This window comes from Somniosus microcephalus, chromosome 2, assembly GCF_052327205.1.
Source record: "Somniosus microcephalus isolate GS21.2 chromosome 2, FLI_Smic_1.0, whole genome shotgun sequence".
Taxonomy (NCBI): Eukaryota; Metazoa; Chordata; class Chondrichthyes; order Squaliformes; family Somniosidae; genus Somniosus; species Somniosus microcephalus.
This window is the reverse complement of record NC_140988.1, coordinates 104950899-105078146: the sequence shown is the minus strand read 5'-3', so window position 1 is coordinate 105078146 and position 127248 is coordinate 104950899. Positions and strand designations below refer to the sequence as shown.

General features: G+C 45.9%; 1 protein-coding gene and 1 pseudogene across 1 annotated transcript; one reads left to right on the top strand and one right to left on the bottom strand.

The window, feature by feature from the left end:
* Positions 1-35543: 35543 nt before the first annotated feature.
* Positions 35544-76011, bottom strand: LOC147122852 (toll-like receptor 2). The gene is made up of 2 exons (XM_086012042.1): positions 75922-76011; positions 35544-38789 (listed from the first exon to the last, which is right to left on the bottom strand). The coding sequence occupies exon 2, from the start codon at positions 38777-38779 to the stop codon at positions 36362-36364; it is 2418 nt and encodes an 805-aa protein (XP_085868168.1). The 5' UTR covers positions 38780-38789; positions 75922-76011; the 3' UTR covers positions 35544-36361.
* Positions 76012-84859: 8848 nt separating this feature from the next.
* Positions 84860-86084, top strand: LOC147122851 (uncharacterized; annotated as a pseudogene).
* The last annotated feature ends 41164 nt before the right edge of the window (positions 86085-127248 follow it).

The following is a 127248-nucleotide window of genomic DNA, read 5'->3' as shown; positions in this document are numbered from 1 at the left end:
TTGATAATACTAATAATGTTTATAAAAGGTTAATATTTAATAGCTACAGAAGTTAGTTCAAATGTTAATTAGTCTATTCTACTGTTGTAAATATGTTTATATCTTATGTAATATCGAATGTATAGTACTCAGTTTATGTACAAAACATACTTTGTCTTTGTTTACAGTTTCACAAATTTGTTCAAGTAAAAGCTTCAAAACAGCAAACGGCTTCAAGAAGAATTATTTTGAATGAGTGTTTAACTTGCTGGATAGCTAGATAGGAGCACGTCTAGCACGGCCAGTACAGTGAAAATATATCAGTGAAAAGATAGCAATACGGCTAGCTGTGAAGAGCGGAGCAGGAGGAACCCAGAGTAAGCCTTAACCTCGTAGAGCGCATCTACCTCACATCAACATGTCAGAAGATAATAACGAAAATGCTTTGCAGCAAGCAGAAGACCCTAAACAGGCAGACGAAACTGTAGAACGTGACAATCGGTCTATAAGCACCGGTTACTACAGGTCGCAAGTTGGCTCACGGTCATCGGGTGGTTCTAGAGTAAGCATAGCCCGCGCCAAAGCACGGGTTAAACTAGTAGCAGCTCAAGCCAGAGCTGCACATACGGACAGTGAAATAGAAATAAAAGTAAGTCAGGCCCGTCTCCAAGCTGAACCCCAAGCAGAACAGGCCCGGCTCCAAGCAGAACAGGCCCGGCTCCAAGCAGAACAGGCCCGACTCCAAGCTGAATTCCAAGCGGAACAGGCCCATCACCAAGTGGAACGCCAGGCTGAACAGGCCCGTCTCCAAGCCACATTGGAGGCTCTGCAGCAACAAAAAGAGATAGATGCTGCATTAGCCGAGACACAAGTATTCGAGGCAATTTTGGAGGGAGCTGATCCCGAGACAGCTTACAAACCTTTAATTCCCGTTCCGTGGCAGAGTCCACGACAGTGCACCATAGATTACGTGAGCGACCATGCCGACATACAGTTTACAGGAGAAAGGGATGGAGGCCCGCACATCTCTACAGACGCAAACACTTCGTATAACATGCCACAAGTTGCCAACCAAGGTCAAAGCAGACGGCGTGCCTCAAGCCGCAGAGTCTCCGCCAGCAGAACGGAAGACATGGTGCAAAGGAATAGGACGCCGAATAGAGAAAGTCAGAGGCAAATCCCCTCTCGGTTCCTTGAGACCCCCAACAGTGCCCCCAGCCAAGGCAACCCTGGCACAGGTCCCAGCACCTACGACCTCGCCAAATACCTTGCACGCACCCAGCTGGTGACTTCGGGGTTAATCAAGTTTGATGACAGGCCAGAGAATTATCGGGCTTGGAAGTCCTGCTTCCACGATGCCATATCGGGCTTAGACCTGTCGGCAGGAGAAGAGCTCGGCCTCCTTATCAAATGGCTCGGCCCAGAGTCCGCCGGACAGGCCTGCAGGATAAAAGCGGCCAATGTGGGGCAGCTGCCAGAGGGGTTGAAGAAGGCTTGGGTGAGGCTGGAAGAAAGCTACGGCTCGCCCGAAGCCATTGAAAGGGCTCTCTTTGACAGGTTGGCGAACTTTCCGAGGTTGACGAGTAAGGAACCCCAGAAGCTCCGCGACCTTGGAGATCTGCTGTCGGAACTCGAAGCCGCAAAGCAGGACGGCTACCTACCCGGTCTATCGTACTTAGACACTTCCAGAGGGGTAAGTCCCATCATTGAGAAGCTTCCATTTAACCTGCAGGAGAAGTGGATAACGTTTGGATCAAAGTTCAAGCTAAAGCACAACGTGGCGTTCCCACCATTCTCTGCGTTCGTTAAATTCATCCGCAAAGAAGCCAAAGCCAGGAACGATCCCAGCTTCAACTTCTTCTCCTCCCACCCAGCACTTGCCAGAAGAGACAAGTTCGACAGACATGGAAAGACACCAATATCTGTCCACAGAATGCAAGTGTCCTCAACTGAGCACACAAAGATTCAAAAGAAACCTGAGGATATGAGCAAACAATGCCCTATCCACAACAAGCCCCATCCTTTAAAGAAGTGCAGAGGCTTCAGGGAGATGTCCCTGGAAGATCGGAAACAATATCTTAAAGAGAACTCTATATGTTTCAGGTGCTGCTCGTCCACGAGCCACCTCGCCAAGAACTGCAAGGTGGATGCAAAATGCACTGAATGTGAAAGTGATCGGCACGTTTCAGCACTACACCCAGGCCCAGCTCCTTGGAAGTCAGAGACGCCTCCTCCCGCATCAGAGCATGGCAGGGAGAGAGAGGGAGCTGCTGGTCCAGAGATTACATCCAGGTGCACCGAGGTGTGTGGAGAAGGAGTGAGCGCAAGAGCATGCTCCAAGATATGCCTCGTTAATGTGTACCCCGTAGGACGTCGCACACTAGAGAACAAGCCATCTCAGGTGAGCACACTCAAGACTTCCATCTTGGAGAATGGTCGTCCAAGCTACCTTACCCCATGCAGTAGACAGATCCGTGTGGTGTTTGACTCCAGTGCACCATATCAGGGCGTCTCTCTCAACGACGTACTCCTCACAGGGCCCGATCTTAACAACAGCCTCTTGGGAGTGCTCATGAGATTCAGGAAAGAGCCCGTCGCCATCACTGCCGATATCCAGCACATGTTTCATTGCTTCGTGGTGAGAGAAGACCACAGAGACTTCCTCCGCTTCCTGTGGTATCGGGACAATGACCCCAATAGAGACATTGTGGACTACAGAATGCGTGTCCATGTCTTTGGGAATAGCCCATCCCCTGCTGTCGCCATATACGGACTAAGGAGGGCTGCCAAGGAAGAAGATGACGATGACTTTGGCAGTGATGTGAGAGGGTTCATCGAACAAGAGTTCTACATCGACGACGCACTGAAGTCATTCCCGACCGAAGCAGAGGCCATCAGTACCCTCGGACGAGCCCAGGAACTACTTGCACTATCCAACCTCAGGCTGCATAAGATAGCCTCTAACAGACCAGGCATTCCCCCCTGAAGATCATGCTAAGGACGTCAAGGACCTAGACCTCTTCACTGATGACCTCCCCCTACAGCGTAGCCTAGGGGTGTCGTGGAACATAGCAACAGACACGTTCACGTTCCAAGTCCTAGACGCCAAGAAACCCTTCGCACGTAGAGGAGTGCTCTCTACAGTCAACAGCCTATACGACCCTCTCGGTTTCTTAGCTCCTGTCACCATACAAGGCAGGCTGCTCCTCAGGGAACTCTCCACACGCGCTGAAGAGTGGGATTCACCTCTCCCTGAAGAGATGGAAGCAGAGTGGGACAGATGGAGAGACTCACTCCAAGACTTACAGGAGATCCGAATACCTCGCTGCTATTGGTCTTTCTCTCCCTTAAATGCCCAATTCAAAGAGCTTTGTGTCTTTGCAGACGCATCTGCTAAGGCCATTGCAAGTGTGGCTTATCTGAAGGTCACCACTCAAGATGGACAAAGCAAAATCGGCTTCGTCTTTGATAGAGGCAAGTTGGCGCCCCAGCCAGACCTCACCATACCCAGGTTGGAACTGTGCGTAGCAGAACGCAACCTACCCCCTCACAGCAGTCTAATGAAGCTGCATCCTATCATCGACACCAACGGACCGTCTCCGAGGTGGTTCTTCTTTTGTTGCCAGAGGACTCCAGTGACAAGTAGAGTTCAGACTATGTGGAGTCATTAATGACCCCAGATGGGGAGTGTTCTGGACCGATGGACATTATGTGACATTCTGGACATTTTTACATGCAATAGCACCCTCTGGTGGTGGTTATTGTGTTAACAGTTTGTAAGCTGGAAAGGTCATCTGTTCCTTTCTTCCTGTGTGAGGTCATTTGACCTTTGTTCCTTTCTTCCTGTGAGAGGTCATTTGACCTTCTTACCTTTCTTCCTGTTGACCCCAGGAAGCAGTTTTGCCAGGAAGAACCTGACTTGAGTAATGGAGAATTTGCTATGAGAGGTTCCATTACAATCCAGTGTAATCTGACTTCATATGTTAGGCCAAGCGCAATATCTGTGAGTATCTTTAGTTCTTAGCATAATAGCAATGTTGTCAGAGTAATATTTTGATAATACTAATAATGTTTATAAAAGGTTAATATTTAATAGTTACAGAAGTTAGTTCAAATGTTAATTAGTCTATTCTACTGTTGTAAATATGTTTATATCTTATGTAATATCGAATGTATAGTACTCAGTTTATGTACAAAACATACTTTGTCTTTGTTTACAGTTTCACAAATTTGTTCAAGTAAAAGCTTCAATTACGGCTTCAAGAAGAATTATTTTGAATGAGTGTTTAACTTGCTGGATAGCTAGATAGGAGCACGTCTAGCGCAGCCAGTACATACATACTGGACCATTCGCGATGCTGAGGACATCGCGAATACCACATTTAATCAGTTGGTCACACCGCAGGTAAAGGTGGCACAGGCAGAAAGGGAACGGGTGACCAACAGGCAGAGTACTAGGCACAGGCAGGTAATGCAGGGGTCCCCTGTGGCCATTCCCCTCTCAAACAGATATACCGCTTTGGATACTGATGGGGGGGATGGCTTACCAGGGGAAGGCAGCAGCAGCCAACTTCCTGGCACCAGGGGTGGCTCTACTGCACAAGACGGGAGGAAAAAGAGGGGTAGAGCTATAGTAATAGGGGACTCTATTGTAAGGGGAATAGATAGGCGTTTCTGCGGCCACAAATGAGACTCCAGGATGGTGTGTTGCCTCCCTGGTGCAAGGGTCAAGGATGTCTCAGAGCGGAGGGTGAACAGCCAGTTGTCGTGGTGCATATAGGTACCAATGATATAGGTAAAAAACGGGATGAGTGCTCAGTGCTCAAACCAAGTGCTCAGTAGTCTTTTTACATCAATAATGACCAGATAATCTGTTTTAGTGATGTTGATTGAGGGATACATATTGGCCAGGACACCAGGGATAACTCCCCTGCTCTTCTTTGAACTAGTGCCATGGGATCTTTTACATCCACCTAAGAGGGCAGATGGGGCTTCAGTTTAGCCCAGTGTTACAGTATAAAAGTGTGCCAGAAACTAGCACCACTGAAATTGCTCCATCTTCCCAACCAGCTGAGTGAACCTGCTCCTCCCATCATTACCAGGGTTGGCAGACTGATACCAGTGAATAGACTTTAGTGGACACAGCAGCTGAAACAGTTCGCATGCTTTGGACACCCTGATGGAGAAATTGGACTTACTTCCAAAACAGACAAAAAGTCAATGAAGAGATTGTTTCACATGCCGGTCTGTGCCAGCCTGAGGCCAGAACCAAATTTGGTACCAGGTCTCAAGCTGGCATCCCGATGCAGCCTGCCGATCAGGGCCTTTCTTTGCCTCCCTTTATTTCTCTTTCTGTACCTAATCCAGCCAGCTCACTGGTAGATTCTGGGGCAGGGGCGGGGGGTGGTGGCGGGAGGAAAGTGAAGCGGACGAGGGCCAGCCTAGGCTGGCAGAGGCCCGCAGTATCTTTTGGAGCCAGGAGAAGCTCCACAGAAATGTAACTTTAAAAAAGTCTTGTGGCCATTTCTTGAGCAGCCTCCAGCGATCTCTTTAATGATCGCTGGTTAACCCGCTCAAAGCCTGGAGCTTTCACAGCGTAATCTCCACCCATATGTACACAAATTTGGCTTTGGGGTTCAGGGCTGGACAGACTGGTTGCAGGGAGGTTGTTTCCCCTGGCTTTGGGGGGGTCTAGAACGAGGGGTCACAGTTTCAGGATACGGGGTAGGACATTTAGGACTGAGATGAGAAGAAATGTCTTCATTCAGAGGATGGTGAGCCTGTGGAATTCTCTACCACAGAAGGCTGTGGAGGCCAAGTCACTGAATATATTTAAGAAGGAGATAGATAGATCACTAGACACAAAAGGCATCAAAGGGTATGGGGAGAGAGCGGGAATATGGTATTGAGATAGAGGATCAGCCATGATCATATTGAATGGTGGAGCAGGCTCGAAGGGCCGAAGATTTTGACCAACCGATAGAGTATGGCGATATATTTCCAAGTCAGGATGATGGTGTTCCAATGCGCCTGCTACCTTTGTCCTTCTAGGTGGAAGAGCTCGCGGGTTTGGGAGGTGCTGTCGAAGAAGCCTTGGCCAGTTGCTGCAGTGCATCTTGTAGATGGTAAACATTGCAGCCACGGTGCGCCGGTGGTGGAGGGAGTGAATGTTTAAGGTGGGAATAGGGTGCCAATCAAGTGGGCTGCTTTGTCCTGGATGGTGTCAAGCTTCTTGAGTGTTGTTGGAGATGCACTCATCCAACAAGTGGAGAGTGTTTCATCACACTCCTGACTTGTGCCTTGTAGATGGTGGAAAGGCTTTGGGGAATCAGGAGGTGAGTCACTTGCCACAGAATACCCAGCCTCTGAGCTGCTCTTGTAGCCACAGTATTTATGTGGCTGGTCCAGTTGAGTTTCTGGTCAATGATGACCCCCAGGATGTTGTTGATGGGGGATTTGGCAATGGTAATTCCATTGAATGTCAATGGGAGGTGGTTAGACTTTCTCTTGTTGGAGATGGTCATTGCCTGGCACTTGAGTGGCACAAATGTTACTTGCCACTTATCAGCCCAAGCCTGAATGTTGCACTGTATCTGAAGATGGTTGGGCCTAGGACACTGTCCTTAGGAACTCCTGCAGTGATGTCCTGGGGCTGAGATGATTGGCCTCCAACAACCACAACCATCTTCCTTTGTGCTAGGTATGACTCCAGCCAGGGGAGAGTTTTCCACTGATTCCCATTGATTCCAATTTTACTAGGGCTCCTTGATGCCACACTTGGTCAAATGCTGCCTTGATGTCAAGGGCAGTCACTCTCACCTCACCTCTGGAATTCAATTCTTTTGTCCATGATCAGTCTGCACAGAATGATCTTAAACGGAGCACTTATAAACAGAGTGTTAAACTTGGGAATTTGGGGAGGGTGGGAATTTGGAGCAGAGGGGGAAGGAGGTGCTGCTTTTTTGCTTCCAATAATTGTAACATAGAAACATAGAAGATAGGAGCAGGAGTAGGCCATTCGGCCCTTCGAGCCTGCTCCGCCATTCAATGAGATCATGGCTGATCATCCAAATTCAGTACCCTGTCCCTGCCTTCTCCCCATATCCCTTGAACCCTTTAGCCTCAAGAAATATATCCAACTCTTTCTTGAATATATTTAATGAACTGGCCTCCACCGCCCTCTGTGGCAGAGAATTCCACAGGTTCACCACTCTCTGGGTGAAGAAATTCCTCCTCATTTCAGTCCTAAATGGCTTACCCCTTATCCTTAGACTATGACCCCTGGTTCTGGACTCCCCGGCCATCAGAAACATCCTTTCTGCATCTAGTCTGTCCAGACCTGACAGAATTTTATAGGTTTCGATGAGATCCCCTCTCAATCTTCTAAACTCCAGTGAGTATAAGCCCAATTGACGCAATCTCTCCTCGTACGTCATTCCTGCCATCCCAGGTATCAGCCTGGTGAATCTTCGCTGCACTCCCTCCATGGCAAGAACGTCCTTCCTCAGGTAAGGTGACCAAAACTGCACACAGTACTCAAGGTGTGGTCTCACCAAGGCCCTGTACAACTGCAGCAAGACATCCTTGTTCTTGTACTCGAACCTTCTTGCTACGAAGGCCAACATACCATTTGCCTTCTTAACCGCCTGCTGCACCTGCATGCTTACCTTCAGCGACTGGTGCACAAGAACACCCAGGTCTCTTTGCACTTCCCCTTCTCCCAATCTATTGCCATTCAAATAATAATCTGCCTTCCTGTTTTTGCCACCAAAGTGGATAACCTCACATTTATCCACATTATAGTGCATTTGCCATGTTTCTGCCCAATCACCCAACCTGTCCAAATTGTACTGGAGTTTCATGACATCCTCCTCACAGCATACCCTCCCACCCAGCTTTGTGTCGTCTGCAAATTTGGAGATATTACATCCAATTCCCTCGTCCAGATCATTAATATATATTGTGAACAGCTGGGGTCCTAGGACCGATCCTTGCGGTACCCCACTAGTCACTGCCTGCCACTCGGAAAACGACCCGTTTATTCCAACTCTTTGCTTTCTGTCCGCCAACCAGTTCTCTATCCAAGTCAATAACTTGCCCCCAATCCCATGTGCCTTAATTTTGCACGCTATCCTCTTATGCGGGACCTTATCAAAAGCCTTCTGAAAGTCCAAATACACCACATCCACTGGTTCTCCCTTATCTATTTTACCAGTTACATCCTAAAAAAATTCCAGTAGATTAGTCAAGCATGATTTACCTTTTGTAAATCCATGTTGACTTTGTCCGATCCTGTCACTGCTTTCCAAGTGCTCTGCTATTACATCTTTTATAATGGACTCTAGCATTTTCCCCACTACCGATGTCAGGCTTACCGATCTATAATTCCCCGCTTTTTCTCTGCCACCTTTTTTGAATAGTGGGGTAACATTAGCTACCCTCCAATCCATGGGTACTGTTCCAGAGTCTATCGAGTTCTGGAAGATGACCAGCAATGCATCTACTATTTCTAGGGCCACTTCCTTAAGTACCCTGGGATGTAGATTATCAGGCCCTGGGGATTTATCGGCCTTCAGTCCCATCAATTTTCCTAACACCATTTCCCCACCAATACTGATTTCTTTCAGTTCCACCCTTTCATCAAACCCTATGTTCCACGGTATTTCTGGGAGGTTATTTGTGTCCTCCTTTGTGAAGACAGAACCAAAATATGTATTTAGTTGGACTGCCATTTCTTTGCTCCCCATTATAAATTCCCCCGATTCTGACTGCAAGGGACCTATGCTTGACTTCACCAATCTTTTCCTCTTTACATATCTATAAAAGCTTTTACAGTCAGTTTTTATGTTCCCTGCAAGCTTACTCTCATATTCTATTTTCCCTTTCTTAATTAATCCCTTTGTCCTCCTTTGTTGAATCCTAAACTGCTCCCAATCCTCAGGATTATTGCTTTTTCTGGCCAATTTGTATGTCCTCTCCTTGGATCTTATGCTATCCCTAATTTCCCTTGTTAGCCATGGTTGAGTCACCTTTTTTGTTTTATTTTTATGCCAAACTGGGATGAACAACTTCTGTAGTTCATCCATTCGGTCTTTGAATGTTTGCCATTGCCTATCCACCGTCAACCCTTTGAGTGCCATTCCCCAATCAATCCTACCCAACTCGCTCCTCAGACCATCGTAGTTTCCTTTATTTAAATTGAGGACCCTAGTTTCTGAGTCAACTACTTCATTCTCCATCTTAATGAAGAATTCGATCATATTATGATCGCTCCGACCCAAGGGGCCTCGTACAACAAGATTGCTAATTAATCCTTTCTCGTTACATAATACCCAGTCTAAGATGGCCTGATCTCTGGTTGGTTCCTCGACATATTGGTCCAGGAAACCATCCCGTAAACACTCCAGGAATTCCTCCTCCACAGTATTGTTACTAATTTGGTTAGCCCAATCTATATGTAGATTTAAGTCACCCATGATGACTCTGTGCCCTTATTGCATGCTTCTTTAATTTCCCTTTTAATGCCATCCCCAACCTCCGCCTTACTGTTTGGAGGTCTATATACCACTCCCACTAATGTTTGTTTCCCCTTAGTATTTCTCAATTCTACCCATACAGATTCCACATCATCAGAGCTAATATCCTTCATTACAATTGTGTTAATCCCTTCTTTAACCAGTAATGCTACCCCTCCTCCCTTTCCTTTTTGCCTATCTTTCCTGAATATCGAATACCCCTGGATGTTGAGTTCCTAGTTTTGGCCATCCTTGAGCCACGCTTCCGTAATCCCAACCAAATCATATTCGTTTACCTCTATTTGCGCAGCCAATTCATCCACCTTATTACAAATGCTCCTTGCATTAAGACACAAAGCCTTCAGGCTTGTTTTTTTAACGCTCTTCGACCTATTAGAATTATTATTTACTGTGGCCACGTTTGATTTAAACCGTTGATTTCTCTGACTGCCATTTTTGTTTTTCTCCTTCCTATCTTTTGCTTTTATCCTTGTTTCCCTTTCCTCTGTCTCCCTGCTCAGGTTCCCAACCCCCTTCCCTTTTAGTTTAAACCCTCCCCCACAGCACTAGCAAACACTCCCCCTAGGACATCGGTTCCAGCCCTGCCCAGGTGCAGACCGTCCGGTTTGAACTGCTTTGTGTAACAGGTAAATATTTAATTTCATCTACCTATAACTTAAATTAGATCTAGTATTTAGTTAAAAACTAAACTATAAGCTATGTTAATAAAATATTTAAATTTTAATTAACTAAATAAACAAAACAAGGTTATAAAGGGATAGCAGTGCAGGTACCACAACTGTAACATGTGGGAGTTTGTGGAGAGCATCACAATCCCAGGCGACCACGCCTGCAGTAAGTGCCTGCATCGCAAGGAACTTCAGCTCAGAATTGTTGAGCTGGTGTCCAAGGTGCAGACATTGTGGGGCATCAGGGAGGGGGAGAGTTATCTGGACACTTTGATCAAGGAGGCAGTTACACCCCTTAGGTTAGGTAGTGGTACAGGTCTGGTTAGTGCACAGGAACAAGAGGGTGTGACTGCAACTCAGCCAGGTAAGGGGACCCCAGGTGCAGTGCTGGAGGAGCCTCGGCCTTTGCTCTTATCAAACAGTTATGAGGTTCTTTCAAAATGACAGGCAGAATGGAAAATTAGGGGGTGTGGGGGGGGGTTGCCTGATAATAAAGGTTGACATAAGGACAGTGGTGAGTAAAGATCTTGACTCAGAAGATCAAGAAGTAGAATCAGTATGGGTGGAGATAAGAAATAACAAGAGCCTGAAAACACTAGTGGGAGTGGTTTACAGACCCCCAAACAGTAGCTATACCATTGGACAGAGTATTAATCAACAAATAATAGGAGCTTGTAACAAAGGTAATACAATAATCATGGGGGACTTTAATCTTCATGTAGACTGTGAAAATCAAATTGGCAAAGGTAGTCTGGAGATCGAGTTCATGGAATGCATTCGAGACAGTTTCCTAGAACAATGCTTCTTGTGTAATGAGACAGGGTTAATTAGTAATTTCATAGTAAAGGATCCTCTGGGGAAGAGTGAACATAATATGATAACATTTCACATTGAGTTTGAAAGTGAAATACTTCAGTTGGAAATGAGAGTCCTAAAAAAATAAAGCCAATTACATAGGTATGAAGGGTGAGTTGGCTGAGGTAGATTGGGAAATTAGATTAAAAGGTATGATGGTAGATAAGCAGTGGAAAACATTTAAAGAAATATTCCAAAATTTTCAACAAATTTACATTCCATTGAGAAATTAAAACTCCACGGGAAAAGTGTTCCATCCATGGTTAACTAAAGAAGTTATTAGATTAAAAGAAGAGGCTTATAATGTTGCAAAGAATAGTAGTAAGCCTGAGGATTAAGAGAGCTTCAGAAACCAGCAAAGGATGGTCAAAAAATTGATTAAAAGGGAGAAAATAGAATATGAGAGTAAACTAGCAAGAAATATAAAAACAGATTGCCAGAGCTTCTACAAGTATGCAAAAAGGAAGAGAGTAGCAAAAGTAAATGTTGGTCCCTTTGAGGCCAAGACAGGGGAAATTATAATGGGGAATAAGGAAATGGCTGAGACTTTAAACAAATATTTTGTATCTGTCTTCACAGTCGAAGACAAAAAGCATACCAAAAATAGTGGGGAGCCAATGGACTAATAAGAGTGCGGAACGTAAAGTGATTAATATCAGTAGAGAAAAAGTACTTGAGAAACTAATGGGACTAAAAGCCGACAAATCCCCATGACCTGACAGCCTACATCCTAGGGTTCTAAAAGAGGTGGCTGTAGAAATATTGAATGCATTGCTTGTGATCTTCCAAAATTCCCTAGATTCTAGAATGGTCCCAATGGATTAGAAGGTAGCAAATGTAACCCCACTATTCAAGAAAGGAAAGAGAGAGAAAACAGGGAACTACAGGCCAGTTATCCTGACATCAGTCATTGGGAAAATGCCGGAATCCATTATTAAGAAAGTGGTAACAGGGCATTAGAAAATCAGAATATCCCACTCTGTGTGGTGTGCACAGAGCAGGATTAAACGGAGTGGACTTGAACAGAATGTTTATTTGGGAATTTGGAAAGAGTGGGAATTTGGAGAAGAGGAGGAAGGAATTGTTGCTTTTTGCCTACGCTACTTGTAGTGCTTTGTGTTACAGGTAGATATTTAATTTCAGTAACCTTAACTTAATCTAGATCAAGTAAGTAGTCAAGAAACTGCACTGTAAACTAAGTTACCTGATTACAAATGTAATTAAATTTAATTAAATAAAACAAGGTCATATAGAGATAGCAGTGCAGGCGGTGTGCCGCAACTGCAGCATGTGGGAAATTGTGGAGAGCGTTGTGATCCCGGATAACCACTTTTGCAGTAAGTGCCTGCATGTTGAGAAACTTCAGCTCAGAGTTTTTGAGCTAGAGTTTGAGGTGCAGACATTGCAGTGCATCAGGGATGGAGAGAGTTACCTGGACACTTTGATCCAGGATGCAGTCACACCCCTTAGGTTAGGTAGTGGTACAGGTCTGGTTAGTGGTCAGGGACAGGAGGGTGTGACTGCAACTCAGGCAGGTAAGGGGACCCCAGGTGCAGTGCTGGAGGAGCCTCAGCCTTTGCCCTTGTCCAACAGGTATGAGGCTCTTGCTGCCTGTGTGGATGAGGGAAAAGCCTGCAGGATGGATCAGCAAGCTGACCATGGCACCATGGTGCAGGAGGCCATTCAAGTGGGGGGAGAGAAAGGGAATGTAGTTGTGGTAGGGGACAGTATAATCAGGGGGATAATTACTGTTCTCTGCAGCCACGACCGAGAGTTCCGAAGGTTGTGTTACCTACCTGGTGCCAGGGTTAAAGACATATCCTCGCGGCTGGAGAAGAACTTGGAGTGGGAGGGGGAGGATCCAGTTGTCTTGGTCCATGTAGGAACCAAGGACATGGGTAGAACTAGGAATGAGGTTCTGCTGAGGGAGTTTGAGGAGCTAGGATCCAAATTAAAAAGCAGAACCTCAAAGGTAATAATCTCTAGATAGTTACCTGAGCCATGCATAAATTGGCATAGGGATAAACAGATTAGAGGTTTAAATGCGTGGCTCAAAGAGTGATGTGGGAGGAAGGGGTTTCAGTTCATGGGGCACTGGCACCAGTACTGGGGAAAGAGGGAGCTGTTCCATTGGGATGGGCTCCACTTAAACTGGGCTGGGACCAGTGTCCTGGTGAACCGAATAACTAGGGCAGTAGACAGGGCTTTAAACAAATGAAGGGGGGGGTGGGGGAGGAATCAGGAAAGAGTAAATTTAAAAGCAGTGAAAGAAATGTCAAGGCTCTAGAGCAGAGTAGAATTTTGGGTAAAAATAAGCAGAGTAGGTCCGGAAGGGACAGAGAGAGTAACAGCATCAGGGAAAAATAGAAATAAGTCAAAGCTAAAGGCACTATATATTCACAACAAAATAGATGAATTAATAGTGCAGGTAGAAATTAACAGGTTGATCTAATAGCCATAATGGAGACATGGGGCTGGATTTTACCAGCCCTGAGGAGGCGGAGTTGGAGGTGGGACTGCTGGGAAAATCAAAAAGAATGAGAGCGGGTTCCGAACCCACTCTCAACCCACCTCCAACCTGATCTTCCCGGGAGTCGGGTCCCCGATTTGTGCAGGGACCCGACTCCTAGTGGCGGGAAGAGAATTATACCACTTAACTGCCTGTTAACATATAGTTAACAGGCAGTTAAGAGGCTTTTTCCCATTTTGTGACTTCTGCTGCAGGCTTCCCAACGTCAGGGAACCCCACCAGGATAGGTGAGGCGTGCTGTGGGTCTGTTATAATGTTTGTGTATAGATGACAGCTGCAGGAGTGGTGTGAAGGATGCAATGGACACTGGTGAGTATCAGAGGTAAGGAAATGTTGGGAAAGTAATTTTTAATGTGTTTAGATTTTTCTGTAGGTGACAAGCTTTGAAGTGTTTGTGTGGCCTCACCTCATTGGGAGAAGTGACAGATCGCTTCTGTACCCTCACCTGCAGCTGCCATCTGTTTTATCCTAAGGAGAGAGGCATTGGAGAGCCTGGGTGAAAGGGCTCACCTTTGTACAGTGATTGTCAGTGTTTCACAGTACCTCATCAACTGACATCATCTGACACCGGCTTTCTCTTAATTGGCCAGAAAGCCCGCAGGGCAGGCTTAACAAGGCCAATCAGGGAAAAATAGCGCCTGTGCATCGGACGTCGCTGGGGGCATGACTAGAACCCGGAAGGCAGCAGTCCCGCCCCCAACTCATCTCAGTAAGTAAACTCCAGCCCATGGTTGCAAAGTGGCCAAGTTTAGGAACTAAATATTCCAGGATACTTAACTTTTCGAAGAGATAGGCAAAATGGAAAAGGAGGAGGGATAGCCCTGATAATGAAGGATGGGATAAAGACAGTAGAGAGAAATGATCTTAGCTCTGAAAATCAAGAAGTAGAATCAGTTTGGGTGGAGCTAAGAAACAGCAAATGGCAGAAAACATTGGTGGGAGTTGTTTATAGGCCCCCAAACAGTAGTTGTAATATAGGGCAGAGTACAAATCAGGAAATTAGAGGCGCATATAACAAGGGTAATACAGTAATCATGAGGGACTTTAATCTACATATAGACTGGGCAAACCAAATTTGCAGTAATAGTGTGGCGGACGAATTCATGGAATATATGGAAGATAGTTTTCTAGATCCGTATGTTGAGGAACCAACTAGGGAACAGGTTGTTTTAGATCTAGTACTGTATTGTGCAATGAGAAAGAGTTAATGAATAACTTTGTAGTAAAGGGGCCTTTAGGGAAGAGTGACCATAATATGATAGAATTTCATATTGAGTTTGAAAGTGACTTTGTTAAATCCGAAACTAGGGTCTTAAATCTAAACAAAGCAAACTACGTAGGTATGAGGGGCAAGTTGGCTATGGTAGATTGGGAAACTACATTAAAAGGTATGATGGTAGACAAGCATTGGCTAGCATTTAAGGAATTAATACATAATTTACAACAAATATGCATTCCTTTAAGGCACAAAAACCCCACAGGAAAAGTGGTCTAACCGTGGCTAACAAGAGAAGATCAAGATAGTATTAGATCAAAGGAAGAGGTTTATAATGCTGCCAAAAAGAATAATAAGCCTGAGGATTGGGAGGATTTTAGAATTCAGCAGAGGACCAAGAAATTGATAAAGAAAGGGAAAATAGAATATGAGAGTAAACTAGCGAGAGACATAAAAACAGATTGTAAAAGCTTCTATAGGTATGTAAAAAGGAAAAGATTAGCTAAAGTAAATATGGGTCCCTTACTGGCTGAAACAGGAGAAATTATAATGGGGAATAAGGAAATGGCTGAGAAATTAAACAAATACTTTTGCCGCGATTTTGCCAGCGCTCAGAAGGCGGGTTTGGAGGCGGGTCAGAGGTTAAATTTGATTTGATTGATGGCGGGTTCCGATCCCGCCATCAACCCACCTCCAAACAGCTTTCCCAAGTGTCGGGTCCCCGATTTGCGAATGGACCTGACACCTAGGCACGGGAAGCGGATTAAAGGCAATTACCTGCCTATTAACAGGTACTTGCCAGTAGTTTTCAACCTGTTTTTGGATTTTGCCATTTCTGCTCAGGTTTCCCGATGTCCAGACACCATGCCAGGTAAGTGTGGCGTGTTGTGAGTCTGCTGTAATGTTTGTGGATTGATGACAGCTGCAGAAGTGGTGTGAAGGATCCAATGTTGCACATGGTGAGTAATGTAAGAAAACTACTAGGCACTTGGTCTAAGCATTAAACAAAGCTTTAATCAACTGTTTTACAACATGGAGATCTAGTTGTGTCCTTCATTAGTTCCTGTAAAAGAATGTCCTGAACAAGCTGGGCCCATGCCCGAGTATTTATACTCTCCCTGGACAGTGCCACCAGAAGGCCGCCCAGTATTATTTCATAAGTCATTTCCACATGAATGACGAGATTCATGTCAATGAGAGCAAAGAAAATGTTGGATACTGCATTTTTAAAACATTTACAGATTTCTTTAGCTTACAAGTTTTAAGTCCATATCCAATTGGGAGAACCTCTCTCACCAGTGACAGATCGCTTCTGTCACCTCACCTGCAGCTGCCATCTATTCCAGCCTATGGAGGGAGTCATTGGAGAGCCTGGGTGCAAGAGGTCACCTTTGTGCTTTGATTGTCAGTGTTTTCAGCACCTCAATGCTGTCAAACACTGAAAATTAACTGTCAAAATATAATTATGCATGGTCCCTTTAAGGAAACTGGCAGATTGCACATCATCAAGTGACGCCATCAGACCCACTTCCTGTTAATTGGCTGGTAAGCTCGCAGGGTCAAGCAAGGGAAAATCACGTCTGTGAAGCGGATGCAGCTGGGGGCGGGACTGGAAGCTGGAAACCCGCCTCCATTAATAAAATTGAGCCCTTTGTGTCTGTCTTCACAGAAGAAGATGCAAAAACTTCCCGGAAATAGTGGGGAACCAAGAGTCTAGCAAGAATGAGCAACTGAAAGAAATTAGTATTGGTAAAAAAATAATACTGGAGAAATTAATGGGACTGAAAGCCATAAATCCCCTGGATCTGATGACCTTCATCCTAGGGTTTTGAAAGAAGTGGCTATAGAGATAGTGGATGCATTGGTTGTCATTTTCCAAAATTCCATAGATTCTAGAACGGTTCCTGCAGATTGGAAGGTAGCAAATGTAACCCCACTATTTAAGAAAGGAGGGAGAGAGAAAACGAGGAACTACAGACCAGTCAGCCTGACATCAGTAGTAGGGAAAATGCTAGAATCTATTATTAAGGATGTGGTAACAGGGCACTTAGAAAATAATAATAGGGTTGGGCAGAGTCAACACGGATTTATGAAAGAGAAATCATGTTTGACAAATCGGTTAGAGTTTTTTGAGGTTGTAACTAGCAGAATAGATAAGGGGGAACCAGTGGATGTGGTGTATTTGGATTTTCAGAAGGCATTTGATAAGGTGCCACACAAGAGGTTATTAAACAAAATTAGGGCTCATGAGATTGGGGGTAATATACTAGCATGGAATGAGGATTAGTTAACGGACAGAAAACAGAGAGTAGGAATAAATGGGTCATTTTTGGGTTGGCAGGCTGTAACTAGTGGGGTCAGTGCTTGGGCCTGAGCTATTCACAATCTACATCAATGATTTGGATGAGGGGACTAAATGTAATATATCCAAGTTTGCTGATGATACAAAGCTGGGTGGGAATGTAAGTTGTGAGGAAGATGCAAGGAGGCTTCAAGGAGATATAGACAGGCTAAGTGAATGGGCAAGAACATGGCAAATGGAATATAATGTGGAGCACTGTGAAGTTATGTTTAACAAATTTATTAGAGTTTTTCGAGGATGTAACTAGCAGAGTAGATAAAGGGGAACCAGTAGATGTAGTATATTTGGATTTCCAAAAGGCATTCGATAAGGTGCCACATAAAAAGTTGCTACACAGGATAAGGGCATATGGGGTTTGGGGCAATATATTAGTGTGGATAGAGGATTGGTTAATGGACTGAAAACAGAGAGTAGGGATAAACAGGTCTTTTTCAGGTTGGCAGGCTGTAACTAGTGGGGTGCCGCAAGGATCAGTGCTTGGGCCTGAACTTTTTTCAATCTATATTAATGACTTAGATGAAGGGACCAAGTGCAATGTATCCAAGTTTGCTGAAGATACAAAGCTAGGTGGGAAAGTAAACTGTGAGGAAGACACAAAGAGCCTGCAAAGGGATATAGACAAGTTAAGTGAGTGGGCAAGAAGATGGCAGATGGAATATAATGTGGTGAAATGTGAGTTTATTCACTTTGATAGAAAAACAGGATATTTTTTAAATGGTGAGAAACTCTAAAATGTTGATGTTCAGAGAGATTTGGGTGTCCTCGTATAGGAAACATAGAGAGTAAGCATGCAGGTACAGCAAGCAATTAGGAAGGCAAATGGCATGTTGGCCTTTATTGCTAGAGGGTTGGAGAACAAGAGTAAGGAAGTCTTACTACAATTGTACAAGGCTTTGGTGAGACCACACCTGGAGTACTGTGCACAGTTTTGGTCTCCTTATCGAAGGAAGAATATACTTGCCTTAGAGGCGGTGCAACAAAGGTTCACTAGATTGATTTCTGGGATGAGAGGGTGGTCCTATGAGGAGAGATTGAGTAGAATGGGCCTATACTCTCTGGATTTAGAAGAATGAGAGCTGATCTCATTGAAACATATAAGATTCTGAGGGGGATTGACAGGGTAGATGCTGAGAGGCTGTTTTCCCTGGCTGGAAGTCTAGAACTAGGGGGCATTGTCTCAGGATAAGGGATCGGCCATTTAAGACTGAGATGAGGAGGAATTTCTTCACTCAGAGGGTTGTGAAACTTTGGATTTCACTACCCGTATGGCCTACTCCAGCTCCTAATTCTGATGTTCTTATATTTGGGCCAAGGCTGTAATGAGGTCTGGAGCTGAGTGGCCCTGGCAGAACCCAAACTGAACATCAGTGAGCAGGTTATTGGTGATTCCATGCCACTTGATAGGACTGTCAACGATACCTTCCATCATGTCGCTGATTGGATTTGTCCTGCTTTTTGTGGACAAGACATACCTGCGCAATTTTCCACTTTGTCGGCGAGATGCCAGTGTTATACTGGAACAGCTTGGCTAGAAGCGCAGCTAGTTCTGGTGCACAAGTCTTCAGCACAATAGCTGGGATGTTGTCGGGGCCCATAGCCTTTGCTGTATCCAGTGTGCTCAACCGTTTTTTGATATCACGTGGAGTGAGTCGAATTTGCTGAAAACTGTCTTCTGTGATGGTGGGGACCTCAGGAGGAGGCCAAGATGGATCATCCACTCGGTACTTCTGGGTGAAGATGGTTGCAAATGCTTCAGCCTTGTCTTTTGCACTCACGTGCTGGGCTCCACCATCGTTGAGGATGGGGATATTCATGGAGCCTCCTCCTCCCGTTAGTTGTTTAATTGTCCACCACCATTCACGACTGGATGTGGCAGGACTGCAGAGTTTTAATCTAATCCTTTGGTTGTGGGATCACTTAGCTCTGTCTATAGCATGCTGCTTCCGCTGTTTAGCATGCATGTAGTCCTATGTTGTAGCTTCACCAGGATGGCACCTCATTTTTTAGGTACGCCTGGTGCTGCTCCTGGCATGCTCTTCTACACTCCTCATTGAACCAGGGTTGGTCCCCTGGCTTGATGGTAAAGGTAGAGTGAGAAATATGCCAGACCCTGAGGTTACAGATTGTGGTGGAATACAATTCTGCTGCTGCTGCTGATGGCCCACAGCACCTCATGGATGCCCAGTTTTGAGCTGCTAGATCTGTTCTGAATCTATCCCATTTAGCACAGTGGTAGTGCCACACAACACAATGTAGGGTGTCCTCAGTGTGAAGACAGGACTTCGTTTCCACAAGGACTGTGCGGTGGTCACTGCTACCAATACTATCATGGACAGGTGCATCTGCGACAGGTAGATTGATGAGGACTATTAGGTTTTTCCCTCATGTTGTTTCTCTCACCACCTGTCGCAGGCCCAGACTGGCAGCTATGTCCTGCAGGACTCGGCCAGCTCGGTCAGTAGTGGTGCTACCGAGCCACTCTTGGTGATGGACATTGGAGTCCCCCACCCAGAGTATATTCTGTGCCATTGCTACTCTCAGTGCTTCTTCCAAGTGATGTTCAACATGGAGGAGTACTGATTCATCCGCTGAAGGAGGACGGTAGGTGGTAATCAGCAGGAGGTTTCCTTGCCCATGCTCGACCTGAAGCCATGAGACTTCATGGGGTCTGGATTCAATGTTGAGGACTCCCAGGGCCATTCCTTCCCGACTGTATACCACTGTGCCGCCACCCCTGGTGGGTCTGTCCTGCCGGTGGGACAGGACAATCCCAGGGATGGTGATGGAGGTGTCAGGGACGTTAGCTGAAAAATATGATTCTCTGAGTATGACTATGTCAGGCTGTTGCTTGACTAGTCTGTGGGACAGGTCTCCCAATTTTGGCACAAGTCCCTGGATGGTAGTGAGGAGGATTTTGCCGGGTCGACTGGGCTGGGTGTGCCAATGTCGTGTCCGAATCCGGTGCCTAGTTTGATGCCAGATCGTCCGTCTGGTTTTATTCTCATTATTGTGTGTTTTTTTTCATTCTGGTCAATAGATGGAGTTCTTTGCAGTGACAACTCATTCCACATATTAGAGAAATAACCCACTCTGCAAAGCATGGCTTCCGCAGCATATATAAAATAGCACTGATGGCAGTGGTAGAGGAGAACACAGCCCAGAATGTTGCATCCCTAGATAAAAGGTGGAAAGACCGTTTATAGGGATAGAAATGTAGTATGAAAATTTCAAACAAATGAATTAGGGGGTCTTACCAGATTTTCATAAAGCAGAAGTATAAGAGGAATCTCTGTGTAAAGAACATTTTAAAAAATCTATTCGTACCGTGGACAGTAGAAGTAAAATACATTTTAACCTCAGACTAAAGGAGTAAAGAAGTCTTCCTCCAATTATATAGGGCCTTGGTGAGACCACACCTGGAGTACTGTGTACAATTTTGGTCTCCTTACCTAAGGAAGGATATACTTGCCATAGAGGGAGTGCAACAAAGGTTCATGAGATTGATTCCTGGGTTGGCGGGACTGTTATATGAGAAGAGATTGAGTAAACTAGGCCTTTATTCTCTTGAAGTCAGAAGAATGAGAGGGGATCTCATTGAAGCACACAAAATTATTACAGGGCTTGATAGGGTGGATGCTGGGAGAATGTTTCCCTTGGCTGGGGAGTCTAGAACTAGGGGCCTCAGCCTCAGGATAAAGGGTAGGCCATTCAGGACTGAGATGAGAAAACATTTCTGCACACAGAGGGTGGTGAATCTTTGGAATTCTCTACCCCAGAGAGCTGTGGAGGCTCAGTCATTGGGTATATTCAAAACAGAAGTCGATAGATTTCTGACTAGTAAGGGCATCAGGGATATGGCGATAGGGCCGGTGAATGGAGTTGAGGCAGAAGATCAGCCATGATCTCATTGAATGGCGGAGCAGGCTCGAAGGGCCGAATGGCCTACTCCTGCTCCTATTTCTTTTGTTCTTATGTTCTTATGTTAGTCAGATCACTGTCTGCTGAATTTCCCTTTTTTATTTTATTATTAGCACTGTAGATTCCCGCTTGTAAGCACAAATATGATCACAGTGGGGCTCTGTTGAGTGATGCACTTGTTCTCTAAATAGCATTTTGCCACAAGATGGGGATGTGCTGCACCAGCTGTGGCTGCATCTGGTTCATCCTCCCACTGTACTCCCCAACTCCCAGCTTCCTGTAAAAGCAACACTACTGTCAGCAAGGTTACCTTCTGCTTCAGCCAACCATAGACAGTTGAAGGGTGCAGCTGTATAACGGTTAATGACGGACTGAAATGAAAGCACTCTGCAGACTTTTGGGGATCCTTCATGTCATGTTTTCCACCCTCCTTCTGATATACTTCATACTGACAATGAAAGGTGTATTTAGTATTAAGGACATGGGTCTGTAGGCAATTGAATCTGAAGTTTCTATATTTTTGAAAAGCATTTTAAATTGTACTATGAATTAACATCATAAGTCTGGATCACAATATGGGCCTGGGTCAGTTACTAAAGATTATTCTGCAATAATATGCCAGTGTATGTTTACTACTTGAATTTAAGCTAGGCAGTATTATTCCAAAAAAATGTGAGGATAAAACTCCCATCTTTGCAAAACTCAGTGAAAAAGTCAATGTGAGTTTTAAATGAGAAACACCATTTTATACTCACACTGACTATTTTCAAAATTAGCAGAGACACAAATTTTTCCCTTATATTTACCGTGGCCAGGTTTCAGAGCAGGGTGGCAGGGGAATTATGGTCAGGGTCCGTGTTTATTCAAATGCCGTGGAGTTTTAAGTCCATGGCGTGCATGTTTCTTTTGTAACACATTCCCCGCTCGGAAGCCAGCCTGATTGACAGGCTTGGCTGCCTGTTGGACGGGAAACGCTCCAGGCCAGGTCGCAGCCCAGGAGCAGATTAGTTTAGTGCATGCAGGGGTGGGTAGGGCATGGTTGGGAGGGCCAGGGATGGTCGCGGGTGGGGTGGGAAATATGGGGGGCCCAAGGAGAGTTCGGAGGTGGGTCAGAGATGGGTGTTTGGGGGAGATAGGCGGGGTGTCCGAATTCAGTGCGGGGTCGGGGAGCGATTGGAGGGGGTTTGAAGATTGGGGACTGAGACGGTGGGTGGTGGGAGATCGGAGGGGTGTTGGAGATCGGGGATAGAGATGGAGGCATGGGGGGGAGATTGGAGGAGGGTCAGAGATGGGGGGGTCGGTGATCGTGGGGGTTCGGTGATGTGGGGGTGTCGAAGGGAGATTGTGGAGGTGATAAGGGTATTTACTGGGCAGCTTGTTGTGCCTGGAGGAAACACTCCTGCTCCTCCTGGCCCACAAGCAGTTCTGAAAAGGCACTTACGTCATGGATCCAGCCCTTCTTGCCTCCTTTTTCAAGGTTTCCCAAGGACCAGGAAACCCGAACGACTGTGGTTAACAATAGAAATCCTGTCAAATTTGAGGCACACAGCCTCCTTAAAAGGTTTCAATGACTGATCCACCTCCCTGACAACCATGTGTGCAGGCTTCCCTGACAACCATGTGTGCAGGAAGTGTGTCCAGTTGCAGCTACTGGCAGACCGCATTGCAGTGCTGGAGCAGCGATTAGATACATTGTTCTGGACCGATGGACATTATGTGACATTCTGGACATTTTTACATGCAATAGCACCCTCTGGTGGTGGTTATTGTGTTAACAGTTTGTAAGCTGGAAAGGTCATCTGTTCCTTTCTTCCTGTGTGAGGTCATTTGACCTTTGTTCCTTTCTTCCTGTGAGAGGTCATTTGACCTTCTTACCTTTCTTCCTGTTGACCCCAGGAAGCAGTTTTGCCAGGAAGAACCTGACTTGAGTAATGGAGAATTTGCTATGAGAGGTTCCATTACAATCCAGTGTAATCTGACTTCATATGTTAGGCCAAGCGCAATATCTGTGAGTATCTTTAGTTCTTAGCATAATAGCAATGTTGTCAGAGTAATATTTTGATAATACTATGTTTATAAAATGTTAATATTTAATAGTTACAGAAGTTAGTTCAAATGTTAATTAGTCTATTCTACTGTTGTAAATATGTTTATATCTTATGTAATATCGAATGTATAGTACTCAGTTTATGTACAAAACATACTTTGTCTTTGTTTACAGTTTCACAAATTTGTTCAAGTAAAAGCTTCAATTACGGCTTCAAGAAGAATTATTTTGAATGAGTGTTTAACTTGCTGGATAGCTAGATAGGAGCACGTCTAGCGCAGCCAGTACATACATACTGGACCATTCGCGATGCTGAGGACATCGCGAATACCACATTTAATCAGTTGGTCACACCGCAGGTAAAGGTGGCACAGGCAGAAAGGGAACGGGTGACCAACAGGCAGAGTACTAGGCACAGGCAGGTAATGCAGGGGTCCCCTGTGGCCATTCCCCTCTCAAACAGATATACCGCTTTGGATACTGATGGGGGGGATGGCTTACCAGGGGAAGGCAGCAGCAGCCAACTTCCTGGCACCAGGGGTGGCTCTGCTGCACAAGACGGGAGGAAAAAGAGGGGTAGAGCTATAGTAATAGGGGACTCTATTGTAAGGGGAATAGATAGGCGTTTCTGCGGCCACAAATGAGACTCCAGGATGGTGTGTTGCCTCCCTGGTGCAAGGGTCAAGGATGTCTCAGAACGGAGGGTGAACAGCCAGTTGTCGTGGTGCATATAGGTACCAATGATATCGGTAAAAAACGGGATGAGATCCTAAAAGCTGAATATAGGGAGTTAGGAGGTAAATTAAAAAATAGGACCTCAAAGGTAGTAATCTCAGGATTGCTACCAGTGCCACATGCTAGTCAGAGTAGAAATAGAAGAATATTTCAGATGAACACATGGCCAGAGGAATGGTGCCAGGGAGGGATTCAAATTCCTGGGACATTGGAACCGGTTCTGGGGGAGGTGGGACCAGTTCAAACCGGACGGTTTGCACCTGGGCAGGGCCAGGACCGATGTCCTAGGGGGAGTGTTGCTAGTGCTCTGGGGGAGGGTTTAAACTAAAATGGCAGGGGGTTGGGAACCTGAGCAGGGGGACAGAGGAAAGGGAAACAAGGATTAAAGCAAAAGACTATGGGCTAGATTTTCAGTATAGACAGTTTTGGGGCGCTAACCTTAGCGCCCGCCCGAAGTTAGCGCCTGCCCCAAAGTAGCGCCCCGTTGCCGGAAATTCAGTGGCTTCGCCCTAAGAGGTTGGTGGAGCGCTAAAAGAGGCGTTCCACTACTATCTTTAGGCGCTAAGCCGGCGGTGCAGAGCGCAGCGCCCGAGCTCGGGCGCAGCGCACGGCAGACACTCTGGTGCCAGTGAGCTCTTAAAGGGGAAGGGTGCATGTGTTTTTGCAGCAGGAGGAGGAAGAGGAGGAGGAGGAGGAGGAGGCGACAACAACACACTGGATCCTTCCACACAACACATGCAGACTGCCGTTTATAGTGCAGGAGTAGTGCCCTTTAATTTGCGCTCCCCAGGGTGTGTTGCGTTCCATTTTACAAACGCTCTGGACGCCAGCCGCACAATGGGGCGGTCCGACTGAAGTTTGGATTCGGGGCGGCCAAAGGGCGTTGCACGAGGATGTGACGTCATTTTCTGCGCGCGCATCCGGGCGGCCGCTAAACTTTGCGCCGGCGCTAACGGGCAACTTAATTTGGGGCGGGGCGCAAACTGCGCTGCGCCCGGGCGCTACACGAATAGCGCCCGAAAATCACTTCTCTTAAGGCGCTAACTGCTGGCGCAAGCAACTGAAAATCTAGCCCACTGTGTCTTAATGCGAGGAGCATTCGTAATAAGGTGGATGAATTAGCTGCGCAAATAGAGGTAAACTAATATGATTTGATTGGGATTACGGAAACATGGCTCCAGGGTGGTGAAGGCTGGGAACTCAACATCCAGGGGTATTCAATATTCAGGAAAGATAGGAAAAAAGGAAAGGGAGGTGGGGTAGCATTACTGGTTAAAGACGGGATTAACACTACTGTAAGGAAGGATATTAGCTCTGATGATGTGGAATCTGTATGGGTAGAACTGAGAAATACCAAGGGGCAGAAAACGTTAGTGGGAGTGGTATATAGACCTCCAAACAGTAATGTGGAGGTTGGGGATGGCATTAAAAGGGAAATTAGAGAAGCATGCAAAAAGGGCACAGCAGTCATCATGGGTGACTTTAATCTACATATAGATTGGGCTAACCAAATTAGTAACAATACTGTGGAGGAGGAATTCCTGGAGTGTTTACGGGATGGTTTCCTGGACCAATATTTCGAGGAACCAACCAGAGATCAGGCCATCTTAGACTGGGTATTATTTAACGAGAAAGGATTAATTAGCAATCTTGTTGTACGAGGCCCCTTGGGTCGGAGCGATCATAATATGATCGAATTCTTCATTAAGATGGAGAATGAAGTCGTTGACTCAGAGACTAGGGTCCTCAATTTAAATAAAGGAAACTATGATGGTCTGAGGCACGAATTGGGTAGGATTGGCTGGGGAATGTCACTCAAAGGTTTAACGGTAGATAGGCAATGGCAAACATTCAAAGACCACATGGATGAACTACAGAATTTGTTCATTCCAGTTTGGCACAAAAATAAAACAAAATAGGTGACTCACCATGGCTAACGAGGGAAATTAGGGATAGCATAAGATCCAAGGAGAGGACATATAAATTGGCCAGAAAAAGCAGTAATCCAGAGGATTGGGAGCAGTTTAGGACAAAGCGATTACTTAAGAAAGGGAAAATAGAATATGAGAGTAAGCTTTCAGGGAACATAAAAACTGACTGTAAAAGCTTTTATAGATATGTGAAAAGAAAAAGATTGGTGAAGTCAAGCGTAGGTCCCTTGCAGTCAGAAGCAGGGGAATTTATAATGGGGAACAAAGAAATGGCTGACCAATTAAATACATATTTTGGTTCTGTCTTCACAAAGGAGGACACAAATAAACTCCCACAAATGTCGGGGAACATAGGGTCTGATGAAAGGGAGGAACTGAAAGAAATCAATATTTGTAGGAAAATGGTGTTAGGGAAATTGATGGAATTGAAGGCCGATAAATCCCCAGGGCCTGATAATCTAAATCCTAGGGTACTTAAGGAAGTGGCCCTAGTAATAGTAGATGCATTGCTGATCATCTTCCAACATTCGATGGAATCTAGAACAGTACCCATGGATTGGAGGGTAACTAATGTTACCCCACTATTCAAAAAAGGTGGTAGAGAGAAAACGGGGAATTACAGACCAGTAAGCCTGACATCGGTAGTGGGGAAAATGCTAGAGTCCATTATAAAAGATGTAATAGCAGAGCACTTGGAAAACAGTGACAGGATTGGACAAAGTCAACATGGATTTACAAAAGGTAAATCGTGCTTCACTAATCTACTGGAATTTTTTGAGGATGTAACTACTAAAATAGATAAGGGAGAACCAGTGGATGTGGTGTATTTGGACTTTCAGAAGGCTTTTGATAAGGTCCCACATAAGAGATTAGCGTGTAAAGTTAAGGCACATGGGATTGGGGGCAAGGTATTGACTTGGATAGAGAACTGGTTGGCAGATAGAAAGCAAAGAGTTGGAATAAACGGGTCTTTTTCAGAGTGGCAGGCAGTGACTAGTGGGGTACCGCAGGGATCGGTCCTTGGACCCCAGCTATTCACAATATATATTAATGATCTAGACAAGGGAACTAGATGTAATATCTCCAAGTTTGCAGACGACACAAAGCTGGGTGGGCGTGTGTGCTGTGAGGAGGATGCCAAGAAACTCCAGTATGATTTGGACAGGTTGGGTGATTGGGCAGAAGCATGGCAGATGCAATATAACGTGGATAAATGTGAGGTTATCCACTTTGGTGTCAAAAACAGGAAGGCAGATTATTATCTGAATGGCAATAGATTGGGAGAAGCGGAAGTGCAACGAGACCTGAGCGTCCTTGTGCACCAGTCACTGAAGGTAAGCATGCAGGTGCAGCAGGCGGTTAAGAAGGCAAATGGTATGTTGGCCTTCATAGCGAGAGGGTTTGAGTACAGGAACAAGGATGTCTTGCTGCAGTTGTACAGGGCCTTGGTGAGACCACATCTTGAATATTGTGTGCAGTTTTGGTCACCTTATCTGAGGAAGGATATTCTTGCCATGGAGGGAGTTCAGAGAAGTCCTAGTGCGAGCAAGCACTGAGCCTTTCTGGTGCAGAGTGACTGTTGGTAAACCATTTAACTGGTGTAACTAGAGGGATTGATTTAATTTAAATCCAATTAATTAAAGGGGATACTAGCATCTAAAATCGGGCAGAGGGTGTCCATAACTAACAATAAAAAATTTAATTAATTACATAGAATGGAGCAGGTGATGTGTTACTGTTGCGAGATGTGGGAGCCGGTGAACCCCATTGAGGCTCACGGTGATTACGTCTGTTACAAGTGTCTGCTGCTACAGGAACTCCAGCTCCGTGTTGATGAGCTGGAGTCTGAGCTTCAGACACTGCGACACATCAGGGAGGGGGAGAAGTACCTGGACTCTGTGTATCAGGAGGTGGTCACACCTATGAAGTTAATTAATTCAGGTGTAGCCCATGGTCAGGGACAGGATGGTGTGATTATGAGTGAGGCAGGTACGGTGATCCAGGAGGTAGAGCTGGAGGAGCCGTAGCCCTTGCTCTTGTCCAACAGGTTCGAGGTTCTTACTCCCTGTGGGGACAGCAGCAGGGACTGCAGGGAGGATGAGCAACCTGGCCACAGCACCGTGGAACGGGGGGCCATTCAAGAGGGGGGAGTAAATAGAAATGTTGTAGTGGTAGGGGATAGTATTATTAGGGGGATAGATAGACAGAGTTCTCTGCAGCCAAGAGTGAGAGTCCCGAAGGCTGTGTTGCCTACCCGGTGCCAGGGTTAAGGACATCTCCTCTGGGCTGGAAAGAAACTTGCAGTGGGAGGGGGTGGATCCAGTTGTCATGCTCCATGTTGGTACAAACGACGTAGATAGGACTAGGAAGCCGGTTCTGTTAAAGGAGTATGAGCAGCTAGGGGTCAAATTAAAAAACAGAACCTCAAGGGTAATAATCTCTGGATTATTACCTGAGCCACGAGCGAATTTGGCTAGGACAAATAAAATTAGAGAGTTAAATGCGTGGCTCAAAGACTGGTGTGGGAGAAATGGGTTTTGCTTCCTGGGACACTGGCACCAGTACTGGGGCAGGAGGGAGCTGTTCCGTTGGGACGGGCTTCACTTGGCCAGTGCTGGGACTAGAGTCCTGGCGGATCATATAACGAGGGCTGTAGAGAGGGCTTTAAACTAACTAGTGGGGGGGAGGTTCCTAGAGAGCAAATAATGAAAATGACAACAGAGAAGGTCATAGACTTAGGTAGCAGTGGGGAAATTAAAAACCAGAGCGTGTCAGGAAGGGGCAGAAGGTATGGAGTAAAAGGTAAAGTAATAAAAAGGGCAAAAGCAGAAACTAAGTGTCACAAAACATATTTGAAAGTTCTCTATTTGAATGCACGTAGCATTTGTAACAAAATAGACGAGTTAATGGCACAAATAACTACATATGGGTATGATCTTGTGGCCATTACAGAAACATGGCTGCAGGGTGACAATGCCTGGGAATTAAACATACCAGGTTATTTAACGATCAGGAAGGACAGGCAGGAAGGAAGGGGAGGTGGGGTGGCTATGTTAATAAAGGAAGGAATCACTGTAATACAGAGAAATGATATTGGGTCAAAAGATCAGGATAATGAAACAGTTTGGGTGGAGATAAGGAATAATAAGGGGAAAAAAACACAAGTGGGCGTAGTCTATAGGCCTCCGAACAGTTGCAACTTTGTTGGACGGAGTATCAATCAGGAAATAGTTGAGGCTTGTAATAAGGGAACATCTATAATTATGGGGGATTTTAACTATCATATTAATTGGACCAATCAAATTGGGCAGGGCTGCCTTGAGGATGAGTTCATTGAGTGTATTAGGGATGGGTTTCTTGAGCAGTATGTAACTGAACCGACCAAGGGGCAAGTAACCTTAGATCTGGTCCTGTGTAACGAGACAGGATTAATAAAAAATGTCCTAGTAAAGGATCCCCTTGGAATGAGTGACCATAACATGGTTGAATTCCATATTCAATTAGAGGGTGAGAAGGTTGGATCTCAAACAAGTGTGCTAAGCTTGAATAAAGGAGACTATGAAGGTATGAGAGCAGAATTGAGTAGAGTGAATTGTGAAAATAGATTAAAGGGTAAGACGATACATGATCAGTGGTGTACATTTAAGGATTTATTTTACAACTTCCGAAAAATATATATTCCACTGAGAAGAAAAGGGTGTAAAAGAAAAGACAGCCATCCATGGCTAAGTAAAGAAATTAAGGATAGTATTCGACTAAAAACAAGGGCATATAAGGTAGCCAAATCTAGTGGGAGGATAGAGGATTGGGAAAACTTTAAAAGACAGCAAAAAATAACAAAAAGATTGATTAAGAAAGGGAAGATAGATTATGAAAGTAAATTAGCAAAAAATATAAAAACAGATAGTAAGAGTTTTTATAGTTATATAAAAAGAAAAAGGGTGGCTAAAGTAAATGTTGGTCCCTTAGAGGATGAGACCGGGAAATTAATGGTGGGAAATATGGAGATGGCAAAAACACTGAATGAATATTTTATATCAGTCTTTACAGTAGAAGACACTAAGAATATCCCAACACTGGACAAACAGAGGGCTAAAGCGGGGGAGGAGCTAACCACGATCAAAATCACTAAGGAAGTGGTACTCGGTAAAATAATGGGACTCAAGGCGGATAAATCACCTGGACCTGATGGCTTACATCCTAGGGTCTTGAGGGAAGTGACGGTAGGGATTGTGGATGCATTGGTAATAATTTTCCAAAACTCCCTGGACTCAGCAAAGGTCCCAGCAGACTGGAAAACTGCTAATGTAACACCCTTATTTAAAAAGGGCAGTAGACAGAAGGCTGGAAACTATAGATCGGTTAGCCTAACATCTGTGGTATGTAAAATTTTGGAGTCCATTATTAAGGAGACAGTAACAGGACATTTGGATAATCATAATTTAATAGGACAAAGTCAGCATGGTTTTATGAAGGGGAAGTCATGTTTGACAAATTTGCTGGAGTTCTTTGAGGAAGCAACATATAGGGCGGATAAAGGGGAACCAGTGGACGTAGTGTATTTAGACTTCCAAAAGGCATTTGACAAGGTGCCACACAAAAGATTAATGCTTAAGATAAAAAATCATGGGATTGGGGGTAATATTGTGGCATGGATAGAGGATTGGCTATCTAACAGAAGGCAGAGAGTTGGGATAAATGGTTCATTCTCAGACTGGCAATCAGTAACTAGTGGTGTTCCGCAGGGGTCAGTGCTGGGTCCCCAACTCTTTACAATCTATATTAACGATTTGGAGGAGGGGACCGAGTGTAACATATCAAAGTTTGCAGATGATACTAAGATGGGAGGGAAAGTAGTGAGTGAGGAGGATATAAAAAACCTGCAAGGGGACATAGACAGGCTAAGTAAGTGGGCAGAGATTTGGCAGATGGAATACAATACTGGAAAGTGTGAGGTTATGCACTTTGGCAGGAAAAATCGTAGAGCAAGTTATTATCTTAATGGCAAGAAACTGGAAAGTACTGAATTACAAAGGGATCTGGGGGTCCTGGTGCACGAAACTCAAAAGGTTAGTATGCAGGTGCAGCAAGTGATTAAGAAGGCCAATGGAATGTTGGCTTTCATTGCTAGGGGGATAGAATATAAAAATAGGGAGGTATTGCTTCAGTTGTACAAGGTATTGGTGAGACCACACCTGGAATACTGCATACAGTTTTGGTGTCCATACTTAAGAAAAGACATACTTGCTCTCGAGTCAGTACAAAGAAGGCTCACTCGGTTAATCCCGGGGATGAGGGGATGGACATATGAGGAGAGGTTGAGTAGATTGGGACTCTACTCATTGGCGTTCAGAAGAATGAGAGGCGATCTTATTGAAACATATAAGATTGTGAAGGGGTTGGATCGGGTGGATGCGGGGAGGATGTTCCCGATGATGGGTGAAACTAGAACTAGGGGGCATAGTCTTAGAATAAGGGGCTGCTCTTTCAAAACTGAGATGAGGAGGAACTACTTCACTCAGAGGGTGGTAGGTCCATGGAATATGCTGCCCCAAAAAGCTGTAGAAGCTACATCATTACATAAATGTAAAACAGAAATAGACAGTTTCCTAGAAGTAAAGGGAATTAAGGGTTACGGGGAGCAGGCAGGAATTTGGACATGAGTCTAGGTTCGGATCGGACATGGCCCTGTGGGTAGCGGAGCGGGCCCAGGGGCCGTGTAGCCTGATCCTGCTCCTATTTCGTGTGTCTAATTCTGTTAGATTCAGGAGATGGTTCTGTGATAGTAGATTGGCGGTTAGGATCAGATCAGCCATGATCTTATTGAATGGCGGAGCAGGCTCGAGGGGCCGATTGGCCTACTCCTGCTCCTATTTCTTATGTTCTTATGTTCTAAGATTCACCAGGCTGATACCTGAGATGGCAGGAATGACGTATGAGGAGAGATTAGGTCGATTGGGCTTGTACTCGCTGGAGTTTAGAAGAATGAGAGGGGATCTCATTGAAACTTATAAAATACTGGCAGGACTGGACAGACTAGATGCAGGAAGAATGTTCCCGATGGTCGGGGAATCCAGAACCAGGGGCCACAGACTAAGGATAAGGGGTAGGCATTTTAGGACAGAAATGAGGAGGAATTTCTTCACCCAGAGAGTGGTGAACCTGTGGAATTCTCTACCACAGAAGGCAGTAGAGGCCAATTCATTAAATATATTCAAGAAGGAGTTGGATATATTTCTTAAGGCTAAAGGGATCAAGGGGTATGGGGAGAAAGCAGGGACCGGGTACTGAACTTGGATGATCAGCCATGATCGCATTGAATGGCGGAGCAGGCTCGAGGGGCCGAATGGCCTACTCCTGCTCCTATCTTCTATGTTTCTATGAGAGCAGATTGGCCGCCCGCCCCTCGTCCCACCTCCGTTAAAACTGGAAGTGGGCAATTTCGAAGTAGGTTGGGGTCAGGTTTCAGATTTTTAACATTTTAACTTCCCAGCTGACCAAACCCTACCTTTTTTTAGGGGATCAAATTACCCTCACCAGGATGTCAGTGCTGGGGACGTTTAATTGCCGTCTTAAACCATTAGAATAATTTGGCCAAGAATTTACTGGAGTGGAGCATCTTGCGACAAGCCCCGTTACACTTTTTCCTCTCACCCTTCAGCTTAAATATATTTTGCCCTGTAATTTGCGGGAAGTGTGAGCTGATCCCTGGGTAGCTCCTGTCCCACCGTAGGACAGACCCACCAGGGGTGGCGGCACAGTGGCATACAGTTTTGTAAATTTATTCGTTCAAGGCCAGCATATATTGCCCATTCCTAATTGCCCTAGAGTAGGTGGTGGTGAGCCACCTTATAAGAACATAAGTACCTAAGAAATAGGAGCAGGGGTTGGCCATCCACCATTCAATATGATCATGGCTGATCATCGACCTCAACATCACTTTCCCGCCCAATCTCCATCTCCCTTGATTCCCCTAGAGTCCAAAAATCTATCAATCTCAGCCTTGAATATACTCAAAGACTTGGCATTCACAGCCCTCTGGGGCAGAGAATTCCAAAGATTCACAACCCTCTGAGTGAAGAAATTCCTCCTCATCTCATTCTTAAATGGCTGACCCCTTATCCTGAGACTATGCCCCCTAGTTCTAGACACTCCTGCCAGGAAAACAACCTCTCAGCATCTACCCTGTCAATCCCCTTCAAAATCTTGTATGTTTCAATGAGATCAGCTCTCATTCTTCTAAACTCCAGAGGGTATAGGCCCATTCTACACAATCTCTCATCATAGGACAGCCCTCTCATCCCAGGAATCAATTTAGTGAACCTTTATTGCACCGCCTCCAAGGCAAGTATATCTTTCCTCAGATAAGGAGACCAAAACTGTGCACAGTACTCCAGGTATGGTCTCACCAAAGTCCTGTACAATTGTAGCAAGACTTCCTTACTCTTATACTCCAACCCCCTTGCAATAAAGGCCAACATGCCATTTGCCTTCCTTATTGCTTGATGTACCTGCATGCTAGCTTTCTGTGTATCTTGCACAAGGACATCCAGTTACAGGCCATTTCAGAGGGCAGTTAAGAGTCAACCACATTGCTGTGGGTCTAGAGTCACATATAGGCCAAACCAGGTAAGGACATTAGTGAACCAGATGGGTTTTTACAACAATCCAGTAGTTTCATGATCACCATTACTGATACTAGCTTTTTATTCCAGATTTATTTATTAACTGAACTTAAATTCCCCAGCTGCCGTGGGGGGATTTGAATTAATGTTTCTGGATTATTAGTCCAGACTGCTGGATTACTAGCCAAGTGACATAACTACTATGCTACCGTACCTGATGAATCAGTACTCCTCCATGTTGAACACCACTTGGAAGAAGCACTGAGGGTAGCAAGGGCACAGAATGTATTCTGAGTGGGGGACTTCAATGTCCATCACCAAGAGTGGCTCGGTAGCACCACTACTGACCGAGCTGGCCGAGTCCTGAAGGAAATAGTTGCCAGACTGGGATCGCTTAGCTTTGTGTATAGCATGCTGCTTCCGCATTTTAGCATGCATGTAGTCCCATGTTGCAACTTCCCCAGGTTGGCAGGGCATTTTTAGGTACGCCTGGTGTTGCTCCTGGCATGCTCTTCTACACTCCTTATTGAACCAGGGTTGGTCTCCTGGCTTGATGGTAATGGTAGAGTGAGGGGTATGTGGGCCATGAGGTTACAGATTGTGGTGGAATACAATTCTGCTGCTGCTGATGGCCCACAGCGCCTCATGGATACCCAGTTTTGAACTGCTAGATCTGTTCTGAATCTATCCCATTTAGCACTGTGGTAGTGCCACACAACACGATGGAGTGTGTCTTCAGTGTGAAGACGGGACTTCGTCTCCACAATGACTGTGCGGTGGTCACTGCTACCAATGCTGTCATGGACAGATGCATCTGTGACAGGTAGATTGGTGAGGATGAGGTCAAGTAGGTTTTTCCCTCGTGTTGGTTCTCTCACCACCTGTTGCAGGACTGGGCCAGTTCGGTCAGTAGTGGTGCTACCAAGCCACTCTTAGAGATGGACATTGATGTCCCCCAGAGTACATTCTGTGCCATTGCTACTCTCAGTGCTTCTTCCAAGTGGTGTTCAACATGGAGGAGTACTGATCCATCAGCGGAGGGAGGGGGGTAGGTGGTAATCACCAGGAGGTTTCCTTGCCCATGTTTGACCTGAAGCCATGAGACTTCATGGGGTCTGGAGTCAATGTTCAGTATTCCCAGGGCCATTCCTTCCCGACTGTATACCATTGTGCCAGTGGGACAGGACATACCCAGGGATGATGATGGAGGAGTTTGGGACATTGGCTGAACGGTATGATTCTGAGTATGGCTAGTTGTTGTTGCTTGATTAGCCTGTGGGACAGCTCTCCCAATTTTGGCACAAGTCCCCAGATGTTGTTGAGGAGGACTTTGCAGGATCGACTGGGCTGGGTGTGCCGTTGCCATGCCCATAGCCGGTGCAGAGGTTGATGCCGGGTGGTCCGTCCGGTTTTATTCTTATTGTTTCTCGTAGTGGTTTAGTACAAATGAGTGGTTTGCTAGGCCATTTCAGAGGGCAGTTAAGAGTCAACCACATTGCTGTGGGTCTGGAGTTACATAGAGGCAAGACCGGGTAAGGACAGCAAATTTCCTTCCCTAAGGACATTAGTGAACCAGATGGGTTTTTAAAATAATCCGATAGTTTCATGGTCACCATTACTGATACTAGCTTTTTAATCCAGATTTATTTAATTAACTGAATTTAACTTCCCAGCTGCCATGGTGCGATTTGAACTCACATCTCCGGAACATTAGTCCAGGCCTAACATAACCACTATGCTACCGTTCCCGTTAGTTGAGAAAATAGATTTAAAAATTGACATCCCCATCACTTTACCTGCGTCTTGAATTAGCCTGTTTTTTTAACCTCCATTACCCTACCTGAAAGACCACCCGAACTTTTAATCCTTCTTTGCATGAAATCGTACCACCTGGCATCTATCACAAACTGCTCTTTCACCAGGTTACACCAATTCCACGTGTTGTTCTGTCATGGTTTGCCTTATATTACCATTTTAAATTTCGTATACTTCTATAAGATCCCTCTCAGTCATCTTTGTTCAAAACCATGTTCATTTCTTTTATTATTAAATATCATTGTTGCATTTTGCAAATATTATACATAAGAGTATTTACAGAGGACAGAACTTATAATCCAAATACAAAGAATTTCCTCAATGCATTCTGTTAATAAAGATTTAATGGCTTAATGTTAAACTTTCAACACACCCACGCCAAACAGTAACCAGCTATTGATCTGAAAATGTTAATGTGAGTTAGATTTATATAAACAACAGGCAAGAAGCTACTAGCATGTCACTACAGTACTGAAAGAGGAAGTTTCTTTTCTGTGGATGACTAATTCACAAGAAGGGCATATCATTGGCATCAAAAGAGCAGAAGTTGACTATGTTATAACCTTGTGTCAATGGTTTGTATAATGCCCTTAAATGATAATTATGTCATTAATCTCCATTCGGCCAACTGAGGCACCCAACTAGTTGATATGGCTGCAAATGCTCGTAGTGCCACGATATTCCCTTGTAGTGCCCCAGGAAGGAGGGGGAGCACTTCCAGTAATGCTCCGCCTCCTGCTTGGGGAGCTACCACTGAATTTACAGTGCAGAGGCACTAACCTTTTTGGGGTGCTAAAAGTAGCACCCCGGCTAAGTTAGTGCCCCAAAGGAGGCGCCACCGAATTTTTCCCCCTTAGGGTCTTATGGAGCGGAGCAGATTTTTGAAAAACATGCAAAAAAATCAAATATACCTTCTGTGAGAAATATATATGAAAATATGTGTTCTATGTTCAGCATTGTTCTTTTTGCATTTTACTTCCTTTTTGTTCTGCATCCAGTAAAACAAAAAGAAGATCCACTTACTGGTAAATGGGATTTGCACCATCAACTGCTTTCCAATTATTCTTTTTGCTGTATAAGTCACCCCATTCTAAAGCAGTATTCTCTCTATTTTTGATGCCCTAATTTGGTAATTGCAAGTATATTAATCAGTTTTGGACAGGTCCTGAGGATTTTCATGGGCATCAGTTAAGTTCATTTCTCCATTTAATGCTACTTTTAAAGAAATCCAGAAGTTCTGCTGTTCCACTTCATCCTGAGGCCATTCCAAATAGGTTTTTGTATTCATCAGTTTCCTAAGCTTGCAGAATCTCCGAGGAATGGTCTCCTTTGGGATCGTCTCCAGCAGAACAAGTATGGCTGTATCATTGTTCTCATCAAATAGACGGAAATGAGTATAGTCAAGCTCGTACTTGCACCACTCACTTTGGACAAAATGTTGAGACAAAACAAATAGGGTTTTCCTGCTTTTTTCAATGGACTCAATGATGTTGTCAATTATCCACTTCCCTGGGATGAAATCACGCTTATGAAGGCAGAGTGTCAGTGGTGGATGAACACTTTCTAACTCTCTTAACAAGAAACTTTCCACCCACTCGGAGTCCATCTCACTGTAAGAAACAAATGCATCATAACAAATATCAGTATTCCTCACTTTCTTTGGTTTCCTCTTTGCCTGCAGCCATGCCCAGGTCATTTGGATATACCAGATCCCATGATATTTGTAGCACATTATCCCAACAATGGCTACTGCCAAAGACATGCCAACAGACAGTAAGGCAACAGACAATGTCATGTGACAGTCAACGAAAGAGCGCTTAGTATTTTGCACCAACATTCCCCTGAGAGTTAGAGGTGAATCACATACATAGTTTTCTGGTCGGTCCAACAGTTGTACTGTTATGTGATGGTTCATGTAAAGCAGGAATTCACATGAACAAATGTAGTTATTTTTTCCAGCCTCCAAAGATTCGAGCTTCTTAAACGCCATGATTTCTTCACCTGTGAGTGAGATGAGTTTATTGCTGCTGATTTTCAGAACTTCCATCTTTGGTAAATAACTATCACCCGGTAAACTTTTAAACTTGTTATTGGACACATTTAGTTCTTTGAGAGAAGGCAGATTAACAGCAAAACTGCTGAGGTCATTGTTACTTAAATCCAATACCTCAACATTTGGAGGGACACATTGTGATATACTTTTTATATCACAGCTCGAAAGGTTTAGAAATTGTAGATTTTCAGACCATTTACATGAAGTCCTAGTGTCACTGAAGCTATTCTGGCTCAAATCTAAATGGGTAAGCGTAGAAAGTGTAGATAATTTTGGGCTTGTTGTACCGAGGGATCTCAAAATATTCTTTCTCAGAATAAGATAACGCAGAGAAGGCCAAGCTCCTGGACAAACCATTTCTCGCATAATTTTATCTCTGAGCAAATTGTGTGTTAAATCAAGATACTCCACACTTTTTAACTCTCTGGATACAGTGCAGGGCATCAGAAGCATATTTAGTTTTGTAAATGTTGCTGTTTTAATGGGTTCAAGTAGAGGACTAATACTTGAAAGTTCATAGAATCTATAAAAATGTTTAATGGATATATTATTTAACGTTAATGAATGAAGTAAGTTGATTTTTATTTTGTCTACCTTGGGCCATTTCCCAGTTCCTGAAAGCACACAGTCCTTCACTACTAGTTCAGATAATTTTGTATTTTTTATACAATTTATAAAAGTAAATACAGTATTGTCAGTAAGAAAAGTATTTCTGAAGGTGAATTTCCTCAGCAATGAATTGCCTGGTACTGAAAATATCCGACTGTCAGTTTTGTCAGGAAATGTTAAGTCTCTCAGCTCTAAGTGGGTGGTGGATCCTGACAAATCTGTAAGAATCTGCTGAGCTTGGCCTGGTTTTTTCAGAAATGTGTAATTCAAACTCAAGACAACGTGACTTATATTTCTGAAAGAACTGAAACTTCCCTTCTGATACGAATCTAAATTCTTTGCTGTTAAAACAAACTCATCCAGATGTGTAATTCCTATAAAGTCATCTTCCTTTAGAAGAGACAGGGAAGGATTGCCAAATTCTAACCATCTGAGTCTTGTCAGTTTTGAGAAAATTCTCCCTGATCCCAGATTCTTGTAATTGTTCCCTAAAATCTTGAGGTATTGTAATTTGGAAAGATGTTTAAACCAATTCGGTAAGAGTTGGGTTAAAAGATTATCAGACAAGTCAAGGTAGTCTAGGTTTGTGTTGAGCTGGAAGGCCTGATCAGCAATAGACTGGATTCGATTTGATTGCAATAGAAGTCTTTTGAGCTTCACATATGTTCTGAAATCAGTGTCCTTAATCTGCGAGATGTTGTTGTGGGACAGGTCAAACCTGAATACATTTTCCAACACATGTGGAATATGCTCTAACTTCACCGAAGAGCAGTTGCAGAAGTTGTCAGAGTTGCATTTTTGACAAGCATTGTGTGGAGCGTCCTCTTCTGAGAAGGTTGCATGTATGAAAATACACTCGACAAGCAGGATCCACAGAGAGGGAGCTCTCATTGTTGTCATTCAGATGTGTCTGAAATGAAAAATACAAACAAAAAATAAACTTCTGTTCCAATGCTTTTAGTTGACAATCTGCATGTTTTATAGAATGCAAGAAAGTCTTTTATTGAATACTTACAGCTTCAAAAGTAATGCTGAACTATGAATAATCTCACTGTTAATGCCAAATGAAAGCAAAACACTTATTAAATCACTGTCAAGTCAAGACAGTTTAAATTTGAACTGATTTGAAATAGCTTTCCTAAATTAATAAGTTATAATTGAAATCAGGGCAATGTTTGCTTTTCAGATATGTGACTTGTGAGAATGCAATTTTGTTAGCAGCAATGAAATGTTATCAGCCAATCACACAGTAACTGCAGACATGGGGTGGGAGGAAATTCGGTTGGTTAGCACCTCCCGTTAGTGCCTCCAGGGGGCGCTAACGGGGCGCTAACGACTTACCGCCCCTGCACGGCGATTTTAGCGCTACCCGCAAAGTTCAACTGGCGGTTTGCGGTGGCACTAAACACTACCGCCACGATCTCCTGCTCTTGGAGATCGTGACGTCATCCAAGTGCGCATCGCCCCGGTAGTGCCCCAGACCGGAAATTGATTTTCGCCCCCTGCCTCAGCACCTGCCGCTAGGAACGACAGGTAGAGGGGGACGGTTTGCAGTTGGCTGGGAGCTGGAGGGGCGCTATTTAAAGGCATGCGCTGCCTATTTTTACCTGTCGGCAATCAATTCTGCCTACGCAGGTTGTGAGAGGGAGATAGGCATTTGGAGACATTTCCGCAACCGCAAAGGCTACCACTCTCTGAATGTGCAGTTGGTGTGCAACCACAGACAACGCATCCTCACAGTCAATGCCCACTATCTTGGCAGCAGCCACGATTCATTCATCCTGCACCAAACTGGTGTCCTAGACCTCTTCCACCACCGCATCAAGCTCACGGCTGGCTCCCCGGGGACAAGGGTTATCCACTCTGCACCTGGTTAATGACACCGCTCCGTAACCCCAACACTCCTGCTGAGCTCACCTACAATGAGAGCCATAGTGCCACTAGGAACCACATTGAACAGACTATCGGTGTGCTGCAGCAACGGTTCTGGTGTCTTGACCACTCTGGAGGAACCGTGCAGTACTCCCCTGATCGAGTATCGGTTTTCATTGGTGCACAACCTCGCCATTCTGAGGACCTAGCCATTGCCATCAGGGATTGGTGGACCACCTCAGGAGGAGGAAGAGGGAGAGGAGGAGGAGGAGATGGAGGAGGTGGATGAAGAGGAGGAGAAGCAGCAACAATGTGGGAAGGAGGCGCTCAATGTTGCTTCTGCTAGGGCCGTTCATGAATGCCTCATTACACAGAGCTTCTGATGAATGAGAGAGAAGATGGCATTTGCGCAGACCAGCTATATCATTACAGCAGCTCGCAGCCAAAGTTCCAATGAGAAACATGAGGAAATTTGTAACATTTAAATTAAAACATTTATTATTCTGAACAACTGTGTCTTATTAAGCACAACCAATAACAAACAAACACACCAATTTATTAACAAACACAACTGGTTCTTAGCACATCGAAATAATTCTTAAGATAGTGAACAATATATTTACAAACACATTCAACTTTGGTACAAACACTCACCCCATTTGGTCAAAAATATTTAGTTAGTGGACCTTCTTCAATGATCTCCCTCCCCTTCGCACCCACCCTACTGCTCCTCTGTAATGCGGCCCCAGTGGCTGCAGCAAGGCTGGTGGATGGCTGCTGAATCTCGGATCCAGAGACTGGAGATGGCCTTGAAGGATGCTCTCGACCAGCGCTAGGCCTGGAGGGCTCGGCTGCAGACAGCACCAACTCTGCATGGGTGGCAGCAGTCTGGGCTGGCTGTGTTACAGGCTATGGCAAGTGCAATGGCAGAGTGGCAGTGGTAGGAGCAGGAATGCTGTCATCCTGAGAGAGGACAGAACCATCCTGCTCGACCAACACACTGCCACTCCCCCGGGGCAGAACCTCAGCATCAGGAGCAATCTGCTCGAGCACAGATTGCTGGCCTGCTGCGGCACCGTGAGTACCCCGGTGAACTGTGGGTGACCCAGCGATGATGGCAGCAATCAGCGCTTGCGTGGCATCAACATGAGACTGCATCAGAGCAGTCTGAGACTGGATGGCACCAGCAATGACTCGATTCCAGCACAAAGCTATTGAATTGCCTCAGCCTGTGCTGCAATAGATGCTGCCACCACAACCATTACACGCAGCATGGGGTCTGGGTTCGCACGATCTCCCTGCAAGTCAACCATCCGCTTCAACGAGGCAAGGATAGGCTCGAGGGTTTGCGCGCAGATGAGAGCAGTGCTGGCGGCGGACTCCTCCATGCTCCTAGCCAGTGCATGCATGCTCTCGGGCACCCTTGCCATCATACCCATGAGCTCAGTGTGCATGCACATCACCTCGCAAACGAGACTCCAGGATGGTATGTTGCCTCCCTGATGCAAGGGTCAAGGATGTCTCGGGGCAGCTGCAGGGCATTGTGGAGGGGGGAGGGTGAACAGCCAGTTGCCGTGGTGCATATAGGTACCAACGATATAAGTAAAAAATGGGATGAGGTCCTAAAAGCTGAATATAGGGAGTTAGGAGGTAAATTAAAAAATAGGACCTCAAAGGTAGTAATCTCAGGATTGTTACCAGTGCCACGTGCTAGTCAGAGTAGAAATAGAAGGATATTTCAGATGAATACGTGGCTAGAGGAATGGTGCAAGGGGGAGGGATTCAAATTCCTGAGACATTGGAACCGGTTCTGGGGGAGGTGGGACCAGTACAAACTGGACGGTTGCACCTGGGCGGGACTGGAACTGATGTCCTAGGGGGCGTGTTTGCTAGTGCTGTCGGGGAGGGTTTAAACTAAAATGGCAGGGGGTTTGGAACCTGTGCAGGGAGACAGAGGAAAGGGAAGCAAGGATAGAGAAAAAAGACAGGAAGGAGAAAAGCAAAAGTGGAAGGCAGAGAAATCAAGGGTGTAAATCAAACAGGGCCACAGTAAATAATAATTCTAAAAGGAATAAGAGTGTTAAAAATTCAAGCCTGAAGGCTTTGTGTCTTAATGCGAGGAGCATTCGTAATAAGGTCATAGAGTTTTACAGCACAGAAAGAGGCCCTTCGGCCCATCGTGTCTGCGCCGTCCATCAATCCCTGTCCAGTCTAATCCCATTTTCCAGCATTTGGTCCATAGCCTTGTATGCAATGGCATTTCAAGTGCTCATCCAAATGCTTCTTGAATGTTGTGAGGGTTCCTGCCTCTACCACCCTTTCAGGCAGAGAGTTCCAGATTCCAACCACCCTCTGGGTGAAAAAGTTCCTCCTCAAATCCCCTCTAAATCTCCTGCCCCTTACCTTGAATCTATGCCCCCTTGTTATTGATCCCCCTACTAAGGGGAAAAGTTCCTCTTTATCTACCCTATCTATGCCCCTCATCATTTTGTACACCTCAATCAGGTCCCCCCTCAGCCTTCTTTGCTCCAATGAAAACAACCCCAGCCTGTTTAGTCTTTCTTCATAGCTGAGGCGCTCCATCCCAGGTAACATCCTGGTGAATCTTCTCTGCACCCTCTCTAAAGCAATCACATCCTTCCTATAGTGAGGCGACCAGAACTGCACACAGTACTCCAGCTGTGGCTTCACCAGCGTTTTGTACAGCTCCATCATAACCTCCCTGCTCTTATATTCTATGCCTCGGCTAATGAAGGCAAGTATCCCATATGCCTTTTTAACCACCTTATCTACCTGTTCCGCTGCCTTCAGGGATCTATGTACATGTACACCAAGGTCCCTCTGACCCTCTGTACTTCCTAGGGTCCTACCACTCATTGTGTACTCCCTTGCCTTATTTGTCCGTCCAAAATGCATCACCTCGCACTTTTCAGGGTTAAATTCCATTTGCCACTTTTCCGCCCATCTGACCAACTCGTTTATATCTTCCTGTAGCCTAAGGCTTTCCTCCTCACAATTTACCACCCCACCAATTTTCGTGTCATCTGCGAACTTACTGATCATACCTTTTACACTCTCATCCAAATCATTTATGTAGATCACAAACAGCAAGGGACCCAGCACCGATCCCTGAGGTACCCCACTAGACACAGGCTTCCAGTCACAAAAGCAACCTTCGACCATCACCCTCTGCCTCCTGCCACTCAGCCAGTTTAGGATCCAACGCGCCAAGGCACCCTGGATCCCATGGGCTCTTACCTTCTTGACCAGTCTCCTATGTGGGACTTTGTCAAAAGCTTTACTGAAGTCCATGTAAACCACATCCACAGCATTTCCCTCATCCACACACCTAGTCACCCCCTCGAAAAATTCAATCAGATTTGTCAGACATGATTTACCCTTGACAAAGCCATGCTGACTATCCCCGATTAATCCTTGCCTCTCCAAGTGGAGACTAATTTTGTCCCTCAGAATTTTTTCCAATAATTTCCCTACCACAGATGTTAGGCTCACTGGCCTGTAATTCCCTGGTTTATCCCTGCTACCCTTCTTGAATAATGGTACTACGTTAGCTGTTCTCCAGTCCTCTGGTACATCCCCTGTGGCCAGAGTGGTTCTGAAAATTTGTGTCAGAGCCCCTGCAATCTCCTCCCTTGCCTCACACAACAGCCTGGGATACATCTCGTCCGGGCCTGGGGATTTATCCACTTTTTGGCCTGCTAAAACCGCTAGTACCTCCTCCCTCGCGATGCTAATATGTTCAAGTATGTCACAGTCCCCTTGCCCGATTTCTATGTCTACATCGTCTTTCTCCATAGTGAACACAGATGCAAAAAATTCATTTAAAACCCCGCCTACATCATCTGGCTCTACACACAGATTGCCACTTTGGTCCCTAATGGGCCCTACCCTTTCCCTGGTTATCCTCTTGCCCTTAATATACTTATAAAACATCTTAGGATTTTCCTTTATTTTGCTCGCCAGTGTTATTTCATGGCCCCTCTTCGCCCTCCTAATTTCTTTTTTAAGTATGCCCCTGCACTTTTTATACTCCTCTAGGGCTTCCTCCGTCTTTAGTCTTTTGTAACTGCCAAAAGCCCCCCTTTTTTTCCTAATGCATTTTTGTATATCCCTTGTCATCCAAGGTTCCCTTTGCTTGTTGGTCCCACCCTTGACCTTTACAGGAACATGTTGGCGTTGTACTCTCTCTATTTCCCTTCTGAAAGCCTCCCACTGCTTTGATGTGGATTTTCCTATAAGTAGCTGCTCCCAGTCCACTTTGGCCAGATCCTGCCTTATTATATTAAAATCGGCCATCCCCCAATTTAGAACCCTTATTTCCGGGCCGTCATTGTCTTTTTCCATGACCACCTTAAATCTCACCGAATTATGGTCACTGTCGCCAAAATGCTCTCCTACTGACACTTCCACCACTTGCCCGGCTACATTCCCTAGAATTAGGTCCAGTACCGCCCCCTCTCTTGTAGGACTTTCTACATGTTGGCTCAAAAAGCTCTCCTGGATGCACTTTAAGAATTCTGCACCCTCTAAGCCTTTCACACTCTGACTATCCCAATTAATATTGGGGAAGTTGAAATCCCCCACTATTATTACCCTATTATTTTCACACTTCTCTGAGATTTGCCTATATATCTGTTCCTCTATCTCCCCCTGACTGTTTGGGGGCCTATAGTACACTCCCAGCAAGGTGCTTGCCCCCTTTTTGTTTTTAAGTTCTACCCATATGGCCTCATTAGAGGAACCCGTTAATATATCACCCCTCCTTACAGCAGTAATCGACTCCTTAATTAATATTGCAACACCCCCTCCCCTTTTATGGGGATGAATGGTGGATGAATTAGCTGCGCAAATAGATGTAAACGGATATGATATAATTGGGATTACGGAGACATGGCTCCAGGGTGACCAAGACTGGGAATTCAACATCCAGGGGTATTCAATATTCAGGAAGGACAGGAAAAAAGGAAAAGGAGGTGGGGTAGCATTGCTGGTTAAAGAGGAGATTAGCACAATGGTAAGAAAGGATATTAGCTCTGATGATGTGGAATCTGTATGGGCAGAGCTGGGAAATATGAAGGGGCAGAAAACGTTAGTGGGAGTTGTATACAGACCCCCAAACAGTATTGCTGAGGTTGGGGATGGCATTAAATGGGAAATTAGAGATGCGTGCAATAAGGGCACAGCAGTTATCATGGGTGACTTTAACCTACATATAGATTGGGCTAACCAAATTAGTAACAATATTGTGGAGGAGGAATTCCTAGAGTGTATACGGGATGGTTTCCTGGACCAATATGTTGAGGAACCAACTAGAGATCAGGCCATCTTAGACTGGGTATTATGTAATGAGAAAGGATTAATTAGCAATCTTGTTGTGTGAGGCCCCTTGGGGAGGAGCGATCATAATATGATAGAATTCTTCATTAAGATGGAGAGTGAAGTAGTTGACTCAGAGACTACGGTCCTGAATTTAAATAAAGGGAACTATGATGGTATGAGGCACGAGTTGGCTAGGATGGATTGGGGAACGTTACTTAAAGGGTTGACGGTGGATAGGCAATGGCAAACATTCAAAGATCGCATGGATGAACTACAGAATTTTTTCATTCTTGTTTGGTATAAAAAAAATTTAAAAGGTGACTAACAAGGGAAATTAGGGATAGCATAAGATCCAAGTAGAGGACATATAATTTGGCCAGAAATAGCAGCAAACCCGAAGATTGGGAGCAGTTTAGGATTCAGCAAAGGAGGACAAAGGGATTAATTAAGAGGGGGAAAATAGATTATGAGAGTAAGCTTTCAGGGAACATAAAAAATGACTGTAAAAGCTTCTATAGATATGTGAAGAGGAAAAGATTGGTGAAGTCAAGCGTAGGTCCCTTGCAGTCAGAATCAGGGGAATTTATATTTAAAATAGATAAGGGAGAACCAGTGGATGTGGTGTATTTGGACTTTCAGAAGGCTTTCGATAAGGTCCCACACAAGAGATTAGCGTCCAAAATTAAGGCACATGGGATTGGGGGCAAGGCATTGACTTGGATAGAGAACTGGTTGGCGGACAGAAAGCAAAGAGTTGGAATAAACGGGTCGTTTTCCGAGTGGCAGGCAGTGACTAGTGGAGTACCGCAAGGATCGGTCCTAGGACCCCAGCTGCTCACAATATATATTAATGATCTGGACGAGGGAATTGGATGTAATATCTCCAAATTTGCAGATGACACAAAGCTGGGTGGGAGGGTAAGCTGCGAGGAGGATGTCGGGAAACTCCAGTACGATTTGGACAGGTTGGGTGATTGGGCAGAAACATGGCAAATGCACTATAATGTGGATAAATGTGAGGTTATCCACTTTGGTGGCAAAAACAGGAAGGCAGATTATTATTTGAATGGCAATAGATTGGGAGAAGGGGAAGTGCAAAGAGACCTGGGGGTCCTTGTGCACCAGTCGCTGAAGGTAAGCATGCAGGTGCAGCAGGCGGTTAAGAAGGCAAATGGTATGTTGGCCTTCGTAGCAAGAGGGTTCGAGTACAGGAACAAGGATGTCTTGCTACAGTTGTACAGGGCCTTGGTGAGACCGCACCTTGAGTATTGTGTGCAGTTTTGGTCACCTTACCTGAGGAAGGACGTTCTTGCTATGGAGGGAGTGCAGCGAAGATTCACCAGGCTGATACCTGGGATGGCAGGAATGACGTATGAGGAGAGATTGTGTCGATTGGGCTTATACTCACTGGAGTTTAGAAGATTGAGAGGGGATCTCATCGAAACCTATAAAATTCTGTCAGGTCTGGACAGACTAGATGCAGGAAGGATGTTTCTGATGGCCGGGGAGTCCAGAACCAGGGGTCATTGTCTAAGGATAAGGGGTAAGCCATTTAGGACTGAAATGAGGAGGAATTTCTTCACCCAGAGAGTGGTGAACCTGTGGAATTCTCTGCCACAGAGGGCGGTGGAGGCTAGTTCAATAAATATATTCAAGAAAGAGTTGGATATATTTCTTGAGGCTAAAGGGATCAAGGGATATGGGGAAAAGGCAGGGACAGGGTACTGAATTTGGATGATCAGCCATGATCACATTGAATGGCAGAGCAGGCTCGAAGGGCCGAATGGCCTACTCCTGCTCCTATCTTCTATGTTTCTATGTTATAATGGGGAACAAAGAAATAGCAGACCAATTAAATACATACTTTGGTTCTGTCTTCACAAAAGAGGACACAAATAACCTCCCAGAGATGTCGGGGAACATAGGGTCTAATGAGAGGGAGGAATTGAATGAAATCAGTATTTGTAGGGAAATGGTGTTAGGGAAATTGACGGGATTGAAGGCCGATAAATCCCCAGGGCCTGATAATCTACATCTTAGGGTACTTAAGAAAGTGGCCATAGAAATAGTAGATGCATTACTGGTCATCTTCCAAAATTATATCGACTCTAGAGCAGTTCCCATGGATTGGAGGATAGCTAATGTAACCCCACTATTTAAAAAAGGTGGTAGAGAGAAAACGGGGAATTATAGACCGGTAAGCCTGACATCGGTAGTGGGGAAAATGCTAGAGTCCATTACAAAAGATGTAATAGCAGAGCACTTGGAAAACAGTGACAGGATCGGACAAAGTCAACATGGATTTACAAAAGGTGAATCATGCTTGACTAATCTGCTGGAATTTTTTGTGGATGTAACTGGTAGAATAGATAAGGGAGAACCAGTGGATGTGGTGTATTTGGACTTTCAGAAGGCTTTCGATAAGGTCCCGCATAAGAGATTAGCGTGCAAAGCTAAAGCACATGGGATTGGAAGTAAGGTATTGTCTTGGATAGAGAACTGGTTGGCAGATAGGAAGCAAAGAGTTGGAATAAATGGGTCTTTTTCCGAGTGGCAGGCAGTGACTAGTGGGGTACCGCAGGGATTGGTGGTAGGACCCTAGCTATTCACAATATATATAAATGATCTAGACGAGGGAACTAGATGTATTGGCCCAGTAATTCCGTTCCAAACGCGTGAGTACGGTCGGGGTACTCACGCGTCTGGCCGGAGGAAATGCCGGTTTTCAGCATGCACAGCGCATGCGGAGAAAACCGGCATTTCCTGTCCTCTGAACGAAGGGGTTCAGAGGCACAGCGCGTGCGACTGCACAGGCAGCGCGTGCGCAGTGAACTTCGTCGATTTCATTCATGGATTCAGTGAGGTTAAGTCCTTACAACTTACACATGAGAAAAGCATGTGTAAAGTTGCTCCAGAGGCTGCGGAGGAAGATATATTTTATCGTGGAGCTTCTGAAAGGCAATATTTTTGTTTGGGAAAGGGAGGAAAGTTATTTTAAGAAATGATGAGGTAAGTTTTAAAGTTTAATTTTTTTTTTTTAAACGGGTTTTCAGTACTGTAGGTAGAAGGAGCAATTGTGGCTGTGTGAATTGAATTTGCTGTGTTTATTAAATGTGAAAATGACTGTTCTAAAATGAGTAATGTAACATTTCCAACATTTTTAAGAAAGAAACTTTTCATCAGTAATATATTCTTTTAAGTAATTATGTATGTATGTCTGTATATATTCCTTTACGTATATGTATATATTCCTTTACTTATGTGTATGAATGTATGTATTTAATTATGATTTTCCAATAAGTTACTTTCTCTGAAAGTCATAATTAAATACATACATTCATACACATAAGTAAAGGAATATATACATACATATACGCAAAGGAATATATACAGACATACATACATAATTACTTAAAAGAATATATTACTGATGAAAAGTTTCTTTCTTAAAAATGTTGGTGTCATTTTCACATTTAATAAACACAGCAAATTCAATTCACATAGCCACAATTGCTCCTTCTACCTATAGTACTGAAAACCCGTTTTAAAAAACAAAAAGTAAACTTTAAAACTTACCTCAGCATTTCTTAAAATAACTTTCCTCCCTTTCCCAAACAAAAATATTGCCTTTCAGAAGCTCCACGATAAAATATATCTTCCTCCGCAGCCTCTGGAGCAACTGTACTCATGCTTTTTTCATGTGTAAGTTGTAAGGACTTAACCTCACTGAAAGCATGAATGAAACCGGCGAATTTTACTGCGCACGCGCTGCCTGTGCAGTCGCACGCGTTCTGCCTCTGAACCCCTTCGTTCAGAGGACAGGAAATGCCGGTTTTCCCCGCATGCACTGTGCATGCTGAAAACCGGCATTTCCTCCGGCCAGACGCGTGAGTACCCCGACCGTACTCACGCGTTTGGAACGGAATTACTGGGCCAACATTTTACATGTCAATAAAATGAAAAATTTAACAATTGCACGATTTTCCCCCTCGCATCTGCGACTGAGGGTCCAAGGAGGTGCATTGCGCAAGAGGTCATCGTCGTACGTATCCTCACACTGTTCCCTTTCGGGAACTGTATGAAGTGGTGGAAGGATTTCTGGCCACGTTAACGCTCCTTCCGTGACCATAACCATCTTCATACCAGCCATTAGGGTGGTTAGTCCTATGGCGTGAGGGTTTTACGGGCTCCCACAACCCATCTGGGGGGGGGCCACCCACACCCGCGGACGCAAGTATCCCGCTGGATGTCCACCCAGAATTTATAGTTGGAGCTCCGACTCCACTTGCCGGGACTGTCTGGAGCGGGGTTTGAAACCCTACTCCTTCTGGCCCAGCGGTGGGGATGCTTACCGCTACGCAAAAGGCCCACTCCGCGCAAAAGGTGACACCCATACGTTTCCTGCGCCTTTTCCCTCCCCGTGACTGGAGCCCTATGCTGCCACTTGAAAGACCAAGCTATCATCTGTCCTTTTTGCGGCGCCTTTGACTTCTCATTACCAATGATGAGCAGGCACTGCGCCTCCACCTCGTTGAGGAGATTGCTGAGGTCATCATCAGTTCAATTGTGAGTTCTTTTAATGCCGTGAATTGTGCTCATTCCAGCCATTTCACGTTGCTAATCGGAGTGGGCCTTTGGCGTAGCGGTAGGATCCCCGCCGCTGGGCCAGACGGGGTAGGGTTTCGAACCCTGCTCCAGACAGTCCCGGCAAGTGGAGTCGGAGCTCCGGCTCTAAATTTTGGGTTGACATCCAGTGGGATATTTGCGTCCGTGGGTGTGGGTGGCCCCCCCCTCCTCATATAGCTTGTGGGAGCCCGTAAAACCCTCCCGCCATAGGACTAACCACCCTAATGGCTGGTTCAAAGATGGTTACAGTCACGGAATGAGCGTTAATCACGGCCATAAATCCTTCCACCACTTCATACAGTTCCCCAAAGGGAACAGTGTGAAGACACGTATGACGACGACGTTGCTAAATAAATAAATGGAATGAAAAAAATTCTTTCAGGGCTTTTAAAAGTCTTTAAATTGCTTTAATTCTGTTTAAAACTACTTCAGATTCTTCAAAATAATGTAAACGTTTTTAAAAGTTTATAAAAGCTACCAAAAGCTTCATAAAAATACCAAAAACCTATTTGAAATGCTGCTCTGCATGTAAAAATGCTTTGCAGCTTGTGAGAAACATTGGGGGCGTGTCCTATTAAACTGAGACCTCAAGGGGCGTGTCTCAGTTGCACAGCGCGCTACAGGCTTTGCGCTGGCTGCACTCCTGGGCGGCGTGACGTCAGACGCTGCCCGGGATTCTTCTCTTTCAAACAGGAATTCCAGGCGTCCCTGGAGGTGAACAGCAGGCACGTCGGGTAAGTGCAGATCGGGGGCTTGCACACGCGGCAAGCCACTGACCTGAATTTCTGCCCCATTATCTCCAGGTTTGCAGATGACACAAAGCTGGGTGGGCATGTGTGCTGTGAGGAGGATGCAGAGAAACTCCAGTATGATTTGGACAGGTTGGGTGATTGGGCAGATGCAAGGCAAATGCAGTATAATGTGGATAAATGCGAGGTTATCCACTTTGGTGGCAAAAACAAGAAGACAGATTATTATCTGAATGGCAATAGATTGTGAAAAGGGGAAGTGCAACGAGACCTGGGTGTCGTTGTGCACCAGTCGCTGAAGGTAAGCATGCAGGTGCAGCAGGCAGTTAAGAAGGCAAATGGTATGTTGGCCTTCATAGTGACAGGATTCGAGTACAGGAGCAAGGATGTCTTGCTGCAGTTGTACAGGGCCTTGGTGAGACCACACCTTGGGTATTGTGTGCAGTTTTGGTCGCCTTATCTCAGGAAGGATGTTCTTGCCATGGAGGGAGTGCAGCGAAGATTCACCAGACTGATACCTGGGATGGCAGGAATGACGCATGAACAGAGATTGGGTCGATTGGGCTTATATTCGCTAGAGTTTAGAAGAATGAGAGGGGATCTCATTGAAACTTATAAAATGGTAACAGGTCTAGACAGACTAGATGCAGGAAGGATGTTCCTGATGGCAGGGGAGTCCAGAACCAGGGGTCACAGTCTAAGGATAAGGGGTAAGCCATTTAGGGCTGAGATGAGGAGCAATTTCTTCACCCAGAGAGTGGTGAACCTGTGGAATTCTCTACCACACAAGACAGTTGAGTCCAATTCATTAAATATATTCAAGAAGGAGTTAGATATATTTCTTAAGGCTAAAGGAATCAAGGGATATGGGGAGAAAGCAGGGACAGGGTACTGAATTTGGATGATCAGCCATGATCTCATTAAATGGCGGAACAGGCTCGAGGGGCCGAATGGCCTACTCCTGCTCCTATCTTCTATGTTTCTATGTGTTCATCATCCTGATATCGAGGTCCTCATCTGAGTCCTGTGTAGCAGAACTCGTGCGCGCACTCACCCTGCAGGGAGATGGCCCCCGAGCTTCCCTTTCCCCATGGCGTTGCTGCAGCCTGCTGGGTCCCGGAGTTTCACCCACATCAGAGCCATTTCCTCTGCTCCCCTCCAGCGACCACATGGCCCCAGTGTCAGATGTCTCGCCCTCGGGAGACGCAGGCAGTGAGGCTCCGGCTTGGTGTTCCTGATCCTCTTCCATGTCACTACCACTGGGAGGCTGAGAGACAGGCTGTTCAGATGGTGGCTCACTATCTGAAAGCTTTAACATGAGGGGAGGGGGGCAGGAATGGAGCAAGGGATGTAGACAGTATATTTAGATGGAAAGTGGGAAGGGATCGTGTTGTGAGGTGGAAGTGGTATGAGAGGAGGGAGAGATGATGAACATACCGATGTGGGTGTGACTTTTATTAGATGGGCAAAATTGTTGGGTGAGTGTTGGGGATTTGACAGTTTATACCGTCTGTGCACAGAGTGAGGTTGAGATGGTGGCATGTAGAGGTATTTCAAGGATCTACTCACCCTGACCACCCAAGTGAGGTCGTTGAATTCTTGTGGCACTGGGTGTGAGTCCTTTGGATCAGGCTTCTGGACGCGACGTAATGGGCCACCTCCCTCCACATCTTTGTGAACTCCCGGGGCAATGGCCTCCTGCCAGTGTCTGGGAACAACACTGCCCGTCGGCGTTCCCCAGCCGTGACCAGAGCCTCCAATGCCTGGTCGTTGAACCGGCGAGCTCTCTCCCTGGGCCTCTGAGCAGCCATGATATTCCTGGTTCAAGAATTGCACCTCCTTGCCGGCCCAGGTCAAAAGCAGCAATGATCAAGGTGAGGCTGTGCAGCATGATTGAACCTCCCCTCTAAGAACTGGAAGACGCCAGTCTGTCTGAGTATTAGGTAATTGACAGCGCCTGAGCTTGAGTAGCGCTCTGAGGTAGCGCCCCGCTCCCCGACGTTAGCTCCCTAAGAGAAGTGTGTAGCACTTGACTTAGCGCTCCAACCACCTCCAGGGGCGCTGGAGACGGATTTCGCGGTCGCCGGTGCTAATCTGCCCTGGGCGCTAAAGTTTGCGGCCGGCCGCTGTTAGCGCCCCAAAATGGTCGATACCAAATTTTTCCCCCATGATCTCTTAATGCACCGAAGCAGCTAACAAGCCATTTGGCCAGTGTAAATGTTGAAAAGTTTGTTAATCCAACTGTGAAATATTCCATTTTTAAAGAAAATTCTGAAGGCTAACAGAGTTTTAACAGTGATGTCTGCTCCATAATGGATCAGTAAGTGGCAGTGCTCTACATTCTAATTCAATGAATAATAATTTAAGCAGTCTTTTTGCAGAGTGCATATTGACGCCACAGTGCCAGCCAATGAGTTGCTCTGTGCCAGCCAATGAGTTGCATTGTGCCAGCCAATGAGTTGCACTGTGCCAGCCAATGAGTTGCTCTGTGCCAGCCAATGAGTTGCATTGTGCCAGTGTGGTGATTATTCCTTGTTTAGTAAAAGTATTGTGATTGGTTGTTTGTTAACTGCCTTGGGATATATGTTGTAATCTCATTGGTAGTTGATGTCACATGATGTGTGGTGGCCACCTTAAATTCAGTTCTTTTCCAGCTTTGGTAGGGACTGGATGTGGAAAGATGTGCTGCAGATTTTAAAGTTAATAAAGCCTAGCTTTGGAAGGCAAATCTATTCTTTATTTCAATTTATTAACTTTATGTTAGAATGGAGCGATATCTTCAACCAGAACGATTCAAGGCTGACCCCAATTCTGCTGGAGTGGATGATAAATGGAAACATTGGTATTGTACATTTAAAAACTTTTTGGGCGTGTTGGATCAAGAGTCTCTAAATAAGCTGAATATGCTGATCAACTACATTGCTCCGGATGTATATAAATATATTTTGGACTGTAAAACTTATGAAGTGGCTATTTCTACATTGGAAAAGATTTTTGTTAAACCAAAGAATGAGGTATTTGCACGTCACCTTCTATCTGCCCATAGGCAGCAGGTGGGAGAATCTTTGGATACTTATTTACAAGCACTTCGGTGCCTTAGTGTTAACTGTAATTATAAGGCCGTGACGGCTGAAGAATATAAGGAAGAATCGCTACGGGATGCTTTTATTAATGGATTACTGTCTAGATCAATTCGTCAGCGGTTGTTAGAAAATAAGACTTTGGATCTTAAAAGTGCTTTTGAGCAAGCTTCTACAATGGATGTGGCTCAGAGAAGTTCGGATTCTTATGCTCTTTTTAATCGGCCTGCGACTATGGTTTCGGCAGTTTCGGATGAAAAGGAATTATGTGGACTTAATGGGAGTGGTTTACTAGATTCTTAAACAGTTTCTACTTCGGCGGCTGTTGCCTCTAGGATTCAGAAGTGTTATTTTTGTGGGAATATCCGGCACCCTCGTCTGATGTGTCCTGCTCGGGAGGCTGTGTGTAGTAAATGCGGCAAGAGAGGTCATTATGCACGCGTGTGCAAATCATCAGGTTCAATTACCTCCTCCTCTCCTGGTGTGGGAGGGCCCTCCTCTACCACCTCATCCTCTGTGACTATTCAGCCTTTAGATAGGCCGTTTATTGCATCAATTTCTGCTGCATTTGCTCATGGCCTAAACAAAGCTATAGTTACGGCTCAAGTTAATGGGTTGGAAGTGAAGGCCCTTATAGATACGGGCAGTACTGAGAGTTTTATAAGTCTTCAGTTTGCGAAGGAGAAGCATTTGAAAATTTCGCCTGTTACGTATCAGGTGTGTATGGCTCAGACGACCCTTACTTCACAAATAGCTGGTTGTTGCTTTGTGAAAATGATTCTTCTAGGTAATACGTATACTGATATACGCCTATCTGTTTTGCCTAATCTTTGTGCGGATATTTTGATTGGACATGATGTGCTTCAGTTACACGAGTCTCTTAGTCTTTCATTTGGAGGGACTAAGCCACCTTTATCTATTTGTGGATTAACCTCTTTATCCATTCCTCCATTATCACTTTTTTCCAATTTGATGCCGGATTGTAAGCCAATTGCTACCAAGTCAAGAAGATATAGTAGTCAGAATAGAGAATTTATTAATTCTGAAGTTCAACGTCTCTTATTGGAAGGAATCATTGAACCTAGTTGTTCGCCTTGGCGAGCACAGGTAGTTGTCACGACTAACGAGAGACACAAGAAACGAATGGTGATAGACTATTCCCAAACTATTAATAGGTATACTCAATTAGATGCGTACCCTTTGCCTAAGATTGATGAGCTTATCAATAAAGTATCTCAGTATAAGGTTTTTAGCACTATTGACTTAAAGAGTGCTTATCATCAGATTCCTATTGTTAAGAAGGATCAACCATATACGGCCTTTGAGGCTGGTGGAAAGCTGTATCAGTTTTGCCGAATACCATTTGGTGTTACTAATGGTGTTGCTTGTTTTCAACGGGCAATGGATGCTTTTATAAGTGATAACTCCCTCTCTGACACCTTTTCATACTTAGATGACATCACAGTGTGTGGCAAATCAAGGGTGGAGCATGATTCTAATTTAAAAAGATTCCTTCAAGCTGCGGAAAAAGTTGGTTTAACTTTTAATAAAGAGAAATGTATCTTTTCGACTACTGAGGTAAATCTATTGGGGTATATTATCTCGGGAAACAAGATTAAACCAGATCCAGAACGTCTGCGACCATTGATTGATTTACCTTGTCCTACTAATTCTAAGGCTTTGCAACGAGTTGTTGGACTGTTTTCTTATTATTCTAATTGGATTGCAAATTTTTCACGGAAGATCCGGCCTCTTATTCGGGTTACGACATATCCTCTATCATGGGAGGCCAGGACATGTTTTGAGAATTTTAAAAAGGATATTTTAGGAGCAGTTGTGCATTCTATTGATGAGCAGGTTCCTTTTGTGATCGAGACGGATGCTTCTGATTTTGCAATTGGGGCTACTCTGAACCAAAATGGAAGACCTGTGGCCTTTTTCTCACGTACTTTGAACAATAGTGAAAAAAGACATTCTTCAATAGAGAAAGAGGCATACGCAATAGTAGAAGCATTGCGTAAATGGAGATATTATTTATCGGGGCGACATTTCACGTTGGTAACTGATCAAAAATCTGTGTCCTTTATGTTTGGTGTTAAACATTTTGGAAAGATCAAAAATGATAAAATAATGAGATGGAGGATTGAGTTGGCATGTTACCATTTTGACATAGTTTATCGTCCGGGGAAGGATAATGTTGCTGCTGATGCACTGTCGAGGGCTTATTGTTCTGTGATTCACGGAGATACGCTTATTAATCTTCACAATGCCTTATGTCATCCTGGGGTTACGAGGATGATACACTTCGTACACAGTAAGAATTTGCCCTTTTCAGTTGAAGACGTCAAGCGGATGACTTCATCATGTTCTATCTGTGCTCGGTGTAAACCGAATTTCTTTAAGCCTCAACGAGCTCATCTTATAAAGGCTACTTCTCCTTTTGAACGTTTGAGCGTTGATTTTAAGGGGCCTCTTCCTTCAACTACTCAAAACCGATATATTTTTACTGTTGTGGATGAGTTTTCAAGGTTCCCTTTTGCTTTTCCTTGTGCAGATGTATCAGCTGCTACAGTTATCAAATGTCTGACTCAACTTTTTGTCATCTTTGGGATGCCTGCGTATATCCATTCGGATCAGGGAAGTTCTTTTATGTCTTCCCAGTTGAAGGAATACCTTCAGAGTCGGGGAATTTCTACTAGTAGAACTACCCCGTATAATCCCCAGGGTAATGGACAGTGCGAACGATACAATGGGGTGATCTGGAAGGCAGTTATGTTGGCTTTGACATCCCGGAACCTTAAGAATACACAGTGGGAAATGGTACTGCCTGATGCCCTGCATTCCATTAGATCATTGCTTTCAACGGCTACTAATGTGACCCCCCATGAAAGGCTCTTTAACTATCCGCGGAGATCTACTACGGGATATTCGGTACCTTCATGGCTTACTATGCAGGGACCTGTGCTGCTTCGACGCCATGTTAGATTGTCAAAATATGATCCTTTAGTGGAGGAGGTGGAGCTGTTGGAGGCAAATTCCCAATATGCTCATATTCGATTCCAAGATGGGAAAGAAAGTACCGTTTCAATTAAAGACTTGGCTCCTTGTGGTGGCCAGCCCTCTTCTGAGGATATTAACAATAGTCATGATTTAGATAATGTGGATGCTGTTACAGATACTATGAATGTCTCCAATCCGATTGCAGATAATTATACTTTTATTAGTCAGCCCTTGATGGATGTTTATGACCATCCCAGTTTACCTTCTGATGGGATTTCTAATCCGGAAACCGTTGAAAATCGGGATATGGATAGCCTTCCTGCTGAAGATACTTCTGTGCCTTCTGGTGTGGGAGGGCAAGGAATTTCACCAAGGTTAAGAAGGTCGACACGAACAAGATATCCGGTCGACCGATTGAAAATGGACTTTTAAATTGATAGTAATGTTTTAAAATTGTTGAAATATTATATTATATTGTTTTAGTTGAGAGATACTTAATACTTATGTGCAATGTTATTATTTGTTGTTCACTTAGTATTGTGTCATGTAAACAGTTTTACTTTTGTTGTGCATAGTTTTAGTTGTAAATAATTAATTATAAATTGTAAAGGTTATTAGGTTGGAGTATATTTTAAAAGGAGGGGTGAATGTGGTGATTATTCCTTGTTTAGTAAAAGTATTGTGATTGGTTGTTTGTTAACTGCCTTGGGATATATGTTGTAATCTCATTGGTAGTTGATGTCACATGATGTGTGGTGGCCTCCTTAAATTCAGTTCTTTTCCAGCTTTGGTAGGGACTGGATGTGGAAAGATGTGCTGCAGATTTTAAAGTTAATAAAGCCTAGCTTTGGAAGGCAAATCTATTCTTTATTTCAGCCAGCCAATGAGTTGATCTGTGCCAGCCAATGAGTTGATCTGTGCCAGCCAATGAGTTGGTCTGTGTTGGCCAATGAGTTGGTCTGTGTCGGCCAATGAGTTGGTCTGTGTCAGCCAAAGAGTTGCACTGTGTCGGCCAATGAGTTGGAGGCGGGGCAGGATTTGCGGCAAACAATCTATTTTACAGCAAACAGAGTCTATTTGCATCTTTTTGTCTTGGTAGGGGACATCTGGGGGTAATTTTCAACTTCTCTGGGGACAGAAAGCTGGTGGTAGTGGATCGGCCACCTATTATACACCCTGCCTAGGTTTTCTGTTCCATTGACAATTACCCCTGCTATTTCTACAACTTGAAGGACCAAGCTGAGGGTCTGGAAGAAGGTGCACATGAGAATTCCACAGGGTTCAGTGTTGGGACTGTTGCTTTTCACCGTCTTTGTCCATGATCCATGAGAAGGCCTTGGGGAAACTGTCTGCAATTTCACAGGTGCTACAAAGATTTGTGCGGGTGTTAGAATCTTAGGTGAGAAAACAGATTACAGGTGGATCTAGAAGTAATGGGTGAATGGGCCACATCTGGCAGATATCATTTAATATAGTTAAATGTTGTGTTATGAACATAGGTAGGAGAAATGCCAAGTGTACATTATTCAGGGTTACATACTTAATCTTGTTGAGCAGCAAAAGAACCTGGGTGTTAGAGTGTATGAATCTCTGAAGGTCCACAGTCAGTGCTGTGAGGCTATTGTTAAAGCAAGTAGAGTCTTGGGCTGTATTAACCAGGGTGAATAAATACAAAACCAAAAATACTATGCTGTTTGTGCAAGGCCTTTGTTAAACCTCATTTAGAATGCTGTGTCTGGTTTTAGTCCGCTCATATTGTGAGGGATATAAAGGCACTGGAAAAGATTCAGAGGAGAGCCATTATATTGATACCTAGTTTAAATGTCCTTAAATGCTACAGTAGGCTTAGAGAGATGGACTTTTTACTCTCGTAAAACATAGATTTTGAAGAGATTTGATTACGGTCTTTAAAATACTGAAAGGATTAGATTGGGTCCATGTGGATGAGCTATTTGAGTTGAATAGATTAGGGAGGACCAGGGGACACGAAAATAAGTTGCAGAAGCAGATAGCTAGGTTAAATGTCAAGAAGCATTTCTTTTCACAGAGAGTCATCGACCTATGGAAGAAGTTGCCAGTCCGTGCAGATGAGTTCCTGAGCATGGCCGACATAACTGCATATGGAGGGTGGGTGGGTATTGGTGGAGATGTCTCTCAGTCACTGTGGTGTCCTGGAAATTGTTTAATCACCTTTTCTGGGTCCGAGAGGAATTTCTCAGAGTTTATTCTAAATTGGCCTAAGGATTTTGCTTTTTTCTTCATCTCTCCTTGGAGATTGCATGTCTGGTGGTGGAGTGGGGCAAGGGGAGGGGGAGAAGGAGAAGGATTCATGGCCGACAAAAGTTACAACACAACAACAACTTCAACAACAACAACAACTTGTATTTATATAGTGCCTTTAACGTAGTAAAACATCCCAAGGCGCTTCACAGGAGCGTTATCAAACAAAATTTGACACCGAGCCACATAAAGAGATATTAGGGCAGATGCCACATAAGGAGATATATGGGCAGATGACCAAAGGCTCGGTCAAATAGGTAGGTTTTAAGGAGTGTCTTAAAGGAGGAAAGAGAGGTAGAGAGGTGGAGAGATTTATGGAGGGAATTCCAGAGCTTAGGGCCTTGGCATCTGAAAGCACGGCTGTCAATGGTGGAGCGATTAAAATCAGGAATGCTCAAAGGGTCAGAATTGAAGGAGCGCAGATATCTTGGAGGGTTGTAGGGCTGGAGGGGATTACAGAGATAGGGAGGGGCAAGGCCATGGAGGGATTTGAATACAAGGATGAGAATTTTGAAATCGAGGCAGTGCTTAACCGGGAGCCAGTGTAGGTTGACGAGCACAGGGGTGATGAGTGAACGGGACTTGGTGCGAGTTAGGACACAGGCAGCAGAGTTAATAGATAAGAGTATAAGAACATAAGAAATAAAAGCTGGAGTAGGTCATTCGGCCCTTTTGAGCCTGCTCTGCAGTTCAATAAGATCATGGCTGATCTTCTACCTCAACTCCACCTTTCCGCACTATCCCCATATCCCTTGATTCCCTTAATATTCAAAAATCTATCGATCTCTGTCTTGAATATAGTCAATGAATAAGGCCGGAATTGTGCGGGGGTTCAGCGGGCGCGATCGGTGGCGGGTCGGGTGGGAAAGTCGCCTTTTTTCACAGTGGGCTGGGAACCCACTGTGAACCCGCTGCCACGCGCCTTTCCCAATGTCGGGTCAGTCAGCACTGAGCAAACCCAACACGCAGTGGCAGGGGACCCAATTCAGGTAATTAATGGCTTGTTTAGAGCCAGTTAAGAATGATTTTCAGCTCACCTTTTGCATTTGCCAGCTCGCCCACGGGTTCCACGCTGGTCATGGACCATGTCTGTCAAGCTGAAGCAGGCGTTCAGTGGCCATTGAATCAGCTGTTGATTTGACAGCTTCAAATGTAAAGTAAAAGCTCCCACCTTACAGAGATATCTTCCCTCAGCCACAAGTTCTTCTTTATCGCATTTCCACAACAGATTCACCGTGCTGCAAGTCTTTACACAAGTATCCATCCAGTCTGACCTCATTACCTCTCTCACCATTGACAGATTGCTTCCGTCATCTCTACTTCACCTGCCATCTATTCCATCAGCATGGGTGCCCTTTATAACCTCTCACTTTGTTCCTCAGAATCCCACCATGATCAGCCCCAACACCAGCAGCACCAGGCACACCAGCAGCAACAACACCAACATTCTCCGCAATCAACGGATGCTGCACAGGACAGAGGGCATCAGCACCCAACCACATTGCTGCCCGGGATGCCAGTGATGGCCTCACCATGGCCAGATTTACTTCACTTAACACTACACCCTGGCTGCCACATGATGCGCCAGGTTGGCACCACCCCACACCAACACCATAAAACATCCCTACAATGTCCAAGCCATTCCTTTCACACTCATCGCCATTGTGGGGGATACCATTATGTCTCACCATTCACTGCAACTCACTAAGCCACTTCCAAAGGTACACTCAAATCTGTCCAAGAACGCAAAGTGTTGAAAATAAAGATTTCACTGTTTGACACCACATTAACAGAAACTTTACATGAACATTGCATGAAACACCCAAGTGCCTAAACTTGTGTGTTGTTAGTTGGTATGATTACACTAGGATGAGGGTGAGTGTGAGGGGTGCCTAGTGAGATGGGGATGTGATAATGTAGATAGAGAGGGATGGGTGGAGGTGCAAGGTAAGTTGGTGTGAATAAGGATGTGCAGGAGTAAGAACATAAGAACATAAGAAACAGGAGGAGGAATAGGCCATTTGGCCCTTTGAACCTGCTCCACCATTCAATAAGATCATGGCTGATCTACTACCTCATCTCCACTTTCCTGTACTATCCCCATATCCCTTGATTCCTTTAATATTCAAAAATCTATTGATCTCTATCTTGAATATACTCAACGACTGAGCCGCCACAGCCCTCTGGGGCAGTGAATTCCAAAGATTCACCACCCTCTGAGTGAAGGAATTTCTCCTTATCTCAGTCCTAAATGGCCGACCCCTTATTCTGAGACTGTGACCCTTGGTTCCAGATCCCACAGCCAGGGGAAACATCCTCCCTGCATCTACCCTGTCAAGCCCTGTAAGAATTTTGTATGTTTCAATGAGATCACCTCTCATTCTTCTAAACTCTAGAGAATATAGGCCTAGTCTACTCAATCTCTCCTCATAGGATAATCCCCCATCCCATGAATCAGTCTGGTGAACCTTTGTTGCACTCCCTCTATGGCAAGTATATCCTTCATTAGGTAAGGAGGCCAAAACTGTGCACAATACTCCAGGTGTGGTCCCGCCAGGGCCCTTTTTAATTGCAGTAAGACGTCTTTACTCTTATATTCAAATCCTCTTGTAATAAAGGCCAACATACCATTTGCTTTCTTAATTGCTTGCTGTACCTGCATGTTAAATTTCAGTGATTCCTATACAAGGACACCCAGGTCCCTCTGAACACCAACATTTCCCAATCTCTCACCATTTAAAAAATACTCTGTTTTTCTATTTTTCCTACCAAAGTGGATAACTTCACATTTCTCCATATTATAATCCATTTGCCATGTTCTTGCCCATTCACTTAGCCTGTCTATAGCCCCTTGAAGCCTCTTTGCATCCTCCTCACAACTTACATTCCCACCTAGCTTTGTATCATCAGCAAACTTGGATATATTACATTTGGTCCCCTCATCCAAATCATTGATATAGATTGTGAATAGCTGAGGTCCAAGCACTGATCCTTGCCAACTAGCTTGCCAACCCAAAAATGACCCGTTTGTTCCTACTCTCTGTTTTCTGTCCATTAACCAATCCTCAATCCATGCTAGTACATTACCACCAATCCCATGAGCCCTAATTTTGTTTCATAACCTTTTGGTTAGGGTAGGGAAGGCAGAGTGAAGGGGATGTGATGAGAGGCACAGCAGGATGAGGTTGAGTGTGGCTTTCTACTAACATTTCGTGATCTACTGAGATCATTGAAACGTTTGTGACACTGCGCCCAGGTCCTCCTGACCACATCCCTGCTTGTGCCTTCCTCTGCAATGTGCAGCCAGGCTGTATTAATCTCCTGGGGAGGCCTCTTCTGCCCATGGGAAGGGAAGAGGACCACCCTGTGTGCTGTGACACCATCCATAAGCATATGGCGGGAGTCATGGGGGAGCCTAAGTGCAGCCCGGTGCCTTCATGCAGTCATTGTCAGTGTTTGCAGCACCTCACAGCTGTAGAACACTGACAGCACAAACGTAAAAATAAAGTTGGCCATGGTCCCTTTAAGGAAACCAGCTGATGGCGCGTCATCAAATGACGTCAACAGGCGCACTTCCTCTAGCTTCCACTGGCTGGGCTTAACAAGCCCTATCAAGGGAAAATCATTTTGGACAGCGAGATGGAGCCAGCAGCGGAGCTTCTACAAGTTTGTGAAAAGGAAGAGAGTAGCGAAAATAAACGTTGGTCCCTTAGAGGCTGAGACAGGAGAAATTATTATGGGGAATAAGGAAATGGCAGAAACGTTAAACATATATTTTGTATCTGTCTTCACAGTAGAAGACACAAAAAGCAATCCAAAAATGGCCTAATGAGGATGAGGAACTTAACGTAATTAAAATAAGTAGAGAAAAAGTACTAGAGAAACTAATGGGACTATAAGCCGACAAATCCCCTGGATCTGATGGCCTACATCCTAGGGTTCTAAAAGAGGTGGCTGCAGAGATAGTGGATGCATTGGTTTTGATCGTACAAAATTCCCTAGAATCTAGAATGGTCCCAGTGGATTGGAAGGTACCAAATGTAACGCTGCTATTCAAGAAAGGAGGGAGAGAGAAAACAGGGAACTACAAACCAGTTAGCCTGACATCAGTCGTCGGGAAAATGCTGGAATCCATTGTTAAGGACATGGTATCAGGGCACTTAGAAAATCATAACATGATTAGGCAAAGTCAACATGGTTTTATGAAAGGGAAATTGTGTTTGACAAATTTATTCGTGTTTTTTGAGGATGTAACTGACAGGGTAGATAAAGGGGAACCAGTGGATGTAGTATACTTGGGGGGGGGAATTTTATCAATGGGGGCACGTAGGGGGCGGGACTGCTGCTTGTCGGGTTTCAGTCCCGCCCCCAACGATGTTCGGCCAACCCACGCTATTTTCCCTTGATTGACCTTGTTAAGCCTGCCCTGTTAACGGGCAGTTAAGTGGCTGTAATCCCCTTCCCACCTCGAGGAGATGGGTCCCAGCGCGAGTCGGGGACCCGCCTCCTGGGAAGATGGCACGGAGGTGGGCTGAGGGCAGGTTCGGTACCCGCTCCCAGTTTCTCCCAATTTCCCAGCAGTCCTGCCTCCAAACCCATCTCCCTAGGGCTGGAAAAATCACCCCCTTGGATTTCCAAATGGCATTCAATAAGGTGCCACATAAAATATTATTATACAAGATAAGGGTTGGAGGTAATATAGTAGCATGGATAGAGGATTGGTTAATGGACAGAAAACAGAGAGTAGGGATAAATGGGAAAAAGATTCACAAACCTTTGAGTGAAGAAATTTCTCCTCATCTCTGTCCTAAATGGCCTACCCCTTATTCTGTGACTGTGGCCCCATGTTCTAGATTCCCCAGCCAGGGGAAACATTTTCCCAGCTTTAACCCTGTCAAGCCACTTAAGAACGTTATGGGGGAAAAATTCGGTATCGCCCCATTTGGGGTGCCATTATTGGCGGTGCGCAAAGTTTAGCGCCTGGCGCTAATTATCGCCTCTGACAGCAAACTTGGCTTTTATCGCCCCTGGAGGTGATTGGAGCGTTAAATCAGGCGCTTTACACCTGTCTTAAGGCGCAAAGGCCGAGGAGCGAGGCGCTACCTCAGAGCACTGGCGAAGCAAGGAAGGGCAAATCAAAATAAACCTGCAAAGTGCTGCTCAGTACCCAAAACTCCTTCACACAGCGTTGGATCTCTCCAGAGGTCTCTCTCTCTCAGAATGCGTGGTGCAAAAATGTCACCGACAAAAAAAGGCAGGAAGCGGTCGCCTTTAGATAGCGCTCCCCTAGTCCCTTTCTGACAGCATAACGCTCCCCTCAACCTGTCGTTGCAAGCGGCAGGCGGTAAGGCAGGGGGCACCACTCAATATCTGGCCCGGGGCGCTGCGCACTTGACTGACATCATAATCTGCTGGCGTAGGAGACCGTGGCGGTAGTGTTTAGCGCCGCCCCAAAATGTCTAGTTAATTTCGCGAGCGACACAAACATCGCCGCGCCCAGCCTCTAGTTGCTTTGCGCCCCAATTGGCCCCCTCTTAAGGCGCTAACGGGAGGCGCAAACAACTGAATTTTTCCCCCTATGTGTTTCAATTAGATCACCTCTCATTCTTCTAAACTCTAAGGAATATAGGCCTAGTCTACTCTCTCTCTCCTCATAGGGCAATCTCCTCCTCCCAGGAGCCAGTCTAGTGAACATTAGTTGCACTCCCTCTAAGGCAAGTATGTCTTTCCTTAGGTAAGGAGACCAGAACTGTACAGAGTACTTCAGGTGTGGCCTCACCAATGCCCTGTATACTTGTAGTAAGACTTCTTTACTCTTATACTCTAATCCTTTGTAACAAAAGCTAACATACCATTTCTTAATTGTTTGCTGTATCTGCATGTAAACTTTCTGTGGTTCATGTACAAGGATACCCAGGTCCCTTTGAGTGCAAAAATTTACCAGTCTCTCACAATTCAAAAAATATTCTGCTTTTTGTTTTTTCTACCAAAGTGGATAACTTCACACTTCCCCACATTGTATTCCATTTGCCATGTTCTTGCCCACTCAGTCAACCTGTCCATATCTCTCTGCAGCCTCTTTGCATCCTCCTCACAGCTTACTTTCCCACCTAACTTTGTATCATCAGCAAACTTGGATACATTACACTCAGTACCTTTACCTAAGTCATTAATATAGATTGTAAATAGCTGAGGCCCAAGCACTGATCCTTGCGGTACCCCACTAGTTACAGCCTGCCAACCTGAAAAAGTCCTGTTTATTCCTTTCTGTTTTCTGTCCATTAACTAATTCTCAATCCATGCTAATATATTACCTCTTATACAATAAGTCCTAATTTTGTGTAGTAACCTCTTGTGTGGCACCTTATTGAATGCTTTTTGAAAATCCAAATACTCTACATCCATTGGTTTCCCCCTTATCCATCCTACTAGTTACATCTTCAAAGAACTCTAACCGATTTGTCAAGCACAATTTCTCTTTCATAAAACCATGTTGACTCTGCCTAATCATATTATGATTTTCTAAGTGCCCTGTTACCATAATAATAGATTCTAGCATTTTGCCTACTACTGATGTCAGGCTAACTAGCCTATAGTTCCCCATTTTTCTCTTCCTCCTTTCTTAAATAGCGGGGTTATGTTTGCTACCTTCCAATCCTTGGGGACTGTTCTAGAATTTAGGGAATTCTGGAGGATTAATACCAGTGCATCCACTATCTCTGCAGCTACCTCTTTTAAAACCCTAGGATGCAGGTCGTCCGGTCCAGGGGATTTGTCGCTACTTAGTCTCATTCATTTCTCCAGTACTATGTCTTTACTTATGCTGATTTCTTTAAGTTCCTCATTCTCTCTAGACCCTTGGTTCCCCATTATTTCTGGAATGTTTTTTGTGTCTTCTACTGTGAAGACAGATACAAAATATTTGTTTAATGTCTCCTTTTCCTTATTGCCATTTCCTTATTGCCCATTATAATTTCTCCTGTCTCTGCCTATAATGGGCCCACTTTTACTTTCACTAATCTCTTCCTATTTACATACCTATAGGAACGTTTACAATCTGTTTATATGTCTCTTGCTTATTTACTCTCATATTCTTTTTCTCTTTCCTTATCAATTTCTTGGTCCTCCTTTGTAGATTTTTTAAATCCTCCTGATCCTCAGACTTATTACTCTTTTTCGCAACATTATAAGTCTCTTCCTTTAATCTAATACCATCTTTAACTTCCCTTGTTAGCCAGTTTTGGATGACCTCAAGTTTACGGAGGTTAGAAGATAGGAGTTCAGCAGGTGTGCATTGAAATAGTCAAGTCTGGATGTAACAAAGGCATGGATGATGGTTTCAGCAGCAAATGAGCTGAGTGCAAGTCGCATTGAGTTTAAGCAGAGTTTGGTAAGTGGCTGAAAAAGTCTTTTAAGTGCATTTACTGAATTTTAGTGAGTAAAAAAGTTTTATTATTTGAAGTAAGTTTAATTTTTTAGAGTAAATTAAGCTGTTGGGGAGTTTAAATGAAGTAGAATCCGGGTATAAAAAGGGGCGTGCTTAGTGTGGTCGCGCTGAGTGCGGTTGCATTGAGTGTAAGTAGAGTTTGGTAAGTGGGAGAGTTCGGGCAAGTGGGAGGTGAGGGGGTGCTTTTTGCCCTGTTTTGCTTCCCACTCTCAGGCTAATCCAACACTGCGGAAGTGGAGCAGCGAGACAATTCAACTGGACAGGTCCCCCAGACAGCATTCACAAGGGAGGTTGGTGAATAGCTGGTTGGTAGGTCCTCTTCTTTCTCTTCTATACCTTTAAGTTGGTAAGTCCTATTAAATAGTGGTGTAATATTATCTTCTATATCGGGGCAGAGGGTCTTCATAACTAATAATAAGAAATTTAATTAATTACATAGATATGGGTGAACAGGTGATGTGTCACTGTTGTGAAATGTGGGAGCTGATGGACCCCATTGAGGCTCACGGTGATTACATTTGCGGTAAGTGTTTGCTGCTAGAGGAACTCAAGCTCCATGTTAAAGAGCTTGAGACTGAGCTTCAGACACTGCGACACATCAGGGAGGGGGAGAGGTTCCTGGACTCTATGTTTCAGGAGGTGGTCACACCTATGAAATTGATTAATGCAGATGTAGTCCGTGGTCAGGGACAGGATGGTGTGACTACGAGTGAGGCAGGTACAGGAATCCAGGAGATAGTGTTGAAGGAGACGCAGCCCTTGCTCTTGTCAAGCAGGTTCGAGGTTCTTACTCCCTGTGAGGGCGGGAGCGGGGACTGCAGGGAGAATGAGCAACCTGGCCACAGCACCGTGGTACGGGGGCCATTCAAGTGGAGGCAGTAAAAAGAAATGTTGTAGTGGTAGGGGATAGTATCATTAGGGGGATAGATAGGGTTCTCTGCAGTCAAGAGCGGGAGTCCCGAAGGTTGTGTTGCCTGCCCGGTGCCAGGGTTAAGGACATCTCTTCTGGGCTGGAAAGAAACTTGGAGTGGGAGGGGGAGGATCCAGTTGTTGTGGTCCATGTTGGTACAAACAACGTAGATAGGACAAGGAAGAAGGTTCTGTTAAAGGAGTATGAGCAGCTAGGGGTCAAACTTAAAAACAGAACCTCAAGGATAATAATCTCTGGGTTATTACCTGAGCCACGAGCGAATTTGGCTAGGATAAATAAAATTAAAGAGTTAAATGCGTGGCTCAAAGACTGGTGTGGGAGAAATGGGTTTTGCTTCCTGGGACACTGGCACCAGTACTGGGACAGGAGGGAGCTGTTCCGTTGGGACAGACTCCACTTGGCCAGTGCTAGGACTAGAGTCCTGGCGAATCATATAACTAGGGCTGTAGAGAGGGCTTTAAACTAATTAGTGGGGGGGAGGTTTCTAGAGAGCAAATAATAGAAATGGCAATGGAGAAGGTCATAGACTTAGGTAGCAGTGGGGGAATTAAAAAACAGAACGTGTCAGGAAGGGACAGAAGGTATGGAGTAAAAGGTAAAGTAGTAAAAGGGGAAAAAACAGGAACTAAGTGTTACAAAACATATTTGAAAGTTCTTTATCTGAATGCACGTAGCATTCGTAACAAAATGAATGAGTTAACGGCACAAATAACTACATATGGGTATGATCTTGTGGCCATTACAGAAACATGGCTGCAGGGTGACCATGACTGGGAATTAAACATACCTGGTTATTTAACAATCAGGAAGGACAGGCAGGAAGGGAGGGGAGGTGGGGTGGCTATGTTAATAAAGGAAGGAATCACTATAATACAGAGAAATGATATTGGGTCAAAGGAGCAGGATAGTGAAACAGTTTGGGTGGAGATAAGGAATAATAAGGGGGAAAAAACACTAGTGGGCGTAGTCTATAGGCCTCCGAACAGTTGCAACTTTGTTGGACGGAGTATTAATCAGGAAATAGTTGAGGCTTGTAATAAGGGAACAGCTATAATTATGGGGGATTTTAACTATCATATTAACTGGACAAATCAAATTGGGCAGAGCAGCCTTGAGGATGAGTTCATTGAGTGTATTAGGGATGGGTTTCTTGAGCAGTATGTAACTGAACCGACCAGGGGGCAAGCAACCTTAGATTTGGTCCTGTGTAATGAGTCAGGATTAATTAAAAATGTCCTAGTAAAGGATCCCCTTGGAATGAGTGACCATAACATGGTTGAATTCCATATTCAATTAGAGGGTGAGAAGGTTGGATCTCAAACAAGCGTGCTGAGCTTGAATAAAGGAGACTATGAAGGTATGAGAGCAGAATTGATTAGAGTGGACTGGGAAAATAGATTAAAGGGTAAGATGGTACATGATCAGTGGTGTACATTTAAGGAGTTATTTTACAACTTCCAAAAAAAAAATATTCCACTGAGGAAAAAAGGGTGTAAAAGAAAAGATAGCCATCCGTGGCTAAGTAAAGTAATTAAGGATAGTATCCGACTAAAAACAAGGGCATATAAGGTAGCCAAATCTAGTGGGAGGATAGAAGATTGGGAAGTCTTTAAAAGACAGCAAAAAATAACTAAAAGATTGATAAAGAAAGGGAAGATAGATTATGAAAGTAAATTAGCAAAAAATATAAAAACAGATAGCAAAAGTTTCTATAGTTATATAAAAAGAAAAAGGGTGGCTGAAGTAAATGTTGGTCCCTTAGAAGATGAGACTGGGAAATTAATGGTGGGAAACATGGAGATGGCAAAAATGCTGAACAAATATTTTGTATCAGTCTTTACGGTAGAGGATACTAAGAATATCCCAACACTGGACAAACAGGGGGCTCTAGCGGGGGAGGAGCTAAATACGATTAAAATCACTAAGGAAGTGGTACTTGGTAAAATAATGGGACTCAAGGCGGATAAATCCCCTGGACCTGATGGCTTATATCCTAGGGTCTTGAGGGAAGTGGCGGTAGGGATTGTGGATGCATTGGTAATAATTTTCCAAAACTCCCTGGACTCAGCAAAGGTCCCGGCAGATTGGTAAACTGCTAATGTAACACCCTTATTTAAAAAGGGTGGTAGGCAGAAGGCTGGAAACTATAGACCTGTTAGCCTAACATCTGTGGTTGGTAAAATGTTAGAGTCCATTATTAAGGAGACAGTAATGGGACATTTGGATAAACATAATTTAATAGACAAACTCAGCATGGTTTCATGAAGGGGAAGTCATGTTTGACAAATTTGCTTGAGTTCTTTGAGGAAGTAACATACAGGGTGGATAAAGGGGAACCAGTGGATGTAGTGTATTTAGACTTCCAAAAGGCATTTGACAAGGTGCCACACAAAAGATTATTGCTCAAGATAAAAAAAAATCACAGGATTGGGGGTAATATTCTGGCGTGGGTGGAGGATTGGCTCTCTAACAGAAAGCAGAGAGTTGGGATAAATGGTTCATTCTCAGACTGGCAATCAGTAGCTAGTGGTGTTCCGCAGGGGTCAGTGCTGGGTCCCCAACTCTTTCCAATCTATATTAACGATTTGGAGGAGGGGACCGAGTGTAACATATCAAAGTTTGCAGATGATACCAAGATGGGAGGGAAAGTAGTGAGTGAGGAGGACATAAATAACCTGCAAAGGGACATAGACAGGCTAAGTAAGTGGGCAGAGATTTGGCAGATGGAATACAATACTGGAAAGTGTGAGGTTATGCACTTTGGCAGGAAAAATCATAGAGCAAGTTATTATCTTAATGGTAAGAAACTGAAAAGTACTGTAGTACAAAGGGATCTGGGGGTCCTGGTGCACGAAACTCAAAAAGTTAGTATGCAGATGCAGCAAGTGATCAAGAAGGCCAATGGAATGTTGGCTTTTATTGCTAGGGGGATAGAATATAAAAACAGGGAGGTATTGCTGCAGTTGTAAAAGGTATTGGTGAGACCGTACCTGGAATAAAGCATACAGTTTTGGTGTCCATACTTAAGAAAAGACATACTTGCTCTCGAGTCAGTACAAAGAAGGTTCACTCGGTTAATCCCGGGGATGAGGGGATGGACATATGAGGAGAGGTTGAGTAGATTGGGACTCTACTCATTGAGTTCAGAAGAATGAGAGGCGATCTTATTGAAACATGTAAGATTGTGAAGGGGCTTGATTGGGTGGATGCGATGAGGATGTTCCCAATGATGGGTGAAACTAGAACTAGGGGGCATAATCTTAGAATAAGGGGCTGCTCTTTCAAAACTGAGATGAGGAGAAACTTCTTCACTCAGAGGGTGGTAGGTTTGTGGAATTTGCTGCCCCAGAAAGCTGTGGAAGCTACATCATTAAATAAATTTAAAACTGAAATAGATAGTTTCCTAGAAGTAAAGGGAATTAAGGGTTACAGGGAGCAGGCAGGAAATTGGACATGAGTCTAGGTTTGGAATGGTCATGGCCCTGTGGGTAGTGGAGCGGGCCCAGGGGCCATGTAGCCTGGTTCTGCTCCTACTTCTTGTGTTCTAATTCTGTGTTAGATTTCAGGAGATGGTTTTATTCCTGTTCCTGGCTGGGGTGGAGATCGCCTTTACAGAAGGTAAGTACTGTAGAAAATATAGGGACAGAGTGATCTCCTGGACGAGCTTCGATCGCCTAGATGGGTCGGAGAGGAATTTCCCAGATTTTTTCTCCCAAATTGGCCATTAGGTTTTTTATCTGGTTTTTCACCTCTCCCGGGAGATCACATGGGTTCGGGTGGGATGGAGAGTGATAGAAGATTTGAGGTTAGGATCAGATCAGCCATGATCTTATTGAATGGTGGAGCAGGCTCGAGGGGCCGATTGGCCTACTCCTGCTCCTATTTCTTATGTTCTTATGGCAGGGGCGGAGTCGGGCGATGTTACGGAGGTGGAAATAGGCGGTCTGAGTTATGGTGCGGATATGTGGTCGGAAGCTCATCTCAGCGTCAAATATGACACAAGGTTGTGAACAGTCTGGTTCAGCCTCGGACACTTGCCAACGAGAGGGATGGAGTCAGTGGCTAGGGAAAAGAGTTTGTGGCGGGGACCGAAGACAATGACTTCAGTCTTCACAATATTTAGTTGGGGGAAATTTCTGCTCATCCAGCACTGGATTTCGGACAAGCAGTCAGACAATTTAGGGACTGTGGAGGTGGGTCAAGAGAGGTGGAGGTGAGTGAGAACTGGGTACCGTCAGCGTACAGGGAAACTGACGCTTTGTTTTTGGATGATGTCACCAAGGGGCAGCATGTAGATGAGAAATAGGAGCGGGCCAAAGATAGAACCTTGGGGGACACCAGAGGTAACGATGCAGGAGCAGGAAGAGAAGCCATTGCAGGTGATTCTCTGGCTACGATTAGATAGATAAGAATGGAACCAGGCGAGTGCAGTCCCACCCAGCTGGACGACGGTGGAGAGGCGTTGAAGGTGGATGGTGTGGGCAACCGAGTCAAAGGCTGCAAACAGGTCGAGAAGGATGAGGACGGATAGTTTACCTTTGTCACAGTAGCATAGAATGTAATTTGTTACTTTGATAAGAGCCGTTTCAGTACTGTGGCAGGGCCGGAAACCTGATTGGAGGGATTCAAACATGGAGTTCAGGGACAGATGGGCATGGATTTTGGAGGCAACAACACGTTCAAGGACTTTGGAGAGGAAAGGGAGGTTGGAGATGGGGTGGTAGTTTGCAAGGATGGCGGGGTCTTTACTCCAGAATCAAGTGAAATCAGGATATTTGCTTAATCATTTTACTTTAAGCTAGTTACAAACTGCAAGAACAAACGCAAATGTGAGAACAAATGCTTGTGCTCTGTGCATATCATTTGCAAAACAGGATAGCTTTAAAACATGTGAGTAATACCTTTTGAACTATCAAGGACCATTAATAGCTCTAACTAGAAAGTCCATCTCACAAATAATGTTGGAGGAAAAGAACCAATCAACACTGCATCCTTAATTAAAGAAAACTTGAAGCAGATAGCAGGGAAGGATTCTCCAGAAAGTCTGAGTGGAAATATAGGCTGGGTGGGACTATACCTGATTGTTGAGAAGTGTTAAAATTGGAACATAGGCATCTTCCATGAGAAAAGAGCAGTTAACACCTTTCAACGAATGGGACAAGAGAGGGTGTGGAGCCTGCAGGTGTTTGTAAAGCTAATTGCAATCAAAGGAAAAATGATTTCTAAAAAGGGTGACTTTTGGACTCTGTTTTGGGGACTCGCAGCCTGCCCAGACAGGGAGTCCTCTAATACCGCTAGTAGTGGAGCACCAAAGGGAACTTGCATCCTCCTCCATGGTGTGCCCCAAAACTGTTGAAGATATTGGCCCAGATTTTGCTGGAGAGGGGCATCTCATGGCGTGCCCGGTTTGTTAGATTTATTTTCTCACCCTTCAGCTTGAAAATGATTTGTGCCGCAAACTGCTGGAAGTGCGAGCTGATAATGGTGCGGCGAGGGGACCATCGTGAACGACCCGTGAACAACAGTCTATCTCCTTAACCAATGAGATTTAAGGATTGGGAAAGAACCAGAGGAACAACGGATAAGGAAATAGAGTGAATTATATAACTAAATCTGGTACAGAAAGAGAAACAAAGAGAGGGAAAGAAAGATTGGATTAAGAGAGAGAGAAAAAAAGAGACAGAAAAAAAAGTAAGAAAAAGTTAAAACATTTTAATTTTAAGAACCTCTAAGAACAATTTACTACCTGCAGGAATGATACTCCATAGTTTCAATTGTTCCCTTTCTGGGCCTCCACGGAGGAGTGGCATTGCAGGAACATAAATCACATCATTAAAAGGATCCTTGCAGCAATAAGTACCAGCTCTGACTTTCTGCGGAAAGTTTAATTCATATGTACTGTGCAAATGCAGCAATTTCACGAAACTCATGACGAGTTTGAGGGCGAGTTCCCATTTTCGTGAGGCTAAACCCGAGCAGCGCAATTCACCCAGCAACGTGGCAATTTGCAATTCACAGGGTATCTCTTCCTCGTCACAAATTATTGGGTTATTAATAACAGCATGCGCATTAAACTTGCTGTTATTTTCCTATCAAATTCTGGGCCATTGTCACTGGTTGAAATTTCAGTGTGATAGTCGTACCAACCAATTAACTAAATTGTGTTTAAAAATTGGTTGTCTCTGGGTCTGAACTAGGATCACAGCCGGGAGTTGGACTCTCAGGATCTGATATTATAAATGTAACCATTTCAGACCCTTGGTGCATCGGTGTTCCCCAAGCAACCATCCTTGGTTCTTTCAGCAGTGACGGGATTACCTGAGATTCCTCCAATGTCTATTAATTGCTTAATTAGAATAAATGTTTAATCGAAATTTGTATATGCTGGAATGCTGATGCCTTACACCATTGTTAAATTTTACAGTTTGCGTGATCTCAGAGGACCACTAGAAAAGGGTATAAAATGGGTTCCGAACAGACAGGAGATGTGGAAGACTTCAGAGAGAATTCAGGGAATTCAGGAGACACCCAGAGGATGAGCCAGGGGCCGGAGCCAGAGGGCGCAAATACGTATGATCGCAACTTCTACCCAGGGCATAAACGGGGTAATATAACTCAAAATTATACCTTGAAAACTACTGCTCAGATACTGTAATTTATCAAGTCTCACTTGTGCTGAATAAAATTTAATCACTGCCACCAATACAGATCAACGTGTAATCATTGGATATCAGGGTTAATCAAACCTAATACCAGGGTTAAATATTGGGAGGGAGAGTGAACTAGTGAAGGATGAAGTCATCATGGCAGCTGCCCGGGAATCAGGCACACACCTGCATGATACGTTGACAGTCATTGCAGACCAGCTGCACATTGAGCGAGTGGTAGCCCTTGCAGTCAACATGAAAGCCAGGACCTTCCTTGGAAATCTGCAGGGCAATGTGGGTCCAGTCGACTATGTCCTGCTCTAGGGGAAACCTGTTATTTCGGCAAATCCTAGAGCCTGACCCTGTTCCTTGTGGATGTCCACAAGGAACTTGAAGTCGTTAACATTGGCAAACATTGCATCCATAAACTGTGTGATGCAGGCATGGACTGTAGACTGGCTGCGGTACACAGTGTCGCCTGCTGCAGCCTGGAACAAGGCTGAGGCCTGAAGAAATTGGGGGCAGTTGTCACTTTTACTGCCACAGGGAAGACTGTGCAAGCTGTGGCAGTGGGCTGCAGTTCCTGCTGCAGGAGGTGGCACAACTCCGACACCGCCTCTCTGCAGAAACACAACCTCCTTACGCATTGCTCCTCCGAAAACTGCAGGTACGAGGTTCAGGATCTAAAGACTCGGAGTGGGTAGGGATACCTCTAGCTCTTCTCCTTCTGCCTCATCTCCCTCCAGCTGCAGCTCTGTGTGGCCCTTCCTTCTGCTATTCCTCTTCATCCTCCTCCTCCTCCTCTTCCAAACACAGTGGTAACCCAACCATCACTCCCATGTTACCAACCTGAGTGCTGGCAGAAGCCCCTTCTCAGTGCACAGGACTGTAGAGGCAGTCCTAGCAATAGCAACAAGTGTAGAAATCAAAATCTCCAACCAGCTTGCAGTAAGCAGAAGCCTTTCCAATGATTTATCTTGCATCAGATGGAGATCCCCTTAAATTGTGCACAGAATGGCAATGTTCATGGATTGTCAGCGTGTTTTAGGTATGGCATCAGCAACCATCCTGCAGGCGATGGCATGGGTGTCCTGCAAGCAGAGATGGGTCCTATTTGCATATTGTTATGAGGCTTCTGCTGCCTTCGGGCAGGAGTGTTGGACGCCTATTTCAAGGCCCACCCAAAGACACGAGTCTCGCTGACTTGCCTGCTGCTGCCCCTCATTCTTGCCCCACTATAGTTTCACCAAATTGATTGTGAAAAATTTGATAAACAAAGTGAATTTTAACAATAGTCAGAACATATCCTAGTTATCGTACAAGATAATTAGATCCATTTCTGTGCCGGTAATTCAATTTCTGGAGATTCATAAAATAAATCTTTGCAAATATTGTCTTGATAAATAACAATTAAAAAGTATATTTTGGGTATTTTAGAAATGTTCTAAAATTGGAGCTGTGAGGCAAGATTAGTTTGTAAAAAAAGATATTTCCAGTGTAAAATGTTTAACTGTTAAAATCAATCTTGAAATTAATCCGTTGAGAATTAGGTGAAGAGTAGGATGCTCAAATGTAATTAGCCCCTTTACTGTGTTTGTATCTGTAAAAGTTGCATACGACACACCATGACATATGTCTCAAAAGCTGAATTATAAAAATGTTAAATTAATCCTGTGCAAATAATTGTGGAAGGCTTTGGATTCTTATGTAGATTATTGATAGCTAGTTGCTTTTTTAAGCTATCTCTTAAGATTGTGAAACACTGCATGCTTAGAAATACTCCCATTTTCAGACCAAAGTAGTCACAACATTTTGAGAGACAGCTTCCTTTTATCAGTTAACCATGGCAAAATAACTCATATTTAAACTTGCACTTTTTCTTTTTTTAGCCTCGACAATTATTTCATTACTTTTTAATTAAGCCGTCTTCTTCCTAGAACACTCTAAAATACTATTCATTTAGAAACAGAAGGGTGAAGAAAATATCAATCGATCTCCAGTTTAAATGATTCTAATTCATTCCGTACATTTTTTGTCTGCTTAATAAGAACGTGCAACTGTTATTCTTACCCTGTGGGTCTTCGGTATTGTATTTTCTAAGTCACAATCCTGGCATTCGCAGTTGCAACAAAAAAGAATTAGTAAACTTCTTTGCTTTTGTTTTGTTTTGTTTATTTTTCTTGAAGCAGAGACGCTGAACTGATTCTGAAGCAAATTTAACCTACTGATACTGTTTATTCTGTTACAACTGTTTGTGGCGAACTACTGCGGTATAGGAAACAGACAGGAAGCAGATGTAATCTTAATCATCAACACCAAAGACAGCCAATCTCCAGACGCCATCCTACAACTCATCCGCTTCATCCTTGACCACAATGTCTTCACCTTCGACAACCAGTTCTTTACCCAAACACACGGAACAGCCATGGGGACCAAATTCGCACCCCAATACGCAAACATCTTCATGCACAAGTTTGAGCAAGACTTCTTCGCTGCACAGGATCTCCAACCAACGCTATACACCAGATACATCGACGACATTTTCTTCCTATGGACCCACGGCGAAGAATCACTGAAAAGACTACACGATAACATCAACAAGTTCCATCCCACCATCAAACTCACCATGGACTACTCCTCAGAATCAGTCTCATTCCTGGACACACGAATCTCCATCAAAGACGGACATCTCAGCACTTCACTCTACCGCAAGCCCACGGACAACCTCACGATGCTTCACTTCTCCAGCTTCCACCCTAACCACGTTAAAGAAGCCATCCCCTATGGACAAGCCCTGCGAATACACAGGATCTGCTCAGACGAGGAGGAACGCGATGGACACCTACAGACACTGAAAGACGCCCTTGTAAGAACGGGATATGACGCTCGACTCGTCGATCGACAGTTCCGACGGGCCACAGCGAAAAATCGCATAGACCTCCTCAGAAGACAAACACGGGACACAACCAACAGAGTACCCTTCGTCGTCCAGTACTTCCCCGGAGCGGAGAAACTACGCCATGTTCTTCGCAGCCTTCAACATGTCATCGATGACGACGAACACCTCGCTAAGGCCATCCCCACGCCTCCACTACTCGCTTTCAAACAGCCGCCTAACCTCAAACAGACCATCGTTCGCAGCAAATTACCCAGCCTTCAGGAGAACAGCGACCACGACACCACACAACCCTGCCACAGCAACCTCTGCAAGACATGCCAGATCATCAACACAGATACCATCATCACACGTGAGGACACCACCCACCAGGTACATGGTACATACTCATGTGACTCGGCCAACGTTGTCTACCTCATACGTTGCAGGAAAGGATGCCCCGGAGCATGGTACATCGGCGAGACCATGCAGACACTGTGACAACGGATGAACGGACACCGCGCAACAATCACCAGGCAGGAGTGTTCCCTCCCAGTTGGGGAACACTTCAGCAGTCAAGGACATTCAGCCTCCGATCTTCGGGTAAGCATTCTCCAAGGTGGCCTTCGAGACACACGACAACGCAAAATCATCGAGCAGAAACTGATAGCCAAGTTCCGCACCCATGAGGACGGCCTAAACCGAGATCTTGGGTTCATGTCACGCTACATGTAACCCCACCTGATGCAGGGTCATCCAGACTCGAGTCGACATTGGCTTGTTCTCTCTGCACAGATGCGGCCGGACCTGCTGTGATTTCCAGCCAAAAAAAATGTTTTTTGTCTTTTTTTGTTTTTCATACAGACCCCAGCATCTGCAATATTTGACCCCTTGTGACCCCACCTCATTGTTCTTTGATGTAATGTTTCCCTGACTGACCTGTTTGGACACCATTCACACCTTTGACTGCTGTGATTATCTCTCTGCCGAGGTGTGATAAATGGCAGTTGGAAAGGTTACCTGTAAACATCTGACATGATTCTCTGACTATATAAGCTGTGTCTTTATGCATTTCTCCACTTCACCTGAAGAAGGAGCAGCGCTCCGAAAGCTTGTGATTTCAAATAAAGCTGTTGGACTATAACCTGGTGTTGTGTGACTTCTTACATTAATCTTAATTCAGAGTAAGGCCATTTATAGAAGCAAATAGTCCCTTATTTGCATTAGGTTATGATGTTAACAAAAGCCTGCTGATTTCTCGATCCATTACATAAGGGAATTACTTTCCATAACTGAAACTAAGAAAGCCAGATTGTGCTGAGAAGGTTCACAAACCTAGGGTGTGAAATACCATCCTGGAACACAACTAGAATCCCAGATGTTTTTGAAAGCATTTCACCTTGTTCAGACAAAATGGGGGAGACATTGCCTAAGCCCCGAAAAAAGGCATGGGGATCGTGGTACCCGATTAACCCATGCCTGTTCATTGCATTGCAGGCAGCATGGTAAATTTGAGCTGCCTGCTGTTTTACATGATTGCTGCATTCAGCCAGCGCTACCTGCGCTGTTTATCGGCTGCACACATCAGCAGGGGGCCTGATATTGCGATTGGCTAGCATTACTTAAAGACAGTCTGCATCTCTTAAAGGGGAGGTGCATTGGAGAAAAAATTCAGTTGGTTGCGCCACCCGTTAGCGCCTTAAGAGGGCACTAAGTGGGGCGCAAACCAACTAGCGCCCGGGCGCGGCACTGCCAACGCCTCCCGCCAAATTCATGACATCATCGGTGTGCGCAGCGCCCCGCTCACGCTCCAGCCGTGATCTTCGTGAGCACCCCCTGATTTACCGCTGGACGCTATGTCTGACAGGGTCAGGGTGGCGTACCTGCGGCCGGGGAGGCGCAAATTAAAGGCGAGGCGCGGGGCGGCCATTTTTGTTGTTGGCCGCCTGCCAGCACCTGCCTGCGCTCCCGTCCCCGGCCTCCAGAACTCCCCCCCCCCCCCCCCCGCTGCGGAGTGCTGGCTGCGCTCCAAGAGCCCGACACTTCTCTTGGGTGCCGGGCTCTTTTGCCTGCACTCCCGATCCCGGGGGGCCCAGCTGGGCCCCAGATTGCGCTGCACAAGGCCCCTCCCCTTTAAGAAGGGGAGGAAGGCCTGGAATACCGCAGCGCGACGTGCTGCAGCATGTGGTGCTGCGGCATGTAGCGCCACGATATTCACTCGCAGTGCCCCAAGAGGGAGGCGGGGCGCCTCCAGTAGTGCCCCGCTTCCCTTTGGGGCGCAACCAACCAATTTCCGGCGCGGGGACGCTAATTTTTCCAGGGCGTTACTTTTAACGCCCCGGCAAAGTTAACACCCCAAACAGGGCTATACTGAATTTCTCCCCCATTCTGTCTGCAAGAAGTAATGCGAGTGTTTTGAAAACTGAATCAGTGCTGTCATACTTTGAGGAATGGCTGAACATGCGAGCCAGCGTGCACCAAGGTTTTCAGACACTGCACTGGCGGTCTTGGAGGACGAGATGGAAAGAACGAGAGATGTCTGTATCCACAGGGCGATAGGAGGCCCTCCAGACAGATGCTGAGGAGGCAGTGGGAATAAATAGCGGTGGAGGTCAATGCCAGGAGTATTGCTCCAAGAACATGGATGCAGTGCAGGAAGAAGTTCAATGATCTCACACGAGTTGTCAAGGTGAGTGAGTTCATCTTCAAATGGCATATCCTACCAACTGCATCACTAGCCTCATCCACTGTTCAATTCTCTACACCCCTATGGCCCACCTATCAACAATCCTGTTAATCAGTACTCAACCCTAAAATTCATTTACTTTACCTCACCCTCACACACTTCGCACTGTTGCAAGCCTCGCACCCACAACTCACAGCTTGCACATACTGGCAGCTATTCAACCACGACAGTCACATCATCCAAACAGATTGCAGGACACTAACTGACATAATTCCCTCTTTCTTGCAGGAGAAGGTGACGCAAAACAGGAGGCAGCAGCAAAGAACTGGAGGAGGCCAACCGTGCATGCATGCTTTAACCCCCATGGAGGAGAGAGTACTGGCCATCATGTGAAGGGGCATCACTATGACCATGGCCACTGGCGGTGTTGTGTATGTCCCTTTAAGGGAATAACTGGTCTCCGACTGCAGTACCGGCAGTGACCATCCCTATATAAAAGGCCCTGGCAGGCTTCTGTAGTTTCAGTTTCCAGATTGGCTCCATTCAGTAAAGACTTGTTAAACCAACTCCTGCATTCCGTGTCTCCATTAACACACGGATTTAATACTGGCGACGAGTAAGAAACAAACTTACCTGCAACTCGGCAGCACCTCAGATGACGTTATTGAAGGTCGAAGCCAGAAGAAAGAAAAAAAATATAATCCAAAGAAACTCGAGAAACGGGCATCGACCGTGGGCAACCGCCCTCCAAATCATCGGATTGAAAACTTGCAGGAGAGACTGTCAAGAGCCAGGCTGGGTTCCCCAGTCTGTGGTTTCCCAGCTAATCGGGCTGGTGGCAGGTAGTGCACTGATCCTTCCTGGGCTGCGGCGGGCTAGAGCTCGCTCAATCGGGTGGCTCTGCAACGGGGCCGGGCAGCGAGTCGGGAAGCAAAGAGAGAGAGAGAGGGTGGAGCACACAGGGCGCGGCCGGTGCTTCGCAGCCGGGCAGCGTTCGGACCTAAGAAGAGGGAGGGAAGTGTCCCAGAGGGTCCGCTCCACGACGGGAACGGTTAAAAATAAAAATACCGCGGAGAGCGGCGTTGACAGCAGCGGCAGCGGCGGGAAAGCGCGGGAGGCGCCATCTTAACTCGGCGGGGAAGAAGGAAAAGCGCGGGAGGCACCATTTTGATCCATCAGGGACGAAGGAAAAGCGCGGGAGACGCCATCTTAGATTTTCAAGATGCCAAAGACTGGCGATATCACTGCCTTCGATAATGCAATAGAAGGCTGGACCACGTATGTGGAAAGAGTCGAGGTACATTGCGAGGCAAACGAAATAGCCGAGGGGAAAAAGGCATCAGTATTGCTAAATTTAATGGGCGCAAGAACGTACGGCCTATTGTGGGACCTGATTACTCCAGCCAAACCGAAGGCGAAGAGTTTTAACGAAATTGTTGCTATCCTACAGGAACACCTAAATCCTACACCGCTGCTGATAGCAGAAAGATTTAAATTCCACAGGAGAAATCAGCATAAAAATGAGAGCAATGCTGATTACCTTACGGAACTACGCAAGCTATCAAAGCACTGCCAGTTCGGAGCAGGACTGGCAGATACCTTACGGGACAAATTTGTCTGTGGACTCCTGAGTGAAGGAACCCAGAAGAGGTTACTCTCAGAGAAAGAGCTGACGCTAGATAAGGCTTTCAGCGTGGCAGTATCGTATGAAGCAGCAGCAAGGGGAGCTGCGGAAATACAACAAAAACCACAGGAATACGGCACCCACGAAATGACACGGGGATTTGCAAAATGTTATCGCTGCGGCAGAACAAACCATGACCAGAAGGACTGCTGGTCCAAGGACAAAATATGCAGGCAATGCGGAAAGATGGGACACATTGCACGAGTTTGCAGGTCTGAGAAGAAGACCAACGACAATAAAAAGGCTACTAAGGAACCGTACAGGAAAGTACAAAAGATGACGGACAGTAGTTCCGAAGACCAGATGAGCGATAGTGAATCCGGGAACAAGAGACTAAGCTGTCTCAAACTTCACAATGTAATCGCAAAAGAGGATCACCGAACCATTTGGGTCACCCTCACGATAGCAGGGTCTCAAGTCAAAATGGAATTGGATACAGGATCAGCTCTAACCGTCATGAATCGACGAGACTACGAGCGGCTATTCTCACACATACCCTTGAGAGAGACATCCATTGTCTTGAGGACGTATACGGGGCAAAAAGTATACCCCAGAGGAAAAATAAGGGTGCCTGTCGAATACAACGGCAAGAAAATACGGAAATTGTATCTCTACATTCTGCAAGATGGTGGACCACCGTTATTGGGATGTGAATGGATCAGAAAGATAGGTTTAGACTGGCACTCCATTCAGGCACTGACGGTGGCTGGTAAAAAGGATAACGACGTCACTCCTGGACGATTGTCAACAATCTTAGCTGACGCCAAAGGGGTATTTCAACAAGAACTGGGCACTCTTAAAGGCGTAACCGCCTCGATAAAAATAGAGGAGAATGCAATTCCTAAGTTTTTCAAAGCAAGACCGGTACCATATGCAATTCGCCCAGCCGTTGAGGCAGAGCTGGAGAATCTGGAGAATGCAGGCGTGTTATCTAAGGTAGACTGGAGCGAGTGGGCGACACCCATCGTTCCTGTCATGAAGAAAACATTAAACAATAAGTCTGAGGAGCCAAGGAAGGTTCGCATCTGTGGCGACTTCAAGGTGACAGTGAACCCAGTCCATCACACAGTACAATATCCTCTTCCAAGGATAGAAGATATCTTCGCTTCACTATCCGGAGGGAAGCGTTTTACAAAAATTGGCCCAATGCAAGCATATTTGCAGATGGAGGTTGAAGAATCCTGTAGGAAGTATCTCACGATAAACACTCACAAAGGTCTTTACCAGTATAATCGACTGGTATTCGGAGTAGCATCAGCTCCGGCGATATGGCAAAGAGCGATGGAACAAGTCCTGCAAGGGATTCCGAGGACTCAGTGTTACTTGGACGACATCCTAGTGACAGGTGAAGATGACAGTGAACACCTTGCCAACCTAGAGCAGGTGCTCACTAGACTACGTGAACATGGGCTACGAGCCAATCGCCCCAAGTGCGAGTTTTTTAAGAAACAGATATCGTGTTGTGGCCACGTTATTGATGAAGAGGGGTTGCATAAGTCCCCTGACAAAATTGAAGCGGTAGTTAAGGCTCCAGCACCTGAAAATGTGTCACAACTGAGGTCATTCCTCGGATTGGTGAATTACTACCATAAGTTTTTGCCGAATTTGTCCACAATTCTGCATCCACTGAACGCCCTACTACGAACGGGAGTAGCATGGAAATGGAGCAATGAATGTAAGCGGGCCTTTCAGAAGAGTAAGGACCTAATCACTTCAAGAGAAGTATTGGCTCACTACAACCCATCACTACCGATAAGACTGGCGTGTGATGCGTCTCCCTACGGCATTGGGGCGGTACTGTCACATAAATTCCTTGATGGTTCTGAGAGGCCGATAGCTTTTGCGTCACGCTCGTTAACTTCAGCCGAGCGTAACTACGCCCAGATTGACAGAGAGGCCCTCAGCCTGGTGTGGGGGGTGAAGAAGTTCAATCACTACCTGCACGGTCAGAAATGTACTCTACTAACTGATCATCAACCTCTCGTCTCCATTTTCAACCCTCAGAAGGGCGTACCGATAATGACGGCACAACGGCTACAGAGGTGGTCCCTTTTCCTAGGGGCACACCAATATGACATCGAGTACAAAGGAACTAAACAGCATGGGAATGCTGATGGATTGTCGCGCCTCCCGTTGCCGACGGTGGAAGAAGAACTGGCAGTGGATCCAGTGGAGTTATTCCACTCGACTATTGTCAAATGTCTCCCTGTGACGAATGCAAACATAGAAAAGGAAACACGAAATGACCCGACGCTCTCCTGGGTCTATGATTTAATGGTGAAGGGATGGCCAGCACATGCCGAACCACTGCTGCCAGCATTCTCGCCAAGAAGAGAACAGCTGTCAGTGTGCAGAGGAACCTTGATGTATGGATCCAGAGTAGTAATTCCACCCAAATTGAAGGATAGAGTGCTCAATGAGCTTCATGAGGGTCATCTGGGAGGGGTAAAAATGAAGAAATTAGCCAGAGCATTTGTGTGGTGGCCGGGAATCGATAGAGAAATCGAAGAGATGACCAAGAGCTGTACAGGATGCCAGAAGGTCCAAAACGCCTCACCACAAGCCCCTCAACATCCATGGGAGTGGCCCTCATCTCCATGGCAAAGGGTGCACATTGATTTTGCTGGTCCCTTTATGGACTCGATGTTTTTAATTGCGGTGGATGCACATTCAAAGTGGCCAGAGGTAATAAAAATGTCCTCAACCACCACAGAAAAAACTATCACAGTCTTACGAACCATATTCACCAGGAATGGGCTGCCTGAACAGATTTGCTCTGACAATGGACCACAGTTTGTGTCTGAAGAGTTCCGGAGGTTCTTAAAGAACGATGGTGTTAAGCATTACACATCCGCCCCATATCATCCAGCCACTAATGGATTGGCCAAGAGGTTTGTTCAAACATTCAAGAAGGCTGTCAAGGTAATGTGTAATGAAGATATACCCCTACAACACAAGGTGGATAACTTCTTGTTTGCCTACCGGAATGCGACACATGCGGTTACCAACCAAACTCCAGCCATGATGTTCTTCAATCGAAGACTACAATGCCGCTTGGATTTGGTTAAGCCAAACGTCAGAAGAGATGTGGAGAACAGGCAGTTTCAGAATATGAATGAAAGGCCGACCAGGAGTTTTAAGATAGGTCAACCAGTTTTGGCCCGGGACTACCGCACAGAGAAATGGCAGCCAGGAACGATCTGTACACGGCAAGGACCTCTAATGTATACCGTGGACGTTGGAGAAAGCATTGTAAGACGCCATGCTGACCAGATTCTAGAGTCACTGGAAAACCTCAACTCCACAACACGATCTGATACACCCGGCGATGAAACCGAAGTACCAATTGCATCTACCGCAGAATCGGTGATATTGGAAGCAGACGAACCAAACAACGACATTGATCCCGGCTCAACCTTGCCAGAAGAACCTGATATCCCAAAGAGGCGTTATCCAGACAGAATCAGGAAGCCTCCTCAAAGACTGAACTTATAATTGCTTAACTTCAACTAATGTATCTAGCAACAGTAATTGTAATTAGTTATTATTTAGTTGTTAAATGAATGTTATGTACTGTTTATCTAAAAGGGGAGGAATTGTTGTGTATGTCCCTTTAAGGGAATAACTGGTCTCAGACTGCAGTACCGGCAGTGACCATCCCTGTATAAAAGGCCCTGGCAGGATTCTGTAGTTTCAGTTTCCAGGTTGTCTCCATTCAGTAAAGACTTGTTAAACCAACTCCTGCATTCCGTGTCTCCATTAACACACGGATTTAATAGGCGGGGCTGAAGCAATCGATGATGAGGGTATCTGCATACCTAATCCTCCTTCTCTCATTCTTTTTCTCCCTCATCCCACAATCTCTTCTGACTTCAAAGCTGCAAATGGTGTAAGCACGTACTTCTCACATTCTCCTCTCCCCTCACCACGACCCAACCCTTGTCACTTTTTTATTTCAGATACGCAAGAACTGGAACCAGTGGAGAAAGAGGAAAAAAACAGTGACGATGAAGAGACACCGTCACTCGATCTTACAATTGCAGCCAGCAACTCAGATACAGACACTGCCCGTATTTTAGAGGCTAGGACAGAGGAGGGCTCTGCACATGGTGAGATACTGGGCGCAAGTGCGCCAGGGCGGGCGGAAATGTTAGCGCAAGTGCCAGCTCACCGGAGGGTGAGGTCGCACACTAGTTCTGCTGCAGAGGAGTCAGATGAGGACTTTGATGGCTAAGGCTATAGAAGAAGGCTGATGGGTGTACATAACCAAATGCTTGGTGCACTGGAAAGCCTGCCAGAAAGCCTGCGTTCAATTTCAAGAAGCATGGAGGAGTCCAGCACCAACTTGACACAGGGCTTTGTGCAGAGCTTGGAGCCCATCCTTTCCAACATGGAACAGGTGGTCAGCTCCATCAGCACACCTGTGGAACCCAGCATGATACAGCATCTGAAGCTGATGTCACAGCTTCCACTGCAGCACAAGCAGCTTCTACCAAAGGTCTGAGTGCTGCATGGAAGCTCAGACTGCTGCCATCATGGCTCTGGATACTAGTGTTCAAAGGGGTTTCCAGGATGCCAAAGCGGTCCATCAATCTGTTCTCCAACAAATCAGTAGGATTGCTGAGGTGCTGGCCCAGAAGGGTGGCAGTGGCTCCATGGAGCACGAACCTGCTGTCCTCTCTCAGGATGACAGCATTCGCGCTCTCACCCCTGCCACTCTGCCAGTGACCTAGCTGTTGCCTGTCCAGACTGCTGCAGCCCAGGTCAAGATGATGCAGTTTTAAGCTGGGCCTTTTAGGCCCAGAGCAGCTCGAGGTCACCATCCAAGGCCATGTGCAGTCTCCTCCACTGAAAGTCAGCAACCTTCCACCAGCCATGCTGCAGCCACTGGGGAAGGACTTCGTCGGAGCATTAAGAAAGGCAAAGGCACACGAAGACAGATGCTAAGGGAATGCACAAGAGTGATTAGTTTATTTTTGTATGCATGATGTCATGATTTAATTTATAAATTTGGATTTGAATGTGCATTTTCTGGTGGGTTTTATTTTTGTGTTGTCAGAAAGTGGACGATGTGATGATCAGTGATAGAGGAAAGTTTTGGAGTGTGGGACTCCTTGGTGAATGGGGAGGTGCGGTTGAGGTTATTGGTATCGCTCATGAATTATTTAATCATGTAGAGTCTGGGCAGTAAAAGGCTGTCTATGTTGTAGCCTCCTTTCCTCTTCCTGTTCCTTCAATTCCTGTTGCACTACTTCCTCCTCCACTTCCTCCACTTCCCCGTGCTCCTGCTCCTCAACTTCTTGCCTGGTAAGTGATGCAAGGGCTGTTCCCTCATAATGACTATATTCTGCAGCATACTACCACTAATCTTGATACTTACTCAGCTGAGTACTGCAGGGCTCCTCCAGAACAGTCCATGCAGTGGAAGTGTTGCTTGAGGATGCCTCAAGCTGGTCCTGGAGGTCCTTGCCCTGTTTTGAGGTTGCAGTTGTGGCTACAGCAGTTGGCAGTTTTCAGTCACAACCTGTTTAGTGAAGAGAAGATGTATCAAGCGTTGGTCTTCGCTTAAGTTGAGGTAAGAGAATTACTCCCTAAAGACCCTCGGCAGATATGGCCTCCTGCTGAGAGGCCTTTTCTCCTTCCTCCTCCTTCCTCTTCTAGCTGCTTGTCTTGCTCTGCATGGCCTCTCTTCATTTTCTCAGTCATGCTTAATTCCAAGAGGAAGGCCTGCAAGACACCCATGTCTGGAAGCAACTTCTTTCAGCACAAACTTTTAAATGAACAAAAAAGTACTTCAGCACCAGCCAGACCACTTCCTGTACTCTATTGAAACTTTAGGCAACTAAAGGAAAGCTCCAAAAATGTGTACAATTGCACCAGCAGCCAGAAGAAATAATCCAGCAACTAATATTTAAGTAGTTCATGATCTCTTTAAGCAGCGCTGGTGGGGAATCCTTCATGCCATTTAGCATCATGTTCAGCTGTGCGAGGTTAAGACAGGGCATAGGCTGGAGCGTGGCATTCAAAATGGTCCCATCTCTCTCGATTGCCAGTCCAACTCTGCCTCCATGAACTCCACGATATTTCCTGGTTGTCGGGGGCCGTCCCCAAAGCCTGAGAGCTTTACAGAGCTTGGTGTGAGTTGGGTGAATCTGCTAAATGGAATGGCTTGCTCAACAGAGTGATGACGGGAATTTGGTGAGAGTGGGAATTTATTGCAGAGGGAGAAGGAGGAGCTAATTAATTTTATCCAAGGGGCAACAGTGAAGAAATGAATATGAATAAATAATCAGAGTAATTAATTAGATCTAAGGGGATAAAATTAAAATTAACTAAATAGAGGATACCAACATTAAAAGGATCCAATTGCATTAAATACAAATCTGGAATACATAAATAACTAATGGACGGATTTTGCAGTAAAACTATCAGCACTTTCCATTGTTAAGGAATAAATCGGACAACAACTTCCAGCGACCGCACATGCACAGTTAAACGCAAAAATCAGGAGGTTGCTGTCCGAGTTGCCCTGCTCCTCCTGAAGCTTCTCTATAACAGTATCTCACCGAGAGACTCGGCATTGAAACACATAGAAGGGTGTGAAGCTGGGCTACATATATGATCGATACCCACTAAACATGCCAGAAATTGTTGGGGCTTGTCCATTCCAGTGTAAGTGAATTTTTGGCGGGTGATAAGTCTTAATTACTGCCAAACAACCTCGTTGGCACTGAAACTTAACTTTTACAAGTGTGAAATCTCCTTCCTTCAGATTTTAATTATTGCTGGTGATTTTTTTTTTAAATTATTTTATTTTACCTTTTCTTTCCTGTCCCATCTTTAATCCCATCTTTCTTTCCCTCTATTTTGCTTCCTGTACATGATTTAGCATCGAATGAACTATTCTAACTTACACTTCCTAGTTCAGACTCTGCGGGAGGAGTTTTAACCTGGAGGAGCTCATGGGTTTGGGTGCAGATGGAGGTTTAAAACCAGCAAAAATGCGAGCGCGTCGGGAAGCTGGCTCCGACCTGCCGACTTCTGCATTTAACTCGAGTGCCTTAGGCTGCTTGCACGCAACCCCCTCGGGCGAGATGGGTTGCCGATTAACATATGCTAATCGCTCAATTAGAGTGATATTTCAACTCACTTTCAAATTTAAAGGCGTATCCACGGACTTCCTGGACTTCCTGAAACTCGCCAGTGAAAGCAAGGCAAGAACACAATGGCAATTGAGGGGGCTGAATCAAGCTCATGGAAATACTGCAATAAATACTCAGTACTCAAAGCTGCTTTCTTATCTACTAGTGGGAAAGGGTTTGGTCACAATACTTTTGCTGAGAGGTTACTTTCTACACTTTGGCGGTTTTCTGAATCACAGCAGGATGGGTGGTGCTTCGGCTGCCTTAGATTGGATCTCAGACGAGACCAATAGTTGGACAGCAACAGAGAGGGGAGCAGCAGGGGGTAAAGCTCACTGGAGGCACTACCTGCGAAACAGGGTTTACAGGCAGAGGCTGAGTTTCTTTGACATGTCAGAACAGCAGTGCTTCAGGAGGCTGAAGTTGTCGCGTCAGGTGGTGTCAGACATCTGCAGCTTCCTAGAAGACCTGCTGGACCTGGTGGCCATGCATTACCAGTGGTTGTGAAAATCACTACTGCCCTCAACTTTTTAACTTCTGGATCCTTCCAGGGCTCTGCCAGAGGCATACCCAGGAACTCCCAGTCGGTGGCCCACAAATGCATAAGACAGGAGACTGATGGCTTGTTTGCCAGGGCAGGTAATTATGTCAACTTCACCTGTGATGAAGCCAGTCAGAATTGTAATGATCAGTAACATGTCATTCTAGAATGGTACACTAGGTGGAGCTGTATGTTTAGTAGGGGGCTACCCACAAGGCAGTAGTCAAGATGGATGCCTGTACACTAGTCCACATGGCTGAATAAATGACTAGCTCAAGCTAGCTGTTCATAATGAAAACGTCTATTTATTTATGAACATAACAAGAATGAGTGGGTGCTCGGGTTTGCATCTCCAGCTAGCTTCGCACAGGAGCAGGCCGTTATCGACTGTACACATGTGACAATCTGCGCACCCCCAGATCAACCAGGAGTATTCGTGAACCGCAAGGGTTTCCACTCCATCAATGTGCAGCTGCTGTGCAACCACAAAAAGTTGTTTATGCAGGTGTGTGCAAGATTGCTAGGGAACTGCCTTGATGCTTTCGTCTTCCGGCAGTCCAAGCTCCCTGACATCTTCGGACCTGCAAGCAGGCTTAAGAGGTGGCTGCTAGGAGACAAGTGATACTTCAAACTTGGCTGATGACACCCCTCAGAAACCCAACCAATAAAGCCCAACAGAGCTACAATGAATGCCATGTTACCACCAGATGTGTGATCGAATAAGCCATCAGCATGCTGAAGAAGTGCTTCAGGTGCCTGGGCAGATCTGGAGGCATCCTTCAGTACACACCAGCCAGGGTCTCCAGAATGGTCATGATGTGTTGCATTCTGCTCAACATTGCACAGCAGCAAGGTTTGGACCTGCAGGAGGAACAAGGCGCAAAGCTCAGATCCTCTTCAGACGATTCTGAAGAGGAGGAGACAGAGGAGGAAGATGAGGAGGAAGGTGATGAGGGCAAGGCACCACCAGCTGCTCACATTGCTGCTCAGGATGCCAGGCTTGTCATTATTAATGCAAGGTTCGCTTAGGTTGTACCAGTGGACCGATGTCAGAAGCACACACAACAGCCACTCTTCCCTCCCCTCCCAATGCCACTGACTTAAAGTAGTCCTGCAAACAACCAACCACCCCTTGCACATACCCCCATGAATTATTGGTCCCCATAAATTCATGTCTTCCCATTCATCATAAAACAAATTAAAAGGCAACTTGCCACCCAACAACCAAGGATTGGCCAGCCGGGAAAGTGGTGCAACTACAAAGCTTTCCTCTTCCTTTTCCTTCCGCTCCAATGTGGTGCAACCCCTGTGTCTTCAGCAGAGGTAGAAGCAGGCTGCTCAGATCCGTGCTCTGTTGGCTGAGATGCTCTTGGCTGACGACCTCCGGGTTTTAGAGGTCATGAGGGCCCCACCAAAGACTGCCCCACCTGCACTTGTGCAGGGGCAGACTCGGCCATCGGAACATGAGGCAGCATGTCAGGTACTGACTGAGGGGCCGGGAAGGGGGGGGGAGTGGGGCAACGGAGGAGAAGTGAAAGCGCTTTGAGCGGAGTCCCCACTCACCATCATCCCTCTTATGGCTCAGCCACATTTCACTGCTGCCATTCTGCTTCAGGACAGAAAGTAGAGTGTAGAAATAATGGGTAGCTATTCACAGTGGCAGAAGGTGGGTAGTGGTGTTCCACAAGGATCAGTGCTGGGACCAATGTTGTTCACAATTTCCATTAATGATTTAGACAAAGGAATCAAAATTCAATAGACTCTGGAACAGTTCCCATGGATTGGAGGGTAGCTAATGTAACCCCACTATTTAAAAAGGTGGTAGAGAAAAAATGGGGAATTATAGACTGGTAAGCCTGACATTGGTAGTGGGGAAAATGCTAGAGTCCATTATAAAAGATGTAATAGCAGAGCACTTGGAAAACAGTGACCGGATCGGACAAAGTCAACATGGATTTACAAAAGGTAAATCATGCTTGACTAATCTACTGGAATTTTTTGAGGATGTAACTGCTAGAATAGATAAGGGAGAGCCAGTGGATGTGGTGTATTTGGACTTTCAGAAGGCTTTCGATAAGGTCCCGCATAAGAGACTAGCATGCAAAGATAAAGCACATGGGATTGGGGGTAAGGTACTGACTTGGATAGAAAACTGGTTGCCAGACAGGAAGCAAAGAGTTGGAATAAACGGGTCTTTTTCCGAGTGGAAGGCAGTGACTAGTGGGGTACCGCAGGGATCGGTCCTAGGACCCCACTTATTCACAATATATATTAATGATCTAGATGAGGGAACTAGATGTAATATCTCCAAGTTTGCAGATGACACAAAGCTGGGTGGGCGTGTGTGCTGTGAGGAGGATGCAGAGAAACTCCAGTACGATTTGGACAGGTTGGGCGATATGGCAGATGCAGTATAATGTGGATAAATATGAGGTTATCCACTTTAGTGGCAAAGACAGGAAGGCAGATTATTATCTGAACGGCAATAGATTGGGAAAAGGGGAAGTGCAACGAGACCTGTGTGTCCTTGTGCACCAGTCGCTGAAGGTAAGCATGCAGGTGCAGCAGGCGGTTAAGAAGGCAAATGGTATGTTGGCCTTCATAGCGAGTGGATTCGAGTACAGGAGCAAGGAAGTCTTGCTGCAGTTGTGCAGGGCCTTGGTGAGACCACACCTTGAGTATTGTGTGCAGTTTTGGTCACTTTATCTGAGGAAGGATGTTCTTGCCATGGAGGGAGTGCAGCGAAGATTCACCAGACTGATACCTGGGATGGCAGGAATGACGTATGAAGAAAGATTGGGTCGATTAGGCTTATATTCGCTAGAGTTTAGAAGAATGAGAGGGGATCTCATTGAAACTTATAAAATTCTAACAGGACTAGACAGACTAGATGCAGGAAGGCTGTTCCCGATGGCGGGGGAGTCCAGAACCAGGGGTCACAGTCTAAGGATAAGGGGTAAGCCATTTAGGACTGAGATGAGGAGGAATTTCTTCACCCAGAGAGTGGTGAACCTGTGGAATTCTCTACCACAGAAGACAGTTGAGGCCAATTCATTAAATATATTCAAGAAGGAGTTAGATATATTTCTTAAGGCTAAGGGGATCAAGGGATATGGGGAGAAAGCAGGGACAGGGTACTGAATTTGGATGATCAGCCATGACCGCATTGAATGGCGGAGCAGGCTCGAGGGGCCGAATGGCCTACTCCTCCTATCTTCTATGTCTATGTTTCTATCAAAAACACACTTTCTAAATTTGTGGATGACATCAAATTGGGGGGGATAGTCAATACTGAGGAGGACTGCAACAAGTTACAGGAGGACATTAGTAAACTTGCAAAGTGGGCATATAATTGGCAAATGAAGTTCAACACAGATAAATGTGAGGTATTACATTTTGGTAGGAAGACTAGGGAGGTCACTTATCACTTGGAGGGTGCGAGTCTATGTGGGGTAGAGGAACAAAGGGATCTAGGAGTACAAATACACAAATCACTGAAAGTTGCGATGCAGGTTAGCAAGGCCATAAAAAAGCAAACCAAGCACTAGGGCTTATTTCTAGAGGGATAGAATTGAAAAGTAGGGAATTTATGCTAAACCTGTATCGAACCTTGGTTAGATCACACTTAACAGTACTGCGTACAGTTCTGGTCACCATATTATAAAAACTTTATAAAGGCACTGGAGAGGGTGCAGAGAAGATTTACAAGGATGATACCAGAAATGCGAAGGTATACATATCAGGAAAGGATGAACAGGCTGGGTCTCCTTTCTCTTGAAAAAAGAAGGCTGAGTGGTGACCTAATAGAGGTCTTTAAAATTATGAAAAATGTTGATAGAGTGGATACAGAGAGAATGTTTCCACTTGTGGGGAAGAGCATAACTAGAGACCATCAATATAAGATAGTCACCAAGAAATCCAATAGGGAATTCAGAAGAAACTTCTTTCCCCAAAGTGTGGTGGGAATGTGGAACTCGCTACCACAGGGAGTGGCTGAAGCAAACAGTATAGATGCATTTAAGGGGAGGCTAGACAAACATATGAGGGAGAAGGGAGGAGGTTAGAGTGGAGCATAAACGCCAGCATGGACTGGTTGGGCCAAATGGCCTGTTTCTGTGTCATATATCCTATGTAATCCTATGCTGGAGAGCACTTTGGTGCAGACCCGTGCGGCGTGGCACAGTAAATCCAAGGCTAAGGTATCAGTCATCCTATTTAAGATGGCAGACATATTGTCATCCAGAGTCTGCACGGCCATGGTCAAGGCATGCTTGGACTCATTTAATTGCAGCGTTGGATGTTCCATGGAGCTGGCCATTCTATCCATGGATTAACACATCATCGTAATGGCCTGCGACATCAACCCACTTGTGCCTGAGGCAGACTCCTCCAATCTCTCTGCAATCATGGTCAGTGTGCATCGAAGGCCTGTCAGTGCATTGTACATTCTCTGCTGCTGCTCAATAATTCTCCATTGCATCAACGGCCCACAGGATACAGCTGTCCTTACCACCACTATCTGCTCTTGCTCACTTGTGAAGTGTGAGCCACCAGGTGAAACTGTCTAACTGGTCCCACCGAAGTGCGAGTATCTGAGCTGGTGCCGGGTCTGAATGAGTCCTGTGATGGTGCACCCACAGAAGGACTCAGTTCCTCTGAGGAATCCTCATCAACAATCTCCACTGACTCTTGCTGCATGCATGAAGGCCCTGTCGGAGATAAAGGATATGAATGAGTACTGGCAAGGTAAGAACATTGCAACTTATTATGAAGAAGAAATCAACCAGCAACTAACCTGTAAGTAGTTGATGATCCCTTTAAATAGCACTGGTGAGGGGTCCTTCCTTCTACTGAATGCGTGTTCAGCTGTGCGAGGTTAAGAGAGGGCGATAGCTGGAGCATTGAGCTCCAAAATGGCAGCGCTGGCATCAAATCAGGGTTGCATGTTGATTGACTATTTGATCTGCTTGCTCTGCATACTTCCGGTGGACGTTTACTGCGCATGCGCTAACGGCCTCATCAATATGGCATCTGGTGCACTTCACCCCACATGCCACAGACGCCATTTTGGAGCTCTAAGGGCACTTGTAGCGCCTAAAAAACGAGCTCTAACGATACCAATTTCATACCCTTATTATTCAACTAATGCTTGGACTACAATCTTAAAGCCTAGAACATGGATATTATTGAAGAGTAAAGCAAAGGCTGATGGATTAATAAAATGACATCCTGTCTCAATGAGTTTTAAAATTCTGCCTTAACAAATGTATAATAATTGGTGATACAGTGTATCAATGTTGAGATTCGTATGACAAAATATAAAACTCAGAAGGAGCGTAACTAGACTGGGGATTTTCCACTCCAACTCTTTGTCTGTTTCAGAATGCCAGGCCTGTGGTAAAATTTTCAAACCACTTCCCTTAAATGTTTTCCACTGATTTCAACAGACAGAAAACAGCAAGCAGTACACTGCAATTTTCTGATAAGCCACCTTCTGCCTGTGATGCCCTGCAGTTGGTGTGGGTGCTTAGAAAATATCGCTCTATATTTAGTACTCATTACACAAATCCAGCTGTAGAGTGCTCAAATTTGAGCACTCATAGAGGGAGCAACAATTTTCTGAAGAGCTTGTTTCATTGATGAGGCTTTTCAGATTATTGTGGACAGTATAAAGGAATGGCGAAAAGTTATGGCAATCCACGAATAAAGAAAGTCCAGAAGGTGTGGGAGGCAAATGTGCAGCTGATAAATACAATGGCCTAGAAATTCAGTGTAGCCACTTTTGGGGCGGTAAAGTCGGGCGGCCGCTGAAGTTTGCGCCCGGCGCAAAGTCGAGGCCACTTCGCCGATATTCAGTAGCATCGCCCTAAGAGGTTGCTGCTGCGCTAAAACTGGCGATGCACGACTATCTTTAGGCGCTAAGCCGGTGGTGCTGAGTGATACCGCCGAGGCCGGGCGCAGCGCAGGTGCGGTGATTTTTTGATTGACGGCAGACACGCTGGCCCCGGCCAGCTCTTAAAGGGGGAAGGGTCGATTTGTTTGCCTGCAACGCCCTGGACACTGCAGCCCTCCACCTAGGCCTGAGCACTGCTGCTGCAACTCTTTACCGCCCAGGACGATGCAGAAGGCCCGGGAGAGAGCGCAGCGCTTCAGCGAAGGTGACCTGAGGCTGCTGGTTAGCTCAGTGGAGCGAAGACGCCATGTTTTGTTTCCTGACAGTGGCAAGAAGCCGCTGGCCAGCGTCTACCGCAAAGCCTGGAGGGATGTCTCCAACAGGGTGACATCCAACAGCGTGGTTGCCAGGAATCCTGTACAATGCAGGAAGAAGTTCAACGACCTCACTCGGATTGTCAGGGTGAGTACCCTTTCCAGTGTCGTCCTCATCCTTGCATGTGCACCTCACATTATGGACAAAGGGACCTGAAAGCCCTAATGGCCAGCCCTCATCCAGCAGCTATGGGACAGGCATGAACATCAATTGTACATTCTGCACTTTACACACTGTCCAAGCTATTCGACCATGGGAGGCAGTGCAGACAAGATCAGGGCTACACACCGTACTTAGAGGCCGTCCTTTCTCTTGCAGGCCAAGCTGGCTAACAACAAGCGTAGCCAGATTGCGACCGGGGGAGGCCGACCTCAGCTCCAAGAGCTCACCGACCTCGACCAGTGCGTGAAGCGCATTATGGGAGCCCGGGTGATTGGCCCCGTTGCCACTGGAGATGCCGACCCTGTTCTGGGCACCAATGGTAAGGACATCACCTTTTGGACCTCTCTCGTTCCACTTGCGCATCAGATCAACATCCTTTGCCACTGTCCGACCAATGCGGTGAATGGCACCACTCATGCCTCCCTCTCTGACGCCCTGTCCTCACTCTAAAGCTACTCTTGTGCCTTCCTGCTTTCAGATGGTGACTCGCCAGGTGAGGAGGAGGTCCCTCAAGCTGCCAGTGTCAGCCCCTCGGAAGAGGAGGAGGAGGAAGAGGAAGCCGGCCCATCAGTGGCACCCTCAGCCGCGCCAGCCCATGGCGATGTAGGGGACACGGCTTCCCTGGAGGGGAGCCTGGGGGAAGGGTCGGAGGAGAGTCAAGTTCCGGGGCCCAGCGGCCTGCAGCAACGCGGGAGGGGTGGGGAAGCTCGGCGGTCTTCTCCCCAGAGGGTGAGTGCGGCCTCCAGTCCTGCGACGGTCAGCGCAGAGGAGGTGCGCCCCCTAGAGGAGATGGCCGTCGACTCTGAGCGTAGGCACACTGAGCTCATGGTGGTAGTGGCACGGATGCCTGACTCCATAGAGTCACTGGCTAAGAGTGTCCAGGAATTCGGGGCAGCACAGGCCAGGAGTCTGCAGGAATTCGGGGCAGCACAGGCAGCTAGTATCCAAATGCACAGTCGTGCCGTCCAGCCACTGGCTGGTCTCATGCGGTCACAGACCAGGGCAACACGGGCACTAACTGCTGCCACACTCGCTACGTCAGGCAGGCATCGCCAGGGCACCCGCCGCGCTGCAGCAGCACAGCGGTCTGTCCTTCAGAGATTGCTGCGCATGCTGCAGTGCTGGCCCGGGCGAGTGCCACTGTATCAGGCGACCAGCGAGCGCCTGTGATCAGCCAGCTTGCCCCCATTCCTGCAGCCGCCACTGCCACTCCGCCAGTGCAGCTGCCACGAGCTGCTGGACAGACTGATGCCGCCCAGCCACAGCTGCAGCAGTCACCAGCCGGCCCCTCGAGGGCCAGAGCTCGTGCAGGCCGACCCCCAAGGGCATCTGCCGTCACGCCATGTGCCCCTCGGGAGCCTTCCCCCAGCCTTGCTGCAGCCACTGGGCTCACATTGAGGAGGAGCAGCAGGGCGGCCAGGGGCCACACAAAGATGCGGAAGGCATCGCCCTCGCGGGGCAAAAAGTAGAATGTGTGGGCAGTTGTGTTTGTTTGTTATGAAGGCCGAGGATGTTGTGTTTGGTTTTTATGAAGGCCGAAAATGTTATGTTTGTTTTTTATGAAGGCCGAGGATCACGGTCATTTTTGTTTCACTGTTTTGATCATCCTCTCCAGGTTGTGGGAGCCAGTTATGTGTCTGACTGTTTTTTGGGGGGTTTTTCTGTTGTTTGTCATGCGGGAAGGGCACAGAGTTTGTGAAATAAACAATTTTCTTTATTCAGATTGTCCATGTTTGAACTTTGAAGTCTTTGCTGCCTTGACTGGCTGAGGGCTTGCGGAGAGGCTCCATTCATCTTCTTTCATTGGCACAAGCCATTCCCTGAGAGGGGGCCTAGAACCTACGTTCAATAAGCCGCCGACGGGCGGCCCTTGGACCTTGTGCCTCCCTCCTGTGCAGGTTCTCCTCCTCCTGCTCCTCCTGCTCCTCCTGCTCCTCCTCCTGAGGTGGTGCTCCAATCTGTGGTGGCAGTGCCTGAGTCCTGCGGATAGCCAGGTTGTGCAGCATGCAGCAAACGACCACGAAATGGGAGACTCGCTCCGGAGAATACTGCAGGGCTCCGCCGGAACGATCCAGGCAGCGGAACCATTGCTTCAGGATGCTGATTGTTTGTTCGATGATGTTCCTGGTCGCTTGATGGCTCTCGTTGTATGCCTCTTCAGCAGGGGTCCTGGGCGCGCGGAGCGGGGTCATGAGCCAGGTACACAACGGATAGCCTTTGTCCCCGATAAGCCATCCTCGTGGCTGAGGCTGTGCCTGGAACATGTCAGCCACAGTAGTTTGTCGCAGGATGAAGGCATCGTGGCTGCTGCCTGGAAAGCGGGCATTGACAGCTAGGATGAGCTGCCTGTGGTCACACACCAGCTGCACGTTCAGCGAATGGTAGCCCTTCCGGTTGCGGTAATCCTCGGCATTCTCCACAGGTGCCCGCAAAGCCACATGCGTGCAGTCAATGGCGCCCTGCACCATGGGGAAGCCCGCTATTCTTCCAAATCCCATTGCACGCTGTTGTTGCTTGTCCAGGGTCATGGGGAAGGAGATGAACTGACGTCTCCTTCTGAAAAGGGCATTGGTCACCTGGCGGATGCAGCAATGCACGGCGAACTGGGAGATGTTGGCAATGTCCCCTGCAGCGGATTGGAAGGAGCCGGTGGCATAGAAGTTGAGAGCCACCGTCACCTTCACTGCCACTGACAGAGACGTCCTGCACCTCAGCTGTGGCTGCAGATCTCTCTGAAGCAGCTGGCAGATCTCTGTGACCACCTCCCTTCGGAATCACAGCCTCCTAACACACTGCTCGTCAGACATGTTGAGATAGGAGAACTGCTGGCGGTATACCCTGGGTGGGTAAGGCCTCCCTTGCTGACGCCTATTGCCCCCTCTCCGTCTAGCCAGGGCTGCCACTCTCTCACGGCGTCTGTGAGCCCTTTGGATGTAATTGTGAAAGCCAGCGTTGACACCCATTGCAGCCCCCATAATATGCTGGCAAACAATGAGATATCAATGAAGGCAAAGACAATTGCAAAGCTGTGGCCTGAAGCCAGAAGTACCTGTCCTAGTGTTGGGCCAAAGCAGTAAGCTCTCTACCTTGGTCTCTCTCCAAAGATCCGTTTCACAAGAATGAGTGCTGCAAAATGGCAGCCTTTTATAGTGCAGGGGAAGTGCCCTTTAATTTGCGCTCCCCGCGGCCCGCATCGGCTGAGCGCCGTTCCACTCAACAGTCGCTAGGGCCGCCCGGCGCACAATGGGCCGGCGCAACTGAAGATCTGGTTGGGGGCGCACAAAGGGCGTTGCACGAGGAAATGACGTCATGATCTGCGCGCGCAGCTGAGCGCGCGCAAAGACTTTGCGCCGGCGCTAAATGTCTACTGAAGTTGGGGCGAGGCGCAGATCGCGCTGCGCCCGGGCGCTAAGCGCCTAGCGCTCGACATCTACCCCTCCTAAGGCGCTAACGGCTGGCGCAACCAACTGAATTTCTAGCCCCATGTCCCTGAAATTCCTTGGAGAGCTCACTGGTCTCGCAATGTAAGTCTGGTAGGAGAGCAGCGGAACCACCACAGAAACGGTGGAGACCCAGTCATGCTGGGTTCCTGGGATTTTCCTCATTGACTGCTAAGGGACAAAACTTCCATCTGCCCCTTACAAAGGCAAAAGACAGTTCCTGATCCTGGCCAAGGAAGGGGACTCGGAGTTGAAGTGGTGGCTGTAACATCAGGCAAGATGAAACGTACAACAAGGGCACTTATGGGCCGCACTGGTGCGGTTCAGGCCTGGCAAACGGCATGGATCTCTGACAGGGCCATCTTTTGCTTGCAGGTTGATCGGAGCAGTGTCAGGGTCGGGTGAGACTGAGGGCAGCAATGTTCCTCTTAAGTTGGGCGGCCGCGCGATCTGGAGGTCTCGCGCAGGCTGCTCAACGGCTTTATAATGGAAAAAACATGCATGCCCGGTAATTTAAATGGGCCGCGCACCCACAAAAAATTAGCGGAAACATTGGTGGGCACCCCTCCTCAAACTCATAAGTGGGCATCCGAGTTTCTAAGCGCATGGAGCAGGCAGACAACCAAAGATGCGCCCAAGGTGGTGTTTGGGCCTGCCTGCCTATGCAGATGTGGTGCCCTCACACTGACCCTGTGAACTCTAGTAGGGTCAGCGTGGGACAGCACCATTAAGCATGATCCTGGTTTAATCGCTGGGATGACAACCTGTAGAATTTTGGGGCCAGTGTCTCCTACCTGCTGCATTAAAAGGATATGCAAAAGCTGGTGTCTGATTTGAAGGAAAGTGTTAAAGTAAGCAATAATGTTGAGTCTGTGTTTTCAAATGTAGTTATGCTGAATAACAGGACACAGACTACAGAAGTAATTAAACAGGTCTTTAGTGATTGAGGGTCAGGGCTGAACTGGGATACACTTTGCTCCGCAGGGTTTATATACCGGTGTGGTCACCACCGGTACTACAATGTACAGGAGCCATCAAAAGTAGTCCATCACCTTAAGGTATCCTCTTAAGGTGGTACAGGTTACATACACTACAATTCCTCCCCTTTTAGCTTAACAGTGTACACCCCAAATTAAACATTACATGGATAACATATATACAATTTACACACAAAACTGTTCAAAGATTCAGTCTCTGAGGAGGCCTCCTGATCCGGGCCAGATAACGCCTTTCAGGGGTCTCTGGTTCTCATTGCTGGGGTGACTCATCCACTTGATCTCCTATGGATTGAACATCATCATGTACGTTCAAGTCTGAGGTAGATGCTACAGGCTCAATAAATTCTTCAACTGGTGTCTCTGCCGTAGACATGGGGTCGACCCTTGTTCTTGATTCCACAAGTTGGTCAGCATGACGTCGTATTACGTTCTCTCCAACGTCTACCGTGTACATCAAGGGTCCTTGTCGTGCACGAATTGTTCCAGGTTGCCATTTATCATCCCTATAGTCCCTGACCAACACTGGTTGTCCTATTTCGAAACTACGAGTGGCCTTGTTATTTACATGCTGGAATTGCTTGTTTTCGACTTCCCTTCGCACATTGGGTTTTAACAAATCCAACCGGGACCGCAACCTTCTGTTATAGAACATTATGGCAGGGCTTTGATTTGTCACTGCATGCGTGGCGTTTCGATACGCCATCAGGAAATTGTCCACCTTGTGTTGTAGTGGAATATGGTCTTCACTCATGGCCTTTATCGCCTTTTTGAACGTTTGTACAAATCTCTCGGCCAACCCATTTGTAGCCGGATGATATGGGGCAGATGTATAGTGTTTCACCCCATTCTTTTTCATGAATTTCTGGAATTCTTCTGACACGAACTGTGGTCCGTTGTCTGAACATATTTGCTCCGGCAACCCATTCCTTGCAAATATGGTTCTTAGAACTGCGATTGTCTTCTCAGAGGTAGTGGTTGACATCTTAATCACTTCTGGCCATTTAGAATGCGTGTCTACTGCTATCAAAAACATGGAATCCATGAATGGACCTGCAAAGTCGATATGCACACGTTGCCATGGGGTTGAAGGCCATTCCCATGGATGCAGCGGTGCAATTGGAGGTGCATTTTGAACTTTTTGGCACCCTGAGCAGCTTTTAGTCAGATCCTCTATTTGTTTGTCGATACCTGGCCACCACACATAAGCCCTAGCAAGGCTTTTCATCTTGACTCCCCCCAGATGACCTTCGTGCAATTCTTTCAGGACTCTCTCCCTTAATTTAGGAGGAATAATCACCCTTGTTCCATACATCAATGTTCCTTGACATACGGACAGCTGTTCTCGTCTGGCTGAGAATGCTGGTAACAGTGGTTCGCCATGTGCTGGCCATCCCTTCACTGTCAAGTCGTAGACCCGAGACAGTGTCGGGTCATTTCGGGTCTCTCTCTCAATACCCACATTGGTGACTGGTAAGCATTCGATGATGGTCGAGTGAAATATCTCGACAGGGTCAACTGCCGGTGCTGCTTCTTCTGTAGGTAGTGGCAGGCGCGACAGCCCATCAGCATTACCATGTTGCTTTGTGTTAAGTCTGTGAATTATTTAATTAATTAAGATACAGACTAATGAGTAACAATAAAACAGGTCTTTACTGGTTGGAGGTAGGGACTATACTGAATACAAGATTACTGCACAGTGCTTATATACCGGTGTGTTCACCCCCGGTATTACGTCTACAGCAGCCTGAGAAAGTAGTACATCTCTTAAGGTGGAACAGGCTTAAGCTCTCTTAAGGTGGAACAGGTTACATACACAACACTCCTCCCTTCTTAGCTTTATAGTCATCCCCCCCATTTAACATAACGTAATAACATATATACATATATAACTTCATGTTTAACGTAACATATCACAGATTCAGTCTCTGCGGAAAACAGTTCACAGATTCAATCTCTGTGGTGTAGTCGGTTCACGTTACTCATTCAATAGTCCTTTCATGGATTTAACAGCTTGAACTTCCGAACTGATTTGGCTCCGTTCGGAGGGACCACGTGTGTGACCTGGTAGAGGTGATAATGGTTCAGATGGGTCATCTTCTGTTTTTACTTTTCCTTTTCTGCTTCTTGGAGACTCTCTGGGCTCCATTGTCAGCTGCCACAGCTGCCAGCTGCATGCGCAGTTCCTCCTTCTCTTCCTCCTGTTTCCATCGTAGAGCCAGCTTCTCCCGATGTTCCGTAGACTTTTGGTGCTCCTCCATGATTTCTGCACTTTGGGAGTCGAAGTTACAAGCTGGGCAGGACAGGACATCGTAATATTCGGTGTCGTCCACCAGGTCATGGTAATATTCGGTGTCGTCCTGAGCTAGACCAGTGAGAGGGTCGTCTATTTCCTCCATACCCAGCTGGACGTTAGCCAGCTCTTGTTCCAAATCCAGACATCTTTCCTGAAGAGACTTCTTCATGTGTACCTCTGCATCCAGCTTTTTCTGGGCTTTCAGCAAGTCGTTTACTAGTGACCTCATTTGTGATTTTAATACTTCAACTTCCTTTGGAGATTGATTGATCGGACTATGCAATCCCTCTACCGGAGCAGCTGTTTCAGCGGTCTGTTGTTCTACATTGACGTGAGTCAGCGTACTTTTGGCATCCAATGGCTGCTCTGTTGCAGTCGTTTCAGTCTGTCGTCACATCAGCCATCTCAATGACTTTTGAGAGCTCCGAACCCTTTTCCTTTGAAGATCGCAGCTCGTGTTCAAGTTTTTCCCATTTCAGAGTCTTGTCCCTCAGCATATGAAGGAGTTGGCTGACCGTTAACTCTTCTGACACCAGATTATGGCACGCACCTTCAGAACCTGAATCAGCTTTGATTCGTTCGGCCTCCTCGCGCAGATGGTTGGTGTGCTCCTGCTCCATTTTCTCCATCAGTTGCTTCTGTTGACTTTCCAGATTCTCCCACTCTGTAACAAAGAACTTTTTTATTTCATTCATCTCTTGCTCAAAACGGCGAATCATTTGTTCTAATTGCTGTTGTAGTTTGAAATGGAGTTGAGTTCGAGCCCAGTGTCCCTCAAAAATGTGCATATCAGTAGACTTGACAGACTCAGAATTCTCTGTTAAACTATGTTGTTGTTGCTCAGTGGAATTCTGTGCTGAAACTTTGTCTTTTGCACATGGGTTGGTCTTACCATCATCAGTTCTAGAGTCTGGGCTGATTATCTGCACCGAGTTCTCACTCTTTATGGCTTTTAGCGAATGCCAGTCCATATTTATGTTTCTAAACCACTCCCGGCCTAGTAGTGGTGGACCTCCCTCCGGTAGCACATATAAGTCCATTATTTGACTTCCTTCGCCCTTGTTGGCCACTGCAACCTTTATTGTCCCGATGGGGTACACTCTCTGCCCCGTGTAGGTTGTCAATATAATCTCCGTATCCTGTAGGGGAATATGTTGGAATAACCTTCTGTAATCTTTCTTATTCATGACCGACAATGCCGATCCAGTGTCCAATTCCATTTTTACTTGGACTCCTTCTATCTGAAGAGTAACCCAAATTGTCTGGAGGTCTGCACCCTTACCAACGTTGAGTACCCTTAAGCTAGCCAGTTCAATACTGCTTAAGCCAGCCAGTTCATTACTGCTAGCGTCTGAATCGGACTCCTGTTCGGCCACCTTGTGTACCTTTGCGTATTTCCCTTGCGGTGACTTCTTGTTGCTGGTCTTCTTCCCTGACCTGCATACTCTAGCTATATGTCCAAGCCTACCACATGTTTTGCATTCTTGGTTTTTAAACCAACACTGGTTCTGATCATGCGTTGTCTTTCCACAACGATAACATTTAACAGAACTCACACCCAATTTGTGTGCACTGAGCTCCAGTGACCGTAGCTGCATTACTGCCGTGCCTCTCGCTGCGGCTTCGTGTGCTGCTGCCATAGTGACCGCCTTCTCAAGCGTCAGCTCATTCTCCTCGAGCAGTCGCTTTTGTGTATCCTGTTTAAATAAACCACACACAAATTTGTCTCGTAGTGCATCTGTCAGTCCCGTTCCAAACTGGCAATATTTCGCTAATTTACGCAATTCCAGCAAATATTCAGCATTGCTTTCATGCTGTAGCTGCCTTCTGTCGTAAAATTTAAATCGTTCCGCTAGCATCAGCGGCGTGGGGTTTAGATGATCTTTCAGGACAGTAACAATCTCATCGAACGTCTTATCCGCCGGTTCATCTGGTGATAACAGGTGTTTCAATTGCCCGTATGTCTTCGCACCCATTAAATTTAATAATGTTAGAGCTTTATCTTGGTCACGAATTTTATTGGCCTTACAATAATTTTTTACTCTTTCAACATATATGGCCCAATCTTCGAGGTCACTATCAAAGGTGCTAATATTCCCGTGTTTAGGCATTGTAGATTTGCAATTTCTCAGATTTTATTTTCTTTACTTGTTATCAAAGATGGCGGCTTCCCGCTCTTGCCGTCGTCCTCCGCCCACAAAATGGCGGTTTTCCCGCGCTTGGCGGTCTTCACCCGTCCCCCGACGCCGTCTCCCTTCAGCCCCCGATTGCGGCCCTTATCTTCGCCGCGATCGCCCGAGTGCGGCCCTTATCAGCGGATGCGATCGATGGCCCGGCTGCGCCTCACACTTGAAAGCGGCCCGGCCCTTATCAGTGCTTGCGATCGATGGCCCGGCTGCGCCCCTCACTTCAAAGCGGCCCGGCCCTTATCTGCCGATCGCTATCGCCCTGTACCTCTGTCTTCCCCCAGCCCTGTCTTCTACTCCGGTTCACAAGCTGATGGAGGCTTGAGGGTCCTAATGCCTGTCGCTTCCAGTGGGGTGGTGTGGTTTGAAACCTCTCTTCAACCGCCGTGGAATAACTGCCGCAGGGTAAGAACCTGACTCGTCGCCAGTGTTAAGTCTGTGAATTATTTAGTTAATTAAGACACAGACTAATGAGTAACAATAAAACAGGTCTTTACTGGTTGGAGGTAGGGACTATACTGAATACAAGATTACTGCACAGTGCTTATATACCGGTGTGTTCACCCCCGGTATTACGTCTACAGCAGCCTGAGAAAGTAGTACATCTCTTAAGGTGGAACAGGCTTAAGCTCTCTTAAGGTGGAACAGGTTACATACACAACACTTTGCACCTTTGAATTCAATATCATATTGATGTGCCCCTAGGAAAAGGGACCATCTCTGAAGCCTCTGCGCCGTCATTACCGGAACACCCTTCTTAGGGTTGAAAATGGAAACCAACGGCTGGTGATCTGTCAGCAGCGTAAACTTTTGGCCTTGCAAGTAATGGTTAAGTTTCTTAACTCCCCACACGAGGCTGAGAGCCTCCCTATCTATCTGAGCATAGTTGCGCTCAGCGGAGGTCAATGATCTGGATGCGAAAGCGACTGGCCTTTCCGAGCCATCTGGAAACTTATGCGAGAGCACTGCCCCGATACCATATGGAGAAGCATCACAAGCTAAGCGAATAGGCAGCGTTGGGTTAAAGTGAGCCAACACTTCCTTAGAGGTGATCAGTGCCTTGCTCTTTCGAAAAGCCCGCTTACAATCATCGCTTCACTTCCATGGTATTCCCATTTGCAAAAGAGTGTTTAGCGGGTGTAACACCGTGGATAAATTTGGAAGAAACTTGTGGTAATAGTTAACCAACCCGAGGAACGACCTCAACTGGGATACATTTTCCGGTGCAGGAGCTTTTACAACAGCTTCGATCTTGTCAGGTGACTTATGGAGCCCCTCCTGGTCAATGACGTGGCCGCAGTACGAGATTCGCTTTTGAAAGAACTCACGTTTCTGGCGATTAACTCTGAGCCCATATTCTTTCAATCTGATGAGCACCTGCTCCAAATTCGCGAGATGATCCTTATCGTTATCTCCTGTAATCAGGATGTCGTCCAGGTAGCATTGTGTGCCTGGGATTCCCTGCAATACCTGCTCCATGGCCCTTTGCCAAATCGCTGGAGCCGATGCCACTCCAAAAACCAGTCTATTATACCGATATAAGCCCTTATGTGTGTTGATCGTGAGATACTGGCGTGACGCTTCATCAACTTCCATCTGTAGGTACGCCTGCGCCAGGTCTATCTTGGTGAAGTGTTTCCCGCCAGACAGCGAAGCGGATATTGCACCGTGTGAAGAACCGGATTAACAGTGATCTTGAAATCGCCACAGATGCGAACCTTCCCAGGTTCCCCCGGCTTGTTGCTCAACGAACGCTTCATGACAGGAACAATGGGTGTGGCCCATTCGCTCCAGTCCACCTTGGACAGTACCCCTGAACGTTCTAGCCCTTCCAGCTCTGCTTCCACAGCAGGTCGTATCGTATAAGGTACTGGTCTGGCTTTGAAAAATTTTGGGTTTGCATGTTCTTCAACCTTGATGTTTGCCGTAATTCCTTTCAGTGTTCCCAGTCCCTGTTGGAACACCTCCTTAGCATCGTCTAATATTTTGGACAGTTGTTTAGGTTTGACATCGTCCTCCTTACAGGCATCTACAGTCAGTGCTTGTATGGAATGCCAGTCCACATTTATTCTCCGGATCCATTCCCGTCCCAGTAGTGGCGGACCTCCATCAGGTAACACATACAAGTCCATTTTCTGACTTTCTTTACCATTGTAGACCACATTTACTTTTATCTTTCCTTTGGGGTATACTATTTGCCCCGTGTATGTTTTCAATACAATCTCCATATCCCTCAGGGGAATGTGCAAGAATAACCTTTTGTAATCTTGCTTATTCATGACCGTTAATGCCGATCCAGTGTCCAATTCCATCTTCACTTGGACTCCTGCTATCCAAAGCATAACCCAGACAGTTTGGTGGTCTGCTGTGTTACCCACATTATGTATTTTTAGACAACCCAGTTCCTTACTGCTGGAGTCTGAATCCATCTTCTGTTCATCCGAACTGTTCTCTGTCACCTTGTGTACTTTTTTGTACTTCTCCTGCGGTGACTTTTTGCTGCTGGTCTTCTTTCCTGACCGGCATACTCTCGCTATGTGACCAAGTTGGCCACATTGCCTGCATTCTTTATCTTTGAACCAGCACTGGTTCTGGTCATGCGTTGTCCTTCTGCAATGATAGCACTTTACTGCGCCCAATGCCATTTCATTGGTGCTGAATTCCAATGGCCTTTGCTGTATCTCTGCAGCACCTCGTGCTGCTGCCTCGTGCGATGCTGCAATGCTGAAAGCTTTGTCCAGCGTAAGGTCCTTTTCCTCTAGCAGTCGCTTCTGGGTTCCTTCCCTTAGGAGCCCACACACAAACTTATCTCTCAGTGCGTCTGCTAGTCCTGTACCGAACTGGCAGTACTTTGATAACTTGCACAGTTCGGTTAGGAATTCAGCGTTGCTTTCTTCTTTAAGTTGAATTCTTTTGTAGAATTTAAATCGTTCCGCTATCAGCAGCGGTGTGGGATTTAAATGCTCTTGCAGGATAGTAACAATATCCGCGAAACTCTTCCCTACCGGTTTGTCTGGTGTTACAAGGTTCCTTAATAACCCGTACGTCTTCGCACCCATCGAGTTTAATAGGGTTAGTGCTTTCTTATCATCCGGTACCTCATTCGTTGTACAGTAAACTTCGATGCGTTCCACATAAGGGACCCAATCTTCCACATCGTTATCAAAAGCAGTGATGTTACCCGTTTTTGGCATCCTTGCTGAGTTTCTCCTTTCCCTTCGGATATTATTATTTATTTATTTATTTATTTATTTATTTATTTATTTTCAAGATGGCGGCTTTTCCCGCGCTTGGCGGCTTTTCCCGCGCATGTCTTCTTCCCCCGCCGACTCAAAATGGCGCTTCCCGCGCTGTTGCTGTTCACGCCTCCCAGCGGTCCTTTATTTTTCCCTGCGCTGCTGCTCTTTTTCCCCGCCGCTCCCGCGGTCCTTGTGGTCATAAACGCTTTTCTGGCTGCTGCGCGTCTCTGCCCCGATTGCAGTCCGGCCCCTGACACCGGCTGCGGTCTTGTTCTCTGCCCTTTTCGTCGTTTTCCCTCCCCTTCTCTCACTGACAACTCGGCCGACTTCCCCCCCGTGCCGCTCGATCGGGCTTACCCGCCGCTGTCGTCGAAGGGATGTTCACTGATGTTTGACTTCGTGGCCAGAAACCAACCCGGGTTCCCGATGGCCTCCCGTGCGATGCAGTGCCCAGCGGGATGTTGAGGGCGGATGCCCTTGTTCGACGCCCGTTTCAGAGGATGAAACTTCCTTTGATGCCAAACTGCCGCTAGGTAAGATCAGACTCGTTGCCACTGTTGAGTCTGTGTTTTCAAATGTAGTTATGGTGAATAACAGGACACAGACTACAGATGTAATTAAACAGGTCTTTAGTGATTGAGGGTCAGGGCTGAACTGGGATACACTTTGCTCCGCAGTGTTTATATACCGGTGTGGTCACCACCGGTACTACAATGTACAGGAGCCATCAAAAGTAGTCCATCACCTTAAGGTATCCTCTTAAGGTGGTACAGGTTACATAGATGTGGTCTCACCAAGGCCCTGTACAACTGTAGCAAGACATCCTTGTTCCTGTACTCAAACCCTCTTGCTACGAAGGCCAACATACCATTTGCCTTCTTAACCGCCTGCTGCACCTGCATGCTCTCTCTCTCTCCACTTAGGTTCAGCTCCCTCTCTCTCTCTCTCTCTCCCCGCTCAGGTTCAGCTCCCACTCCCTCTCTCTCCCCGCTCAGATGAAAACCTGGGCCATCTGACATAATTCCACATTTTCATGCCTCCTATTCTGCCCTCTGTCCTCCTCCCATGCCATTCCCCCCCCCCCTCCTCTCCTCACTGCCCTCCCTGACATGAATACTGCACTTGGTCTTGACTCCGGGTGTTGGATTGAGGACAGGAAACCTGGAAGAACGGGTTTCCCTCAGATCCTGCCAATTTTAACAGCAGGACCTGATTAATATCTTTTGCCTCCGTTTCCTGGCCGCAGCCAGGGCATGAAGAGGAGGGAGAGAGCGATTGGAAAGGCCTGGGGGGTGGTGTTGGAAGAAGATCGGGAGTCCTGGGCCGGGGGAGTTTGTAGAAATCAGAGAAGGAGGAGGAAGATCGGGAATCCTGAGCTGGGGGAACATCGTGGTGGCAGGAGCAGGAGGAGGAAGATCGGGAGTCCTGAGCTGGGGGAACATCGTGGTGGCAGGAACAGGAGGAGGAAGATCTGGAATCCTGAGCAGGGGGAGATCGGAAGTGGGCGGGTTAGAGGCGGGTTGGGGTCGGGATTCAGATTTCTAACATTTAGCATCCTACGACCGCAACCCACCCATTTTTGGGGGTTAAAATTCCCCTCTAAGAGTCAAATATGTAATATGAGACTGGAGTCACATATAGGCCAGATCAGGTAGAGGTGGCAGGTTTCCATCCATGAAGGACATTAATGAACCTGTTGCGTTTTTATGACAAAATGGTAATTTGCATGGTTATTTTCCTGGTGCCAGCCTACAAATGACAAGGTATATTGAATTGAATTTCACAACTTACCATGATAGGATTTGAACTCACAACCACTGGGTTGCCAGTCCTGTACAGTAACAACCAGACTACCATACCCTCTGCCTTCTCCTTCCTCTGACAAACATATAATCGAGCAGCATTATCAATATATCGATAACCCTCAATCCTAGGCCGCTACAGGTGCATTTTGGGTACCTCTGCCCACCCCTTGCAAGGCCACTGATGCAGAGGAGATGGGGCCGGGGTTGGAAATTTCCCACCGTGGGAGTTCTCTCTTCCCTGACCCATATAGGACCCAGCGTATGTCTGGAGGTCGATAAACTAGGGTGACCATACTTTCTAAACCGAATCCGGGGAAACACAGGGTGGGAGCACAGCGAAGTAGTCAGGATGGAAAATGTAGGCTGGTCAGCACAGCGAGGCACAATTTTTTTAAATTTTGATGCAAACTGAATTTGCAAAAAGCAGCACCAGAACTTTCCACCTGAATAATGCGGCCGCTGTTCACAGCACCTGCCGGCCGCAGTCACCGGCTCCTCCCCCTTCTCACAGCCCGACACTCACCCACACATCTGAGGCCGTGGAGCGGCACCTGATACTCAGACATTTTGGCCCTGGGGACGATTTCTCATCAACTGAATTTCACAGGACTATCCGGGGATTCGGTTGGGGGATGGGGGGGGGCGCGGGGTGTGGGGTGAGGTAACGTAGCATGCGTATTGTGGCCACAGAGCGCGATCTCTGCATAAATTAAAGTCCCACAGTGAGTCCACCCCTTCTGCTGTTTGAAAACTGGAGATTGACATCCCTCCCACCAATCGGAACCCGCCCCACCGCACAGCCCCGCCCACTTTATTGACCGACCGCAGGGCAGCTCGAGGTCACGTGACTCCTGATATGAACCTGCCCCTCATCCAGGGACTGTGCCCGGAAAACGGGGACATAAGGTCACCCTATGATAAACCCAGTGTGGTGAGGCGTGCTCAACTCCAGAAGGGCACAAGTAGGCCCCACTGGGGCGAGCAATGGTCGAGGCCAGGGAATTGGACTAGACGTTCGAAGAGGAAGGCAAATTTAACATTTTTGCCACAGTGTGGTTGATATTTGGACTGGACTCCCATCAAAGTTAGATAGTGCTAAATCTTTGGGCTGTATTTTGTGACCCCTATAGGTGCGTATGAGGTGCGCACATGCCCATAGGAGCCGTGCAAGTTCCTGGTTTAGGCATGTGGGAAAAGGGCCTCTGTGGGTGGAGAGTTGCGCTATTTGCCCAACTTCCGCCTGCTGAATGCCCATGAAATTATTATACCTGGTAACAGCAGGCGTAAGGCCTGCTTTTACCAGCATAAGAGTTTAAAAAATAGAAAAGTAAAATTTTAGCACTCATTTATACATTAAAAACCCTGTCCAATGGGGTAAGTTTATTTTTTAGCCCCGTTAAAACAGATAAATATTTTTTCAAACAATTACATTTTTGTTTAAAATATTTAATTAAATGGCATTTTAATTAATTTTAAATATGTAATTAAAAAAAATTATTTCATATGTTCCTGTTTTTTTAAAGTCATCCCCATTAATATTTATGACAGTTACGTACGTACGGAACTCCCATATCTTTGAATGGGGATTCCCTTCTTTTATTGGTTGGGCTGGCCCACGTGATCCATGGGGCACTTGCGAATCGCATGCGTCCCTGGGATTCGTGGGCCTCTACCCGCACGTACCCGGAGAGGCCCAGGATCACAAACCTCCATACCTCCCGGGCCACCAGGTCAAAGCGCAGATATTTTACAGGTCTGATCGCAAATGTTGGGCCAATGTGTTCCTTTAAAAAGGAATTGAATAATTATCTGGCTAATGATACTTTCCTATGAAACTATTCAGGCAAATATGGCTGACACCTACAACGTTTCTGGATGAAAATCAATATAACATAATAAAGAGTCATACCCATATCTAGCAGTGTGAAATAATTGAGAGTTATAGGGCCGGTGAATGGAGTTGAGGCAGAAGATCAGCCATGATCTCATTGAATGGCGGAGCAGGCTCGAAGGGCCGAATGGCCTACTCCTGCTCCTATTTCTTTTGTTCTTATGTTCTTATGTTAGTCAGATCACTGTCTGCTGAATTTCCCTTTTTTATTTTATTATTAGCACTGTAGATTCCCGCTTGTAAGCACAAATATGATCACAGTGGGGCTCTGTTGACTGATGCACTTGTTCTCTAAATAGCATTTTGCCACAAGATGGGGATGTGCTGCACCAGCTGTGGCTGCATCTGGTTCATCCTCCCACTGTACTCCCCAACTCCCAGCTTCCTGTAAAAGCAACACTACTGTCAGCAAGGTTACCTTCTGCTTCAGCCAACCATAGACAGTTGAAGGGTGCAGCTGTATAACGGTTAATGACGGACTGAAATGAAAGCACTCTGCAGACTTTTGGGGATCCTTCATGTCATGTTTTCCACCCTCCTTCTGATATACTTCATACTGACAATGAAAGGTGTATTTAGTATTAAGGACATGGGTCTGTAGGCAATTGAATCTGAAGTTTTTATATTTTTGAAAAGCATATTAAATTGTACTATGAATTAACATCTTAAGTCTGGATCACAATATGGGCCTGGGTCAGTTACTAAAGATTATTCTGCAATAATATGCCAGTGTATGTTTACTACTTGAATTTAAGCTAGGCAGTATTATTTCAAAAAAATGTGAGGATAAAACTCCCATCATTGCAAAACTCAGTGAAAAAGTCAATGTGAGTTTTAAATGAGAAACACCATTTTATACTCACGCTGACTATTTTCAAAATTAGCAGAGACACAAATTTTTCCCTTATATTTACCGCGGCCAGGTTTCAGAGCAGGGTGGCGGGGGAATTATGGTCGGGCTCCGTGTTTATTCGAACGCCGTGGAGTTTTAAGTCCATGGCGTGCATGTTTCTTTTGTAACACATTCCCCGCTCGGAAGCCAGCCTGATTGACAGGCTTGGCTGCCTGTTGGACGGGAAACGCTCCAGGCCAGGTCGCAGCCCAGGAGCAGATTAGTTCAGTGCATGCAGGGGTGGGTAGGGCATGGTTGGGAGGGCCAGGGATGGTCGCGGGTGGGGTGGGAAATATGGGGGGCCCAAGGAGAGTTCGGAGGTGGGTCAGAGATGGGCGTTTGGGGGAGATAGGCGGGGTGTCCGAGTTCAGTGCGGGGTCGGGGAGAGTTTGGAGGGGGTTTGAAGATTGGGGACTGAGACGGTGGGTGGTGGGAGATCGGAGGGGTGTCGGAGATCGGGGATAGAGATGGGGGCATGGGGGGGAGATTGGAGGAGGGTCAGAGATGGGGGGGTCGGTGATCGGGGGGGTCGGTGATCGTGGGGGTTCGGTGATGTGGGGGTGTCGAAGGGAGATTGTGGAGGTGATGGGGGTATTTACTGGGCAGCTTGTTGTGCCTGGAGGAAACACTCCTGCTCCTCCTGGCCCACAAGCAGTTCTGAAAAGGCACTTACGTCATGAATCCAGCCCTTCTTGCCTCCTTTTACAAGGTTTCCCAAGGACCAGAAAACCCGAACGACTGTGGTTAACAATAGAAATCCTATTAAATTTGAGGCAGACAGCCTCCTTAAAAGGTTTCAATGACTGATCCACCTCCCTGACAACCATGTGTGCAGGAAGTGTGTCCAGTTGCAGCTACTGGCAGACCGCATTGCAGTGCTGGAGCAGCGATTAGATACATACTGGACCATTCGCGATGCTGAGGACGCCGCGAATACCATATTTAATCAGTTGGTCACACCGCAGGTAAAGTTGGCACAGGCAGAAAGGGAACGGGTGACCAACAGGCAGAGTAGTAGGCACAGGCAGGTAGTGCAGGGGTCCCCTGTGGCCATTCCCCTCTCAAACAGATATACCGCTTTGGCTACTGATGGGGGGGATGGCTTACCAGGGGAAGGCAGCAGCAGCCAACTTCCTGGCACCAGGGGTGGCTCTGCTGCACAAGACGGGAGGAAAAAGAGGGGTAGAGCTATAGTAATAGGGGACTCTATTGTAAGGGGAATAGATAGGCGTTTCTGCAGCCACAAATGAGACTCCAGGATGGTGTGTTGCCTCCCTGGTGCAAGGGTCAAGGATGTCTCAGAGCGGCTGCAGAACATCTTGGAAGGGGAGGGTGAACAGCCAGTTGTCGTGGTGCATATAGGTACCAACGATATAGGTAAAAAATGGGATGAGATCCTAAAAGCTGAATATAGGGAGTTAGGAGGTAAATTAAAAAATAGGACCTCAAAGGTAGTAATCTCAGGATTGCTACCAGTGCCACATGCTAGTCAGAGTAGAAATAGAAGAATATTTCAGATGAACACGTGGCCAGAGGAATGGTGCCAGGGAGGGATTCAAATTCCTGGGACATTGGAACCAGTTCTGGGGGAGGTGGGACAAGTTCATACCGGACAGTTTGCACCTGGGCAGGGCCAGGACCGATGTGCTTGCTAGTGCTCTGGGGGAGGGTTTAAACTAAAATGGCAGGGGGTTGGGAACCTGAGCAGGGGGACAGAGGAAAGGGAAACAAGGCTTAAAGCAAAAGACCTTGTGTCTTAATGCGAGGAGCATTCGTAATAAGGTGGATGAATTAGCTGCGCAAATAGAGGTAAATTAATATGATTTCATTGGGATTACGGAAACATGGCTCTAGGGTGGCGAAGGCTGGGAACTCAACATCCAGGGGTATTCAATATTCAGGAAAGATAGGAAAAAAGGAAAGGGAGGTGGGGTAGCATTACTGGTTAAAGAAGGGATTAACACTATTGTAAGGAAGGATATTAGCTCTGATGATGTGGAATCTGTATGGGTAGAACTGAGAAATACCAAGGGGCAGAAAACGTTAGTGGGAGTGGTATATAGACCTCCAAACAGTAATGTGGAGGTTGGGGATGGCATTAAAAGGGAAATTAGAGAAGCATGCAAAAAGGGCACAGCAGTCATCATGGGTGACTTTAATCTACATATAGATTGGGCTAACCAAATTAGTAACAATACTGTGGAGGAGGAATTCCTGGAGTGTTTACGGGATGGTTTCCTGGACCAATATTTCGAGGAACCAACCAGAGATCAGGCCATCTTAGACTGGGTATTATTTAACGAGAAAGGATTAATTAGCAATCTTATTGTACGAGGCCCCTTGGGTCGGAGCGATCATAATATGATCGAATTCTTCATTAAGATGGAGAATGAAGTAGTTGACTCAGAGACTAGGGTCCTGAATTTAAATAAAGGAAACTACGATGGTCTGAGGCACGAATTGGGTAGGATTGACTGGGGAATGTCACTCAAAGGTTTAACGGTAGATAGGCAATGGCAAACATTCAAAGACCGCATGGATGAACTACAGAATTTGTTCATTCCAGTTTGGCATAAAAATAAAACAAAATAGGTGACTCAACCATGGCTAACAAGGGAAATTAGGGATAGCATAAGATCCAAGGAGAGGACATATAAATTGGCCAGAAAAAGCAGTAATCCAGAGGATTGGGAGCAGTTTAGGACAAAGCGATTAATTAAGAAAGGGAAAATAGAATATGAGAGTAAGCCTGCACGGAACATAAAAACTGACTGTAAAAGCTTTTATAGATATGTGAAAAGAAAAAGATTGGTGAAGTCAAGCGTAGGTCCCTTACAGTCAGAATCAGGGGAATTTATAATGGGGAACAAAGAAATGGCTGACTAATTAAATACATATTTTGGCTCTGTCTTCACAAAGGAGGACACAAATAACCTCCCACAAATGTCGGGGAACATAGGGTCTGATGAAAGGGAGGAACTGAAAGAAATCAATATTTGTAGGAAAATGGTGTTAGGGAAATTGATGGGATTGAAGGCCGATAAATCCCCAGGGCCTGATAATCTACATCCTAGGGCACTTAAGGAAGTGGCCCTAGAAATAGTAGATGCATTGCTGATCATCTTCCAACATTCAATGGAATCTGGAACAGTACCCATGGATTGGAGGGTAGCTAATGTTACCCCACGATTCAAAAAAGGTGGTAGAGAGAAAACGGGGAATTACAGACCAGTAAGCCTGACATCGGTAGTGGGGAAAATGCTAGAGTCCATTATAAAAGATGTAATAGCAGAGCACTTGGAAAACAGTGACAGGATTGGACAAAGTCAACATGGATTTACAAAAGGTAAATCGTGCTTGACTAATCTACTGGAATTTTTTGAGGATGTAGCTGGTAAAATAGATAAGGGAGAACCAGTGGATGTGGTGTATTTGGACTTTCAGAAGGCTTTTGATAAGGTCCCACATAAGAGATTAGCATGTAAAGTTAAGGCACATGGGATTGGGGGCAAGGTATTGACTTGGATAGAGAACTGGTTGGCAGATAGAAAGCAAAGAGTTGGAATAAACGGGTCTTTTTCAGAGTGGCAGGCAGTGACTAGTGGGGTACCGCAGGGATCGGTCCTTGGACCCCAGCTATTCACAATATATATATTAATGATCTAGACAAGGGAACTAGATGTAATATCTCCAAGTTTGCAGACGACACAAAGCTGGGTGGGCGTGTGTGCTGTGAGGAGGATGCCGAGAAACTCCAGTATGATTTGGACAGGTTGGGTAATTGGGCAGAAGCATGGCAGATGCAATATAACGTGGATAAATGTGAGGTTATCCACTTTGGTGTCAAAAACAGGAAGGCAGATTATTATCTGAATGGCAATAGATTGGGAGAAGTGGAAGTGCAACGAGACCTGGGCGTCCTTGTGCACCAGTCGCTGAAGGTAAGCATGCAGGTGCAGCAGGCGGTTCAGAAGGCAAATGGTATGTTGGCCTTCATAGCGAGAGGGTTTGAGTACAGCAACAAGGATGTCTTGCTGCAGTTGTACAGGGCTTTGGTGAGACCACATCTTGAGTATTGTGTGCAGTTTTGGTCACCTTATCTGAGGAAGGATATTCTTGCCATGGAAGGAGTTCAGAGAAGTCCTAGTGCGAGCAAGCACTGAGTGCAAGTCATCAAAGAGTGCTCTGAGTTTGGGTAAGTGTGAGAGAGGGTAAGTGGGGTGTTAGGTGCTCTTTTCAAACTTTAACTCAGTGGGTTGTAGTTAATAAGGCCTTTCTGGTGCAGAGTGACTGTTGGTAAACCATTTAACTGGTGTAACTAGAGGGATTGATTTAATTTAAATCCAATTAATTAAAGGGGATACTAGCATCTAAAATCAGGCAGAGGGTGTCCATAACTAACAATAAAAAATTTAATTAATTACATAGAATGGAGCAGGTGATGTGTTACTGTTGCGAGATGTGGGAGCCGGTGAACCCCATTGAGGCTCACGGTGATTACATCTGTGACAAGTGTCTGCTGCTACAGGAACTCCAGCTCCGTGTTGATGAGCTGGAGTCTGAGCTTCAGACACTGTGACACATCAGGGAGGGGGAGAAGTACCTGGACTCTGTGTATCAGGAGGTGGTCACACCTATGAAATTAATTAATTCAGATGTAGCCCATGGTCAGGGACAGGACGGTGTGACTATGAGTGAGGCAGGTACGGTGATCCAGGAGGTAGAGCTGGAGGAGCCGCAGCCCTTGCTCTTGTCCAACAGGTTCGAGGTTCTTACTCCCTGTGAGGACAGGAGCAGGGACTGCAGGGTGGATGAGCAACCTGGCCACAGCACCATGGAACGGGGGGCTATTCAAGAGGGGGGAGTAAATAGAAATGTTGTAGTGGTAGGGGATAGTATTATTAGGGGGATAGATAGAGTTCTCTGCAGCCGAGAGTGAGAGTCCCGAAGGCTGTGTTGCCTACCCGGTGCCAGGGTTAAGGACATCTCCTCTGGGCTGGAAAGAAACTTGCAGTGGGAGGGGGTGGATCCAGTTGTCGTGGTCCATGTTGGTACAAACGACGTAGATAGGACTAGGAAGCCGGTTCTGTTAAAGGAGTATGAGCAGCTAGGGGTCAAATTAAAAAACAGAACCTCAAGGGTAATAATCTCTGGATTATTACCTGAGCCACGAGCGAATTTGGCTAGGACAAATAAAATTAGAGAGTTAAATGCGTGGCTCAAAGACTGGTGTGGGAGAAATGGGTTTTGCTTCCTGGGACACTGGCACCAGTACTGGGGCAGGAGGGAGCTGTTCCGTTGGGACGGGCTTCACTTGGCCAGTGCTGGGACTAGAGTCCTGGCGGATCATATAACTAGGGCTGTAGAGAGGGCTTTAAACTAACTAGTGGGGGGGAGGTTCCTAGAGAGCAAATAATAAAAATGACAACAGAGGAGGTCATAGACTTAGGTAGCAGTGGGGAAATTAAAAACCAGAGCATGTCAGGAAGGGGCAGAAGGTATGGAGTAAAAGGTAAAGTAATAAAAAGGGCAAAAGCAGAAACTAAGTATCACAAAACACATTTGAAAGTTCTCTATCTGAATGCACGTAGCATTTGTAACAAAATAGACGAGTTAATGGCACAAATAACTACATATGGGTATGATCTTGTGGCCATTACAGAAACATGGCTGCAGGGTGACAATGCCTGGGAATTAAACATACCAGGTTATTTAACGATCAGGAAGGACAGGCAGGAAGGAAGGGGAGGTGGGGTGGCTATGTTAATAAAGGAAGGAATCACTGTAATACAGAGAAATGATATTGGGTCAAAAGATCAGGATAATGAAACAGTTTGGGTGGAGGTAAGGAATAATAAGGGGATAAAACCACTAGTGGGCGTAGTCTATAGGCCTCCGAACAGTTGCAACTCTGTTGGACGGAGTATCAATCAGGAAATAGTTGAGGCTTGTAATAAGGGAACATCTATAATTATGGGAGATTTTAACTATCATATTAATTGGACAAATCAAATTGGGCAGGGCTGCCTTGAGGATGAGTTCATTGAGTGTATTAGGGATGGGTTTCTTGAGCAGTATGTAACTGAACCGACCAGGGGGCAAGTAACCTTAGATCTGGTCCTGTGTAACGAGACAGGATTAATTTAAAATGTCCTAGTAAAGGATCCCCTTGGAATGAGTGACCATAACATGGTTGAATTCCATATTCAATTAGAGGGTGAGAAGGTTGGATCTCAAACAAGTGTGCTAAGCTTGAATAAAGGAGACTATGAAGGTACGAGAGCGGAATTGAGTAGAGTGGATTGGGAAAATAGATTAAAGGGTAAGACGATACATGATCAGTGGTGTACATTTAAGGAGTTATTTTACAACTTCCAAAAAATATATATTCCACTGAGAAGAAAAGGGTGTAAAAGAAAAGACAGCCATCCGTGGCTAAGTAAAGAAATTAAGGATAGTATTCGACTAAAAACAAGGGCATATAAGGTAGCCAAATCTAGTGGGAGGATAGAGGATTGGGAAAACTTTAAAAGACAGCAAAAAATAACAAAAAGATTGATTAAGAAAGGGAAGATAGATTATGAAAGTAAATTAGCAAAAAATATAAAAACAGATAGTAAGAGTTTTTATAGCTATATAAAAAGAAAAAGGGTGGCTAAAGTAAATGTTGGTCCCTTAGAGGATGAGACCGGGAAATTAATGGTGGGAAATATGGAGATGGCAAAAACACTGAATGAATATTTTGTATCAGTCTTTACAGTAGAGGACACTAAGAATATCCCAACACTGGACAAACAGGGGGCTATAGGGGGGGAGGAGCTAAACACGATCAAAATCACTAAGGAAGTGGTACTCGGTAAAATAATGGGACTCAAGGCGGATAAATCACCTGGACCTGATGGCTTACATCCTAGGGTCTTGAGGGAAGTGGCGGTAGGGATTGTGGATGCATTGGTAATCATTTTCCAAAACTCCCTGGACTCAGCAAAGGTCCCGGCAGACTGGAAAACTGCTAATGTAACACTCTTATTTAAAAAGAGCAGTAGACAGAAGGCTGGAAACTATAGATCGGTTAGCCTAACATCTGTGGTATGTAAAATTTTGGAGTCCATTATTACGGAGACAGTAACAGGACATTTGGATAATCATCATTTAATAGGACAAAGTCAGCATGGTTTTATGAAGGGGAAGTCATGTTTGACAAATTTGCTGGAGTTCTTTGAGGAAGTAACATACAGGGTGGATAAAGGGGAACCAGTGGACGTAGTGTATTTAGACTTCCAAAAGGCATTTGACAAGGTGCCACACAAAAGATTATTGCTTAAGATAAAAAATCACGGGATTGGGGGTAATATTCTGGCATGGATAGAGGATTGGCTATCTAACAGAAGGCAGAGAGTTGGGATAAATGGTTCATTCTCAGACTAGCAATCAGTAACTAGTGGTGTTCTGCAGGGGTCAGTGCTGGGTCCCCAACTCTTTACAATCTATATTAACGATTTGGAGGAGGGGACCGAGTGTAACATATCAAAGTTTGCAGATGATACTAAGATGGGACGGAAAGTAGTGAGTGAGGAGGACATAAAAAACCTGCAAAGGGACATAGACAGGCTAAGTAAGTGGGCAGAGATTTGGCAGATGGAATACAATACTGGAAAGTGTGAAGTTATGCACTTTGGCAGGAAAAATCGTAGAGCAAGTTATTATCTTAATGGCAAGAAACTGGAAAGTACTGAATTACAAAGGGATCTGGGGGTCCTGGTGCACGAAACTCAAAAGGTTAGTATGCAGGTGCAGCAAGTGATTAAGAAGGCCAATGGAATGTTGGCTTTCTTTGCTAGGGGGATAGAATATAAAAATAGGGAGGTATTGCTTCAGTTGTGCAAGGTATTGGTGAGACCACACCTGGAATACTGCATACAGTTTTGGTGTCCATACTTAAGAAAAGACATACTTGCTCTCGAGTCAGTACAAAGAAGGTTCACTCGGTTAATCCCGGGGATGAGGGGATGGACATATGAGGAGAGGTTGAGTAGATTGGGACTCTACTCATTGGAGTTCAGAAGAATGAGAGGTGATCTTATTGAAACATATAAGATTGTGAAGGGGTTGGATTGGGTGGATGCGGGGAGGATGTTCCCGATGATGGGTGAAACTAGAACTAGGGGGCATAGTCTTAGAATAAGGGGCTGCTCTTTCAAAACTGAGATGAGGAGGAACTACTTCACTCAGAGGGTGGTAGGTCCATGGAATATGCTGCCCCAAAAAGCTGTAGAAGCTACATCATTACATAAATGTAAAACAGAAATAGACAGTTTCCTAGAAGTAAAGGGAATTAAGGGTTACGGGGAGCGGGCAGGAATTTGGACATGAATCTAGGTTCGGATTGGACATGGCCCTGTGGGTAGCGGAGCGGGCACAGGGGCCATGTCGCCTGATCCTGCTCCTATTTCGTGTGTCTAATTCTGTTAGATTCAGGAGATGGTTCTGTGATAGTAGATTGGCGGTTAGGATCAGATCAGCCATGATCTTATTGAATGGCGGAGCAGGCTCGAGGGGCCGATTGGCCTACTCCTGCTCCTATTTCTTATGTTCTTATGTTCTAAGATTCACCAGGCTGATACCTGAGATGGCAGGAATGACATATGAGGAGAGATTGGGTCGATTGGGCTTGTACTCGCTGGGGTTTAGAAGAATGAGAGGGGATCTCATTGAAACTTATAAAATACTGGCAGGACTGGACAGACTAGATGCAGGAAGAATGTTCCCGATGGTCGGGGAATCCAGAACCAGGGGCCACAGACTAAGGATAAGGGGTAGGCCTTTTAGGACAGAAATGAGGAGCAATTTCTTCACCCAGAGAGTGGTGAACCTGTGGAATTCTCTACCACAGAAGACAGTAGAGGCCAATTCATTAAATATATTCAAGAAGGAGTTGGACATATTTCTTAAGGCTAAAGGGATCAAGGGGTATGGGGAGAAAGCAGGGACCGGGTACTGAACTTGGATGATCAGCCATGATCACATTGAATGGCGGAGCAGGCTCGAGGGGCCGAATGGCCTACTCCTGCTCCTATCTTCTATGTTTCTATGAGAGCAGATTGGCCGCCCGCCCCTCGTCCCACCTCCGTTAAAACTGGAAGTGGGCAATTTCGAAGTAGGTTGGGGTCAGGTTTCAGATTTTTAACATTTTAACTTCCCAGCTGACCAAACCCTACCTTTTTTTAGGGGATCAAATTACCCTCACCAGGATGTCAGTGCTGGGGACGTTTAATTGCCGTCTTAAACCATTAGAATAATTTGGCCAAGAATTTACTGGAGTGGAGCATCTTGCGACATGCCCCGTTACGCTTTTTCCTCTCACCCTTCAGCTTAAATATATTTTGCCCTGTAATTTGCGGGAAGTGTGAGCTGATCCCTGGGTAGCTCCTGTCCCACCGTAGGACAGACCCACCAGGGGTGGCGGCACAGTGGCATACAGTTTTTTAAATTTATTCGTTCAAGGCCAGCATTTATTGCCCATTCCTAATTACCCTAGAGAAGGTGGTGGTGAGCCACCTTATAAGAACATATAAGAACCTAAGAAATAGGAGCAGGGGTTGGCCATCCACCATTCAATATGATCATGGCTGATCATCGACCTCAACATCACTTTCCCGCCCAATCTCCATCTCCCTTGATTCCCCTAGAGTCCAAAAATCTATCAATCTCAGCCTTGAATATACTCAAAGACTTGGCATTCACAGCCCCCTGGGGCAGAGAATTCCAAAGATTCACAACCCTCTGAGTGAAGAAATTCCTCCTCATCTCATTCTTAAATGGCTGACCCCTTATCCTGAGACTATGCCCCCAAGTTCTAGACACTCCTGCCAGGAAAACAACCTCTCAGCATCTACCCTGTCAATCCCCTTCAAAATCTTGTATGTTTCAATGAGATCAGCTCTCATTCTTCTAAACTCCAGAGGGTATAGGCCCATTCTACACAATCTCTCATCATAGGACAGCCCTCTCATCCCAGGAATCAATTTAGTGAACCTTCATTGCACCGCCTCCAAGGCAAGTATATCTTTCCTCAGATAAGGAGACCAATACTGTGCACAGTACTCCAGGTATGGTCTCACCAAAGTCCTGTACAATTGTAGCAAGACTTCCTTATTCTTATACTCCAACCCCCTTGCAATAAAGGCCAACATGCCATTTGCCTTCCTTATTGCTTGATGTACCTGCATGCTAGCTTTCTGTGTATCTTGCACAAGGACATCCAGTTACAGGCCATTTCAGAGGGCAGTTAAGAGTCAACCACATTGCTGTGGGTCTAGAGTCACATATAGGCCAAACCAGGTAAGGACATTAGTGAACCAGATGGGTTTTTACAACAATCCAGTAGTTTCATGATCACCATTACTGATACTAGCTTTTTATTCCAGATTTATTTATTAACTGAACTTAAATTCCCCAGCTGCCGTGGGGGGATTTGAATTAATGTTTCTGGATTATTAGTCCAGGCTGCTGGATTACTAGCTGTGGTGTATGTAACCTGTTCCACCTTAAGAGAACTTAAGCCTGTTCCACCTTAAGAGATGTACTACTTTCTCTGGCTGCTGTATACGTAATACCGGTAGTGACCACACCGGTATATAAGCACTGTGTAGTAATATTGTATTCAGTATAGTCCCGACCTCCAACCAGTAAAGACCTGTTGAATTTACTCTTGTAGTCTGTGTAGTAATTATCACTATAACACACAGACTTAACAGTGGCGACGAGTCCGATTCTTACCCTGCGGCAGTTATTTCCACGGCGGCTTCGTCCACAGACAGGACGTTGAAGAGAGGTTTCCACCCTCATCACCCTACTGGAAGACACGTCGCGCGGCAGGCATCGAGAAACCGGAGTGCAGAAGACATCCTGACCTCGAAGCCTCCATCAGCGACTGTCAGCTTCTTCTTTATACCTCGGTGGTGGGTAAGCCGGGCAGCGACGCGACAGAAAGTCAACCGCGTTGGCTGTACAGATGGGGCTGGGAAGACGGAGGAATAAGGGCGGTGAGATCGATCGCGACCGGAGATAAGGGCCGGGCCGCTTTCGAGCGAGAGGCGCAGCGCGGGGACATCGATCGCGACCGGAGATAAGGGCCGCATTCGGGCTAAAAGGCGCAGCGTCTGGGGAAACTGAAGGCGTGAGAGCCGCGGTGAAGCGGGGACAGCGTCGGGGGACGGTTGAAGACCGCCAAGCGCGGGAAAACCACCATTTTGTGGGCGGAGGACGACGACAAGAGCGGGAAGCCGCCATCTTGGATAACATAAAAATACAATAAATTGCTACGATGCCTGAACATGGGAACATTAATACCTTTGATAGTGACATCGAAGATTGGGCCATGTATGTAGAACGCATACAAAATTATTGTAAGGCAAATAAAATTCCTGATGCAGATAAAGCACTAACATTATTAAATTTAATGGGTGCGAAGACATACGGGCAATTGAAACACCTTGTATCACCAGATGAACCGGCGGATAAGACGTTCGAGGAGATTGTTACTGTCCTGAAAAATCATCTAAACCCCACGCCGCTGATGCTAGCGGAACGATTTAAATTTTACGACAGAAGGCAGCTGCAGAATGAAAGCAATGCTGAATATTTGATGGAATTACGTAAGCTAGCAAAATATTGTCAGTTTGGAACGGGACTGACAGAGGCACTACGAGATAAATTTGTGTGTGGTTTATTTAAACAGGATACACAAAAGCGACTGCTTGAGGAGAATGAGCTGACGCTTGAGAAGGCGGTCACAATGGCGGCAGCACACGGAGCCGCAGCGAGAGGCACGGCAGTAATGCAGCTACGGTCACCGGAACTCGGTACAAACAAATTGGGTTTGAGTTCTGTCAAATGTTATCATTGTGGAAAGACAACGCACGATCAGAACCAGTGTTGGTTTAAAAACCAAGAATGCAGAACGTGTGGCAGGCTTGGCCACATAGCTAAAGTATGCCGGTCAGGAAAGAAGACCAGCAACAAAAAGTCACCGCAAGGAAAATACGCAAAGGTACACAAGGTGACAAAGAACAGTTTGACCGAACAGAAGTCAGATTCAGACGCTAGCAGTAATGAACTGGATAGCTTAAGAGTACACAACGTTGGTAAGGATGCAGATCTCCAGACAATTTGGGTCACTCTTCAGATAGCAGGAGTCCAAGTAAAAATGGAATTGGACACTGGATCGGCATTGACGGTCATGAATAAGAAAGATTACAGAAGGTTATTCCAACATATTCCCCTACAGGATACGGAGATTATATTGAAAACATACACGGGGCAAAGAGTGTACCCCATCGGAAAAATAGAGGTAGAAGTGGTCCACAAGGGCGAAGAAAGCCAAGTAATGGACTTATATTTGCTACCTGAAGGAGGTCCACCACTACTAGGATGGGAGTGGATTAGGAAAATGAATATGGACTGGCACTCCTTGAAGGCACTAACGGTAGATTCCGGGGAAACAGATGTCAAACCTAAACGATTGTCCAGAATATTGGATGATGCTAAAGAGGTGTTCCAGCAGGGACTGGGAACACTGAGAGGAATTACGGCAAACATCAAGATTGATGAACATGCACAACCAAAATTTTTTAAAGCCAGACCGGTACCCTATGCAATACGACCTACTGTTGAAGCGGAACTGGAAGCACTAGAACGTTCAGGTGTACTGTCTAAGGTAGATTGGAGTGAGTGGGCGCTATGCCCATTGTTCCCGTTATGAAACGTCCTGCGAGCAACAAGCCAGGAGATCCAGGGAAGGTTCGCATCTGTGGAGATTTCAAAATCACCGTTAATCCGGTGCTTCACACGGTGCAGTATCCGCTTCCACGGATTGAGGATATTTTCGCTTCATTGTCTGGCGGGAAACACTTCACCAAGATAGACCTGGCGCAGGCGTACTTGCAGATGGAGGTTGAGGAAGAGTCACGCCAATACCTCACGATCAACACGCATCGAGGGTTGTACCGGTACAATAGGCTGGTTTTTGGAGTGGCATCGGCTCCAGCAATTTGGCAGAGGGCCATGGAGCAGGTATTACAGGGAATTCCAGGCACACAATGTTACCTGGACGATATTCTGATCACAGGTGATGGTGATGAACAACATCTCGCAAACTTGGAACTGGTGCTCAACAGACTGAAAGAGTATGGACTTAGAGTAAATCGGCAGAAATGTGAGTTCTTCCAGAAGCGGATCTCGTACTGTGGCCATGTCATTGACCGGGAGGGGCTTCATAAGTCTCCTGACAAGATTGAGGCAGTTGTAAAGGCTCCCGCTCCGGAGAATGTCTCTCAGTTGAGGTCGTTTCTAGGATTAATTAACTATTACCATAAATTTCTGCCAAATCTATCCACGGTACTGCACCCGTTAAACATTCTTTTACAGAAAGGGGTACCATGGGAATGGGGCGAAAACTGTAAGAAGGCATTTCGCAAAAGCAAAGAATTGATCACCTCAGAGGAAGTGTTGGCTCACTTCAACCCGACACTGCCTATTCGGTTGGCTTGTGATGCTTCTCCATATGGTATTGGGGCAGTACTCTCACACAAGTTGCCAAATGGCACGGAAAGGCCAGTCGTGTTTGCATCCAGATCATTGACCTCCGCTGAGCGCAACTATGCGCAGATCGATAGGGAGGCTCTTAGCCTTGTATGGGGAGTGAAGAAGTTTAATCATTACCTGCAGGGCCAAAAATTCACACTTCTGACAGACCATCAACCGTTGGTATCCATTTTTAACCCTAAGAAGGGTGTTTCGGTGATGACAGCGCAGCGTCTCCAGAGATGGTCTCTTTTCCTAGTGGCACATCAATATCAAATAGAATTCAAAGGTACGAAGCAGCATGGCAATGGTGATGGGCTGTCGCGCCTGCCACTACCTGAAGAAGAAGAGACGACGAAAGTTGACCCTGTTGAGTTATTTCATTCGACCATCATCGAGTGTTTATCAGTCACCAATGCAAGTATTGAAAGAGAAACCAGGAACGACCCGACACTGTCCAGAGTCTACGAGGTGACAGTGAAAGGATGGCCAACACATGGTGATCCTCTGTTACCGGCATTTTCGGCAAGGCGAGACCAGCTGTCCATCTGCCATGGTACCTTGAAGTACGGGTCAAGAGTGATTATTCCTCCCAAGTTAAGGGAAAGAGTTTTAAATGAACTGCATGAAGGTCATCTGGGGGGAGTTAAAATGAAAAGTCTTGCTAGGGCTTATGTATGGTGGCCGGGTATTGACCAACAGATTGAGGAGTTAACGAAATGCTGCGCTGGGTGCCAAAAAGTGCAAAATGCACCTCCGATCGCACCACTACACCCATGGGAATGGCCTTCAGCCCCATGGCAACGCGTACACATTGACTTTGCTGGTCCATTCATGGACTCCATGTTCTTATTCGCGGTGGACGCACATTCCAAATGGCCAGAAGTCATCAAGATGAATACCACTACTTCAGAAAAGACAATTGCGGTGTTAAGAACAATATTCGCAAGGAACGGATTGCCAGAACAGATCTGTTCGGACAACGGACCACAGTTTGTATCGGAAGAATTCCGACAATTCTTAAAGAAGAACGGAGTAAAACATTATACCTCTGCCCCATATCATCCGGCGACAAACGGGTTGGCTGAAAGATTTGTCCAGACATTCAAAAAGGCAATTAAGGCCATGAACGATGATCAGATTCCGCTGCAACACAAGGTTGACAAGTTCTTGATGTCATATCGAAACGCCGATCATGCAGTGACTAACCAAAGTCCTGCCATGATGTTTTATAACAGGAGGTTGCGGTCCAAGTTGGACTTGTTAAAACCAAATGTGCGGAGGGAAGTGGAAAACAAACAGTTTCGGCATATTAACAACAAGACCACTCGAACTTTCGACGTAGGACAACCAGTGTTGGCAAGGGGCTATGGAAACGAAAAATGGCAGTCCGGAACAATTCGGGCCAGACAAGGACCTCTGATGTACACAGTAGATATTGGTCATAATGTGATAAGGCGTCATGCGGATCAACTGGTAGAGTCGAGAGCAAGGGTCGAACCCATGGTTGTGACAAAGACAACTGTGGAAGACGTTAATGAACCTGAAGCATCTACCTCGGCAGGGAATGTACTTGATGATGATGACACCCAATACATTGGAAACCAAATAGAGGAGGCACCTCAACAACAAGAATCAGAGACTACTGAGAGGTGTTATCCAAGCCGCATCAGAAAGCCTCCTGAAAGACTGAACCTTTGAACTGTTATAC

What these genes read in the sequence shown, in the direction of transcription:
- LOC147122852 (XM_086012042.1), bottom strand. Translation starts at nt 38,779, where the DNA reads ATGACAACAATGAGAGCTCCCTCTCTGTGGATCCTGCTTGTCGAGTGT.